This window comes from Poeciliopsis prolifica, unplaced genomic scaffold (genome assembly GCF_027474105.1).
Source record: "Poeciliopsis prolifica strain line A6 unplaced genomic scaffold, Auburn_PproV2 SCAFFOLD053, whole genome shotgun sequence".
In the NCBI taxonomy this organism is placed as follows: Eukaryota; Metazoa; Chordata; class Actinopteri; order Cyprinodontiformes; family Poeciliidae; genus Poeciliopsis; species Poeciliopsis prolifica.
Window position 1 is genome coordinate 375,740 of NW_026562428.1, and position 144,179 is coordinate 519,918.

The following is a 144,179-nucleotide window of genomic DNA, read 5'->3' on the forward strand; positions in this document are numbered from 1 at the left end:
GCAAGAAAACTACACTTCCCTTTGAGCCACAGTTACTCCTATTCCTGTTCTTAGTCAGGAAACACAGGTGGTGACTTCTGTCTGGTGCATCTCACACCATCTGCAGGAAGGGTGACATACTCGGGTGGATTCTGGTAGACAGCTTCATGGCTCCTACTTACTCTTTATTATTAATTATCTGGACCTTTTGCTTGAAGGCAGGAGTCAGTGAACGTGCATCAATTCGTTGGATGACAGATTTCCATCTTCTGGTTCCAGGTCTCTTCCCGGTGGTAAACCTGAAGTTCCCCTGAGCATACAGCTGCAGAACACCAGCCCAGTAAAAGTCCGGTTTTCCTGTCTTCATCATCTTTAAAAACTGCACAAATCACAGCATATGTCAGAATAATATTTCAAGCAAGAGTATCTTCTTATGGTGGACAGTAACTATCTACCATATAAATAAAAAATCCACCAAAAATACAAAATTTCCGTAGCACGCAAAATGTTAGGAGCTTGTTAGGATTTGTTAGGACTTTGTTAGGAACTTGTTACGAATGTTAGGACTTTGTTAGGAACTACATTGACGGCCAGTCGGCAGTGGCCACGGCCACAACAACTAGCATACTCTTAGAGTGAGGACACCAAGAGAGTCTAATGGCTTTATAGGGGGAAAAAAAGCCCTAAAACAATTGCTCTCTTCAATATCAGATTTGAGGTATGTATTTTTTCTGTAGCTAAGCACAGAAAAAAATCACATTTAGTTTGACACCAAATTTCAGTAATATAAAGAAATTTTATATAAAGAATTTCACTGAAAATTTTGCTTTTATATTTAACTATAAGGTGATTTAGCTTAATGAAAAACCGAGGTCACAAGAAAATTACATTTATCAAAAAAAGATTTCACAGTCGCTTGTAATATTACATGTACCATTCTGTAACAAAGAGGGGCAAAGACCAATACAGCTATTAACTAAGCCCTCATAACATGGCTGTAGTCCTGTCGAAACTTACAAACAATTCTGGGCTTTAAAACAAAAATGATGGCATGATATTAAAAGATGAAAATTTTTAATATCTGTTTGAAAGAAAAGATGAAAATTAAAAAGAACATTCTTCAAACAGTCACTGCTTCTGAAGAGATTCTTTCCATTCCTAAGTAGTCTGCCCAGATGCTAGACAGTATCATTTTCCCTTAATCTGTGTATGGCCAGTGCTTTTGTTATTTGCCCTACCACAAACTGAACACTGATGTGGTAATCCTGCTTTCATTGGTGCTTTTTGGGAGGCTCCCCTCTTGCTTCTAATTCTGCCCTATTCTGTCTCCACTTCCTGTAGCGATTCATGTTGTCTGGAGCCTAATCTGATGGTGATGATGATGCTGAACCAGAAACACCTGCTGGGGTTGATGAGTGGTGGTGTATAGTACTAATACAATGGAGCCAGAGGAGATGTCAGGGGTGGGAACTGGCTTTGTCCAAAACTGGAGCTGGTGGATCGTAGCAGAAATCTGCAGAAGTGGATGGCGCTTGTAGCATCTGGTTCTGCTCACAGCAGGACCAAGCCAATAATGGTGGGTGGTCAGTCTGTGGATACAAGAAGCTGGCAAAAACTGGGGCCTGTGAAAAGAGTCCTGGCTGGTATGAGGGAGGTCAATGCTGTGCGAGCCAGCTTTACCACCAACCCATTGATGGATCAGTGTCTCGCTTTCTCTGTTTTCAGGTTCCTTAACTCCATGCTTTTATGTCCATGTTCCACAGGAATAGAGGGGAGCTGTCTCAGTTCTGGGAAAGAGGCGTCAGCCATGGATGTCTTCGGAGGAAGCTAAATACCTTGGAGAGGAGTGTCCCTGTCTGTTGTCTGCTGCTGCTCATGTAACCTGAAAGATAATACAACATAAGCTGCTCTTTGGTCCTGCTCTGCATCTGTAATGATTCCCTTCTAACTCCTTTGGGACTTAGTGGTTGAAGTTGAGGTATTTTTGAGGTGTCTAAACGTACTATTTCTTAACCACAAAATAAGTTAATTAATAAAATACAAAAGTTAAATCAAATAGGATGAAAAAAATTTAAACAAAAAGACTAAATCAGAACTATCCCACACATCTACCAACTCTTAAAAAATATATTATTAATATTATTATTATTAGTCGTAGTAGTAGTAGTAGTAGTAGTAGTAGTAGTAGTAGTAGTAGTAGTAGTAGTAGTAGTAAAAGGAGGAGGAGAAGTAGTAGCTACTTAATACTGCTGTAGTAAGTCAGACAGTAAAGAATGTATGTGACAGGAAAGGACTTAGCGGTGGGACCTAACAGCAGAGGATGTTTTACTTGGCTTCTTTGGTAATTCCGAGTTTTTCTGTTGAGAAAATATCATATTCATTGTTGCAAATTCACTAAAAGGAAGCAATACTTTACTTCTTTTTTAAACGAAATAAAGTATTATATCAGATCTATCAAAGACTAACAATAAACATTTGAAATATGCAGTGCTTGAAATGTATTATTTGAAACCTATACCTCCTAGCTTTTGCTTTTTCTTATTTGCTTTTTATCTGGACTGTTCTTTTCTGAGACATACAAATATATTCACTCAACGTTCATATGTTGTCATACTGTAAATGGCACATCTTCAAATAAAGTTGAAAACAAAAAACTAACAGCGGAGGGTGCAGCTATCGAGTGGTTGGAGTTCCTACCCGGACGTTTATTCAGTTACACACTGAAACATGGCGGCCAACATAGAACAAATTTTCCAGGATTTTATTCTAAACAAGATTCGCGAGATAGAGGAGCAGAAGGACGATAAAAGGTATGTTGGCAGGCGTATTTAGCTTGTGTTTCTGCTGACGGACTGTTTCTAACGATAGCCCTGCAATCTGAATGTCTCCGAATCATGTGGTTCTGAATGTTGTGAACTAACCATGCAGAGCATGCAGGCTTCGGGAAGGGGAGAGGATGAAAGTCTTCATACAGACGGAAGCTGTTTTTTATATTTATAAATTTCATCTGTTTGATTTTTAAAGATTATTTTCACCACGGTGGAGATTAAAGTCCAAACAGCAGTACTGTCAGAAAGATCAACGCTAAATATTTTCTCTCCTTCCACATGTATCTTTTCAATGCTGCCCTCATATTTCTTAAATAATCAAATTGCAACAGGTGATATTCTGATCCGTTTTCCAGCAGTGAGGCAACAGGCGCGGACTGTGAAGGTAAAGTTAGTGATGCAGCAAAGAGAAGTCCTCCGAGAGCCCAGGATGAGGACCCCAGCAAGTCTCAAAAGAAGCAGAAGAAGCACAAAAAGCACAAGAGCAAGAAGAAGAGGAAGAACCATGAGAAGGAGAGCAGTTCTGAGTCTGGAGCCGACATGGAGGGACAAGAACCGAGGTAAAACTCCCATCGTCCAAACAAGTTAATCTGAAATAGCATCTAAAATCATGTTATCATATTAACAATATCCTTCAATAATTGCTTTTATTTTGTTCAGCAGTTGAATTAAATATTAATCGGTTAATCATTTCCTTCTATTTCATTATTGTTGTAAAATGTCAAGTGTATCACTGCAACAATTTAAAAAATCAGTTTTAATTACTTTCAGTTATTTTAATTCATTATTCCTGTGAACCTATCTAAGTTATCTTGTAATTTCTAATCTTTTTACCCCAGAACAAACCTTAATCTTTACTGAAATTTAAAGCAGTTGAGATTCAATCCATCTTAAAATGAAATAATAATAAATATTATCTTTGACTGTATAGTCCTGAATGCACTTTACCTAAAGGTCATGTTACCAGAATGACTCACTGTTGCTTTAAGGGGATGTTTAAATGTTTGCTTAATTTCATGACAGACAGTGAGAAGAAATAGGGAGAACTTGTGAAAGTTACAAATGGATGTAACGTGGATGCTTAAGATAGTGTATTCTGAGTTCACATTTGGTATTTTTGGTTGTTGTGCATATTTTTATTGTGACTTGCCTGTCTTTTGTCTTTTCCTTATAGAAAAGAGACACCAGCTCCAGAGATGAAGGAGCAAGGTGAGTCGGCCAGAGCTCATCTGCACTTTCTACAGCCGAGTAAAAATATCCACCTTTTACATATGCTGTGTGTTTTTTGAGGGCCAACCTTGAACCTTTTGCTCCGTATTTATCAGGAGTGATAGAGGGGATGGGATTAATATGTCTTACAGGCATGGAGAAAGAAAGCTCATATTTATTGGGAAACATGCTTAAAATGTAAATTTTGACCTTTTTTATACTTTTATAGTGAGTGGGGAAACGTCACAGGTGGCACTTTACAAACTCCTTAAAATTTTTATTTATGTCTTACTTTCTGAAGTGAATTCAAACTTCTTGTTAGTAATCAACCGCTTCTTGTTTCCCTGGAGTATGAATATGATGTGATAGAACTGGCACAAATGGACATGAAAAGACATACATTTTTTAGATTTCTTCAACAGCATCTGCTACTTTTTAAAACAATAAAATGTGAGTCTAGTCAAAGTCAGCCTGTGCGACTTAGTAGCAATTTGGAGCTAAATAGATTAAATGTGAGACCAGAATAATCCATGTGCGATTTTATGTGTTGGTTGTTGGGAGTGAGGCTAACATCGCAGTCTTACAGGGGGTTTAATTTTCCGCAGGGTTTACCCCAGAAAACTTGCTAAGCCTGGAGCTCGGGGCACTAAGGTAGTCACCATATTTTGAGTTAAAAATAGTTGAGCATTATTGGAAGACTGGGAGATTTAAATCCTATAGTAAACCAGTGGAGAAGCTGAAGAGACACAGGTGTGTGTTCCACTGCTGTTATTGGCAGAACGACATTTTGATGTCAGAGGTAGAGCATTGGTGTTTTTGTTCAAAATAATTGTTTCTTACTGAAACCAGACTCAAATTAATGCCTGGAGTTTTCTACAGTTATCAGTGTGAGATAGTGCTGTCATGAGAAACATAGTGCTGTCATGAGAAACACTGAGGATGACTGCTAATTAGCCAGCTGCTGCTAATCAAATGTATTCACTGATGAACATTAGTGTGGCCTCCTTTCTTAAAGTAGAAGTCTGCAGCATACAGACTGATCTTAACACAATGTCAGGATGGAGATATGCTGTTTTCAAACTATTTCCAGGTTATTCCCAGGTGGAAAACATTTTAGACAGCTGTGATTTTTCCCAGGAGCCTCCTGGAGGATTCCAACTTAGACTGCAGTTTGTTGACCTGTGAGGTTTGAGACAGGAAGACAGAGTTTGCAAAGCAGCATCTGAATGAAAGTTAGCACTTTCAGAAGAATGTTTTATTGGAGAAATAAGAGAAAAGTACAGAGACTGACTTATTCAAGACAATTGGGCCTAGTCCTGAATTTTTCCTTGAGCCTCTTCAAAACCTTCAAAAGATGACCCAGCTTAGGAAGTTGACATACCTTCCAAAAGGTATGTCAAGTAGACACATTGCTATTTGACACACTATTGGGTAATGTTTTCAAACCAGCCAATACAGGAATTACATTAATTTTCCCTGGTGTTGATTGGCTGTACCACAAGAGCAGAGATGAGAAAAAACATGGATAATAATTCATATTAAGGTATATTTGGTGTTTGAACTATTGGGAGTCCACGAAGAACTTCTCTCTATGCTCAAGTTTTCTATTCCAAACTAGATGAGAATTGAAAAGGTGTGCACTTTCTTTTCCAATGTCTGTAGTGCAATTACTTTACATTTTGCGGTTTAAGTCTCGCAAAAGAAGAAGTCTGGATCTTATATGGTTCAGTCTCCGTGCTCTGGGAGTCATCAGTGTCTTCAACATGTCTCCTGAATGGTCCAGGTGACAAGAAGTCCAGCTCCAACAAAGAGCACTCGTCAGGAAAGAGGAAGAAGAGAAAGAAGAAGAAGAAGAGAAGAAGAAGCGGCGAGAACACATCCGATTCGGACTCGGAAGTCACATCGAAGCAGAAGCTCAATGAATGTTTGCGACCTCGACAGGAACAGCTGCCAGATATCATCCCCAAACAGGTAATAATAATTCATGTAAGAGTAAATACAGGCTGCTTTGTTTTATATGGATTATTAGTCTCATCAAATATATCATTTATCTTCTACCTACTATCTTAAATAAAATATTGACATTTTGAAATCTGGTTATATGGAGTTGATGGTGAGCTTGTTATTTTCCCCACTGGTCTGTTTCCATGGTGAATGAAGTAAAGAAACAAAAACAATTCAAACAGGAAATGTGACAGAAACAATCCCAGAAATGTGCCTTCCTCACCACTTTGTCGCCATCTGGTGGTTAGTGTCCCACCCAAAAATACCTGATTTCACTACCTTAATTTGAATAAGAACTTTTATTCATATCTGTAATGTGATATATTCAAATCAAGAATCTCTCATTAATCCAGCTGCTGTTTGACAGCATCTATTTATTTTAAATAAATAAGATCAGCATTTCCAGAAGTAAAAACTTTCATCTTTATTCATTTAATGCTTGAAATTTTTCAAATTCCTAACAAGTAGTGGATAAGCTGGACCAATTCTGATCCTTCTCTCTCTGTATGAATATGAGCCTCAGATCATTTCAGACACTTTCCCAAACTATCTCTGTGTTTACATCATGTATACATATATCATGTTTTTGTTTAGTTTTGTTTTTGTTTGCTGCTGCTTTTCACTTTAAAATAGGACAGCTCCAATAAAGGGAATGGAAATGAAAAGAGAGCTGGAAGCAGGAGCCCGTGTCCGCCATCACATTCCAATTCTGAGTTCCATTCCTCCTCAGTGAAGAGCAACCCCGCCTCATCGCTGGGACTCCACTGCCAAAGATCACAGACTCAGTCACCGTCTCCTTCACAATGCCACCAAAGCGAAAGCAGGTATTACAGGTATTATCACAACAATTGATATGATAAGTGCCCACCCCTAGAGGGAGTTCTAGATGCATTCAATAAAAATTTGTCCTTCGGATCGAGGACAAATCGGCCTAATTAAATCACTAATGCAGGGGTCTGCAACCTGTCTAATCCAAAGGGACATTTTAACCCTCAGGCCAACTACATGAACATCAGTTTTACTTAAAATTAATAAGAACCAATGAGGAAAGTCTAAAGAGTCACAGGTTGGAGAGTCCTGCAATAGCAGGCCAACATGGGCTCCTGAAAAGTCCTGCTTTACTGGGATTTGGGCCTCTGGCTTTGAAACGTCTTTTATATCAGCTGTGGAAAAAGTAGCACTTTGTTTTGTTGACTTTATTTGTTATAGAATAGAATATGGGGCAATCTAAAAATGGGTTATGTTTTTGCATAAGATAAGTCCAGGGTTATATCATAGAGGGTAGCCCTGAGCAAAAAGAAGGCAGATTGAAATAAAAATTAGGTGACTGCAGAGAATGATGCAGTCTGCCAGACTGTTGTGGGAGTCCTAAAAATGTCCTCCAGGAAGACAACGGGGGAGTCCTATTATTATTTTTCTCTCATTAGTTTGATAACTCGCTTTTCAGTTCAGGTCCTCTGCTGTAGGGACATCAGGTCGCCAGACCCTCTTCACACTGAATAGAATTTCAAGTGAATTACTTTCTCCACTTGGTTGCTGAGATCACCTCTGAATTCAAGAGAAACCATCCTGTTATCCCATAATTATCTTCTGGATGTTTCATCTGGCTGGAATACAGGAATTAGTTCACAGAAAATACAAATTTGCCTATTTAGAATTATTTTGGCTTTAAATTGGATAAAAGCAGTAAACCACAAGAAATAACCAAAGCAGTTTCAGCAAAGAACAACAACATTACAAAGTTGCATGAGTGTTACATGTTCACTATGCAGTTGATTACACCATACAATCACCAGGTCCTGCAGCTTTGAAAAAGCTTTTCACCCTCATAAATACTGTTAAATATAACCAGTACAGCCGCAGACGGTCCCAGCCCACTCTAGCTGTAAATATCTTTAAAGAAAACGCATAAAGACATTTCCCATTGATGTCACAATTGGCATGAAAACATACATAAAGCCCATATACACTGCTTCAAAGCTCATCTTCTGGGCTGCTGCTTATTTAAATTATTTTCCATGGATTCTGTCACTTGACTTTAATCAAGTGCTGTTATTTCAGTAATGAAGACAGTCCCTCACAGGCCAGAAAAATTGTTTGATATGTTTCTTAAATAAAATAAATGATGTTGTGATGTGGTTGATTGCAGCCCGTCTGAGACGACAGGACATTTGTGTGAATCCGTGCTCAATGCCCAGTGTCCTTCAGGGAGGCCTCAGTCCCCAGTGAAGAAGCCCAGTTCTGCACAGAGACCCCTGCTGGCAGAAGAGAGAACTGAACCAAAACCAGCAGAGCCAGCAGAGAATCGAGACAAAACTGAAAAACAAGGTAAGATCACAAAAAGCCAACAAATCCCCATAAGCTCCTCTGCATAGTTTTGACTATGCAGGTTAGGCTTAGTTCTCACATGTTGTTGCCTTTTATTAGCTCTATGTCAAATGTTGCTGGTATGTGAGTGATAAGTAAATTAGATGCGTCTTGCCTAATTTGACAATCTGAAGTGGAATATCAAAAATTTTTAAAGGCTTAATTTTAAATGTCATGTTGTCATGACCTGTACGTGGAAAATCCTCATATATATCAGAAACGAATCTTAATTTGTGTAAGTAATCTATATAGTTTAACATAGAGATAAACTTCCTGAAATAAATTAACTTTTCAATAATATTGTAATTTATTGAATAGATTTGTGTATATGTGCAGGATTTTCAGCCTCTATCTATGTTAATTGTCTTTAATTTCTAAATGTAGCTGATGAAAACACATTGAAGATTATATTACACAAGACCCAATAAAAGTAAGATAAATTATTAATTGATAAATTAATTGTGTAGTATAAGGTTTTAGCTCTGCTACACTGGTAGCCAAGTAACGACATTTCGTTGTCAAGATTCACCTTGTGTTTTTTTTTGTACAATGACAATAAAGTCTAGTCTAAAAAGTGTATTGTGTATTGAATATTATAACATGCTAATAAGTACATGGCAGCATATACTGATTAGAAAATTATAAATGGAGGATGAATGGCAAAGAACACACTACTACTGTTAGAATGAAAGTGTTCAAAATAATATTTTATTAAGAATAAATAGTTCTGCTTTGGACCTTGTATGAGACTATTTAAGTTTTGAACTGATGTTAAAATGGTTTTGTTAACTGAACGCAGCTTCCTTGAAATTTAATTATTTTAATTAATAAACAGAAGCAAGGTCCTTAGTTAAGCTTCAAGAAAGCTGTAGGTCACACACACATTGCTATCACCCTGGTTTATGACTGTCTCAAAGCGCCAGTTGGACTTTCAGCTTGATTAGAATTTGTTTGTTTGTTGGTCTTCCTAAAACTTTAGGTTCTGGTTCATCTGCCCACAAACCACCCACACCCTCTGAGCCCAAACAAGCCCCGAAGACCACCGCCCCTCAGCAGAAAGCTTCAGAAAAGCCCAGGCCTCATGATAAGTCACCAGCTAGGAGGAAAAGAAAGCAGTCCCAGTCCCCAGACAGAGACAGAGATAAGAAGTCATCAAAGAAGAGAAAAAGATCCAAGTCCCACAGCAGGAGCTACAGGAGAAGGTCCAGATCCAGGAGCCGCTCAGTGAGAAAGAGGTCACGCTCCAGGTAGTGTTAAGTTTTCACTCTGTAACATCCAACATATGGTTACCAGCATCAGAACACGTGTCATCGTTTGCGTTTTGTTGGTTTTTTCACTGCGTAGGTCAGTCCACCGGCGCTCCCGGAGGTCCCGCTCCCGGTCTGCATCACGCAACCGCAGGAGGCTAACCTACAGCCAGAGGGACCGCTGGAAACGCGAACCGAGCCACTCCCCCGTCCTCATCCTGCGCAAAAAAAGATCACCCACAAGAAAGGATCGGAGCAGGAGTACCAGCCCAAAACGCATCAGTGAACTGGGTCAAATACTCTCAACCAGCATTCCACAGTCAAAGCTTCCATTTACCACTATGAGTTTTTGAATAAATTGGTTAAATATTTCTGTTTCTGTGTTTTCTCAGATAAGGAGCAGTTGTTGGAAATAGCCAAGGCCAATGCTGCTGCCATGTGTGTGAAGGCTGGAATGCCCGTCCCCGCCAGCCTTAGGACAACGGTGCTTCCTCTGGCCCTACCAAACATGGCCATGAACGCAGCGATGGCGAGCATGACTGCTGGTAAAATCTGGAAATCATTTCTTAAATATGTCACATTTTGGGATGTTGACTAGATTATTTTAAGCCCAGTTAAATTTTTTGCCCTGATTTTGCCTGTATGACAGTCTTAGAACGTTTGATGTCGCAACCGATCATCCTGTAGTGTGTGTGGTGTGTTATGACTGATCGGGTTCAGTTGGTGGAACATCGGGACTACTCCGATATAAAATCAGGAATATTCTATATGTTTGTCTTGACTCAATGATCTCAATGTGTTTGGTGTCCCCCAACTGGGAGCGAGAACGTAGCCTGTTGAATATGATAGGCAGCCAATCAGAAATAAATAAATGAAACACAGAAAAATTATAAACTTTTCACACAAATTAAATCTAGTTTAAAGTGCATTCTTTGGTTGAAATGGCTCATTTAATTTCAGTATGCAGTAATAACACAACAGAAAAAATACAGAAAATGTTATGTTGTGCTAATCTATTTAAAGTCTAAATAAAGGAACAAATAGAGAAAAGAACAGGTGCAGAAGTTCATTAAACTGCGACGAGCACAGTGCGCTGCACAAATATTGCGCATGCAGTTCCAGGAGCAGCAGAGGTGATCCCAGAAAATTTGCAATTAACTCACCATGCAGTTTCCGCAATCAGTTGGGGAAAAACTATAACTGCCACTACCTTGTTTTCTAAAAACAAATACACAGGGTATGCAGTGTATTTGCATACCCTGCGTATGCAAATACACTGATCTTGAGCTGCTCAGTTATTCAAATTCTTGAGCTGCTCAGTTATTCAAATTTCTGAAACAAAGCCCAGTGCATGCATATATTCTACAACATCAACACATCAAAAACTTTAAAACTTATAATTAAAAGGTTATGGTTAATTAATCAACAGAACAAAAAAAAAACAGTGTAATGTTTTTTAAAGGGTGGGGGAATACAACTGTCCTCCATATCGTAGTGCAACAAACATAACCCTTGATAGTGCTATGTCCACTTCTTAATCCAAAGCTTTGACTTCATGTTGTGTCTTTTTTCGGTTAAAATAAGTCCACAAACTAGTTACTGCTTCAACATCATTCTCCATGTTTGTTTACTCTAAATTCAGGTGTGGTGTCATGGAAATTTAAGGGATTTCTCAGACTCCGATCGAACACGATATACCTCCGATTTTTAGTCAGCTAGTGTGTGGTCTCAGGTTTTGAAAATTGGCCGACAATTCTAAAATCATGAAGTGTGTATTACATTACATTTTGGTAGATAAATCGTCTGAGTAATATAAAAACCGCATTTTAAAATAAAAGCACAAAAATCTTTTTTTGGTTTGACCTTATATTAGGGTGAACTTCAATTGCTTTAAATCAGTTAGAATGATCAACTAAATGCAGAATAATGTGTCTGAGTTATGGAGAAGTCAGAAGATGAAGACAGCTTTGTAAGCTTCAAAAGGGTGAATTCTAATTCTAGGGCTGGGACTTTAACACAATAATTTCAGTTAATTAATTACATAGATTTGAATTATTATTTTTTTTTGTATACAAAGGTTACCGTAGACAAGGAACATACAAGCGTTCCTTGTATGTTGCATAAGCCACGTGAAAAAAAGCGATAGACAACAAAGGCAGTTCTGGGTTAATTTTTTGCTTCAAAACATGATAAGAAGGAGATACACAGACGTCCCCAACATTAATGCGATTGTCCACTTTCTAAAGAAAAATATTTTCAAAGAAGTTCCATGAAAATGTTCCTGAAATACTTGAAAGATGAATGGGTAAAATAGTGCTTTGCGCCAGTTTGATGGTCGAATAACCCACATAACAGAATTAAAAACAATAAATGTGGGATTGTTCCACTAACTTGAATGAACAATGCTAACCCATTTTATCGGTTCTCTTTCAAATCTTTTTTTTGTTCCGTCTCCCTTGTAGCTTCTGTGACTGCAGCTCTGTCTAACATGGGGACTCTATCTTCACTGCTCCCAATGCCCTCCATCGGTAACAAGCCATCAATCCTCGGCATCCAGTCCAACTCGGCCGCTCTGGAAGAAGTGAAAAAGAAAGTGGCGAAGCAGGCCAACAGCATTAGCATTAAGGAGTTTACTGATGTAAGACCCCAATATGTGTGTTTTCAGGATTAAACAAAGCACTAAAAACAGTAAGAAGTTGTTAACATTCTCTAAAACATGGCCCAAATGTTGAGGCTGTCATGTTTTTAGAAATTTGTCTGGTCCACATGCAGAAACACCCTCTGGAGATGAAAGCAGTGTGCTCGCTTTATTTTAAATGTGTAACAGCGTACAGACGCTCAGAGCAAGAATGAATCTGCTTCTGGACCTCCAACCGGGATATGGAGCCTCTAGAGAAGGAGGCGACTTGAGAGCAAGCAGACGGGTGGTGGAGCTAGACTGGTCAGGGCAGCCGCAGGGTGAATACCGCCGAGGGAGATCTCTCCGGACTACCTAGGATCTACCTAGGATCAGGGTGGAATCCTAGGTAGTCCTGGCAAGACAGAGCACAAACTTGGATAAGTTCAAAACTCAAAGACTTAGACTTGGACCTGAGACTCTGAGGGGCTTCCGCATAGGCAAACACTCTGGCGTTGGAGGGTTGGGCGCCGGTTCTTCTTATGCACTACTTAATGAAAGGGGATTACTCGCACGTATGCGGGACAGCTTCGGAGAGGCTCAGCTCCCTGCAGACATCTAATCGATATATAAAAGCTAAGGCAAAGAAGCCATACGAGTCAGCAGAAATACTTTTACTGCCATAAGTTTTACTAGAAAAATGAACGCATTTATGCCTATTTTAAAATTTCTGTTTCATCTTATTTGCAAAAATACAACTGAAGAACCATAAATCCTGTTTGTATGTTTATAAATTCCAATCAAAAACCAATACAATTAAACACATTACTTATCTAATTGACATATTTTTTAGTGAAAATTAAGGGTGTCCAATATGCATGAGCCAAATATGTGATGAATTTAAAAATAATAATTTTTAAATGCGATAAGTATTGCATTATTGTTATTGTAATAAAGCAATAGTGGATTATTAATGTAATAATGCATTACCATTATTGTTAATAGTAATGCATTATCAATAACTTCATTTATTTAAATAAATAATTTATTTAGTAGCTATTTAACTAAACAAATAGTTACAATATCAATATTTGGACGTAACTATGCTTGTTTGATAAAAACTAAAGTTTTTCATAGCAGTAAGAGTTATGTTTTTTTCTAAGTACTGTACTTCATTATAACCGATTTGAAAGTGAAAGGAGGCATGAATTGATTGGTAGAATTGCAGAATCTTATGCTCTTACTATAAAGGACATAGAGAAACAACAGACTTTGAAGACCAGATGTATATTTAGACTGGAATCTGTCAAGAATATAATTATAATTCCTTTCTTTTAAAAAAAGAAAGGAAAATGTCCCCTTGACATACTTCTGACTTCTTACTTCTGCACTCTCCAACTTGAAACCACATAGTGTTTAGAAAAGTTTTATTTAAAAAGCCTCCCTTACAACCCTTTTATATTTCCAATGCTAAAAACCACAAAAAGTGGCTGAATATGTTTAAGATTAAGTTATGATCTCAAATTGGAGGGACATTTCTCTTAAGTCATTAATTGTTCTCTGTGTTTTTATAGAAATGCAAGATGATTGCAGACAGCACTGGAGAGCTACCGGTGGCCCTACCTCATGTTTCCGATGAAGAAGACGATGGCAAACTCTTTGGAGGATCAACCATTCGAGAGCAAAAAGTCATCAACTTCAACATTAATGTAATTTTTGTGTCTTTTCTAAACTGAGAAATGGACACTGAAGAGGCAAAATGGGCATATATAGAGCTGTAGTTGGTGTGATTTGACAGCTGTTTTTTTTATTAAAAGATGTATTAAAGCTCTTTAAAATGCAGAAAAGGCAGATTTTAATTTGGTAATTTGTCAAACAATATGGCTTTAGTAATGTATTTAATCCCCTTAAAAATAGGAAAAAAATAAGCTTTATTGGATCTGATTTCTCTAAATACAACATGTGGTGCATAAGTGAAGTTTAAAAATGACCAGTCCACATTTACATGGATTGTTTTAGGAAAAATAAACATGAGCATTTAAGTTTTTATTGCAATTTTTTTTTCAACTGTCAGAACACAACAGTTCGTCCAACATCGCGTAGTGATGCAGAAATGGCCAAGGAGTTTCCTGTGTCTTCAGGGTCACAACATCGTAAGAAGGTCAGGATAAATCTGTCCAGCCAATTAGGATAAGCAAAGGATTTTCATCTGTTTCTAACACATATTAATGCTTCTTCCTGTTCATAATGTTACAATGCAGGAGGGAGAAGGAGTGGTTGCCTATGGAGAGTGGGTTCCAGTTGAGAAAACAGCTGACAAATCTACATCTATGGGGAAGAAGTCTGTGGCAAACGCTCCCTCGGCGACGCCCACCTTACTGTCGGGCGAGGCGGCATCAGATTCAGGGTTACCCGACGTCATCGAGCAGCAGGTAGCACCTACATCCAACGACAGTGTTTTCCCTGAAATACGGCAGCAGGTAAGAGATAAACTCGCTATAGGTATCGTTGATGTCAAATAAAGTCACTTTAATTCTGTTCTGGGTGGACTTTCATGTTTTAGTATTTTAGGATGCCTACCTCCTTGCAATATTATTAAAATGTTTTGTTTTTTGTTATGACCCATATCAGTTCCTGCTTGAACACGTAGACCTCCCAAAGCAGCAGCTGGAAAGACCTGAGCAGATTGTAGTAGCTAAATTCCCTCCTATAAATTTAATTACAATTCATTCCGGGAAGATAAAGCAACATTTCCCATAAACAAAACACTATGTTTTAAATCCCAGTGAATTGTGCCACGTGGTGACATAAACTAAGAACCATAAAATATTAAATATTTTAGCATTCTGGCTATTTAAGCCTTCATATTGAAAAAAAAACTGCAGCAATATGCATATTGGCTGTTGTTGTTTTACTGCTTTACGTACATGTTCATTAAAAAGAGTTTATTGAAATGTTTAACCTTGCAAACAAATGTATGGAGAAGTCTGGCATGGTTATCTAGATAGTTGTTCATTTTTGAGCCAGAAGGTGGTGCTAGACTCGTTTCAGCCAGTTCAGAAGGCTTGGCTGCTGACACTAACACTGAAGTTAGGTGGAGACATGCAAACAATTTACAAGGTCTATCATGTTATTTAAGAGCCTCCATATAAATAACTTAATATTTGAACATAAAAAAGAGGAAGCTATTCTCTGAATTAGATTTATTTTAATTAAAATGGTTTAAATCTGACCTGTCCAAGATGAATTGCGCCTGTTGCCCAGTGAATGCTGGGGACCAGCCTCCTTTATGAAGCTTCAGGGATAAGAGGGAATGGATGGATGACTGATTTAGTTTCATCAGAACCTCAGTACATTTTCAAAGTCTAATCTAGATCCGTTTGGCTGCACATGGAGTAATGCCTTCTTCCTCTGAATGGCCTTTCAGTCAATGTTACTACAGAGTTTATTGACTCTCTCTTAACTTGTGTGAGTAGGGCATTGTTACAGTTTGTATCTGGGGTTGCTTTGAACATTTTGTACCTTCCTAAAGAAGATGATGGTTGGTAGAGTTCCACATTATATAAAATCCCATTGCAATACTGCTGTTAACAAAAGATTGACTGGATACAATAAAATAAAAAAGAAATCTGCAGGACCCTAATGCATCCTCTTTCTGGGATGGTTATACAACAGAGCCTCTTCAGTTGCTTCAGGTGATCATTCCTACCCACAGCCATCAGCGTCAACACAAATTCTTTGAAGAACTTGGATAAGATGAGTTACATTTAATTTGGATTAATAAAGTGTTCTTGAACTGAATTGACAAAACAAAGATGTGTCTCTTCTTAATGTGTAATGTGAAGTTTTAGAGAATTTGTAAAGGAGTTACAGATTAGGGTGTTGGCAAGGAGGCCTTTTACCTGTGGAAAATGCAAAAGCTTCTGGTTTGATTACTTTAATGCTATGAATAACTTTTTCATCAACACTAAAGCCATCCGTATATGCCACAGAGGTCACTGTTACCCAACCCAGCTGTCCTGATCAGAGCTTTGAGCAGGAAGCAGCTGTTTCTGCAGAATAACAAGACACCGTCTTCTGCTTGGTGGGCACAAGCAGAGAGAGACATCTGTAATGAGATCGGCTGTCAACGCTGGCAGAAATCACACATGACTGCCAGCGCCTTTGAGCTGTCAATACAAGCAAAATGAGAAATAACAAGACACTTGGACTCTGAGTATTTACAATTTGCTGTCACTGTTCAATTTGTTTTACGTTTTCATGTGGATGAAGGTATTTTGTTGGCTGGCAGGGATATAATTCTGAGACAGAACAAGCTTCTAAACCTGTGTCAGAATGTGTGTATTAGAAGGGAAACACCAAACTCAGGCTGGTTTTAGCTGAAAATCTTGGTAAAAGCTTCTGAGTGGAAAAGAGCACATGCATGTTCAAGTAGAAGTGAGTATAAACTGGAGCAGGGCACATTTTGGGTTCATAGAGCCGAAGAAGCTCTGAAAAAACTCCCCAAATATAAAAAAATTATTTTGTGAACTTTCAGACATTTACATTAGGACTGCAGCTAATAATTATTAGCGAAGTCAGTCGTTCTTTCATTTATACTGATAATTATCAGTTATTCGTATAAAACATGATCAGACTTTGCAGATTTTTTATTGATTTTTTTCAGCCTTTTTTATACAATATTAGAAATGCATTAAAAGATGTAGATGACAAATAAAATCCTTTTAAATAAGAAAATAAAAATGTTATTACCTAAAATGCTAAAACAGAATTTCTCTAGTGAATGCTTGATCAAAAGATGTACATGCAACTAAAATACAGCTATATATTTTAAACAAAGAGCCGAGTGAGGTCTCGGCACCAGGGCATCTTCCAGAGGAGACCTGGAGATCCCTTACAGAAAAACCGTTTGGGCAAACGGTTCTGTCAGTCAGAGGGAGTCACTTCTGGAACAGTGTGCCGGCTCGGATCAGAGAGTGTTCCACCTATAGCGTTTTTAAAAAACACCTGAAGCTGTTTATTAAAACTTCCCAGACATGTCTTCATTTTAATTAACTTTTTAATGTGTTTTTTGTTAATGTTTGTTAAATGTTTGTTAATTCTTGATTGTACGTTTATAATGTCTTTTTGTTGTTTGGGTCTCCTTGTCTAGGACTACAGATGGAAATGAGCAATTATGCTATAATCTGGCTCATTTACAGTCTATACAGTAGTGTTGATTGTTCATTAATGTGCACTGTCCTTAATAAAGATTAAAGTTATTTTACATATATGCTGCAGCAGATAATTAATGAAATCTTTAACTAAAAACAAGAATAAAATGGGTTTGACCTGATGCCTTCAAAATCTAACTGCTGCTTTGTTGTACTGTGTGCTGTTGCACTCCAGATAAATTAATTTGAAAACAAGCATTTTCTTATTCTGATATATTCCTCAACACTTTCCAGCTAACTCCAGTCAGTCGTATTTGTATATTAAACACCAAGCTCTCCTTTGCCTCCCATCTGGAACTTCTCTGGCAGATATCTGAACTGCAGCTCCTGTGTGGAAACAGCACAGATTTAAGTAAAGCCTTACGTTTTGAAGCAGCAGCTGGAACAGATGGGTCCTTGTAGATGAGCAGTAAAGCATACAGAAACATCCAAACCCACCTAGTGCTAGTTTTCTTCTTCTCTCCCCTCAGAATGTGGATATCACTCAGGCAGTGACTGAGAGAATCAAAGCTCAGAGGCGATTAGCTGAGAATCCCTATGACATCAGTGCCATTTGTATGCTGAGCCGCGCTCAAGAGCAGGTAGAATACTTCTCACTCAGGATCATTAAGGAAATGTTGATTTCTCAAATAATTATAATGAAAATTGAATGGCTGGCTTTTAAGACAATACTTGTTTGTTTGTTTTTACAGGTGGATGCATGGGCTCAATCCAGTAATGTTCCTGGTCTCTTTACTGGTTCTACTGGAGCCCAGGTTCTCAGCTCAGAGGAGCTGTCTACCAGCGGACCGCAAGCATGGCTAAAAAAGGTAAGGGTTACTAGCCACTGTGGCCCAATTCAGTCCATTTAACATAAAATCCTATGGAGAGACACATGAAGGACGTCAAGGACAGATGTTTTTCATCATCGGTCTTCAGTGTGAAACGTGGAAATCCTCATTGAAGTTTTGGTCCATTAAACAGAGGGTTTACATTTCTTCAAGAAAAACAGAACAATTCCCCACACTATCAAATCTCAATCAAACTGCTCTTTTAACATGGAAACTGGTTTAAGGAATCACAAATATATTTTAGTGATTAGTTATGTAAAAGAACAACACCCAAAAAAATAATCATGGACCTGACAACTACTTAAAAGGAGTTTAGAACAAATATTAGCTGATTAAATGTTAATCCCAACATGTACGTCTATGTTTCAGAGATCATGTTTGTTCTGAACGAAGGAACTTTGAATGAAAGATTTGAAGTGTAAACTGAAAGAAGAGGACTTTTGGGTCTCAAAAAGTTTGGAAATTTTTTTTGTTCACAGTAATCAGAAGGAGCATGAAAGGGTGGCATTTCCCAAAGGTCACAAATTGAGAAATGAACCCCCAACTACTTGCTTCAGAGTAAAATTAAGCAAAACTCTTCAGGAACTTTTAAAAATTAGATGATAAACCTAATGTATTTGGAAGAAAAACAATGATGACCAAATCTGCGGGGCGTTCAGGCCCAGTTTGAGATGAGGCAATTTTTCTCAGTCTCTGAGTCGGGATTAGATAACTCACAAAAGTCTGCCCACTGTGATGTCATCAGGTGTCAATCAACCCCACTAGGGGAATTTAGGAAAGCGTACAATGTCACGTTTAATACCATGTTAAGAAAAAAATATGTAGTGTTTCTAAAAGAAAACTGAAACGAAATTGTTCAAAAGCTTCAGTTTGTTACCAACCATGAGAAAACACAGTTATTTATGTCATGTTTGTATATTTCATCTGAGCTGGTATTTGTTAATAGTTCAAGTCTTTTAACAAATGCTGCTGCACTGTTTCTGGTTTCTGTCCATCTTTATTCTCTTGTGACGGCTCAGCGGCTGACCAGCAGGTCACACAAACTGCTTTAGTTGCAGAGTAACCCAGCTGTCACTGACAAATTAGACACTGTGGTGTGAAAGTTTATGACACAGGTGACATCTCACCTTTTTCCTCTTGCAAAAACACACTTACTGACCTTAACCAGGGGCTAAGACTGACGGCGGCAGCTCTCCCGTTTAATGAGATCGAATCAGTTTTCACCAGTCAATGGTAGGGCTATGTGTCTTTTTATTTAGTGTATGTAAATATCTTTTTTAAAATGTAAATTATGGAGTTTATCTCAATTTGTTCTCTCTGTAGCCTACTACTTTCTTTGAGCAGATATTTTAAACCACATATAATATCCGATCTTTGATAGAGCAGTACAGGTCCAGGAAGGTGGTAAAATCAGACATCAATGAGACCTGTGTCTTAAATCCTTAAACAAAATCAAAACCAATAGCAAAATAGAACAAAAGAGAGAGGAAAAATAGCTTTCAAAGATTTCTAACCCACACAATAACATGCTTCCATATCTTACCTTCAAAACCAGTCCTAAACGTTCTCTTCCCCAAGGTAAAACTTTGCAAAGTCCTCCTCAGCTGTTAGCACTGCAAGTTTGTGGTTACATGTCTTACTAAGGGCTGTTAGACACCAAGCTGACATGTGCCTGTCAGGAGCCTCAGTGCATGTCTGTCCCTATTGACTCTGTGAATGGTAACATTCTGTCTGTCAAACCCACCAGTAGTTTAGATTTGATTTAATTGTGTCATGTTTTGGTCTGTCAGTCAGAAACATGGTTTTTAAGTATATTGAGTAAACTCTATGAAACGTCTACATAACATAAAAAAATTAAAACTATAACTGAATAACTTTCTCTTCCTGGCATAAGCTAAAAAGGTTAGTGGAATTACCCATTTGAGGCCATGTTGTGTCTATGTTGAGTTATGTTGATGCACCATGCTGATGCACAGTTTTTTCTCTCCTGGATGTAGGACCAGTTCCTCAGGGCGGCTCCAGTATCGGGCGGAGTTGGGGAGTTCCTCATGAGGAAGATGGGCTGGAGAACGGGCGAGGGCTTAGGGAGAAACCGGGAGGGGACGGTGGAGCCAATTGTCATCGACTTCAAGGTGGACAGAAAAGGTGTGAATTTAGTACAAATTTAGTACAAATCATTGATTTTATAGAAAATTATTACCTGTTTTTGGTCATTGAAATCATTATACAAACATTTAAAGGGTTAATTATTTGTTCTGTACTGTATAATAATTCCCCACATGCAAACACTAAATTTCCTGTTAAATCTCCTGTTTCTCTCTGCAGCTCCATCAGCCCCTTCCACATCCCACTGACTCTTTAGGGAGATTTTCAGACAGATGATCATAATAAATATGGCAGCAGTGCTAATGGAGTTCCTGTGCTCACTGATTTTTATCTTCCAGGTCTTGTTGCTGAGGGAGAAAAGCCACAGAAGCAAACAGGAGGACTTGTTGTAACCAAGGACCTAATGGGTAACACATTCACTGCACTATGTCTGTCTGTTTGCTCTTGTTGAAAAGAGCAAACAGTTCATATATGAAAAAATAAGTTTGTGTGTCAGATATATTTATGGATTCTTGATTTGTGTCTCTAAAGTACTCAGGCTTAGACTTGTCTTAGTCAAAGCACCAAGGCAGTGGAGGCTCCCCTCTATCAACACACACTTTAGTTTGTTTTATCCATTTACAATTAGACATGAACATGTCCCATGTTGATGTAAATAGAAAATTTAGAAAAAATAGGAATAGTTGGAAATAAACTCCTTCAAAAAGTAGGTTATCCCATTTGAAAGGGAACACCCTGATTTACAGTGCTAGTCAGAACTTGACATCCACTTTGTAGAACTTTGTACATCCAATATCTTCAATTTTAGTATTCCAGCGATGCGTTTGAACCATTGTTTTTTCCAGAGTATACAGTATACTCTGGAATTGCCCCTAATTCCAAAAGTCAATTTGTAATAATCATCCATCCTTATAGATACCATACCTTGTTAGAATATTATATTTCATTACTTTCATAAAATTAATTTACCTACTCTAGTTATTTGAGACAGGTTTGTTTCATAAACAGAAATGCAATGTTTCATTTGTTTAGTTCTGACTTGTTTTTATTTCTTTTTTTATTTTGAAATCAATAATCCTCTCAAATTATTCACTTTTGATTAAACCTTATTTTACCTGGATAAAAGCACATTTAGTCCTGACCAAGAAGCAGCAACAAATACAACACAGACAAATCAGTTAAATGAAAATATCAAGCTACTAGAAGCATGTACATGTTTGTACAGAATGGGCCTCAGGAACTTTTACTTCTTAATTAATCACATTATAAATCAAAACTAATTTAAGGGGGGTCGGGATAAGGATCAGTTCCTCCAAGTCCGAGACCATGGTCTTGAGTCAGAAAAGGGTAGAGTGCCTTCTCCGGGTCGAGGGAGATGTCCTGCCCCAAGTGGAAGAGTTTAAGTGTCTCGGGATCTTGTTCACAAATGAGAGAAGAAGCCGTGAAGCGGCGCTGTACCGGTCCGTCGTGGTGAAGAGAGAGCTGAGTCAAAAAGCGAAGCTCTCGATTTACCGGTCAATCTACGTTCCTACCCTCATCTATGGTCATGAGCTTTGGGTAATGACCGAAAGAACGAGATCGCGGATACAAGCGACTGAAATGGGTTTTCTCCATAGGGTGGCTGGGCTCTCCCTTAGAGATAGGTGAGAAGCTTGGTCATCCGGGAGGGACTCAGAGTAGAGCCGCTGCTCCTCCACATCGAGAGGAGCCAGGTGAGGTGGCTTGGGCATCTGGTCAGGATGCCTCTTGGACGCCTCACTGGCGAGGTGTTTTGGGCACATCCCACCGGGAGGAGGTCCCGGGGAAGACCCAGGACACGCTGGAGGGACTACGTCTCTCGGCTGGCTTGGGAACGCCTCGGAATTCCCCCGGCTGGATTGATTGATTGATTGATTGATTGATTGATTGATTGATTGATTGATTGATTGATTGATTGATTGAATGAGGGACGTGCTGTGGTGGCGCAGGAGGTTATCACGCCCTACGTTTGGAGGTCTTAGTCCTCATTGTGGGTTTGACTCCCGATCCCGGCGACCTTTGCCGCATGTCTTCCTCCCTCTCCTCGCCTTCCTTCCTCTCTGCCTACTGTCAAAAATACGAGCCTCTAGCGCCGCAAAATAAATAAATAAAAAATAATAATTAATTTTAATATTATTTTTGAAGGGCAATTTTGTTTATAGAGATGTCATAATCCATGTTTAATGCTTCATGTTGTGTGTAGTTTTTATTTTCATTTTATTTATTGTTTTTGGTTGTATTTTATTTTGAATGTTTAAAATAACTTCCAATTCCTGTCTGGAATCTACTAATTCCACTTTGAGATGGAGAACTTTCATTATTGCGCCACTATCAATATATTTACTTGAAAGTGATATCAAAACAACAATATTATTGTTTATCACAACATTTACTGTGACAATTTATTTGAAGGTTCCATGTTCAACTGTTTACCTTAATGTTCACCAAAGAGACAGGTTCTGTGTCCTATTTAGGACGCAGAACCTGTTTCTTCGCAGATTCAGTGGGATTGATTCACTGAATCTGTGATTCAACCCCAGAACAAAAGCTAAAAATCTTATAAAGATAAACATGAAAGGCTACACAGGGAGGAAGAAGAAATTACTCTAAAAGAAGCATTAATAGCCAGATTACAGTTTGCAAATGCTTATTCATAAACATAGACTTGTCCAGTGGTCTAATGAAACTGGATCTAAGGCCCATTGCTGTAGATGTTAGAACATTTCCTAACTGTAAAGGAAATGTTTTGTTCAGGAGGGAACTTAATAAAATAGGTGGTGACCCACCTGCCAGATTCTCCTTGTGTGCATACATAAAATAAGTCAGTAAATCTTGAAATTAGCTTTAGATTCATCTGTTTGCTTGTTCATGTTCTCATTATCAAAGGTGCTGTCAGTGTGGCCTAGAATGGGAGCAGTTCAAAGAACTCCATCAAAACCTGATATCCTGAAGACATGACTCGGCTTCTGACAGAAAATGTCTTAATTAAACTTGTGAAAATGGTCGCCATCTTTTCCTTCTCATTTTATTCATGCTGGTCTTATTTGTGCACAGGGAAGCACCCGGTTTCTGCTCTCATTGAGTTGTGCAACAAGAAGCGGATCGCGCAGCCAGAATTTGTCATGGTTCACCACAGCGGACCAGACCACCGCAAGAGTTTCCTTTTCAAGGTTGGTTTGTCTGAAAAACAGACCCACTCAATAAATGTGAATATTATTGAAAAGCTGATTTATTTTAGGAACATTTTCACTAAGTGACATACATTATAAAGATTAATTACACAGATGGCTTTTATTTCTGTTAAATATGATGATTTTCCACTTTACATTTAAAAGTAGATTATTACTTTCGACCAATAAAAATTGTGTTTAAAAACAAAAATGTGTGCTACATGAAAAATGTTTTATACTTGCTTAAAGGTTGTTTTTAATGAAACAACATGTTGCTTTGATTCCTCCCAGCATGATGAACATATTTGGTTCATCATGCTGTAAAATTTCACTGTGCCTGGAAAATACATAGTACTGCCCCTTCAAGCAAAAATACTTTTGTAATTTCAATTTGTACAATTTTATGATTCATGGAAATGCAGCTAGTGTCATAAATGTTCTCATATATTTTTGAATAAATCTATCATTCTGTGTTTACATCTTCCTGGCTTTCTTGTTTTCACTGTCTGTAATTAAAAGCATAAATCAACTGAATCCATAACTCCTGTGTTATTAAAGCCGTCCATATGCTGTGTTGCTGCAGGTCACTGTGAACGGGGTGGACTATCAGCCGCAAACTGCCAGTCCCAATAAGAAACACGCCAAGGCCATGGCAGCCACCGTCGCCCTGCAGGCTCTCGGAGAGGTACGGCCTCGTCTTCTCTTCCACCTGGGTCTAAATAACACAATACGCTTGTTGTTGTAACTTTACTTCCCAGTAAGAGAGCCTTTAAACAGATGCTGTTATTTTCTCATGGCCTTTAACTTGTTAAAAATGCTTCAGCTTTTCTCTCTCATCAGTTGTTTATTTCAACTCTTTGCTGTGTAGGCGGGAGTATCAGATCACGGTATAGCTGAGATAATTTTTGATTCTGCTGAATACAATTATCATGTTTAGATTGACCACAGATATACAAGCTTACATTAATCCATTATGTTAAGACCTATAGACATCACAGCTGTCCAACACAATCATCAACACCCTCCACAAGGAGGGAAGGGCACAAAGCATCTGCTTTAGGAGATAGCAATGTATAAGTTCAGTTGAAGGAAAATTTATTGTAGAACCGCAGAACTGAAGACTATGAAGCAAAGAATGTAATGTTTATTTAAAGCATTAACACAAGTAGTATTTTTCCCCTTGATAAAAAAGTTGTTCTGAATATGTCAGGAAATACAGAAGATCCTTCCTGTCCACAACATCATCATCCATAGCAATTCTTTGAAGATACTCTGATGATATGAGTTACAATAATATTTAATTTCCCTTTGGGATAAACAATGTATTTTTAATCTAATTGAATGTATTGAAAATGGGCCTAGATGATGGTAGTAAATATTTCTGAAAATAAAATAAAAATCATATATCTACATAAAAAAAAAAAATTCCCTTCTCACCCACCGCGGGTGGTTCTTATCCTCTGAGCTCGGGTCCTCTACCAGAGGCCTGGGAGCTTGAGGGTTCTGCGCAGTATCTTGGCTGTGCCAAGGACTGCACATTTCTGGACTGAGATGTCTGATGTTGTTCCTGGGATCTGTTGTAGCCACTGCTCCAGTTTGGGGGTTACTGCCCCGAGGGCCCCGATGAACCACAGGCACCACTGTGGTCTTCACCTTCCAGGCCCTCTCCAGTTCCTCCCTGAGGCCCTGGTATTTCTCTAGTTTCTCGTGCTCCTTTTTCCTGATGTTGCAATCACTTGGTATTGCTACATCTACCACAACGGCTTTCCTCTGATGTTTATCCACTACGACAATGTCTGGTTGGTTCGCCATTACCATTTTGTCTGTCTGGATCTGGAAGTCCCACAGGATCTTAGCTCTGGCGTTCTCCACCACCTTTGGGGGTGTTTCCCACTTTGATCTCGGGGGTTCCAGTCCATATTCTGCACAGATGTTTCTGTACACTGCTGCTTGCCACTTGGTCGTCCTCCATGTACGCTTTCCCTGCCAGTATCTTGCACCCTGCTGTGATGTGCTGGACTGTCTCAGGGGCCTCCTTGCACAACCTACACCTTGGGTCTTGTCTGGTGTGGTAGATCTGGGCCTCTATTGCTCTGGTGTTTAGGGCCTGTTCCTGGGCGGCCAGGATGAGGGCCTCTGTGCTGTCCTTGAGTCCAGCTTTTTCCAGCCATTGGTAGGATTTACTGATATCAGCCACTTGGGTTATTTGCTGGTGGTACATCCCATGTAGGGGTTTGTCCTCCCATGATGGTATCTCTGGCACCTCAACCTCCGTTCCCTGTTGTCTGAGACATTCACTGAGCACATTGTCTGTTGAGGCTTTGTCCCTGATGTATTTATGGATCTTAGTTGTTTCGTCCTGGACAGTGGTTCTCACACTCACTAGTCCTCTGCCTCCTTCCTTGCGGCTCGTGTACAGTCTCAAGGTGCTGGATTTGGGATGGAACCCTCCATGCATTGTTAGTAGCTTTCTGGTCTTAATATCTGTGGCTTTATCTCCTCCTTTGGCCAGCTAATTATTCCAGCAGGGTATCTGATTACTGGCAAGGCATAGCTGTTTATCGCACGGATTTTGTTCTTGCCATTGAGCTGGCTTCTCAGGACTTGCCTTATTCGTTGGAGGTATTTAGCTGTGGCTCCTTTCCTTGTGACCTCATCGAGGTTGCCATTTGCTTGTGGTATACTTAGGTACTTGTAACTGTCCTCTATGTCTGCTATTGTTCCTTCTGGGAGTGAGACCCCTTCTGTGTGGATGACCTTCCCCCTCTTTGTGACCAGCCGACCACATTTCTCTAGTCCGAATGACATCCCAATGTCAGTGCTGTAGATCCTGGTGGTGTGGATCAGTGAGTCGATGTCTCGCTCACTCTTGGCATACAGCTTGATGTCATCCATGTAGAGTAGGTGACTGATATTGGCCCCATTTTTGAGTCTGTATCCGTAGCCAGTCTTGTTGATAACTTGGCTGAGGGGGTTCAGGCCTATGCAGAACAGTAGCGGGGACAGAGCATCTCCTTGGTATATGCCACATTTGATGGACACTTGTGCAAGTGGTTTGCAGTTGGCTTCAAGGGTGGTTTTCCACAGCCTCATCGAGTTTGCAATGAAGGCTCTCAGAATCCTGTTGATGTTATACATCTCTAAGCATTCAATGATCCAAGTATGCGGCATTGAGTCATAGGCTTTCTTGTAATCAATCCAAGCCATGCACAGGTTGGTGTGTCGGGTTTTGCAGTCTCGGGCAACTGTGCGGTCTACGAGGAGTTGGTGTTTGGCTCCTCTGGTATTTACACCGATACCCTTCTGTGCCGTGCTCATGTGTTTATCCATGTGTTTGCTTATCTTGGCCGCTATGATGCCTGACATGAGCTTCCAGGTTGTGGAGAGGCAGGTTATTGGTCGGTAGTTGGGTGGGACTGGACCCTTTGATGGATCCTTCTGGATTAGGATTGTCCGCCCTTCAGTTAACCATTCAGGGTGAGTCCCACTTTGTAGCAGCTGGTTCATTTGGGCTGCCATTCGCTCATGGAGAGCAGTGAGTTTCTTTAGCCAGTAGGCATGGATCATGTCAGGCCCTGGTGCTGTCCAGTTTTTCATACCTGAGACTTTTCTTGGACATCTGTCACAGTGATGGTTACCGGGGCTTGCTCAGGGAGGTTGCTGTGGTCCTCTCGTAGAGAGACCAGCCACTGTGCATTGCTGTTGTGGGACGCCTCCCTTTCCCATATGCCTTTCCAGTATTGTTCCGTCTCCAGCCTTGGTGGGTTGCTCTGTTGTTATTGTTACCCTGCCATTGAGAGTACACTTTAGCTGGTTGAGTGGAGAAGAGCCGGTTAATCCTTCTGGATTCATTCTCCCTTGTGTATCTCTTTAGGCGGCTGGACAAGGCTTGGAGCCTCTGTTTGGCAGTTTCAAGTGCTTCAGGTATGGGCATCTGCCTACTTTCTGGGTACTGGTCTTTTCATTGCACCCTTGTGGAGCTCTGACAGTTGGCTCACTTCCCTCCTTGTTACCTTGATTTTAGCCTCTAACCGTCTTTTCCATGGTGGGTATTGGGTCTCATGGTTGCTCTTATAGCCAAGTATCTCAAGGATCACTGATGCTGAGTTGTAGATCAGCTCATTGGTTTCTGTTATGGTGTTGGTAGGGATCGTTCTCAATGCTGCATTCACATTCTCAATGAGACTTTCAGATGGTACTTCACTCAGCCGTTGTAATTGGCGCCGGGGAGGCCTGGTTGTCATTCGGGTCATGATTCTCTCTCTCAGGTCAGCAGCTGTCTCGTTCAGCTCTGTTTCGCTCATTGGGGCCGTGTATCCCCTCACTGGGTGGGGACTTGTAGTTAAGTCCCCACAGTCCTGACATCCGGGTTCCTCCTTTTGCCGTAGCATTTGTGTTGTATCTCGTCAATCTCAAGTTGTGATAGCAGTTGCCGTTTGCGGATGTTGGAACACTGAGCTACTAGTTGTTTAGCGCTTAGTGTTGACTGGGGATGTCGAAGTAACCATTCCTTCCCCAGTCTTTGCATGTAACCCCTCTGACTAGGGTTACTTGAGTAGTAGCATTCCAACAGATCCACATTTTCATCTCTCGCCCATTTCCGTCTTGTTCCAGTAGCCCATTTGTCATCAAGGTGCTCTGGTTCCCCAACACCTGACGCAGACCTTGTTTGGCCGGGCGACGTCTGAGCCGGCATGTTATGCAACTTAGTATCTCTCATGGTATGAGGTAGGCAGTAGCTTGAAGGGTCTTGCCTAAGGACCCAGACTGGATTCGAACCCTGCCCTCTCGGGTGATATACTGATGCCTTATGTATTGAGCTATCCAGTCAGCATTTTTAGCTGTGTGTGTATATATATATATATATATATATATATATATATATATATATATATATATATATATATATATATATATATATATATATATACACACACACAGCTAAAAATGCCATGTCTGTTCCTCAGATTGCAGCGTTGCTTTTTCTTTTGCACTTCTAAAGGTGTTCTTCATTTTTTATTGAGTTTATACTCACATTCTTTCCTGTGATGTAGAATGCTCGCAGGTCATTAAATGAAAATATTGGGAAAATTATCCAAGGAAAGAAGTGGAGGTAGATTTTGAGTTGGTTTTATACTTTGATGAAATGACAGAGTCTGACTTAATATGCCAGCTTATAGATCAGCCATATAGAATCACTAATGCCTCCATTATCACTGACCCATTAGTTATCAGTCATGCAATACCCATTAGTCCATTAGTGAGTTGCCACAAGAGATGAAATAGTTTGACCCTTTCTTTGTAAAGATTGAAGGAAAGTAAACGTCTACCAGATGAAATAACCTAGAATCACATTTTCTAATTCCTGGTATTTATTTATCAAGACGTTTTGAACGTTCTGAAATGAGTGAAATTCAACCTCAGAGCAAGAAAAGCAGTCATTGTATTTTAAACAGCTTGATGTCTGAACTTTTGATTCTTTTCTGTTGTAGATTAGCTGCTGCATTTGGAATGATGGCCTCACATTAGAATTTTGGGCAACATTGATATCTCATGGCCAACTACAGAGCGACTGGGATTCTGTCTCACCGCTATACCTGATAGTGTCATTTCTGCTGTGGTCTCTTCTGTTCAAGAAGTCTTGTCTTCCAGTCAAGAAGTTTTGTCTTCTTGATTGGAAGAAGTCCAAACTACAAACAGAACCGCTTGTGGTTTTCCATAGCTACCAAATTTGTATAAAGTCTGACTAAAAATTGCTTTTCAAGAGATTCTTCAACCTGAACTTTGACTGGTGCGCTGTTTGTCATAAAATAGATAACTTAAACACATTTTAAAATTTTTGAACATTTTGAATTGATTCAGAATTCCCAATACTAGGAATTGTGTTATTCTACGGAATCGTTTTTTTTTTCTCCACCTCTTCACTCTATTTTCTCTATATTGAGACCCTGGAGTGTAAAAGAAGAAATACAAGAAATGGGACTGTTGCTGCTGTCTGCAAATTGACCCTACTGACCCTCATTGAGGTTAACATGTCAGGTGGAAGATTGTTTCCTTTTAAAATGCTCCTTTTTATGTGAGCTCACAGCCTGAAGAGGAAACCCTGGCTTGGAAAGAAAGATCCTGACGTATATGGTTGGAGCCATTATTTCTGTCTGGCCCTCGGGGATTTGGATGCAGCTTTGGAGTATTTTAACATGGAGAATGGAGGGTGTTGCATGTTCCAGGGGTCAGTCAGTCCGTCGATGCATTACAGGCAGTGGAGATGCTGTGTACTTGAAATGTAGTTTTGATTTTTTTTTTTAAATAAGTTAAAAAGCTCCGGGTTTGCGTGACTTTCATCGGCAGAGATGTGCTGACACATGTTTCCATCAGTAAAGAGCATCAGCCTCAGACGCAGCAGCAGTTTATTGAAGGTCGTATTTGGAAGCATTTTATAAGGTCGCTTCCTGATATCCAATATTCCGGACATTTGGCTGCTCTTAAATAAAATTTGGTGCAGCCATCCAAGATTTCACAAAGGTTAGCACTAGTGTCTCAAGGTGTACAAAGCTGATCTCTTTTTGACGCCTGCCCATAGCAGAGCAGTGACTGACTAACTGATTTAACCCAATCACTGTTAATGATAGGGTTAGTTTGGACATTTAAAATGAAGCTTACTGAAAATTTCAAAATAAAAGTTGATTGATTGATTAGCATTTCACTGCCCCCCACTAGTACACTGCCATAGGCAGTGCAATAAGATTATCTGCATGATCTTTTTCTCTCAGATTAGGGCTCTGCCTTGCGCAGCAAACGGTTTTCCGATACGTATTACGGCTCCCGAACGGAGGAGTTCGGACTACTTTTTTTAGTCAAAACTGGCTGCTGTCTGACTCACAGCTGGCAGAGGATCCATTACCATAGCAACGGAACACAGCAGGGCAGAGAAGCTGATTAGGACTAAAAAAACGCATCACTGAAGTGCACAGCAAGGCAGAAGATTAGCATTGGCCTTTTAACCTTAAATAAGCTTTTAGCTATATTTCCTGCTTGTTAGCAATTTTTAGTATACTGAATGAGTAAGTCATTACAGACAACATCCTAGAGATGCTCCACGTGTTACTGACAGTTTTCACGCTAACATTAGCATTTTGGCTAATTTTGGCTTATACACTTCTAACGTACTGAATGGTGCAAGTTCATGTTAATCAACATGAGTGTGACTCGCCACAAGCATGTTACGTTGCAGCTTTCTTTAGCATTGATGTTAATTTTAGCATCAGAACGCTGGATCCAAACTGACGGGCACACTTTGGCAGGCTTCGTTTAAATTTCTTCAGAAATTTTCAAATTTTTAATTAAAGTATAAACCAGAGATGAGGTTTTTCAGTCACACCTTTTGTAGATGAAATATGAAAATGATCAAATCTTAAATATGGTTTTGTTTGTCTAATATTTTCTAAAATTTTTGTAGTAAACTATTTCCTTTTTTTTTTTTGTTCCTTATTGAAAGACCAGCTGACTTTTAAGAAATATAAGGTCAATCAGTCACGTCCATCTTCCCAGCTAATATAGCTTCTAGACCCGTAAAGGAACCTTATTTTGTGTGAAATTCAACTATAAACAAGTCTTCAAATGATGTTTTAATGTTGGGTTTAAAATAAAATCTATGTTAAGCTGTCTAATGACATTGCAGTGTCATTAGACAGCGTAGACCACAAGTTGTCTACATGTACATCCATCTGAGACTAAATTTAAATAAAAAAATCAGATATATTTTGTAGCCTCTCATTAGATTGTTATGGATAGATAGCTCCCCACACAGTGAACTTTCCAATCAGCTTCCTTAAATCACTGCTGCTGCTGCCCCGACAAATTGCTGCAACAGAAATTCTTTCAACCGCAAACTTCTTGAAGATTCGTAGCATCTTGCTGCACACATGGCAAGGTAGAAGTGAGAGCATTCTTCAACGCTGTGGCTGCTGTAAGCCTCTTTGAAAACTTCTAATTATTCACACATTTGTATGCAAAGCTATTCACAATAAGTTCTAGGCAGACTGGAGTCTCCTTGGAAAACTCCCGTGCCACAGATGTGATGGAAATAGTAGGAGTCATGCCAATAACAGCAAATATTTTTGCTTAGTGTGGATGATAGGGACATGGCCTATTGTTCTTCCAAGCAGGTTCATCTCAGTAGATTAGAATAGCATGAAAAGGTTCATTCATTTTAGTAATTCAATTTAAAAAGTTCAGCTTATTAAAGCAATTAATTCCCCAGAGTGATATATTAAATATGCCAAGTTTTCAGAATATTAAAATATTACATGAGGCCAATAAAACACCATGGATAGTTTTGCTGTTAGAGTGAAGGACTGTAGAGTTGACTTTAACTTGGGGGGGTAAACCTCAAACATTGAGGACCAGCTTTGGACACCACTGCAAGATGTTACTTTGGTGATCCTTCCACTGAACTTTCCACTTGTATGCTAGGATACAGTAACGGTAACACCAACCTTCTATGCCAAATTGTGGAAGTTATTACTAGCTAAGTTTGCATTACAAATGTGTGCAGCACTTTAATATTCCGCTAATGCTGAAAAAATGAAATTTTGCAATAAGCTTGTTCACGTCATTAAAAAACATGCTGGACCATCACCCTCCTACCACTTCCTGTCGTATTCTTTTTCTTCTTAGTAACATTCAGTTGTTGATCATGACTCATGGGATGAGAAAAAGTTTTTCCATTGTTCTGCGAAATACACCAATTTTGATAAAATGGAAAAACCAACTCAAACTTTTTGTTTTTTAAATATGGCATGTTTCCATTAAGCAAACTTTGTTTTATAATTCCAATTTACATAATTTTATAGTCAATGGAAACGCAGCTACTGACAGCTGAGAAGTTGTAATGTCAGCAGTCTTCCTTCTGTTATTTACCAAGCCTGGGGAGGGGGATAAGAGTAAATTTCCACCAGAAAACTCAGAAATGTTTAGATAAGTCTCAGAAACAAGGACATTTCTGAGGACCGTATTTTCCAGTCTATAAGTCTGTTTTTTTTTTCATAGTTTGGCCGGGGGTGCGACTTATACTCCAGAGCGACTTATGTGTGAAATTATCAACACATTATTACATCATATCACATGTTATTTTCACGCTAAACTGCAAGGCCTGTGTTGATAATGTGTGTGGCAAGAAGCAACCTCTGGAGTTAGCGGAGTTGTTTACAAGCGACACCGAAGATGAGACACGGATGGTTTGGTAAACTTGTTAGCATGTTATTTATGCTATAGTTATCTGAATAACTTTTAATATGTTATGTTACCAGGCATGTTCTCAGTTCATTGTTTATGCGTTATGTAACGTTAGCATTCTGTGCAATTATTCAGCCTGTTGTTGGCTCTATTCTATTTTTATTTTAAATTGCCTTTCAAGGTGACATGTCGGTTCTTGGTGTTGGATTTTATCAAATAAATTTCACCCAAACTGCGACTTATGCTCCATGTCTTTTTCTTGCTTTATTATGCATTTTATGGGTGGTGTGACTTATACTCCGAAGCAACTTATAGTCCAGAAAATACGTTACATAACAGGATCATTAGACGGCTAACGCTACTCAGGGTCGTGTTAAAGACACATTAGATGTATCAGTGAACATCTTGTTTAAGATATGTTTCTATGTTTTTTCTGGCAGGTTCCTGCAGACGGACCTGGACTCTACACTGGCCCTGTCTTCACCGCTGCCTCCACCGGCCCTCTTTTCTCCACATAGACATTCAAACATAGCTTTTATTTTCCCACTGCAAACATTTCAGCTTGTGACAGGAAGGTACAGGATGTATTCCAGCTAAAACGGCTTCCTGCTTTTGTTCAGGATGCCTCACTGTCACGGGAGACCCGGTGCACAACATAGAACCGAACCAGTCAGTAAATCCAGTTGTGGTGTTTCTTTCTGGTACCTAAATATTCTGTTCTTCACTGTTGTAGCTGGTAGATAGTGAGCTCTCATTTGCCATCTAGGTGGATTTAAACCCCTTTTAACATGCTTGGATGTATTACACAGAGATTGTGTAAAATATGCATGACTGTACCTTTGTAAGTTATGTAAATATGTATAGTGAGTGTAATGTATAGCATCTGTTTTAATCTTTTATTAGCTGAAACTAAGTAAAGACTTCTAGCAGTAAATGGAAGGCCTTGGTTCTGTTTGTCCTCTTGTTGTAGTTTTCCCTCTGACTAAATGTTTCACACAAGGCTGTTCAAGTTGGAATAAAGCCTTCTAACATATGCAAACTGAAATAAAGATTCTATTTATGTAACATGACTAAATAGCCTACAATGCCTGGGGTTTTGTGAGTGTTTTCACTGGAAATGTCACACAGCTTTATTTGTTGTTGAAGTCTCAAAAACTATCAGAGGTTCAGGTGGCATGGCACACTTTCCACCCTACTGAGGTAAATGAGGTCTTAAAATGAAACTGAGGAAACTATTGTAAGGAGGTTTGTTTATACTAACAAGGACTGGTTATGGTTTGGCCTCATCCATTTTTGGATCTTTTCAATGAATTCTTCAACTATTTTAATACGTGTCTACACTAATTAATTGTTATGAAATATAAGTGCTTTTGAAGTACTCCTTTAATGCTTAGACACAAGTAGGTAAATTAAAAAAAACAAAACGAACGTTAACTTTGTTTCAGTTCGTTACCAGAAAAAATGCTCGTCTCCTAGCAACAGCTCCTAAACAAATGCCTATTTTTGAAAAAAATCTAGGAATTCTTCAACTATTATAAAACGTGTCTACACTAATTATTTATTAAGCATAAGCTCTTTTGAAATACTACTTGAATGCTAAGAGACAAGAGCTTCACAGTCTAAGTTTTACCAGAAAAGGAAACGTTAACTTGGTTTCAATTCGTTACCAGAAATAACACTCATCCCTTAGCAACAGCTCATCAACAAATAATGCTTAATGTTGAAAGAACATTGGAATTCTAACGCTATTTTAAAATGTCTTATCACTAGTTAATTATGAAATATAAGTGCTTTTGAAGTACTCCTTAAATGCTTAGATACAAGAGCTTCACTGTACGTAAATTTCACAAGAAAAGGAAACGTAAACTTCGTTTCAATTCGTTACCAGAAAACATGCTCGTCTCCTATTAACAGCTCGTAAACAAATGCCTATTGTTAAAAAAAAAACTAGGAATTCTCCCGCTACTTTGAAATGTCTGAATGCTGTAATTATTTATGAAATACCACTTCTTTGAAAATACTACTTAAATGCTTAGACAAGAGCTTTACAGTAGGGAAATTTTACAAAAAACAAACAAACGTTAGCTTCGTTTCAGTTCGTTACCAGAACGTATTAAAAACTAGCTGAACAAAGAACCTCCCCGTCAGGGAATTGAACCCCGGTCTCCAAAGTGACAAGCTGGGATACTTACCACTATAATAACGAGGACTGTTTATGATTAGGCCTCAGCCATTTTTGGAGCTTTTCAATGTCCTCGGAAGTTTCTTTAGAATATAGCTGAAAAGAAGAACCTCCCCATCTGGGAATTGAAAAGAAGATCCTCCCCGTCGGGGAATTGAACCCCGGTCTCCAACGTGACAAGCTGGGATACTTACCACTATACTAACAAGGACTGGTTATGGTTTGGCCTCATCCATCTTTGGATCTTTTCAATGAATTCTTCAACTATTTTAACTATTTTAATACGTGTCTACACTAATTAATTGTTATGAAATATAAGTGCTTTTGAAGTACTCCTTTAATGCTTAGACACAAGTAGGTAAATTAAAAAAAAACAAAACGAACGTTAACTTTGTTTCAGTTCGTTACCAGAAAAAATGGTCGTCTCCTAGCAACAGCTCCTAAACAAATGCCTATTTTTGAAAAAATCTAGGAATTCTTCAACTATTATAAAACGTATCTACACTAATTATTTATTAAGCATAAGTTCTTTTGAAATACTACTTGAATGCTAAAAGACAAGAGCTTCACAGTCTAAGTTTTACCAGAAAAGGAAACGTTAACTTGGTTTCAATTCGTTACCAGAAATAACACTCATCCCTTGGCAACAGCTCATCAACAAATAATGCTTAATGTTGAAAGAACATTGGAATTCTTACGCTATTTTAAAATGTCTTATCACTAGATAATTATGAAATATAAGTGCTTTTGAAGTACTCCTTAAATGCTTAGATACAAGAGCTTCACTGTACGTAAATTTCACAAGAAAAGGAAACGTAAACTTCGTTTCAATTCGTTACCAGAAAACATGCTCGTCTCCTATTAACAGCTCGTAAACAAATGCCTATTGTTAAAAAAAAACTAGGAATTCTCCCGCTACTTTGAAATGTCTGAATGCTGTAATTATTTATGAAATACCACTTCTTTGAAAATACTACTTAAATGCTTAGACAAGAGCTTTACAGTAGGGAAATTTTACAAAAAACAAACAAACGTTAGCTTCGTTTCAGTTCGTTACCAGAACGTATTAAAAACTAGCTGAACAAAGAACCTCCCCGTCAGGGAATTGAACCCCGGTCTCCAAAGTGACAAGCTGGGATACTTACCACTATAATAACGAGGACTGTTTATGATTAGGCCTCAGCCATTTTTGGAGCTTTTCAATGTCCTCAGAAGTTTCTTTAGAATATAGCTGAAAAGAAGAACCTCCCCATCTGGGAATTGAAAAGAAGGACCTCCCCGTCGGGGAATTGAACCACGGTCTCCAAAGTGACAAGCTGGGATACTTACCACTATACTAACGAGGACTGGTTATGGTTTGGCCTCATCCCTTTTTGGATCTTTTCAATGAATTCTTCAACTATTTTAATACGTGTCTACACTAATTAATTGTTATGAAATATAAGTGCTTTTGAAGTACTCCTTTAATGCTTAGACACAAGTAGGTAAATTAAAAAAAACAAAACGAACGTTAACTTTGTTTCAGTTCGTTACCAGAAAAAATGCTCGTCTCCTAGCAAAGCTCCTAAACAAATGCCTATTTTTGAAAAAATCTAGGAATTCTTCAACTATTATAAAACGTATACACTAATTATTTATTAAGCATAAGTTCTTTTGAAATACTACTTGAATGCTAAAAGACAAGAGCTTCACAGTCTAAGTTTACCAGAAAAGGAAACGTTAACTTGGTTTCAATTCGTTACCAGAAATAACACTCATCCCTTGGCAACAGCTCATCAACAAATAATGCTTAATGTTGAAAGAACATTGGAATTCTTACGCTATTTTAAAATGTCTTATCACTAGATAATTATGAAATATAAGTGCTTTTGAAGTACTCCTTAAATGCTTAGATACAAGAGCTTCACTGTACGTAAATTTCACAAGAAAAGGAAACGTAAACTTCGTTTCAATTCGTTACCAGAAAACATGCTCGTCTCCTATTAACAGCTCGTAAACAAATGCCTATTGTTAAAAAAAAACTAGGAATTCTCCCGCTACTTTGAAATGTCTGAATGCTGTAATTATTTATGAAATACCACTTCTTTGAAAATACTACTTAAATGCTTAGACAAGAGCTTTACAGTAGGGAAATTTTACAAAAAACAAACAAACGTTAGCTTCGTTTCAGTTCGTTACCAGAACGTATTAAAAACTAGCTGAACAAAGAACCTCCCCGTCAGGGAATTGAACCCCGGTCTCCAAAGTGACAAGCTGGGATACTTACCACTATAATAACGAGGACTGTTTATGATTAGGCCTCAGCCATTTTTGGAGCTTTCAATGTCCTCGGAAGTTTCTTTAGAATATAGCTGAAAAGAAGAACCTCCCCATCTGGGAATTGAAAAGAAGGACCTCCCCGTCGGGGAATTGAACCACGGTCTCCAAAGTGACAAGCTGGGATACTTACCACTATACTAACGAGGACTGGTTATCTTTTGCCCTCATCCCTTTTTGGAGCTTTTCGATGTCCTCGGAAGCTTCATTAAAAGATAGCTGAAAAAAAGAACCTCCCCGTCGGGGAATTGAAAAGAAGAACCTCCCCGTCGGGGAATTGAACCCCGGTCTCCAACGTGACAAGCTGGGATACTTACCACTATACTAACAAGGACTGGTTATGGTTTGGTCTCATTCATTTTTGGAGCTTTTCGATGTCCTCGGACGCTTCTTTAAAAGAGAGCTGAAAAAAAGAACCTCCCTGTCGGGGAATTGAAGCACGGTCTCCATCATGACAAGCTGGGATACTTACCACTATACTAACGAGAACTCGTTATCTTTTGGCCTCATCCATTTTTGGATCCTTTCAATGAATTCTTCAACTATTTTAATACGTGTCTACACTAATTAATTGTTATGAAATATAAGTGCTTTTGAAGTACTCCTTTAATGCTTAGACACAAGTAGGTAAATTAAAAAAAACAAAACGAACGTTAACTTTGTTTCAGTTCGTTACCAGAAAAAATGCTCGTCTCCTAGCAACAGCTCCTAAACAAATGCCTATTTTTGAAAAAAATCTAGGAATTCTTCAACTATTATAAAACGTATCTACACTAATTATTTATTAAGCATAAGCTCTTTTGAAATACTACTTGAATGCTAAGAGACAAGAGCTTCACAGTCTAAGTTTTACCAGAAAAGGAAACGTTAACTTGGTTTCAATTCGTTACCAGAAATAACACTCATCCCTTAGCAACAGCTCATCAACAAATAATGCTTAATGTTGAAAGAACATTGGAATTCTTACGCTATTTTAAAATGTCTCATCACTAGTTAATTATGAAATATAAGTGCTTTTGAAGTACTCCTTAAATGCTTAAATACAAGAGCTTCATAGTACGTAAAATTTACAGAAAAAAAACAAACGTTAACTTTGTTTCAATTCGTTACAAAAAACACGCTCGTCCCTTAGCAACAGCTCGTCAAAAAATGATGCTTATTGTTGAAAGCATATTGGAATTCCCTACTATTTTAAAATGTCTGAACATTGTAATTATTTATAAAATATAAGTGCTTTTGACATACCACTTAACTGCTAAGAGACAAGAGGTTTACAGTACGTAAATTTTACAAAAAAACAAACGTTAACTTCGTTTCAATTTGTTACCAGAAAACACGCTCGTCTCCTAGTAACAGCTCGTAAACAAATACCTATTGTTGAAAAAACTAGGAATTCTTCCGATTTTTTGAAACGTTTGAATTCTCTTATTTGTAAAAATAATTGCTTTTGAAGTACTCCTTAAATTCTTAGACACAAGAGCTTCACTGTACGTAAATTTCACAAGAAAAGGAAACGTAAACTTCGTTTCAATTCGTTACCAGAAACATGCTCGTCTCCTATTAACAGCTCGTAAACAAATGCCTATTGTTAAAAAAAAACTAGGAATTCTCCCGCTACTTTGAAATGTCTGAATGCTGTAATTATTTATGAAATACCACTTCTTTGGAAATACTACTTAAATGCTTAGACAAGAGCTTTACAGTAGGGAAATTTTACAAAAAACAAACAAACGTTAGCTTCGTTTCAGTTCGTTACCAGAACGTATTAAAAACTAGCTGAACAAAGGACCTCACCGTCAGGGAATTGAACCCCGGTCTCCAAACTGACAAGCTGGGATACTTACCACTATAATAACGAGGACTGGTTATGGTTTGGCCTCATCCATTTTTGGAGCTTTTCAATGAATTCTTCAACTATTTTAATATGTGTCTACACTAATTAATTGTTATGAAATGTAAGTGCTTTTGAAGTACTCCTTTAATGCTTAGACACATGTAGGTAAATTAAAAAAAACAAAATGAACGTTAACTTTGTTTCAGTTCGTTACCAGAAAAAAATGCTCGTCTCCTAGCAACAGCTCGTAAACAAATGCCTATTGTTGAAAAAATCTAGGAATTCTTCAACTATTATAAAACGTGTCTACACTAATTATTTAAGCATAAGTTCTTTTGAAATACTACTTGAATGCTAAGAGACAAGAGCTTCACAGTCTAAGTTTTACCAGAAAAGGAAACGTTAACTTGGTTTCAATTTGTTACCAGAAATAACACTCATCCCCTAGCAACAGCTCATCAACAAATAATGCTTAATGTTGAAAGAACATTGGAATTCTTACGCTATTTTAAAATGTCTTATCACTAGATAATTATGAAATATAAGTGCTTTTGAAGTACTCCTTAAATGCTTAGATACAAGAGCTTCATAGTACGTAAAATTTACAGAAAAAAACAAACGTTAACGTTGTTTCAATTCGTTACCAGAAAACATGCTCGTCTCCTAGCAACAGCTCGTAAACAAATGCCTATTGTTGAAAAAATCTAGGAATTCTTCAAATATTTTAAAACGTATCTACACTAATTATTTATTAAGCATAAGTTCTTTTGAAATACTACTTAAATGCTGAGAGACAAGAGCTTCACAGTCTAAGTTTTACCAGAAAAGGAAACGTTAACTTGGTTTCAATTCGTTACCAGAAATAACACTCATCCCTTGGCAACAGCTCATCAACAAATAATGCTTAATGTTGAAAGAACATTGGAATTCTTACGCTATTTTAAAATGTCTCATCACTAGTTAATTATGAAATATAAGTGCTTTTGAAGTACTCCTTAAATGCTTAGATACAAGAGCTTCATAGTACGTAAATTTTACAGAAAAAAAACAAACGTTAACGTTGTTTCAATTCGTTACCAGAAAACATGCTCGTCTCCTAGCAACAGCTCGTAAACAAATGCCTATTGTTGAAAAAATCTAGGAATTCTCCCGCTACTTTGAAATGTCTGAATGTTGTAATTATTTATGAAATACCACTTCTTTGAAAATACTACTTAAATGCTTAGACAAGAGCTTTACAGTAGGGAAATTTTACAAAAAACAAACAAACGTTAGCTTCGTTTCAGTTCGTTACCAGAACGTATTAAAAACTAGCTGAACAAAGGACCTCCCCGTCAGGGAATTGAACCCCGGTCTCCAAAGTGACAAGCTGGGATACTTACCACTATAATAACGAGGACTGGTTATGATTAGGCCTCAACCATTTTTGGAGCTTTTCAATGTCCTCAGAAGTTTCTTTAGAATATAGCTGAAAAGAAGAACCTCCCCCTCTGGGAATTGAAAAGAAGAACCTCCCCGTCGGGGAATTGAACCCCGGTCTCCAACGTGACAAGCTGGGATACTTACCACTATACTAACGAGGACTGGTTATCTTTTGCCCTCATCCCTTTTAGGAGCTTTTCGATGTCCTCGGAAGCTTCATTAAAAGATAGCTGAAAAAAAGAACCTCCCCGTCGGGGAATTGAAAAGAAGAACCTCCCCGTCGGGGAATTGAACCCCGGTCTCCAACGTGACAAGCTGGGATACTTACCACTATACTAACAAGGACTGGTTATCTTTTGCCCTCATCCCTTTTAGGAGCTTTTCAATGTCCTCGGAAGCTTCATTAAAGATAGGTGAAAAAAAGAACCTCCCCGTCGGGAATTGAAAAGAAGAACCTCCCCGTCGGGGAATTGAACCCCGGTCTCCAACGTGACAAGCTGGGATACTTACCACTATACTAACAAGGACTGGTTATGGTTTGGTCTCATTCATTTTTGGAGCTTTTCGATGTCCTCGGACGCTTCTTTAAAAGAGAGCTGAAAAAAAGAACCTCCCTGTCGGGGAATTGAAGCACGGTCTCCATCGTGACAAGCTGGGATACTTACCACTATACTAACGAGAACTCGTTATCTTTTGGCCTCATCCATTTTTGGATCCTTTCAATGAATTCTTCAACTATTTTAATACGTGTCTACACTAATTAATTGTTATGAAATATAAGTGCTTTTGAAGTACTCCTTTAATGCTTAGACACAAGTAGGTAAATTAAAAAAAACAAAACGAACGTTAACTTTGTTTCAGTTCGTTACCAGAAAAAATGGTCGTCTCCTAGCAACAGCTCCTAAACAAATGCCTATTTTTGAAAAAATCTAGGAATTCTTCAACTATTATAAAACGTATCTACACTAATTATTTATTAAGCATAAGTTCTTTTGAAATACTACTTGAATGCTAAAAGACAAGAGCTTCACAGTCTAAGTTTTACCAGAAAAGGAAACGTTAACTTGGTTTCAATTCGTTACCAGAAAACATGCTCGTCTCCTATTAACAGCTCGTAAACAAATGCCTATTGTTAAAAAAAACTAGGAATTCTCCCGCTACTTTGAAATGTCTGAATGTTGTAATTATTTATGAAATACCACTTCTTTGGAAATACTACTTAAATGCTTAGACAAGAGCTTTACAGTAGGGAAATTTTACAAAAAAAAAACAAACGTTAGCTTCGTTTCAGTTCGTTACCAGAACGTATTAAAAACTAGCTGAACAAAGGACCTCACCGTCAGGGAATTGAACCCCGGTCTCCAAACTGACAAGCTGGGAAACTTACCACTATACTAACGAGGACTGGTTATCTTTTGGCCTCATCCATTTTTGGAGCTTTTCAATGAATTCTTCAACTATTTTAATACGTGTCTACACTAATTAATTGTTATGAAATATAAGTGCTTTTGAAGTACTCCTTTAATGCTTAGACACAAGTAGGTAAATTAAAAAAAACAAAACGAACGTTAACTTTGTTTCAGTTCGTTACCAGAAAAAATGCTCGTCTCCTAGCAACAGCTCCTAAACAAATGCCTATTTTTGAAAAAATCTAGGAATTCTTCAACTATTATAAAACGTGTCTACACTAATTATTTAAGCATAAGTTCTTTTGAAATACTACTTGAATGCTAAGAGACAAGAGCTTCACAGTCTAAGTTTTACCAGAAAAGGAAACGTTAACTTGGTTTCAATTCGTTACCAGAAATAACACTCATCCCTTAGCAACAGCTCATCAACAAATAATGCTTAATGTTGAAAGAACATTGGAATTCTTACGCTATTTTAAAATGTCTCATCACTAGTTAATTATGAAATATAAGTGCTTTTGAAGTACTCCTTAAATGCTTAGATACAAGAGCTTCATAGTACGTACATTTTACAGAAATAAACAAACGTTAACGTTGTTTCAATTCGTTACCAGAAAACATGCTCGTCTCCTAGCAACAGCTCGTAAACAAATGCCTATTGTTGAAAAAATCTAGGGAATTCTCCCGCTACTTTGAAATGTCTGAATGCTGTAATTATTTATGAAATACCACTTCTTTGAAAATACTACTTAAATGCTTAGGCAAGAGCTTTACAGTAGGGAAATTTTACAAAAAACAAACAAACGTTAGCTTCGTTTCAGTTCGTTACCAGAACGTATTAAAAACTAGCTGAACAAAGGACCTCCCCGTCAGGGAATTGAACCCCGGTCTCCAAAGTGACAAGCTGGGATACTTACCACTATAATAACGAGGACTGGTTATGATTAGGCCTCAACCATTTTTGGAGCTTTTCAATGTCCTCAGAAGTTTCTTTAGAATATAGCTGAAAAGAAAATATAGCTGAAAAGAAAATATAGCTGAAAAGAAGAACCTCCCCCTCTGGGAATTGAAAAGAAGAACCTCCCCGTCGGGGAATTGAACCCCGGTCTCCAACGTGACAAGCTGGGATACTTACCACTATACTAACGAGGACTGGTTATCTTTTGCCCTCATCCCTTTTAGGAGCTTTTCGATGTCCTCGGAAGCTTCATTAAAAGATAGCTGAAAAAAAGAACCTCCCCGTCGGGGAATTGAAAAGAAGAACCTCCCCGTCGGGGAATTGAACCCAGGTCTCCAATGTGACAAGCTGGGAAACTTACCACTATAATAACGAGGACTGGTTGTGATTAGGCCTCAACCATTTTTGGAGCTTTTCAATGTCATCAGAAGTTTCTTTAGAATATAGCTGAAAAGAAGAAACTCCCCCTCTGGGAATTGAAAAGAAGATCCTCCCCGTCGGGGAATTGAACCCGGTCTCCAACGTGACAAGCTGGGATACTTACCACTATACTAACGAGGACTGGTTATCTTTTGCCCTCATCCCTTTTAGGAGCTTTTCAATGTCCTCGGAAGCTTCATTAAAAGATAGCTGAAAAAAAGAACCTCCCCGTCGGGGAATTGAACCCCGGTCTCCAACGTGACAAGCTGGGATACTTACCACTATACTAACGAGGACTGGTTATGGTTTGGTCTCATCCATTTTTGGAGCCTTTCGATGTCCTCGGACGCTTCTTTAAAAGAGAGCTGAAAAAAAGAACCTCCCTGTCGGGGAATTGAAGCACGGTCTCCATCGTGACAAGCTGGGATACTTACCACTATACTAACGAGAACTCGTTAGCTTTTGGCCTCATCCATTTTTGGATCCTTTCAATGAATTCTTCAACTATTTTAATACGTGTCTACACTAATTAATTGTTATGAAATATAAGTGCTTTTGAAGTACTCCTTTAATGCTTAGACACAAGTAGGTAAATTAAAAAAAACAAAACGAACGTTAACTTTGTTTCAGTTCGTTACCAGAAAAAATGCTCGTCTCCTAGCAACAGCTCCTAAACAAATGCCTATTTTTGAAAAAATCTAGGAATTCTTCAACTATTATAAAACGTATCTACACTAATTATTTAAGCATAAGCTCTTTTGAAATAGTACTTGAATGCTAAGAGACAAGAGCTTCACAGTCTAAGTTTTACCAGAAAAGGAAACGTTAACTTGGTTTCAATTCGTTACCAGAAATAACACTCATCCCTTAGCAACAGCTCATCAACAAATAATGCTTAATGTTGAAAGAACATTGGAATTCTTACGCTATTTTAAAATGTCTTATCACTAGATAATTATGAAATATAAGTGCTTTTGAAGTACTCCTTAAATGCTTAGATAGGAGAGCTTGACAGTGCACAAATTTTACTAAAAAAACAAACGTTAACTTTGTTTCAATTCGTTATAAGAAAACACGCTCGTCCCTTAGCAACAGCTCGTCAACACATAATGCTTATTTTTTTAAAAATATTGGAATTCAACTATTTTAAAACGTGTCAACACTCTAATTATTTTTTAGCATAAGTTATTTTGAAATACTTCTTATGTGCTGGGAGGCAAGAGGATTACAGTAGGTAAATTAAAAAAAACAAAACGAACGTTGACTTTGTTTCACTTCGTTACCAGAAAACATGCTCGTCTCCTAGCAACAGCTCGTAAACAAATGCCTATTGTTGAAAAAATCTAGGAATTCTTCAAATATTTTAAAACGTATCTACACTAATTATTTATTAAGCATAAGTTCTTTTGAAATACTACTTAAATGCTGAGAGACAAGAGCTTCACAGTGCACAAATTTTACTAAAAAAACAAACGCTAACTTCGTTTCAATTCGTTACCAGAAATAACACTCATCCCTTAGCAACAGCTCATCAACAAATAATGCTTAATGTTGAAAGAACATTGGAATTCTTACGCTATTTTAAAATGTCTTATCACTAGATAATTATGAAATATAAGTGCTTTTGAAGTACTCCTTAAATGCTTAAATACAAGAGCTTCATAGTACGTAAATTTTACAGAAAAAAAAACGTTAACTTTGTTTCAATTCATTACAAAAAACACGCTCGTCCCTTAGCAACAGCTCGTCAACAAATGATGCTTATGTTGAAAGCATATTGGAATTCCCTACTATTTTAAAATGTCTGAACATTGTAATTATTTATAAAATATAAGCGTTTTTGACATACCACTTAACTGCTAAGAGACAAGAGGTTTACAGTACGTAAATTTTACAAAAAAAAACCAAACGTTAACGTTGTTTCAATTTGTTACCAGAAAACATGCTCGTCTCCTAGCAACAGCTCGTAAACAAATGCCTATTGTTGAAAAAATCTAGGAATTCTCCCGCTACTTTGAAATGTCTGAATGCTGTAATTATTTATGAAATACCACTTCTTTGAAAATACTACTTAAATGCTTAGACAAGAGCTTCACAGTGCACAAATTTTACTAAAAAAACAAACGTTAACTTCGTTTCAATTCGTTACAAGAAATAACACTCATCCCTTAGCAACAGCTCATCAACAAATAATGCTTAATGTTGAAAGAACATTGGAATTCTAACGCTATTTTAAAATGTCTCATCACTAGTTAATTATGAAATATAAGTGCTTTTGAAGTACTCCTTAAATGCTTAGATACAAGAGCTTCATAGTACGTAAAATTTACAGAAAAAAACAAACGTTAACTTAGACACATGAGCTTCACTGTACGTAAATTTCACAAGAAAAGGAAACGTAAACTTCGTTTCAATTCGTTACCAGAAAACATGCTCGTCTCCTATTAACAGCTCGTAAACAAATGCCTATTGTTAAAAAAAACTAGGAATTCTCCCGCTACTTTGAAATGTCTGAATGTTGTAATTATTTATGAAATACCACTTCTTTGGAAATACTACTTAAATGCTTAGACAAGAGCTTTACAGTAGGGAAATTTTACAAAAAACAAACAAACGTTAGCTTCGTTTCAGTTCGTTACCAGAACGTATTAAAAACTAGCTGAACAAAGGACCTCCCCGTCAGGGAATTGAACCCCGGTCTCCAAAGTGACAAGCTGGGATACTTACCACTATACTAACGAGGACTGGTTATCTTTTGGCCTCATCCATTTTTGGAGCTTTTCAATGAATTCTTCAACTATTTTAATACGTGTCTACACTAATTAATTGTTATGAAATATAAGTGCTTTTGAAGTACTCCTTTAATGCTTAGACACAAGTAGGTAAATTAAAAAAAACAAAACGAACGTTAACTTTGTTTCAGTTCGTTACCAGAAAAAATGCTCGTCTCCTAGCAACAGCTCCTAAACAAATGCCTATTTTTGAAAAAATCTAGGAATTCTTCAACTATTATAAAACGTGTCTACACTAATTATTTAAGCATAAGTTCTTTTGAAATACTACTTGAATGCTAAGAGACAAGAGCTTCACAGTCTAAGTTTTACCAGAAAAGGAAACGTTAACTTGGTTTCAATTCGTTACCAGAAATAACACTCATCCCTTAGCAACAGCTCATCAACAAATAATGCTTAATGTTGAAAGAACATTGGAATTCTTACGCTATTTTAAAATGTCTCATCACTAGTTAATTATGAAATATAAGTGCTTTTGAAGTACTCCTTAAATGCTTAGATACAAGAGCTTCATAGTACGTACATTTTACAGAAATAAACAAACGTTAACGTTGTTTCAATTCGTTACCAGAAAACATGCTCGTCTCCTAGCAACAGCTCGTAAACAAATGCCTATTGTTGAAAAAATCTAGGAATTCTCCCGCTACTTTGAAATGTCTGAATGCTGTAATTATTTATGAAATACCACTTCTTTGAAAATACTACTTAAATGCTTAGACAAGAGCTTTACAGTAGGGAAATTTTACAAAAAACAAACAAACGTTAGCTTCGTTTCAGTTCGTTACCAGAACGTATTAAAAACTAGCTGAACAAAGGACCTCCCCGTCAGGGAATTGAACCCCGGTCTCCAAAGTGACAAGCTGGGATACTTACCACTATAATAACGAGGACTGGTTATGATTAGGCCTCAACCATTTTTGGAGCTTTTCAATGTCCTCAGAAGTTTCTTTAGAATATAGCTGAAAAGAAGAACCTCCCCCTCTGGGAATTGAAAAGAAGAACCTCCCCGTCGGGGAATTGAACCCCGGTCTCCAACGTGACAAGCTGGGATACTTACCACTATACTAACGAGGACTGGTTATCTTTTGCCCTCATCCCTTTTAGGAGCTTTTCGATGTCCTCGGAAGCTTCATTAAAAGATAGCTGAAAAAAAAACCTCCCCGTCGGGGAATTGAAAAGAAGAACCTCCCCGTCGGAGAATTGAACCCAGGTCTCCAATGTGACAAGCTGGGAAACTTACCACTATAATAACGAGGACTGGTTGTGATTAGGCCTCAACCATTTTTGGAGCTTTTCAATGTCATCAGAAGTTTCTTTAGAATATAGCTGAAAAGAAGAAACTCCCCCTCTGGGAATTGAAAAGAATATCCTCCCCGTCGGGGAATTGAACCCCGGTCTCCAACGTGACAAGCTGGGATACTTACCACTATACTAACGAGGACTGGTTATCTTTTGCCCTCATCCCTTTTAGGAGCTTTTCAATGTCCTCGGAAGCTTCATTAAAAGATAGCTGAAAAAAAGAACCTCCCCGTCGGGGAATTGAAAAGAAGAACCTCCCCGTCGGGGAATTGAACCCCGGTCTCCAACGTGACAAGCTGGGATACTTACCACTATACTAACAAGGACTGGTTATGGTTTGGTCTCATCCATTTTTGGAGCTTTTCGATGTCCTCGGACGCTTCTTTAAAAGAGAGCTGAAAAAAAGAACCTCCCTGTCGGGGAATTGAAGCACGGTCTCCATCGTGACAAGCTGGGATACTTACCACTATACTAACGAGAACTCGTTATCTTTTGGCCTCATCCATTTTTGGATCCTTTCAATGAATTCTTCAACTATTTTAATACGTGTCTACACTAATTAATTGTTATGAAATATAAGTGCTTTTGAAGTACTCCTTTAATGCTTAGACACAAGTAGGTAAATTAAAAAAAACAAAACGAACGTTAACTTTGTTTCAGTTCGTTACCAGAAAAAATGCTCGTCTCCTAGCAACAGCTCCTAAACAAATGCCTATTTTTGAAAAAATCTAGGAATTCTTCAACTATTATAAAACGTATCTACACTAATTATTTATTAAGCATAAGCTCTTTTGAAATACTACTTAAATGCTAAGAGACAAGAGCTTCACAGTCTAAGTTTTACCAGAAAAGGAAACGTTAACTTGGTTTCAATTCGTTACCAGAAATAACACTCATCCCTTAGCAACAGCTCATCAACAAATAATGCTTAATGTTGAAAGAACATTGGAATTCTTACGCTATTTTAAAATGTCTTATCACTAGATAATTATGAAATATAAGTGCTTTTGAAGTACTCCTTAAATGCTTAGATAGGAGAGCTTGACAGTGCACAAATTTTACTAAAAAAACAAACGTTAACTTTGTTTCAATTCGTTATAAGAAAACACGCTCGTCCCTTAGCAACAGCTCGTCAACACATAATGCTTATTTTTTTAAAAATATTGGAATTCAACTATTTTAAAACGTGTCAACACTCTAATTATTTTTTAGCATAAGTTATTTTGAAATACTTCTTATGTGCTGGGAGGCAAGAGGATTACAGTAGGTAAATTAAAAAAACAAAACGAACGTTGACTTTGTTTCACTTCGTTACCAGAAAACATGCTCGTCTCCTAGCAACAGCTCGTAAACAAATGCCTATTGTTGAAAAAATCTAGGAATTCTTCAAATATTTTAAACGTATCTACACTAATTATTTATTAAGCATAAGTTCTTTTGAAATACTACTTAAATGCTGAGAGACAAGAGCTTCACAGTGCACAAATTTTACTAAAAAACAAACGCTAACTTCGTTTCAATTCGTTACCAGAAATAACACTCATCCCTTAGCAACAGCTCATCAACAAATAATGCTTAATGTTGAAAGAACATTGGAATTCTTACGCTATTTTAAAATGTCTTATCACTACATAATTATGAAATATAAGTGCTTTTGAAGTACTCCTTAAATGCTTAAATACAAGAGCTTCATAGTACGTAAATTTTACAGAAAAAAAAACGTTAACTTTGTTTCAATTCATTACAAAAAACACGCTCGTCCCTTAGCAACAGCTCGTCAACAAATGATGCTTATTGTTGAAAGCATATTGGAATTCCCTACTATTTTAAAATGTCTGAACATTGTAATTATTTATAAAATATAAGTGCTTTTGACATACCACTTAACTGCTAAGAGACAAGAGGTTTACAGTACGTAAATTTTACAAAAAAAAAAAACAAACGTTAACGTTGTTTCAATTTGTTACCAGAAAAACATGCTCGTCTCCTAGCAACAGCTCGTAAACAAATGCCTATTGTTGAAAAAATCTAGGAATTCTCCCGCTACTTTGAAATGTCTGAATGCTGTAATTATTTATGAAATACCACTTCTTTGAAAATACTACTTAAATGCTTAGACAAGAGCTTTACAGTAGGGAAATTTTACAAAAAACAAACAAACGTTAGCTTCGTTTCAGTTCGTTACCAGAACGTATTAAAAACTAGCTGAACAAAGGACCTCCCCGTCAGGGAATTGAACCCCGGTCTCCAAAGTGACAAGCTGGGATACTTACCACTATAATAACGAGGACTGGTTATGATTAGGCCTCAACCATTTTTGGAGCTTTTCAATGTCCTCAGAAGTTTCTTTAGAATATAGCTGAAAAGAAGAACCTCCCCCTCTGGGAATTGAAAAGAAGAACCTCCCCGTCGGGAAATTGAACCCCGGTCTCCAACGTGACAAGCTGGGATACTTACCACTATACTAACGAGGATGGTTATCTTTTGCCCTCATCCCTTTTAGGAGCTTTTCGATGTCCTCGGAAGCTTCATTAAAAGATAGCTGAAAAAAAGAACCTCCCCGTCGGGGAATTGAAAAGAAGAACCTCCCCGTCGGAGAATTGAACCCAGGTCTCCAATGTGACAAGCTGGGAAACTTACCACTATAATAACGAGGACTGGTTGTGATTAGGCCTCAACCATTTTTGGAGCTTTTCAATGTCATCAGAAGTTTCTTTAGAATATAGCTGAAAAGAAGAAACTCCCCCTCTGGGAATTGAAAAGAATATCCTCCCCGTCGGGGAATTGAACCCGGTCTCCAACGTGACAAGCTGGGATACTTACCACTATACTAACGAGGACTGGTTATCTTTTGCCCTCATCCCTTTTAGGAGCTTTTCAATGTCCTCGGAAGCTTCATTAAAAGATAGCTGAAAAAAAGAACCTCCCCGTCGGGGAATTGAAAAGAAGAACCTCCCGTCGGGGAATTGAACCCCGGTCTCCAACGTGACAAGCTGGGATACTTACCACTATACTAACAAGGACTGGTTATGGTTTGGTCTCATCCATTTTTGGAGCTTTTCGATGTCCTCGGACGCTTCTTTAAAAGAGAGCTGAAAAAAGAACCTCCCTGTCGGGGAATTGAACCACGGTCTCCATCGTGACAAGCTGGATACTTACCACTATACTAACGAGAACTCGTTATCTTTGGCCTCATCCATTTTTGGATCCTTTCAATGAATTCTTCAACTATTTTAATACGTGTCTACACTAATTAATTGTTATGAAATATAAGTGCTTTTGAAGTACTCCTTAATGCTTAGACACAAGTAGGTAAATTAAAAAAAACAAAACGAACGTTAACTTGTTTCAGTTCGTTACCAGAAAAAATGCTCGTCTCCTAGCAACAGCTCCTAAACAAATGCCTATTTTTGAAAAAATCTAGGAATTCTTCAACTATTATAAAACGTATCTACACTAATTATTTATTAAGCATAAGCTCTTTTGAAATACTACTTAAATGCTAAGAGACAAGAGCTTCACAGTCTAAGTTTTACCAGACAAGGAAACGTTAACTTGGTTTCAATTCGTTACCAGAAATAACACTCATCCCTTAGCAACAGCTCATCAACAAATAATGCTTAATGTTGAAAGAACATTGGAATTCTTACGCTATTTTAAAATGTCTTATCACTAGATAATTATGAAATAAGTGCTTTTGAAGTACTCCTTAAATGCTTAGATAGGAGAGCTTGACAGTGCACAAATTTTACTAAAAAAAACAAACGTTAACTTTGTTTCAATTCGTTATAAGAAAACACGCTCGTCCCTTAGCAACAGCTCGTCAACACATAATGCTTATTTTTTAAAAATATTGGAATTCAACTATTTTAAAACGTGTCAACACTCTAATTATTTTTTAGCATAAGTTATTTTGAAATACTTCTTATGTGCTGGGAGGCAAGAGGATTACAGTAGGTAAATTAAAAAAAACAAAACGAACGTTGACTTTGTTTCACTTCGTTACCAGAAAACATGCTCGTCTCCTAGCAACAGCTCGTAAACAAATGCCTATTGTTGAAAAAATCTAGGAATTCTTCAAATATTTTAAAACGTATCTACACTAATTATTTATTAAGCATAAGTTCTTTTGAAATACTACTTAAATGCTGAGAGACAAGAGCTTCACAGTGCACAAATTTTACTAAAAAACAAACGCTAACTTCGTTTCAATTCGTTACCAGAAATAACACTCATCCCTTAGCAACAGCTCATCAACAAATAATGCTTAATGTTGAAAGAACATTGGAATTCTTACGCTATTTTAAAATGTCTTATCACTAGATAATTATGAAATATAAGTGCTTTTGAAGTACTCCTTAAATGCTTAAATACAAGAGCTTCATAGTACGTAAATTTTACAGAAAAAAAAACGTTAACTTTGTTTTCAATCATTACAAAAAACACGCTCGTCCCTTAGCAACAGCTCGTCAACAAATGATGCTATTGTTGAAAGCATATTGGAATTCCCTACTATTTTAAAATGTCTGAACATTGTAATTATTTATAAAATATAAGCGCTTTGACATACCACTTAACTGCTAAGAGACAAGAGGTTTACAGTACGTAAATTTTACAAAAAAAAAACAAACGTTAACGTTGTTTCAATTTGTTACCAGAAAACACGCTCGTCTCCTAGTAACAGCTCGTAAACAAATGCCTATTGTTGAAAAAATCTAGGAATTCTCCCGCTACTTTGAAATGTCTGAATGCTGTAATTATTTATGAAATACCACTTCTTTGAAAATACTACTTAAATGCTTAGACAAGAAGCTTTACAGTAGGGAAATTTTACAAAAAACAAAACAAACGTTAGCTTCGTTTCAGTTCGTTACCAGAACGTATTAAAAACTAGCTGAACAAAGGACCTCCCGTCAGGGAATTGAACCCCGGTCTCAAAGTGACAAGCTGGGATACTTACCACTATACGAGGACATGGTTATGATTAGGCTCAACCATTTTTGGAGCTTTTCAATGTCCTCAGAAGTTTCTTTAGAATATAGCTGAAAAGAAGAACCTCCCCCTCTGGGAATTGAAAAGAAGAACCTCCCCGTCGGGGAATGAACCCCGGTCTCCAACGTGACAAGCTGGGATACTTACCACTATACTAACGAGGACTGGTTATCTTTTGCCTCATCCTTTTAGGAGCTTTTCGATGTCCTCGGAAGCTTCATTAAAAGATAGCTGAAAAAAAGAACCTCCCCGTCGGGGAATTGAAAAGAAGAACCTCCCCGTCGGAGAATTGAACCCAGGTCTCCAATGTGACAAGCTGGGAAACTTACCACTATAATAACGAGGACTGGTTGTGATTAGGCCTCAACCATTTTGGAGCTTTTCAATGTCATCAGAAGTTTCTTTAGAAATATAGCTGAAAAGAAGAAACTCCCCCTCTGGGAATTGAAAAGAATATCCTCCCCGTCGGGGAATTGAACCCCGGTCTCCAAACGTGACAAGCTGGGATACTTACCACTATACTAACGAGGACTGGTTATCTTTTGCCCTCATACCTTTTAGGAGCTTTTCAATGTCCTCGGAGCTTCATTAAAAGATAGCTGAAAAAAAGAACCTCCCCGTCGGGGATTGAAAAGAAGAACCTCCCCGTCGGGAATTGAACCCCGGTCTCCACGTGACAAGCTGGGATACTTACCACTATACTAACAAGGACTGGTTATGGTTGGTCTCATCCATTTTGGAGCTTTTCGATGTCTCGGACGCTTCTTTAAAAGAGAGCTGAAAAAAGAACCTCCCTGTCGGGGAATTGAACCACGGTCTCCATCGTGACAAGCTGGGATACTTACCACTATACTAACGAGAACTCGTTATCTTTTGGCTCATCCATTTTGGATCCTTTCAATGAATTCTTCAACTATTTTAATACGTGTCTACACTAATTAATTGTTATGAATATAAGTGCTTTTGAAGTACTCCTTAATGCTTAGACACAAGTAGGTAAATTAAAAAAAAACAAAACGAACGTTAACTTTGTTTCAGTTCGTTACAGAAAAAATGCTCGTCTCCTAGCAACAGCTCCTAAACAAATGCCTATTTTGAAAAAATCTAGGAATTCTTCAACTATTTATAAACGTATCTACACTAATTATTTATTAAGCATAAGCTCTTTTGAAATACTACTTAAATGCTAAGAGACAAGAGCTTCACAGTCTAAGTTTTACCAGACAAGAAACGTTAACTTGGTTTCAATTCGTTACCAGAAATAACACTCATCCTTAGCACAGCTCATCAACAAATAATGCTTATGTTGAAAGAACATTGGAATTCTTACGCTATTTTAAAATGTCTTATCACTAGATAATTATGAAATATAAGTGCTTTTGAAGTACTCCTTAAATGCTTAGATAGGAGAGCTTGACAGTCACAAATTTACTAAAAAAAAACAAACGTTAACTTGTTTCAATTCGTTATAAGAAAACACGCTCGTCCCCTTAGCAACAGCTCGTCAACACATAATGCTTATTTTTTTAAAAATATTGGAATTCAACTATTTTAAAAAACGTGTCAAACACTCTAATTATTTTTTAGCATAAGTTATTTTGAAATACTTCTTATGTGCTGGGAGGCAAGAGGATTACAGTATGGTAAATTAAAAAAAACAAAACGAACGTTGACTTTGTTTCACTTCGTTACCAGAAAACATGCTCGTCTCCTAGCAACAGCTCGTAAACAAATGCCTATTGTTGAAAAAATCTAGGAATTCTTCAAATATTTTAAAACGTATCTACACTAATTATTTATTAAGCATAAGTTCTTTTGAAATACTACTTAAATGCTGAGAGACAAGAGCTTCACAGTGCACAAATTTTACTAAAAAAACAAACGCTAACTTCGTTTCAATTCGTTACCAGAAATAACACTCATCCCTTAGCAACAGTCATCATCAATAATGCTTAATGTTGAAAGAACATTGGAATTCTTACGCTATTTTAAAATGTCTTATCACTAGATAATTATGAAATATAAGTGCTTTTGAAGTACTCCTTAAATGCTTAAATACAAGAGCTTCATAGTACATAAATTTTAACAGAAAAAAAAAACGTTAACTTTGTTTCAATTCATTACAAAAAACACGCTCGTCCCTTAGCAAACAGCTCGTCAACAAATGATGCTTATTGTTGAAAGCATATTGGAATTCCCTACTATTTTAAAATGGTCTGAACATTGTAATTATTATAAAATATAAGCGCTTTTTGACATACCACTTAACTGCTAAGAGACAAGAGGTTTACAGTACGTAAATTTTACAAAAAAAAAACAAACGTTAACGTTGTTTCAATTCGTTACCAAGAAAACATGCTCGTCTCCTAGCAACAGCTCGTAAACAAATGCCTATTGTTGAAAAAATCTAGGAATTCTCCCGCTACTTTGAAATGTCTGAATGCTGTAATTATTTATGAAATACCACTATCTTTGAAAATACTACTTAAATGCTTAGACAAGAGCTTTACAGTAGGGAAATTTTACAAAAACAAACAAACGTTAGCTTCGTTTCAGTTCGTTACCAGAACGTATTAAAAACTATCTGAACAAAGGACCTCCCCGTCAGGGAATTGAACCCCGGTCTCCAAGTGACAAGCTGGGATACTTACCACTATAATAACGAGGACTGGTTATGATTAGGCCTCAACCATTTTTGGAGCTTTTCAATGTCCTCAGAAGTTTCTTTAGAATATAGCTGAAAAGAAGAACCTCCCCCTCTGGGAATTGAAAAGAAGAACCTCCCCGTCGGGAATTGAACCCCGGTCTCCAACGTGACAAGCTGGGATACTTACCACTATACTAACGAGGACTGGTTATCTTTTGCCCTCATCCCTTTTAGGAGCTTTTCGATGTCCTCGGAAGCTTCATTAAAAGATAGCTGAAAAAAAGAACCTCCCCGTCGGGGAATTGAAAAGAAGAACCTCCCGTCGGAGAATTGAACCAGGTCTCCAATGTGACAAGCTGGGAAACTTACCACTATAATAACGAGGACTGGTTGTGATTAGGCCTCAACCATTTTGGAGCTTTTCAATGTCATCAGAAGTTTCTTTAGAATATAGCTGAAAAGAAGAAACTCCCCTCTGGGAATTGAAAAGAATATCCTCCCCGTCGGGGAATTGAACCCCGGTCTCCAACGTGACAAGCTGGGATACTTACCACTATACTAACGAGGACTGGTTATCTTTTGCCCTCATCCCTTTTAGGAGCTTTTCAATGTCTCGGAAGCTTCATTAAAAGATAGCTGAAAAAAAGAACCTCCCCGTCGGGAATTGAAAAGAAGAACCTCCCGTCGGGGAATTGAACCCCGGTCTCCAACGTGACAAGCTGGGATACTTACCACTATACTAACAAGGACTGGTTATGGTTTGGTCTCATCCATTTTTGGAGCTTTTCGATGTCCTCGGACGCTTCTTTAAAAGAGCTGAAAAAAAGAACCTCCCTGTCGGGGAATTGAACCACGGTCTCCATCGTGACAAGCTGGGATACTTACCACTATACTAACGAGAACTCGTTATCTTTTGGCCTCATCCATTTTTGGATCCTTTCAATGAATTCTTCAACTATTTTAATACGTGTCTACACTAATTAATTGTTATGAAATATAAGTGCTTTTGAAGTACTCCTTTAATGCTTAGACACAAGTAGGTAAATTAAAAAAAACAAACGAACGTTAACTTTGTTTCAGTTCGTTACCAGAAAAAATGCTCGTCTCCTAGCAACAGCTCCTAAACAAATGCCTATTTTTGAAAAAATCTAGGAATTCTTCAACTATTATAAAAACGTATCTACACTAATTATTTATTAAGCATAAGCTCTTTGAAATACTACTTAAATGCTAAGAGACAAGAGCTTCACAGTCTAAGTTTTACCAGACAAGGAAACGTTAACTTGGTTTCAATTCGTTACCAGAAATAACACTCATCCCTTAGCAACAGCTCATCAACAAATAATGCTTAATGTTGAAAGAACATTGGAATCTTACGCTATTTTAAAATGTCTTATCACTAGATAATTATGAAATATAAGTGCTTTTGAAGTACTCCTTAAATGCTTAGATAGGAGAGCTTGACAGTGCACAAATTTTACTAAAAAACAAACGTTAACTTGTTTCAATTCGTTATAAGAAAACACGCTCGTCCCTTAGCAACAGCTCGTCAACACATAATGCTTATTTTTTTTAAAATATTGGAATTCAACTATTTTAAAACGTGTCAACACTCTAATTATTTTTTAGCATAAGTTATTTTGAAATACTTCTTATGTGCTGGGAGGCAAGAGGATTACAGTAGGTAAATTAAAAAAAACAAAACGAACGTTGACTTTGTTTCACTTCGTTACCAGAAAACATGCTCGTCTCCTAGCAACAGCTCGTAAACAAATGCCTATTGTTGAAAAAATCTAGGAATTCTTCAAATATTTTAAAAACGTATCTACACTAATTATTTATTAAGCATAAGTTCTTTGAAATACTACTTAAATGCTGAGAGACAAGAGCTTCACAGTGCACAAATTTTACTAAAAAAACAAACGCTAACTTCGTTTCAATTCGTTACCAGAAATAACACTCATCCCTTAGCAACAGCTCATCAACAAATAATGCTTAATGTTGAAAGAACATTGGAATTCTTACGCTATTTTAAAATGTCTTATCACTAGATAATTATGAAATATAAGTGCTTTTGAAGTACTCCTTAAATGCTTAAATACAAGAGCTTCATAGTACGTAAATTTTACAGAAAAAAAAACGTTAACTTTGTTTCAATTCATTACAAAAACACGCTCGTCCCTTAGCAACAGCTCGTCAACAAATGATGCTTATTGTTGAAAGCATATTGGAATTCCCTACTATTTTAAAATGTCTGAACATTGTAATTATTTATAAAATATAAGTGCTTTTGACATACCACTTAACTGCTAAGAGACAAGAGGTTTACAGTACGTAAATTTACAAAAAAAAACAAACGTTAACGTTGTTTCAATTCGTTACCAGAAAACATGCTCGTCTCCTAGCAACAGCTCGTAAACAAATGCCTATTGTTGAAAAAATCTAGGAATTCTCCCGCTACTTTGAAATGTCTGAATGCTGTAATTATTTATGAAATACCACTTCTTTGAAAATACTACTTAAATGCTTAGACAAGAGCTTTACAGTAGGGAAATTTTACAAAAAACAAACAAACGTTAGCTTCGTTTCAGTTCGTTACCAGAACGTATTAAAAACTAGCTGAACAAAGGACCTCCCCGTCAGGGAATTGAACCCCGGTCTCCAAAGTGACAAGCTGGGATACTTACCACTATAATAACGAGGACTGGTTATGATTAGGCCTCAACCATTTTGGAGCTTTTCAATGTCCTCGGAAGTTTCTTTAGAATATAGCTGAAAAGAAGAACCTCCCCCTCTGGGAATTGAAAAGAAACCTCCCCGTCGGGGAATTGAACCCCGGTCTCCAACGTGACAAGCTGGGATACTTACCACTATACTAACGAGGACTGGTTATCTTTTGCCCTCATCCCTTTTAGGAGCTTTTCGATGTCCTCGGAAGCTTCATTAAAAGATAGCTGAAAAAAAGAACCTCCCCGTCGGGGAATTGAAAAGAAGAACCTCCCCGTCGGGGAATTGAACCCAGGTCTCCAATGTGACAAGCTGGGAAACTTACCACTATAATAACGAGGACTGGTTGTGATTAGGCCTCAACCATTTTTGGAGCTTTTCAATGTCATCAGAAGTTTCTTTAGAATATAGCTGAAAAGAAGAAACTCCCCCTCTGGGAATTGAAAAGAATATCCTCCCCGTCGGGGAATTGAACCCCGGTCTCCAACGTGACAAGCTGGGATACTTACCACTATACTAACGAGGACTGGTTATCTTTTGCCCTCATCCCTTTTAGGAGCTTTTCAATGTCCTCGGAAGCTTCATTAAAAGATAGCTGAAAAAAAGAACCTCCCCGTCGGGGAATTGAAAAGAAGAACCTCCCCGTCGGGGAATTGAACCCGGTCTCCAAGTGACAAGCTGGGATACTTACCACTATACTAACAAGGACTGGTTATGGTTTGGTCTCATCCATTTTTGGAGCTTTTCGATGTCCTCGGACGCTTCTTTAAAAGAGAGCTGAAAAAAAGAACCTCCCTGTCGGGGAATTGAACCACGGTCTCCATCGTGACAAGCTGGGATACTTACCACTATACTAACGAGAACTCGTTATCTTTTGGCCTCATCCATTTTTGGATCCTTTCAATGAATTCTTCAACTATTTTAATACGTGTCTACACTAATAATTGTTATGAAATATAAGTGCTTTTGAAGTACTCCTTTAATGCTTAGACACAAGTAGGTAAATTAAAAAAAACAAAACGAACGTTAACTTTGTTTCAGTTCGTTACCAGAAAAATGCTCGTCTCTAGCAACAGCTCCTAAACAAATGCCTATTTTTGAAAAAAATCTAGGAATTCTTCAACAATTATAAAACGTATCTACACTAATTATTTATTAAGCATAAGCTCTTTTGAAATACTACTTAAATGCTAAGAGACAAGAGCTTCACAGTCTAAGTTTTACCAGACAAGGAAACGTTAACTTGGTTTCAATTCGTTACCAGAAATAACACATCCCTTAGCAACAGCTCATCAACAAATAATGCTTAATGTTGAAAGAACATTGGAATTCTTACGCTATTTAAAATGTCTTATCACTAATTATGAAATATAAGTGCTTTTGAAGTACTCCTTAAATGCTTAGATAGGAGAGCTTGACAGTGCACAAATTTTACTAAAAAAACAAACGTTAACTTTGTTTCAATTCGTTATAAGAAAACACGCTCGTCCCTTAGCAACAGCTCGTCAACACATAATGCTTATTTTTTTAAAAATATTGGAATTCAACTATTTTAAAACGTGTCAACACTCTAATTATTTTTAGCATAAGTTATTTTGAAATACTTCTTATGTGCTGGGAGGCAAGAGGATTACAGTAGGTAAATTAAAAAAAAAAACAAAACGAACGTTGACTTTGTTTCACTTCGTTACCAGAAAACATGCTCGTCTCCTAGCAACAGCTCGTAAACAAATGCCTATTGTTGAAAAAATCTAGGAATTCTTCAAATATTTTAAAACGTATCTACACTAATTATTTATTAAGCATAAGTTCTTTTGAAATACTACTTAAATGCTGAGAGACAAGAGCTTCACAGTGCACAAATTTTACTAAAAAAACAAACGCTAACTTCGTTTCAATTCGTTACCAGAAATAACACTCATCCCTTAGCAACAGCTCATCAACAAATAATGCTTAATGTTGAAAGAACATTGGAATTCTTACGCTATTTTAAAATGTCTCATCACTAGTTAATTATGAAATATAAGTGCTTTTGAAGTACTCCTTAAATGCTTAAATACAAGAGCTTCATAGTACGTAAATTTTACAGAAAAAAAACGTTAACTTTGTTTCAATTCATTACAAAAAACACGCTCGTCCCTTAGCAACAGCTCGTCAACAAATGATGCTTATTGTGAAAGCATATTGGAATTCCCTACTATTTTAAAATGTCTGAACATTGTAATTTTTATAAAATATAAGTGCTTTTGACATACCACTTAACTGCTAAGAGACAAGAGGTTTACAGTACGTAAATTTTACAAAAAAAAAACAAACGTTAACGTTGTTTCAATTTGTTACCAGAAAACACGCTCGTCTCCTAGTAACAGCTCGTAAACAAATGCCTATTGTTGAAAAATCTAGGAATTCTCCCGCTACTTTGAAATGTCTGAATGCTGTAATTATTTATGAAATACCACTTCTTTGAAAATACTACTTAAATGCTTAGACAAGAGCTTTACAGTAGGGAAATTTTACAAAAAACAAACAAACGTTAGCTTCGTTTCAGTTCGTTACCAGAACGTATTAAAAACTAGCTGAACAAAGGACCTCCCCGTCAGGGAATTGAACCCCGGTCTCCAAAGTGACAAGCTGGGATACTTACCACTATAATAACGAGGACTGGTTATGATTAGGCCTCAACCATTTTTGGAGCTTTTCAATGTCCTCAGAAGTTTCTTTAGAATATAGCTGAAAAGAAGAACCTCCCCCTCTGGGAATTGAAAAGAAGAACCTCCCCGTCGGGGAATTGAACCCCGGTCTCCAACGTGACAAGCTGGGATACTTACCACTATACTAACGAGGACTGGTTATCTTTTGCCCTCATCCCTTTTAGGAGCTTTTCGATGTCCTCGGAAGCTTCATTAAAAGATAGCTGAAAAAAAGAACCTCCCCGTCGGGGAATTGAAAAGAAGAACCTCCCCGTCGGGAATTGAACCCAGGTCTCCAATGTGACAAGCTGGGAAACTTACCACTATAATAACGAGGACTGTTGTGATTAGGCCTCAACCATTTTGGAGCTTTTCAATGTCATCAGAAGTTTCTTTAGAATATAGCTGAAAAGAAGAAACTCCCCTCTGGGAATTGAAAAGAATATCCTCCCCGTCGGGGAATTGAACCCCGGTCTCCAACGTGACAAGCTGGGATACTTACCACTATACTAACGAGGACTGGTTATCTTTTGCCCTCATCCCTTTTAGGAGCTTTTCAATGTCCTCGGAAGCTTCATTAAGAGATAGCTGAAAAAAAGAACCTCCCCGTCGGGGAATTGAAAAGAAGAACCTCCCCGTCGGGGAATTGAACCCCGGTCTCCAACGTGACAAGCTGGGATACTTACCACTATACTAACAAGGACTGGTTATGGTTTGGTCTCATCCATTTTTGGAGCTTTTCGATGTCCTCGGACGCTTCTTTAAAAGAGAGCTGAAAAAAAGAACCTCCCTGTCGGGGAATTGAACCACGGTCTCCATCGTGACAAGCTGGGATACTTACCACTATACTAACGAGAACTCGTTATCTTTTGGCCTCATCCATTTTTGAATCCTTTCAATGAATTCTTCAACTATTTTAATACGTGTCTACACTAATTAATTGTTATGAAATATAAGTGCTTTGAAGTACTCCTTTAATGCTTAGACACAAGTAGGTAAATTAAAAAAAACAAAACGAACGTTAACTTTGTTTCAGTTCGTTACCAGAAAAAATGCTCGTCTCCTAGCAACAGCTCCTAAACAAATGCCTATTTTTGAAAAAATCTAGGAATTCTTCAACTATTATAAAACGTATCTACACTAATTATTTATTAAGCATAAGCTCTTTTGAAATACTACTTAAATGCTAAGAGACAAGAGCTTCACAGTCTAAGTTTTACCAGACAAGGAAACGTTAACTTGGTTTCAATTCGTTACCAGAAATAACACTCATCCCTTAGCAACAGCTCATCAACAAATAATGCTTAATGTTGAAAGAACATTGGAATTCTTACGCTATTTTAAAATGTCTTATCACTAGATAATTATGAAATATAAGTGCTTTTGAAGTACTCCTTAAATGCTTAGATAGGAGAGCTTGACAGTGCACAAATTTTACTAAAAAAACAAACGTTAACTTTGTTTCAATTCGTTATAAGAAAACACGCTCCCCTTAGCAACAGCTCGTCAACACATAATGCTTATTTTTTTAAAAATATTGGAATTCAACTATTTTAAAACGTGTCAACACTCTAATTATTTTTTAGCATAAGTTATTTTGAAATACTTCTTATGTGCTGGGAGGCAAGAGGATTACAGTAGGTAAATTAAAAAAAACAAAACGAACGTTGACTTTGTTTCACTTCGTTACCAGAAAACATGCTCGTCTCCTAGCAACAGCTCGTAAACAAATGCCTATTGTTGAAAAAATCTAGGAATTCTTCAAATATTTTAAAACGTATCTACACTAATTATTTATTAAGCATAAGTTCTTTTGAAATACTACTTAAATGCTGAGAGACAAGAGCTTCACAGTGCACAAATTTTACTAAAAAAACAAACGCTAACTTCGTTTCAATTCGTTACCAGAAATAACACTCATCCCTTAGCAACAGCTCATCAACAAATAATGCTTAATGTTGAAAGAACATTGGAATTCTTACGCTATTTTAAAATGTCTTATCACTAGATAATTATGAAATATAAGTGCTTTTGAAGTACTCCTTAAATGCTTAAATACAAGAGCTTCATAGTACGTAAATTTTACAGAAAAAAAAAACGTTAACTTTGTTTCAATTCATTACAAAAAACACGCTCGTCCCTTAGCAACAGCTCGTCAACAAATGATGCTTATTGTTGAAAGCATATTGGAATTCCCTACTATTTTAAAATGTCTGAACATTGTAATTATTTATAAAATATAAGTGCTTTTGACATACCACTTAACTGCTAAGAGACAAGAGGTTTACAGTACGTAAATTTTACAAAAAAAAAACAAACGTTAACGTTGTTTCAATTTGTTACCAGAAAACACGCTCGTCTCCTAGCAACAGCTCGTAAACAAATACCTATTGTTGAAAAAATCTAGGAATTCTCCCGCTACTTTGAAATGTCTGAATGCTGTAATTATTTATGAAATACCACTTCTTTGAAAATACTACTTAAATGCTTAGACAAGAGCTTTACAGTAGGGAAATTTTACAAAAAAAAAAACAAACGTTAGCTTCGTTTCAGTTCGTTACCAGAACGTATTAAAAACTAGCTGAACAAAGGACCTCCCCGTCAGGGAATTGAACCCCGGTCTCCAAAGTGACAAGCTGGGATACTTACCACTATAATAACGAGGACTGGTTGTGATTAGGCCTCAACCATTTTTGGAGCTTTTCAATGTCATCAGAAGTTTCTTTAGAATATAGCTGAAAAGAAGAAACTCCCCCTCTGGGAATTGAAAAGAATATCCTCCCCGTCGGGGAATTGAACCCCGGTCTCCAACGTGACAAGCTGGGATACTTACCACTATACTAACGAGGACTGGTTATCTTTTGCCCTCATCCCTTTTAGGAGCTTTTCAATGTCCTCGGAAGCTTCATTAAAAGATAGCTGAAAAAAAGAACCTCCCCGTCGGGGAATTGAAAAGAAGACCTCCCCGTCGGGGAATTGAACCCCGGTCTCCAACGTGACAAGCTGGGATACTTACCACTATACTAACGAGGACTGGTTATGGTTTGGTCTCATCCATTTTTGGAGCTTTTCGATGTCCTCGGACGCTTCTTTAAAAGAGAGCTGAAAAAAAGAACCTCCCTGTCGGGGAATTGAACCCCGGTCTCCAACGTGACAAGCTGGGATACTTACCACTATACTAACGAGGTCTGTTATCTTTTGGCCTCATCCATTTTTGGATCCTTTCAATGAATTCTTCAACTATTTTAATACGTGTCTACACTAATTAATTGTTATGAAATATAAGTGCTTTTGAAGTACTCCTTTAATGCTTAGACACAAGTAGGTAAATTAAAAAAACAAAATGAACGTTAACTTTGTTTCAGTTCGTTACCAGAAAAAATGGTCGTCTCTAGCAACAGCTCCTAAACAAATGCCTATTTTTGAAAAAATCTAGGAATTCTTCAACTATTATAAAACGTATCTACACTAATTATTTATTAAGCATAAGCTCTTTTGAAATACTACTTAAATGCTAAGAGACAAGAGCTTCACAGTCTAAGTTTTACCAGAAAAGGAAACGTTAACTTGGTTTCAATTCGTTACCAGAAATAACACTCATCCTTAGCAACAGCTCATCAACAAATAATGCTTAATGTTGAAAGAACATTGGAATTCTTACGCTATTTTAAAATATCTTATCACTAGATAATTATGAAATATAAGTGCTTTTGAAGTACTCCTTAAATGCTTAGATAGGAGAGCTTGACAGTGCACAAATTTTACTAAAAAAACAAACGTTAATTTTGTTTCAATTCGTTATAAGAAAACACGCTCGTCCCTTAGCAACAGCTCGTCAACACATAATGCTTATTTTTTAAAAAATATTGGAATTCAACTATTTTAAAACGTGTCAACACTCTAATTATTTTTTAGCATAAGTTATTTTGAAATACTTCTTATGTGCTGGGAGGCAAGAGGATTACAGTAGGTAAATTAAAAAAAACAAAACGAACGTTGACTTTGTTTCACTTCGTTACCAGAAAACATGCTCGTCTCCTAGCAACAGCTCGTAAACAAATGCCTATTGTTGAAAAAATCTAGGAATTCTTCAAATATTTTAAAACGTATCTACACTAATTATTTATTAAGCATAAGTTCTTTTGAAATACTACTTAAATGCTGAGAGACAAGAGCTTCACAGTGCACAAATTTTACTAAAAAAACAAACGCTAACTTCGTTTCAATTCGTTACCAGAAATAACACTCATCCCTTAGCAACAGCTCATCAACAAATAATGCTTAATGTTGAAAGAACATTGGACTTCTTACGCTATTTTAAAATGTCTTATCACTAGATAATTATGAAATATAAGTGCTTTTGAAGTACTCCTTAAATGCTTAAATACAAGAGCTTCATAGTACGTAAATTTTACAGAAAAAAAAACGTTAACTTTGTTTCAATTCATTACAAAAAACACGCTCGTCCCTTAGCAACAGCTCGTCAACAAATGATGCTTATTGTTGAAAGCATATTGGAATTCCCTACTATTTTAAAATGTCTGAACATTGTAATTATTTATAAAATATAAGTGCTTTTGACATACCACTTAACTGCTAAGAGACAAGAGGTTTACAGTACGTAAATTTTACAAAAAAAAAACAAACGTTAACGTTGTTTCAATTTGTTACCAGAAAACACGCTCGTCTCCTAGCAACAGCTCGTAAACAAATACCTATTGTTGAAAAAATCTAGGAATTCTCCCGCTACTTTGAAATGTCTGAATGCTGTAATTATTTATGAAATACCACTTCTTTGAAAATACTACTTAAATGCTTAGACAAGAGCTTTACAGTAGGGAAATTTTACAAAAACAAACAAACGTTAGCTTCGTTTCAGTTCGTTACCAGAACGTATTAAAAACTAGCTGAACAAAGGACTTTGAACAAAGGATATTTGAAATTGAACCCCGGTCTCCAAAGTGACAAGCTGGGATACTTACCACTATAATAACGAGGACTGGTTATGATTAGGCCTCAACCATTTTTGGAGCTTTTCAATGTCCTCAGAAGTTTCTTTAGAATATAGCTGAAAAGAAGAACCTCCCCCTCTGGGAATTGAAAAGAAGAACCTCCCCGTCGGGGAATTGAACCCCGGTCTCCAACGTGACAAGCTGGGATACTTACCACTATACTAACGAGGACTGGTTATCTTTTGCCCTCATCCCTTTTAGGAGCTTTTCGATGTCCTCGGAAGCTTCATTAAAAGATAGCTGAAAAAAAGAACCTCCCCGTCGGGGAATTGAAAAGAAGAACCTCCCCGTCGGAGAATTGAACCCAGGTCTCCAATGTGACAAGCTGGGAAACTTACCACTATAATAACGAGGACTGGTTGTGATTAGGCCTCAACCATTTTTGGAGCTTTTCAATGTCATCAGAAGTTTCTTTAGAATATAGCTGAAAAGAAGAAACTCCCCCTCTGGGAATTGAAAAGAATATCCTCCCCGTCGGGGAATTGAACCCCGGTCTCCAACGTGACAAGCTGGATACTTACCACTATACTAACGAGGACTGGTTATCTTTTGCCCTCATCCCTTTTAGGAGCTTTTCAATGTCCTCGGAAGCTTCATTAAAAGATAGCTGAAAAAAAGAACCTCCCCGTCGGGGAATTGAAAAGAAGAACCTCCCCGTCGGGGAATTGAACCCCGGTCTCCAACGTGACAAGCTGGGATACTTACCACTATACTAACAAGGACTGGTTATGGTTTGGTCTCATCCATTTTTGGAGCTTTTCGATGTCCTCGGACGCTTCTTTAAAAGAGAGCTGAAAAAAAGAACCTCCCTGTCGGGGAATTGAACCACGGTCTCCAACGTGACAAGCTGGGATACTTACCACTATACTAACGAGGTCTGGTTATCTTTTGCCCTCATCCATTTTTGGATCCTTTCAATGAATTCTTCAACTATTTTAATACGTGTCTACACTAATTAATTGTTATGAAATATAAGTGCTTTTGAAGTACTCCTTTAATGCTTAGACACAAGTAGGTAAATTAAAAAAACAAAATGAACGTTAACTTTGTTTCAGTTCGTTACCAGAAAAAATGGTCGTCTCCTAGCAACAGCTCCTAAACAAATGCCTATTTTTGAAAAAAATCTAGGAATTCTTCAACTATTATAAAACGTATCTACACTAATTATTTATTAAGCATAAGCTCTTTTGAAATACTACTTAAATGCTAAGAGACAAGAGCTTCACAGTCTAAGTTTTACCAGACAAGGAAACGTTAACTTGGTTTCAATTCGTTACCAGAAATAACACTCATCCCTTAGCAACAGCTCATCAACAAATAATGCTTAATGTTGAAAGAACATTGGAATTCTTACGCTATTTTAAAATATCTTATCACTAGATAATTATGAAATATAAGTGCTTTTGAAGTACTCCTTAAATGCTTAGATAGGAGAGCTTGACAGTGCACAAATTTTACTAAAAAAACAAACGTTAATTTTGTTTCAATTCGTTATAAAAAAACACGCTCGTCCCTTAGCAACAGCTCGTCAACACATAATGCTTATTTTTTTAAAAATATTGGAATTCAACTATTTTAAAACGTGTCAACACTCTAATTATTTTTTAGCATAAGTTATTTTGAAATACTTCTTATGTGCTGGGAGGCAAGAGGATTACAGTAGGTAAATTAAAAAAACAAAACGAACGTTGACTTTGTTTCACTTCGTTACCAGAAAACATGCTCGTCTCCTAGCAACAGCTCGTAAACAAATGCCTATTGTTGAAAAAATCTAGGAATTCTTCAAATATTTTAAAACGTATCTACACTAATTATTTATTAAGCATAAGTTCTTTTGAAATACTACTTAAATGCTGAGAGACAAGAGCTTCACAGTGCACAAATTTTACTAAAAAAACAAACGCTAACTTCGTTTCAATTCGTTACCAGAAATAACACTCATCCCTTAGCAACAGCTCATCAACAAATAATGCTTAATGTTGAAAGAACATTGGACTTCTTACGCTATTTTAAAATGTCTTATCACTAGATAATTATGAAATATAAGTGCTTTTGAAGTACTCCTTAAATGCTTAAATACAAGAGCTTCATAGTACGTAAATTTTACAGAAAAAAAAACGTTAACTTTGTTTCAATTCATTACAAAAAACACGCTCGTCCCTTAGCAACAGCTCGTCAACAAATGATGCTTATTGTTGAAAGCATATTGGAATTCCCTACTATTTTAAAATGTCTGAACATTGTAATTATTTATAAAATATAAGTGCTTTTGACATACCACTTAACTGCTAAGAGACAAGAGGTTTACAGTACGTAAATTTTACAAAAAAAAAACAAACGTTAACGTTGTTTCAATTTGTTACCAGAAAACATGCTCGTCTCCTAGCAACAGCTCGTAAACAAATGCCTATTGTTGAAAAAATCTAGGAATTCTCCCGCTACTTTGAAATGTCTGAATGCTGTAATTATTTATGAAATACCACTTCTTTGAAAATACTACTTAAATGCTTAGACAAGAGCTTTACAGTAGGGAAATTTTACAAAAAACAAACAAACGTTAGCTTCGTTTCAGTTCGTTACCAGAACGTATTAAAAACTAGCTGAACAAAGGACTTTGAACAAAGGATATTTGAAATTGAACCCCGGTCTCCAAAGTGACAAGCTGGGATACTTACCACTATAATAACGAGGACTGGTTATGATTAGGCCTCAACCATTTTTGGAGCTTTTCAATGTCCTCAGAAGTTTCTTTAGAATATAGCTGAAAAGAAGAACCTCCCCCTCTGGGAATTGAAAAGAAGAACCTCCCCGTCGGGGAATTGAACCCCGGTCTCCAACGTGACAAGCTGGGATACTTACCACTATACTAACGAGGACTGGTTATCTTTTGCCCTCATCCCTTTTAGGAGCTTTTCGATGTCCTCGGAAGCTTCATTAAAAGATAGCTGAAAAAAAGAACCTCCCCGTCGGGGAATTGAAAAGAAGAACCTCCCCGTCAGGGAATTGAACCCAGGTCTCCAACGTGACAAGCTGGGAAACTTACCACTATAATAACGAGGACTGGTTGTGATTAGGCCTCAACCATTTTTGGAGCTTTTCAATGTCATCAGAAGTTTCTTTAGAATATAGCTGAAAAGAAGAAACTCCCCCTCTGGGAATTGAAAAGAAGATCCTCCCCGTCGGGGAATTGAACCCCGGTCTCCAACGTGACAAGCTGGGATACTTACCACTATACTAACAAGGACTGGTTATCTTTTGCCCTCATCCCTTTTAGGAGCTTTTCAATGTCCTCGGAAGCTTCATTAAAAGATAGCTGAAAAAAAGAACCTCCCCGTCGGGGAATTGAAAAGAAGAACCTCCCCGTCGGGGAATTGAACCCCGGTCTCCAACGTGACAAGCTGGGATACTTACCACTATACTAACAAGGACTGGTTATGGTTTGGTCTCATCCATTTTTGGAGCTTTTCGATGTCCTCGGACGCTTCTTTAAAAGAGAGCTGAAAAAAAGAACCTCCCTGTCGGGGAATTGAACCACGGTCTCCATCGTGACAAGCTGGGATACTTACCACTATACTAACGAGAACTCGTTATCTTTTGGCCTCATCCATTTTTGGATCCTTTCAATGAATTCTTCAACTATTTTAATACGTGTCTACACTAATTAATTGTTATGAAATATAAGTGCTTTTGAATTACTCCTTTAATTCCTAGACACAAGTAGGTAAATTAAAAAAAACAAAACGAACGTTAACTTTGTTTCAGTTCGTTACCAGAAAAAATGCTCGTCTCCTAGCAACAGCTCCTAAACAAATGCCTATTTTTGAAAAAATCTAGGAATTCTTCAACTATTATAAAACGTATCTACATAATTATTTATTAAGCATAAGCTCTTTTGAAATACTACTTGAATGCTAAGAGACAAGAGCTTCACAGTCTAAGTTTTACCAGAAAAGGAAACGTTAACTTGGTTTCAATTCGTTACCAGAAATAACACTCATCCCTTAGCAACAGCTCATCAACAAATAATGCTTAATGTTGAAAGAACATTGGAATTCTTACGCTATTTTAAAATGTCTTATCACTAGATAATTATGAAATATAAGTGCTTTTGAAGTACTCCTTAAATGCTTAGATACAAGAGCTTCATAGTACGTAAAATTTACAGAAAAAAAACAAACGTTAACGTTGTTTCAATTCGTTATAAGAAAACACGCTCGTCCCTTAGCAACAGCTCGTCAACACATAATGCTTATTTTTTAAAAAATATTGGAATTCAACTATTTTAAAACGTGTCAACACTCTAATTATTTTTTTAGCATAAGTTATTTTGAAATACTTCTTATGTGCTGGGAGGCAAGAGGATTACAGTAGGTAAATTAAAAAAAACAAAACGAACGTTGACTTTGTTTCACTTCGTTACCAGAAAACATGCTCGTCTCCTAGCAACAGCTCGTAAACAAATGCCTATTGTTGAAAAAATCTAGGAATTCTTCAAATATTTTAAAACGTATCTACACTAATTATTTATTAAGCATAAGTTCTTTGAAATACTACTTAAATGCTGAGAGACAAGAGCTTCACAGTGCACAAATTTTACTAAAAAAACAAACGCTAACTTCGTTTCAATTCGTTACCAGAAATAACACTCATCCCTTAGCAACAGCTCATCATCAAATAATGCTTAATGTTGAAAGAACATTGGAATTCTAACGCTATTTTAAAATGTCTCATCACTAGTTAATTATGAAATATAAGTGCTTTTGAAGTACTCCTTAAATGCTTAAATACAAGAGCTTCATAGTACGTAAATTTTACAGAAAAAAAAACGTTAACTTTGTTTCAATTCGTTACAAAAAACACGCTCGTCCCTTAGCAACAGCTCGTCAACAAATGATGCTTATTGTTGAAAGCATATTGGAATTCCCTACTATTTTAAAATGTCTGAACATTGTAATTATTTATAAAATATAAGTGCTTTTGACATACCACTTAACTGCTAAGAGACAAGAGGTTTACAGTACGTAAATTTTACAAAAAAACCAAACGTTAACTTCGTTTCAATTTGTTACCAGAAAACACGCTCGTCTCCTAGCAACAGCTCGCAAACAAATACCTATTGTTGAAAAAATCTAGGAATTCTTCCGATTTTTTGAAACGTTTGAATTCTCTTATTTGTAAAATATAATTGCTTTTGAAGTACTCCTTAAATTCTTAGACACAAGAGCTTCACTGTACGTAAATTTCACAAGAAAAGGAAACGTAAACTTCGTTTCAATTCGTTACCAGAAAACATGCTCGTCTCCTATTAACAGCTCGTAAACAAATGCCTATTGTTAAAAAAAAAACTAGGAATTCTCCCGCTACTTTGAAATGTCTGAATGCTGTAATTATTTATGAAATACCACTTCTTTGGAAATACTACTTAAATGCTTAGACAAGAGCTTCACAGTAGGGAAATTTTACAAAAAACAAACAAACGTTAGCTTCGTTTCAGTACGTATTAAAAACTAGCTGAACAAAGAACCTCCCCGTCGGGGAATTGAACCCCGGTCTCCAAAATGACCAGCTGGGATACTTACCACTATACTAACGAGGACTGGTTGTGATTAGGCCTCAACCATTTTTGGAGCTTTTCAATGTCCTCACAAGTTTCTTTAGAATATAGCTGAAAAGAAGAACCTCCCCCTCTGGGAATTGAAAAGAAGAACCTCCCCGTTTGGGAATTGAACCCCGGTCTCCAACGTGACAAGCTGGGATACTTACCACTAGTTCCACCTTAATGTAATATTACAAACTATCTGGACTTAAATTACCCTTTTCTACTAGTGACTAGCAGTTTGACTTTACATGGTCAAACTGCTTTGACTACTACTTTGACTATGAGACTTGTTTCAAACAGTCAAATCCAACCCAGGTCAAATCTTCGTTGTTAATCTCTAATTTATTAATTTAAGTAAATAATCTTTCAACTGCATTCTTTGTTAGAGAATGCAACAGAAGCTGATTTACCTCCAAGAGAGACTGGTTTCTGTTTGATGCATCAAAGATTCTGAACAGTTTGAAAATATATTGCTGTGACTTCACCTTTATGGAAATAACATTCTTGTTTTGAAATGGGAAGAAAAGGATGGGACTGGACCTGCTCGTCTTCTATAGGGCCTAACAATTACATTTGTTCTGACTTGGTGTTTTATAAATAAAGTTTACTGAATTCATTGGTAAAGAGATGGAGGCCCAATTTCAAGGGATTAAGCTATGAAGTAAAATTTCATTTAAGATATATATACTGCTCAAAAAATTAAAGGGAACATGTAAATAACAATATAACAAAATCAAGCTTTCCACTTTGAAAGCAACACTGATTGACATTCAGTTTCACAAGTTATTGTGCTAGTGGAATAGACAACAGGGGGAAATTGTTAGCAATTAGCAAGACACTTGATAAAGGAGTGTTTCTGCAAGTGGAGGCCACTTCTCAATGGCCTATGGTTGATATTTTGGTCACTTTTGAATATTAGTGGTGTTTTCAGCACAAGACTACTGCTAGTGATGGGCAAAAGAAGCCTCATGAAACAATGAAGCTTCCCAACCCTTGGATTTGCAAAAAGGTTCATTACTCGACACTGTAATGGCACAACCTTTTCTGGTGTGGTAGATCTGGGCCTCTATTGCTCTGGTGTTTACAACTTTTTTTGAGTCCAGCTTTTTCCAGGATTTAAAAAGGATTTACTAATATCAGCCCCTTCGGTTATTTGCTGGTGGTACATCCCATGTAGGGGCTTGTCCTCCCATGATGGTATCTCTGGCACCTCAACCTCTGTTCCCTGTTGTCTGAGACATTCACTGAGCACATTGTCTGTTGAGGCTTTGTCCCTGATGTATCTATATGTACGCTGCGTTTTATTTTTATTTTTTTTATTTTTTTTTTTTTTTGCATTATAAGAATTATTTATTATTACTGTATGTAAACCTTTTTATTAAAATACATCAAAATATGTAGTCTATTGCAAAAAAGGCACTCAAATAAACTGCACCTTCACTCGTAATAAAATCCTAAAACAAGAAAATGTTACACGAAAACAGCAGCGGTTTTGCTCAAATTTATTTCAATTCACAAGCAGCTGACGAGCCAGTTCCTGAATCAGTCCCGCGGGTCTGAGTGCGAAGCTTCAAACGTCACCACCTGCACAGTCAACACAAGCCTTGGCACGCGCTCAAAAAAAATCCTCCTGGATTACTCGACACGCTCTTCGATGCTTCGACACATCACTCATTTTAAGCACCTGGATGACAGCAGACAGTAGGTATGTTGGTTTTTCATATTTATGATGTCTGTGAATGGGCACATAGTGCATGTGATTAATGAAGAACGCTTTGAAAGTTCAAGATTGTTTTATTGTGAAAGATGCATCTCAGGTTGCCATGTCGAAAACTGCTTGCTGTTATTCATGTGAGAAGAGACAGTTTTTCAAGGAGTTGGTATTTAGGTCAATGTGTTTGAATTTGTTTAGTGTAACCTAAAGTGACTCTACAGGGAGCATTTGTTAATGTGAAAGAACAAAAGTAGTTTGATGCTTCTGTTTTATTTTTCTTTGTAGCATTAAACTAGTAATAGTTTGCACTATTAATAGTTTGAAAAAGTAAAAGTGTAATAGTTTAATAATGCAAATTATTCAAATTAAGAGGAAAAAAATGCCCAAATGAACCGTCACTCTTAGTTACCAAGCAGAGATGAGAGGTGATTAAATTCTTGCAAAAATGAGAACGGCAAGCATACTTGCTCAATGTCTGACCTGCTCTACTTATATGTTGGTTTTCATAAAGTTTCTCACAGGGAGTCTGGACACCAACATTTCTGGCTCAGCATTTTGCCGTTGACAACTTTGAAACTTCGAAAATGGAGAATCGCTCCATTATCATCTAAACCCTCCCTAGGTTCCAGTTGGGTGAAAAATACAGTAAGTCTCTCATGAATGTAACTGTTGCTGCAAAAGGTCATGCCATCAGGTTATGCAAAGTATTAAAATACATTATTTTCTAAAATACCAGTATCAATCCGCTCTTTAGATCATACAGGAAACTTGTTCCATATGTGATTGATAAAGAAAATCAACAATAATAAAAATTAAATTAGATAAATTAGTAGCAGGATATATGAATAAAATTCTAAGGAGGTAAGATTAATAATCAACCCAAAAGGAGCTGTTGTAACATTAGCATTAGCAAATGATAATAAAAAATAAATACATTTTATATCAAATAAACTGATAGTTGGACTGTGAATGCATAGCTTTTTTTTTACCTTGATGTGTTCCAGTGGGGTGAAAAATACAACAAACCTCACATGAATGTAGCTGGCTGCAAAAGGAAGTAAATATTTCCCCAGGCTATGCAAAGTATGAAAAATATTATTTTCTAAAATTCCATTTGTGTTCAACATGAAATTGTTCGGCAGGCATATTCATTACACAAATGTTATGAACCATCATTGCAATTGGCCATTATTCAGCCAGTGATGCTATACTGGTTCTGGGACCTGAAATGGAACCTCTGGAGACGATGGTGTAAAGAGGTCTGTGGTGTAACTATTTGTAGTAAAGCTTAAATCCAAATTGGTTTTGATACAGATTGGTTTAAATGTAGATTATTTTTACATGTTCATGTCCAAATGTGACATATGTCACTGTGTTCTTAGTTCTTGTTCTCTTAGCATTACAAGACAATATGTCTGTGACATGACTTATTCCTCAAGCTGCCATCAGATATCTACAGCCCATCTGTGCAATCTTACAGTGAACAGTTTCTTTTAGTTAAATATGAGGCTCGTTAGTACAGGCTGTGCAGGGACAAATCCTTAAAGAACGCCGATTCTAACCTCAACATTTCATTTTGTCTAACGCCTGAGACGCTCGCAGCAGGGATCTGAGATCTGTCGGACTGCAGCCATTGCTGTGATCTTGTCGGTGGGAGATAATAATTAATTTGTTTCCTCACAGAGTTCACAGTAATCATTTCAGTCTCTCTGAAGAAGGAACTTTGTTAACTAATCAGGGTACACCAACTTTGCTCTGGAGGTACCAAGACCTGTAGTCAAACATACTGCCCAAAGCCATTCAAAATAAAACCTACAAACTGTGGAGTTCTGAACATTTTTAACAGTTTCTAATAGGTTTTCTTCCAGGGTCAGAGTTTAGCTCCATCCACTTTCCTATCGATGTTAATGAGTTGTCCTGTCCTTGATGAAAGACATGCTCACAGCATCACACTGGGGACAGCAATGCTGTGCAGTGTTATTTTTACCTTCAGTGGTTTGCATGTAGGAAAATTTGATTCCATTTGGGCCTGATCTGATCAGATTATTTTGTTCTATCTATCCTGTGTCCCAGCTGTATCATACACTACTTTAATCTTTCACATCATATCCCAATAAAATGCATGAAAGTGTGGAAAAGTTTGAGCGGTATGGATTGTTTTTTGCAATTCTCAAAAAGAAGACAGAGAGGATTTAATGAAGAGAACCGCTTGGAGGGTCACAGAAAGGCGACATTTTACAGATTATAAACCAAATCTCACAATATGTTTATTTGGAAAAGCTCTTCAGAATTTTACACTGTATCACTTTTTGATTGGACAGTTACAAATGCTGACTCCAGTCATATCTGTTTGTTTTACAAACCAGCAATCATCTCACAAAAGCAAAGAGATGCATTGTATTATTTTACTTAGATGAGAATCAATAAAAATGTGAATCAGGGTGAATTTATTACATCTACCCTGTGTTAGTTTAGTTCATTCTACAATTTCTTTTATTTTTTATGGACATAATTGTACATCCAGGGAGTAGTTAAAATTAAATTACACACAGTATACTTAAGAAGGAATTAATTGAGCATAAATCAGCAGACTCTTTGTATATAAAGGCTAGAAGCCTCAACATGGCCATCCCAGTTCTATGACGAGGAATGGGAGAGAATTTCAGCAATTGTCAGACGCTTGCCCTACACAAATCAACTTAAAGGTCAATTCTACCAAGTATCTGAATTTGAAAAAGTAAAAGAATCTTTCTGGCAAAGAGTATCAGTTTTGATCATTCTGACTTTCCTTAAAACAGGAAAACTTAGTCTGACTAAATGTCAGGCATTGAAGGAAGATGCTTGTGTTTGTTTGAGCAGTCTGTATGCGATGCATTTTCATCCATATAATATGTTGTTCTTTCTCTTTCTTTTCATCATTCATTCTGAAATGATGTGAGTAAAATAACCAAATATAAACAATGTCGCATCTGTAAGGAAACGTCCAAATGTGCTTTAAGAAACTCTGACACATTGATGGTCTGTCATTCAAAAGGCTGAAAATGCATCTGACAGAACACATTATGTTGCAGTCATGCTTGCTGTTTAATTTGAGTGGGAGTTGAGACATCAAAACAAATTTAATTCCTATGCAAGATGCCATGTCATATTTTGGATGAAATCCTGTTACTTACAGAAAAGCTTTAGTCTGTTTAATAAATGTTTCTGCCTGTAACTTAATCAAATAAATTCATAGCTGAATGTTTCTGGAAGTTTTATAATTGGATTAGTTCTGTAATTGGACCAAAAGAACGGAATAGGACACCTTACAAGCATTTTTCAAAAGGTTACAGTTTAGTGAAACAAAACTTTTTTTCGTTTTTTTATATATTTTTTTAATACAAATGTCACTTCAATAAAACTATGAAAGCTATTGGAGCAAAAAGGAATGGATTTAATTAGGATGTTCGTTGAAGCATTCAAAGGCAACACTGCAAGACGACTGATTTCCAGGATTTAGTCACTCTTACTGCTGCTTCAAATTAAAGGGGAGAAAAAAGCAAACAAAGCTGCAAAAGACTGAAAAATGTCTTCCAATAAATGTAAAACACTATTAAATCCCATGAAACATTGTAAAAGGCACTTTATATTTTGCAACTAAAAAAGACATAACTAATGCAATCAGTGTTTTTAGAATATGTGATAAAATATTTGCTGCTCATTCCCATATTTTAATTAAAATTCCTTCTATTTAAAATTTTACTGAGAAGGCCAGTTAATAGCATTCAGACATGAGAACAAAGTGCTAACACAAAAAAAGAGGTAAATTTAATCCTTTACACAGTAAAGGATGAAAATGGAATTAAAAAGCTCTGTTACTTCAACATAGGACAAGTAAATAATGGTTTATTTAGGCTTTCGACCTTACAGTAGAAGAGATAACATGTTTAAAAAGTCTTATTTTTCAGACATGAGGCCAGTGCAAAAATAATATGTTTTTATTGCCAAGTATTTGTTGCATTAAGTACTAATATGTTAATATTGTTCATTTACAAAAAATGCATGCAGTTGGTACAAATTTTGGTTTGATGTAAATTAGTGACATTAGGCTTAATTGGATGTGATGGTTCTGAACAAACTTTATAGTACTAATTTGATTTACTGCTTAACCAGATCTTTAAAATGAACTGCCACATATTGTATGTTCTTGCCTGGGTACCAACATAATGGCTTAATGATGCAAAACCACAATCTAATAACTCCAAATGGAATAAGAATCAAAAGGGTAAGAGGGTGAATTACCTAATTTTGTTGTGTCAGTGTTATTTTATTCCACTGTAACTTAGAAGATACAGAGAACCAAATTCTACACAATGCAATGATCTTTGACTTGGAGCTGCAAACTCTTACAATATATAGGACTCCACACAATGTGGTCACTCCTTGGCCCAGAGCCAGTTGAACAGGTTTTATGCACAGTCATGTAGCCACCGGGTGGACAGGATGCAACCTCTTCCTTACTGAAAAGTCACTTAATTGTTTCGATGATAAACTTCTTCTTGTTCAAAATATGGGAGTTTCTAAAAATCAGGACGCTAATGGACCAATTTTGCATACCAAAACCATTGTCAGACCTTGTACCTACTCTGAGCTTGTGACATTCAATGGAGAAATTTGTTAGACCTTAGGGCTTATTCCATCTGACTGCATTTACCGAAACTATCTGTTGTTATCTGTTAACAAACACTGGCGCCTTGCTTTGGTACTTGTGGTGAGACATTTAGTCACTAACAGCCTGCTGGAACTTCTATAAGGAGAGGTCAAAAGAAAGTCTTCCTGATTCTGCAAACTCACTGACCTACATGTTTTAACAGAGTGAACAATAATGATGTTAAATGAGTAAAGAATGAAATAAAATTGTTAAAAGAAATAACATAATTTTCACTTCACAAGGTGAACATAGCTGGAATTTTTTGTGGTGGTTCAATTTTAAGTCTACATCCACAACTTCTCCTTAGTGTCTGATACTCTGTAGTTCTTAGCTTTGTCACTTTGTCCTTATGTCTAGCTTTAATATTTTTTAGACTAAAAACCACCGCTGTCTACTTCTCAGTATTAATCTGGAGGAATACCATTCTGGAGTTGAATGAGTAAGGGACAAAAATTTTGTGAGACAGAAATGTAAAGATGTGTATTATCAGCATAGAGCAAGACTCTAATCTGATTAAATAATATCTCAATTCACTTTGCATAGTTGTCACTTTTCCAATTTCACTGTATCAAATTCAGTACTTGAGGTACACTCATACCAAGTTAGTACTAGATGGATTACTGTTAGTTCATGTATCAATTAAAATGTTTGTATCTCTATACTGTGGAATTGTTGAAAATTCATGTAGAATCTTCTGGAAAGATCTGGTATGGGAAAAAAATCTTTCAACTTTCATTTTTAACAAATTTCAATTTAACATTTGAACAGAAATCGGAGATCAGATGATGTCTGATTCGATATATGCGTCTGTTTGCTGCCAAAAGAACAATGTTTGCTATAAATGGTGAAGGATAACTACTTCACAATATGAAGACATGGGATTCCTTTGTGAGTTCATTAAATGGACGTCAATGGTAGAAAATGGAATGCATGTGTATGTGTGTTTTGTACCAACAAGCTTACATAAGAAATTCTACTCAAACTATTATGGGTTGAAGTGGACTGATTTTGGCTCAGCCATTATACTCTTATACAACCTACTGCGGGAAGAAGAGCCTGGGTGTGTGCCTGAGTATTTCTGCACATTCACATTACTCATGCCTTTCTCTGGCATTCGACTCATTTTTACAATAGGAGCCTTTGCCATGGTTAAGTCACCTCGTTTTCACAAGACTTGCTGGGATTTATTGTTTATGAGTGTGAACAGAGAATGACTGTGATAGCAGATGCTCTGAAATTTCACACAAACAGAGTGGTACACCTGTCACCTCTGATTCAACAGCTCAGCTCCTCTGAAGATGAGTTTTCTATATTAAAATGACAACATGAGCAGAGCTGTGAGAAAACCTGAGCAGATTTGTGGGTCTTTGCTTTTTGTTTAATCACACTAAAATTTATTTCAACTGATTAAGCATATTTTAAAATCATGTTATTTAGTTTTAAAAAGTTGCAAATTAAGAGGATGATCATAGAAAAATTAGCTCAATTTCACCAGTAGACACACCCAGGTCTGAAAACCAGGTCACTCTATCCGACATAAATCCAAAGCCTCAATCTAAAGAAATTTAAGATCAGATTAGAAACAAAACCATTGACCTCCATCAATCTGGAAAGCATAACAAAACAATTTGTAAGGCAATAGGAACATTTTTAAAGTGGCTCATTTTTCAGACACCAAAAAACAGACTTATTGCCACAAACGGTTAGATGTTTTGTTTTAGGACTTGGACTGTTTCTAGAACCAGCAGAGACACAAACAAAATTACAAAAAAACAACAACATTGCACCCCGATTGATTTCTTCTGTTTTGATTTTTTTTTTTAATCACACTTGCCTGGTTTTGTAATGTCCAGGTTCATCACACTGCCAACCACCATGTTTAACTTATGGTATGTTCTTTTTCTGAAATGCTTTTTTTCATTGGCTGTAACAACAAAACTGAAGAAGCTTGTAATGGACATTTGTTACAATATGCTGCATAAAAAGAGACGAGATGATTTATGCTAAGTTTATATTCAGAACAATAAAAGTAGATGAAAGAAGAATGTAGTAAGACTTTCACAAGCAGAACAAAGCTTAGCTCTTAAGGTCAGGATTTAATTGGCCTGTGTTTAGTGGGTTGGTTTCCCTGAATTGGAGATTTATAATGGAGATGGTTTGATCTTCTATTGCCATAAATTGTACCTTGGGAATATTCAGAGGAGTGCTGTCTATGGCCCTCAAAGTTCAAGAGGAAGCTCACCTTGTCAATGAGACTGATTTATTCAGGGCAAGGCCATTTAAAGCTTTCAACCAAGCAAAATCAATATGAAACCTAAAAGGAAACCAGCGCGGACAGGCAAGCACAGGGGTAATGTTTTTGTGCCTTTACAGAGTAATTAGTTGAGCTCCAGTGTTCTAAACCTACTAGGAACAAATGCTTACTGTAAGTGATCAGTGTAAGAGCAAACTGGAAGCAAATTGGGGTTTTTTTTTTGTTGGTTTTTCTTTTTACTGACAAGACATGTTGTAAGAGTATTGTCTGCAGAGAAACTGTGATGTCACCATCATTTTGGATTCACTGACCATACAGAAGAGGGCAAACAAAGAGAAGTCATTGGAGTCAGCCTTGGGGAGCACCACAACTGAGCAAGTCACTGAAGATGTACAGTTATTGAGAAAATATGCAAGATATACTAATCAGCATTAATTTTGAAGGAATAAAATCTTGCTTCCCATTAATCTGTGAAGGCTTCTGTCTGAAATACATCCAGTCACCTGATCTCAGCATCAGTTTACAGTAGACCTTATTTGAGATGAGTCAAATAAACTGCTGTTCAACGTTATGATTTCATTCTGATAAATGAAAACTGTTTGGTCTAAAATTGGAATAAGCTTAGTCTAAAAATTAAAACGTGTAAGGAGCATATTAAAATTAACACAAAGCTGAAACCAAAGTTCCACAACAGAATCCTGCTTACTATCATGTGAGGTCAAGTTAAAAAATCAGTTTTGTAGATTTTTTTTTTTTAGTTTTTACTTTGACAGACAGAAGTTTCATAGATCTTTTTGCTCATAAAATCTAATTTTTGCAACTAGTTTTCTCATGACTGACTCACAGTTCACCAGCTCTGACTGCTCAGGTTTCTGTTTTTCTCTTTTGTTTGTCTCAACAGAAAATTCTCTGTACTTGATGTATTTTTATGATCTGCTAGATTTTTCTGAGTTGGTCCTTCAGAAACACTTCAGTTTTAAGTTTCTTTGAAGTGATTAATAAACACTTGTAGCTTCTGTCTGGGTTGTTGCTCTTTTCCATAGAACACAACAGAATGATGTGATGACCTGATGGCATGCTGCTCCTGAGCATCGGTCTCATGTTTCTCTAATGTCTATGCTGTTTACTCTGGAAAAGAATATCTGACCTCTTTCACTTTCAATTGACTTCGTTTGGCATTTAGAAAACAGAAATTGACAGAAAAGACAGAAAAGAAGCACTTCTAAAATTTTACCATTGGTTTTAAAGTTACAATTTTGCATTTGGAAACAGCTGGTTTGCAACTTGAAAGCTCAAAAAAAAAAACACCTGAGCTACAATATCAATATATTTAGATGTTATAAGAGAAGAACAATAAGAAAAAATACAGGATAGATTAAGGGACAAGACAAAAGAATAATTTGTAATAAATGGATAGATGCAAAAATTAGATAAACTTAAATATGCTTTTTGTGTCCAGTGGGGAGAATAAAGCAAAATAAAAGTTAAAAATTGCAGATTTTTTTTCTTCATGTGGTTACTTTACAAAAGAAGGCACGTTGGCTCAAACTGAATGAAATCCATACATTTCTGGCTGTATTAGGCCCTCAGTAAGAAATTGGATAAATCTAAGAAATTTTGTAGAAAATCCTGAGAAATTTCTGAGCTGAAGAAGTCGAACATTTGTTACAAATACTCAGAAATTTTGAGATTAAGCTCAGAAATTTTCTAGAAAAAAACATTTACATTTTTAGTTTAAAAAGTGGAAAAATGTTTGACATGTTTTAACTTTGAAATTTCCCCTTCTTTTCTACAACATTTCTGAGATTAATCTCAAAATTTTCTGAGTTTCTTGGTGGAAATTTCTCCTCCTTCTGTTCTTATTCACACTGTCCTTAATACACCGTCATAATCTCCCAGTTTTTAAAAATCGCCTCTTATCTAAAAATGTTTGCTTCTCTTTTAAAGTGACAAAAGCACACTCCAACTTTCCTCCCCAATCTCAGGGTTGCGTTTGCGTTTGCCTCCCAGGAGATTGACTTTGATTGCCAGATGGGTGAGAGAATATGAAAATCTGCTGGGATTTGTTTGAAAACTGCATTCTAGTCGTAGCTTGCTGTAAATGTTGGATAAAACAATCCGGAACAACCGAGAGGATGGATGGATGATTCCCCGAAGTTCGTGGATGAATGTCGGGAAGATTTAGGAACGCATCTGTATAAATGAGAGTTGTAATATCCAAACAGTGAGTCATGAAGGATTGGCTGAAGAAAATGACATCATAAGTCTCTCTATCTCTCTGCTGCTTGTTCCAGAGAGCGCAGCGCGGCGCGGCGCGGCGAGAAGCGGAGCGGAGCGGTTCGCCTGGCTGGCATGGAGCTCAAATCACTGCGATCCTAATTAAACGTTAACAAAGACTCGGACTGATACAAAATCAAGCTCCAGGAAGGAGAAAAAAGTCCAAACATCGGTTCTGATTCCAGGCGGCAGGAGCCTGAGTGGAAAACTTGGCTTTCGCTCTTTGCCATGAAACATGATGAATGAAAGCAGTGAAGTTGGAGGCTTGCAGCCTCACTGGAACTTCAGCGGTGAGTACAAAACCTTTTTAACCTTTTAACAAGCAGGAGGAGAGTTGGTGGAAATAAGCGACGGGTTTTAGTTTGAACCTGAAAGTGTGAGAATCGGTCAGGTGCGCTCCAGTGTCCCCTCTGTGCTGGAATGACCCGCAACAAACAGACGATTCTCATCATAATCCCAACAAAAACAGATTGATTTATTTTTTGTTCGATGCACAAAAAAAAAGTCTAACAATGGAATATGTAATTGAAAATCAATCACATTTCTAGCATGGATAAGGATGGAAAAAGGAAACAATGTGAAAATGTGTATTTAGATATCTAAAGGTTTATTTGTTTCTTCCTTGTGTCCTTCTTCACTCTCTCATGTCCTTTATACTTTCTGTTCTTCCATCCAAATCTCAGTCGGTAAATTTGCAGTTTGTTTGTTTGTTTACTATCACTTATTTAAAGCTGAATCAGTCAGTAATTTTTTATTTTATTTTGACACATCGGGCAGACATTGAAATCTGAGTCTGGAGTCTTTACATGGTAAATTTGTAGGAACTCTGCCATGAAGATGTCTTCAGTTCATCCTGATTATGTGGAAATTTACTAAAATTGTTGGAATTTCAGTAAATTGAAGAAGTGTTAGTAGATTTTTTTTGAAAAGATTATAATCTAAACAGTGCTGTTATTTTTTATCGTTTCTCGGCATAATATGTAATATCTGTTCTTCATGGGGGCTGGGACCATGATGAATACAAATGCAGCAGAAATGGTTAACCAAAGCAAAAAAAACCCATAATTTATAGGTTTACATTTATTCATCTTTTTCTGTTACCGGTTTCTTTCTTGTTTTTTAAAAAAAAAAAGTATGTTGCTTCTTTTCTCATTTTCCCTCCTTGCTTTAGCCTGAAAACCCAGGGCTTAAAACAGGGTTAAATTTGATCCTCTTTTGTTTAACTAGTAAAAATCCACAATCTAAAACCAGACTCAGTGTAAAAATCTATGTTTGAACACAGCGAGCTGCTCTCAGATCTGTCTGTTGACATGGTTTAGCAGAAATCGCAGGGCATGTGGCATATGATGCTTGTATGTGAAGAGAATTTAGTGAGATGAGAGGAGATGAATGGTGGGATGTTGTTCCGTCCTTCCTGGAGCGTGTTAACAGTCCGAGCTGCAGAATGTTTCAATGGCCCAGTGGATTGTTTGGCTTCTTTGTTCGTCACCCATTTCTAATCCACCTGTTCTGCAGCCTGCTCCTTAGATCGTGTTGGTGGAATGTTGATTTGTATTTATGTTGGATGAGGCAGAGACTTGTTTGATTAATTATAGGATTTAAGATCCTTATTTATTTTAGTGTATAGATGTGTCTGAAAAAACAAAAGTTTCTGTTTGTTAAACTTTTATGCGGTTTGAAGCTACCTGGAAGTTTTCTTTAAACTCAAATTCAAAAGGGGATTTTTTTTTTTTAATCTTTCACCTCCTACAAAGAATGGAGAGGTCTGTAATTTTCATCAAAGCTGAAAGCATATGATTTTTAAATCATTGATCAGCATTTTTTTGCATGAAATAACCAATTTGACCTAATATTTAGGACTGAAGCTTTTGTTTTACAATCCCAGAGGTTTGTCTCTGTAGTTCTTGACCAGGTTTGCACACTGCAGGGTTTTGGTCCACTCCTGCATACAGAGATCTATTTCAGATCTTTCAGGTTTTGGGTCTGTTGCTAGGCAACATGGAGCTTCAGGTCCCTCCAGAGATTTTCTATTGGGTTCAGGTGTGGAGACGGCCCAGGCTCCTCCAGGACCCTGGTGCAGTCCCTCTGCCCCGGTTACATGGAAGCATCCCTCAGCATGATGCTTCCACTCCCATGCTTCGTGGTTGGCATGCTGCTCTAGGGATTACTCTCATCCTTACTTTCCCTTCAAACACGGCAAGTAGCATTCATACCATAAAACTCTATGATGTTTTCATCTGACCTCATGACCTTTACCCCAGGATCATCCAGATTATCACCAGACACACTGCTGCATTCTGGGTGTATGACAGAGCATCATCATAGATCTTTCCTCCCAGCAGCTGTTATTCTAGAACCATCAGAAACTTATTGTTTACATTCCTATTGGTTTCTACACTGATTTTTCTCATTTTAAATAACTTTTATCCTGTAATTTTCATCAAAGCTGAAAGCATATGATTTTTAAATCATTTATCAGCATTTTTTGCATGAAATTTGACCTAATATTTAGTACTGAAGCTTTTGTTTTACAATGACCTGTACCCCAGGATTGTGCATTTTTATTGTTATTTATTGTAAATAAATTTTTTGGATGCACAAACACACGTTTTGTGTATTGTTTAAAATGATCTTGCAGTTTACTGTGTAGTCCACTAGTGGTGGGCATATGGAGATAATTTTATAATGGTATTTTGTGGTGCTATAGTGATATCATCCATCCATCCATCCATACATACATACATACATACATCCATCCATTTTCTTACACCCTTGTCCCAAGTGGGGTTGGGAGGTGCTGGCTTCTATCTCCAGCTAATGTTCTGGGTACACCCTGGACAGGTTGCCAGTCTGTCGCAGTATAGTGATAACAATAAAACTATTCAGTTTTTAGGCATCTGTGCAACTATTACTATGTTTCATAAAAATCAAAGCCTCACCAAATACAAATACCTACACCCTTCCATTTGCAATGTGTAAAAAAAAGGTTTTTGGGGAACCAACTGCATTTAATCACATTTTCAAATGTATTGATATTCATTGATACTTTCACTAAAAAAACTAAAAAAATGTTCTGCAGTTGAAGTTAGTTATTTACATACACTGAAGTTAATCTGACCAAACTTCTCCTGTTTTAGTTTAGAGAGAATCACCAAAATATTTTGTATTTGCTTATTGAGAATATTTTTTGGAGATTTTTTTTCACCTAACGTTTCTTCAGCAGAGGCCTCATGTTGACATGATTCATCACACAATGCATGTTGGGATTAATAGTTCTTAAACCAACATTCTGTAGTTCGTCTTTGATAGCAAGATGCCTGATATTTCAAGATTTGAAGCCAGGACTGTGTAGTGTGTTACTATGGCAACCTTTGAGACTGTTGTCCTACCTCAGTTCAGGTCATTGACCAGATCCTTGACCACATCCTGCGTAATTCTTGTTTGAACTTGCATGGAAATCGTAAATTATGTAATTTTCTGAATCATTTTTTTAGATTCTGTCTTCCACAGCTGAGGTTTACGATTAAAATTACTGACCTTTATTCTTTGAAAGTGGAGAAACTTTGAAAGTGGAGAAACTGGAAAAGTTACCAGACACTGTAATGTTCCGCAATGTATTTATATTATAAATCAAAAGCATATTGTAGAATTTAAGGTGTAAACGTCAAAATAAGGCGTACAGTTGGCATCCACAGAGCTGTGTGTGGTGGTTTGGGTGTTTTTGTCCTCATCCGTCTCTCCAGAGTGTGACCGGCAGGTGCAGGCCCCAGCTGCGGCTCGTTAAGGCTCATCATGAGGTGCTTAGAGAGGACTAGGACCCTGAGGCAGATTCCAGATCGATCTCAAATCATTTAACTAGTCTGCAGAGACTAGGAGCTCTCTGGACAATTTAATTAATCTATCCATCCGTACTGACAACCGAATTAGAGAAAGAGCCAAGGGAAAACACTCGCTCCGTTTTTCCAAAACTGCTTGGTGTTAAGTTCAATTCCCCTCCGCTCCAGCAGGGGGCTCCAGAGCCAATCCAACCTGTTACCTATGCTGGATATTGTGTTGTCATACCCAGACAGTTTATCTTCTGTCCTATTCACCCATACGTTTATGTCTGCTAGTAAGTAATCTCATACTTTAATGTACCAAATACCTTAGGACCAGCTCAGAATTTGAACTTTTTAGTAAAGTATGAGGATGAAAACTAAATTGTAGGTTGTATACTTGCTTGGTGTCGGTTTTCTTGTATTGCCAAGGCCACTTTTTAAAATTGTGTGATGTTAAGAACTTCTTAAAAAAAATTTATTTATATGCTTAATATAAACATTTGATTTCAACAGTTGTATTGTTAATTTACAAACTAAGCTAGTAATTTTCCACCGTGAGCTCCCGTTAGACGGGTTCTCATATTTTTTGTATTAAGGTTGTAAAGCTTCTCTTCCTCCAGAGCGTACATGATGCCATGTATCCTGGTGTCTTTTCAGCACTCCATTGTTGTCTCGCTGTAACAGCTCTGATTCCTCAGTGGGAGTTAATCATAACACTGCCCCCACAGGCTTATAGAGTAGGCTCTTGGCATGATGGGGGCATCGCTTCATCTGCCGCTATTCTTTCCCTGATGCTCCCATCACTCTGCAGTACGATGAATCTGCACTCATCAGACCACATGACCCGTTTCCATTGTTCCAGTGTTTCACCATGAGGTTCTTGGAGTTAGTTTTCTGTACAATGTGACTTTACTTCTATTTGTTTATTTATTTATATATATTTTTTTCTAGAAATATCTTTATTGTAATTAGTAAGTGAAGTATTGAAACAGTATTTTCTCTTGTACAAGTTTCCTCTTTTTTTGGTTTTTCTTTTTAAAACTTCAAGTTTTCAGACTAGTAAATAAAAGGAACTAGAGTACTCACACAATGCTGATTTCAAATGATGATTTAACTTCTTATGATATTAAAAGTTACCTGGTCCTTTTTGAAAATGTAGGTGCCCCTAATATAATAATATTAGCTACCATAACTATGCGAATGACACACAGCTCTACATTACGATATCGGCAGGTGACTCTGAACCCATCCAATCACTGAATAAATGTTTAGAACAGCAGTGACCAACCTGAAGAATCCAATGTGTGGATGTGCCAAAACTTTCTCCAGCTGAACAAAATCAAAACTGAAGTCATTATTTTTGGACCTAAAGAGGAACGATCTAGAGTTAATGCACAGCTTCAGTTATTACAACTAAAAACTAGCGATCAGGCCTGAAACCTGGGAGTAGTGATGGACTCGGACTTGAACCTTGCGAGCCACATAAAGACGATTACAAAGTCGGCCTTCTATCACCTGAAGAACATCTCCAGGATTAGAGGACTAATGTCTCAGCCAGATCTAGAGAAACTCATCCATGCATTTATCTTTAGTCGCATTGATTATTGCAACACAGGCCTGTCCAATAAATCAATCAAACAGCTGCAACTGATCCAGAAGCTGCTGCTCCTGTTCTCACTAAAACCAGGAAGATAGAGACATAACACCAGTTTTAAGGTCCCTCCACTGGCTCCCTATAGCTCAAAGAATAGATAAAATATTGTTGTTAGTTTATAAATCACTGAACGGTTTAGCACCACAATACATTAAAGATCTGCTGTTGTTGTATCAACCTTCCAGACTCTCAGGTCTTCTGGTTCTGGTTCTGGTTCTGCTCTGCATCTCCAGAACCAGAACCAAAAGAGGAGAAGCAGCTTTCAGCATCTATGCACCAAAACTTTGGAACAAACTTCCAGAAAACTGTAAACCAGCAGAAACCCTGACTTCCTTTGAATCTCAACTAAAAACACACCTGTTTAGTATTGTATTTGAAATGTAATATGGAACAATGTATTTTTATTCTATGTTGCATGACTTTGTGTTTTTGTGTTTTTGATGTAAAGCATTTTGAAATGCCTTGCTGCTGAAATGCGCAATACAAATACAATTTTATTTGATTTTGATTTAAAAAGTGGAAAAACTGCAACTGACATCATTTTTCTAGATGAGTTCACATTTGATGATTATAAACAACTTTATATCAACTCAATTCAATGTGTTGATATAGTGCCAATTCACAACCAATGTCTGCTCAAAGCACTTTACAAAAAAATAATAATTTTATTTCACAATCATTGATACATTTGAATTGATCCCAGGTAATTGTTCAAAGTAGTTTAAAAAGTTTCCAAGAAAACCCAGCAGATTAGATTGACTCAGTGACTTGCAGTATTTATCCCTGTTGGATGAGCATGTTGCCACAACCACTTGCACTGTTGTTGATTTTACAGCAATGGCTCATACTGAGCATTCATGAGGCGACAGTGGAGAGGAAAATGAAAAACTCCCCTTAACACGAAGAAACCTCCAGCAGAACCAGAACCAGGCTCAATACAAGCAGCCGCCTGCCATGAGAATCTTAAACTCTGTTTTGGATTTAACAGGGAGTCAATGAAGTGACGCTAAGGCAGAAAAAATATGATCTATCTTTTTCATTTTCATTAGAATTGTATCCATAACAGGAATGGTGTAGTGCAATCCCCACTGAAAACGACTCTTACTTGCTTGCTTTGATTATGTTCCTCGTAGAACCTCATGTTCATGCAACACCTCCCATAAAAACCTTAAGGGTCACAGTCTAAGTTGTTTCTCCACATCCACGCATGTAGACCAGTTGAAAGATGATCCGCTCAACATTTCCAAAGCCACGCTGCTCCCTTCTGGGTCTGAGGCTTGACAGCTGGAGTCAGTCAGTTTCTTTAGTGCACTCAGTCTTCACATCATTTGAGATGAATATCAGCAAACAAGGCTTCTCCCTTCTTTAAAACTGCTGTCACTCATCTATCTGTGTCTGTCTATCATGTAGAACATTGTCTGTCAAAGTGTCCCAAAACATAATGTGGAAGTGTGCAGAGATATGAGTGTGTTTTAGGCTCTATCAGATTCCTGGTGGCAGTGCAACAGCAGGTGTTTGTTTCAGGTTCTGCATGGATTCTAATTGGATGGGTTTGGGGATCTGATATATTTTGGGTTTTCTGTTTCAATTTTCAGGTGGTTTTCAGTAGTGAAATCCAAAACAGAAATAATTTCTAACACCTGTCCACAATCTCAGTCTATTTTTTTTTTTTACTTTTCTTTCTCACTGTAAATCTGTTTAATCTGTTTACTTAAGCAGATTAAACAACTATCAAACAATGACTCCAGATTTCAAACTTAGCTACTTCTAATTTCTGTTTTTGGTTTTTCCTTCAGGGTCGTTAGGTAATCAGTCAGCTGACCTGTTTTCCAACATCTCCTGTAATGAGTCGACCAACAGTTCCACGTCCTGCTCTCTTCCTGACAACAATTCAAGCCATGGAAGTTCATATAAAACCTTAGAGATGTTTTTTATTGCTTTGGTGACTGGATCTCTGAGCTTTGTGACGGTGACCGGAAACATATTAGTCATGCTGTCCATCAAAGTGAACCGCCACTTACAGACTGTCAATAACTATTTTTTATTTTCCCTGGCCTGTGCTGACCTGATCATTGGAGTTTTCAGCATGAACTTATACACAGTCTACATCATTGTTGGCTCCTGGCCACTGGGACCGGTCGTCTGCGATCTGTGGCTAGCTTTAGATTATGTCGTTTCGAACGCTTCTGTGATGAACTTATTGATCATCAGCTTTGATCGCTATTTCTGCGTGACCAAACCCCTGACGTATCCCACCAGAAGGACAACCAAGATGGCAGGACTAATGATCGCTGCTGCTTGGATCCTGTCGTTCATCTTGTGGGCTCCAGCCATCTTGTTCTGGCAGTTCATTGTCGGGGAGCGAACAGTGCCAGCAGGAGAATGCTACATTCAGGTACATTTTATAGGTCACGTACGATTGTCAATGTCCCACGTTACTAAGAGGAAAGGTCAGCATTTTTAAAGTTAAGTTTTATGAGCGTTTAGTTTCCAGGAAGTTATTGGAATAAATAACTCACTTTGTGTCTTCATTTACATGAATATAAATTAGTTTCACACACATGATGATAATGCCAATAATTTTTATGAAAGGAGATAAATAAAAGTCTCATCTTCCACTTTTTTAAATTTAATCTCTGGAAAGGAAACCATTAAATACATTTTTCCAGTTCACCAAAAACTAGGACGAGGAAAAACCATAAACCAGAAAAAGTAACTGCTGACATTTAGTCAACTTCATCGAGCCAATGCCAGAGATAAAATGGATGGATTCCTGTACTTGAGGACAGTGAATGACAGAGTATGGGAGATGCAAAAATAAATAAGTAAAGGAAGTATGACCATGACTATTTAAAATTTTGATTTTCATGGTTTGGGTCTGAAGATCCACAGGGACATTGATGCCTGGCAAGAGTCTTATTGAGAACAAACCACCAAGATTTCTACTGGTGTCAGTATGTGCCAACGCTAACTGTAGCACTAGCTACATTCACAAGAAATCAGTTATTATGAATGCTGGAAAAAAAAAAGTTACTACTTTGTAGATGGTGGATTTCAGTAAAATAAAAACATGACATGGACTGCTCTGCATTTCAAGTGGGAATATATGATGGAAAAGCCAATTTGAAACAAATAACATCTGGTCAATTCTTTGGAAGAGGTGTTTTTTTGTTTGTTTTATTAGTCCCACTCCTTCAAGAATCCAGTTTCAAACTTGGTGGAAAACTTAAATGCAACTAGAGCTGAGTCTGTGAGAATATCCTTTTAGTTTGACCAAAAATAGTCTCTGTGTAGTCTCTACATGGTTTGTATTAGTCAGAGCAAAGTCTTGGTCAGTCTCAACGTGTGGACTAAAGACAAAATACTTTTTATTAGACTTTAAATGGTAGCCTGTGTATCTCTTACATATCTTACATTTTTCTTTTCTCTATTTCCTCTTCCAGTTCCTTTCTAACCCTGCAGTGACCTTTGGGACGGCTATAGCTGCCTTCTATCTGCCTGTCGTTATTATGACAGTATTATACATCAACATCTCCTTGGCTTCCAGGAGCAGAGTCTCCAAACACAAACTTGAGAAGAAAGAGAAGAAGGGAATCAAGTAAGATTGATCAGTGAATTAAACATCAAACTTCTTTGAAATACCTTCTGGACATAACAGGGATTTTTTTTCTCAAATTCTACCTAGCTTAAAAAAAATACCAGAGGTTTGCACACCCTGTATATAACAATGCAATCTTTTTCTTCACTCTGACATTAAATCTGGTTAAACTTTTCAGTCTGGCTCTGATTAGATCATGTCATGAATTAACTCATCAAACCTTTATCCACCTGCAACATGATCCCAAACTGATAGATGACATAATGAGTCAAAATTTAAAGAAAGTCACAAGGATTTAAAAAAATATATACATATATTCTTACATTTAGAAAATGTAATTAAACAGGATAACGTCATAATGTGTTAATATCAGATAGCAGGACAAAAAAAGAGTTACTGTTTGAGATTATTATAAAACAGTTTTGGCAACGTCCAAAAACATTCTCTAGAGTCTTAAACATATTTTCTAATTGAATATAATAACTGTCCATTTCCTCAGACCTCCCAACCTGCTAAAGAGTCACATGATAAAACAAAACAACAACAACGATACCAGCCCTCAAGTCAGTCCTCGCTCCACTCCCAAGGCCAGCCTGGACTCCACCACCACTGCTCTGGATGGAGTAAAGAACGGCCAGGTGGAGGAACTGAAACCTTCCCAAGCCGAAGCCCTGGGGCACCCCAGTCCCAGACTGGCACAGGTACTGACTTATTATTCTAAACCTTATTAGACATTAGAAAGTTTAGTTGTTGGAAAAATCAAACTCTAAGCTTCAACATGATGGTCTTTGCATCCATTTTGATTAAACTTCCAAAATGTTCATCTCTTGTATTGTTCCAAATAGTGAAAAAAATCTGGAATTTAAGCTGATCAACATTGTCACATTCTTTAAATCATAAATAAATAAATGTAGTCTTAGAGCTATTTCCACATTTATTCAGCGCCCTCCAGTAACTGTGGAGCTGAACACCGTCCGTTTCATCGGTTCCCTGGGGTGGAAAGCTCAGGGCCTCGACCTGAAAACCTGAATTATTTCTTCTTTAAACCCTCTGTGGTTCTGAGTCCTCTCATGTTCCTTTTTCCTTCTGCTGCTTTCACTTGGAATTGTTCTATCTGGATGTTTGAAAATGAGAAAAGGAAACGTATTTGAACACTGACAATGTTAGACTTATTTTAATATCATTGCACAACGACACAATAGTGAATTTAACAATGAAATGTTGCTTGGCTACTAAAATACACACAAAAAAAATACTGAAAAACTTTAAGTGTGACCCTATAGATTTAAACACATACAGTAGATCATGCATTTATTAGAGCCATGGTTTTACTTTGAGTGTTGGTGTTGCTGAGGAAAAAGAAAAAGATAAAGAGGGAACTGTTAAGTCAAAGAGAAAGAGAAGGTGAAAAAGGTAAAAAACTTAGAAACCACACCCCAGTAAAACTGAGACAGATCTCCATAGCAACTCTGAAAACCTCATTGTTACTTTTTTGTGCAGGCAGAGCGTTGCGTACCTATATGATTGTCAGTGTTGTTTTGTTCTGAAGGATGAATGCCCCCGGCCTACATGTTCACCTGCAGCTTGAGCTCATTCATCTCCAGCTGCAGCTTTATGGCAGTATGGAGTATTTATGCTAAATTACAGTTTGGTTCAAAATAATAGCACATCTATAAAAAGTGAGCAATGTTCAAAATCCTTGTGATAGCTTTTATTTTGGTAAATGTCATGGGAACAGAGAACATTCTTCTCTAAATCACAAACTTACACAGATTTTATCTCATGTACTATCTGTTGTTTCAGTAATACTTTATTTGATGGGTTGTGAATAAGACTGTCATAAACATGAAATAATACCTGTCATGAATATTTATGACTGTTGTCATAAAGTGTCATTTTTTATACATCATGGCACTTTTTATACAAAGTTGACATTATTCAAAATGTCTGTTATGGCAACTAGTCATTAACCAATAAATCATAATCTGACATAAATTTGTTAGAAAAGTATTTACTGATTAAACTTTAAAAAATGAGGTGACTTTATGTTATTAAAGGTAAAGTTTGATAACAAATTTATGTCAGATCATGACATAACATAACATGTCATGACAGTCTTATTCACAACCAGTCAAAGGAAGTGTTACAATTGTTTCTTGTATAGGTTCACATATTTTTTGATTGTTTTATATTTACATATGTTCATACACCTCTACTTACAAATGTAAACCCTAGAGATGTGTGACCCTATAGATTTAAACACATAGCTTTAAAGAAGATTCTAAAATCTCAGGAAAGTAAAACCTGATTTCGCTTGAAATATTAATAATATGTATAAAAAAATGTTGAAAAAATAAAAACATCCATTTTCAAAATGTACAAAATTCTTTTAAAAAATAAATATTCGCGGTTTTGCGTCTGAAATTAAATTGTAACGCGGTACACTCCTTCACAGCAGTGTGTATGTCCACACTGTTGTGATATCTGAGTTTGCCCTCTGTGAAACAACAAAGAATAAATATTCAATCAGTCTTCAGAAACTGATTGAATGAATATTAGATCATCTAAATTAAGAATTAATTAAATTGGCAATTTAATTAATTTACAGAGTAAAACATTTATTGTGTAAACCGAAAATCACTGAACTGATGTTTAGCTGTTTCTTGGATCTGCTTCTATCTGTGTTGCCTCAGAATCAGCATATTTGACCCCATCTGTTTGAGTTTTGGCCGCTCTTTTGTGTAAGGAAACATAACTTCTTCAAGTATTTTCTTGTATTCAGACTGATCCATGATCACTGGTGTTAGATGAGTAGATTATAAACTCCATAGTATGAGAAACATTTTGTTCCTTTAGTGTCTTTACCACAGTGCCTCATAGTTTAATATCAGTGTTTGGGAATTTGTCGGACAAACTGTCTTTGGCCCAAAAAGAAAAATCTGTTTTATTACTCCCTTAAATGTTCCATCATTTCTCTTTGGTTCAGAAAATGTTGATTTTAAGTTCTTAACTCTTTTGCCAAGTTGTTTTTAAAAAAGCATTAAAGCTACTACCCCAGTTTGTGAGGCTGAAGGATTGTGTGTCTAACCGGTTGGTCAGCAGCAGAGCACCATTCATTTTCACTCTGTTCTGACTTCTGTCATCTCCAGGAACGTTGAGATAACATTCATCACAGTAGACCCTCCTTCACTAAACTCTGCTATGTTTGACAATTTACCCATAGAATCAGGAGCATAGATGTAAAAGGTCATGAAAATGGGTGATTTTGGGGGCTAACTGTATTGGATGTCTGGTATATTGTACTGATTCTTTAACATCTTAAAACATCTGATTCATCTTCAGCATGAAGATTTAACTTCATGCTGCAGTTAAATCTTCATGGTTGTAGTAATCTACAACCATGAAGGTTACATGGCTGTAGTAACCTGACTGACCTCTGGGATACCGTTTAGCTTTTTTCAACGTTCATTTCAAAAATGAAAGTTTTTGCTGAAATGAGCCTGAAGTATAATAAAAAGTACCTGACAGCACTGACTGTGATAAACCCTTGATGTTTGTTGCCTGTAGTACAAACAGGGTAGGGTAGCAAAACCAATCCATGGCATTGGTTTTTTCCCATGAAGGGAATCCATCTAATCATAAACTCCTGATGTAGCCTTTCTGTGTGTCTGGTGCTTATAAGTTTATTTTTGTTTTAATGGAGGTTTCCACTCTGAATATTCGCTCTACCTCTTTGATGTTTCTGTTTCAGTTCTTTCCAGTCAAAGAATGACTCCTTTCACTTTCACCGATGTTAGTTCACAGACTAAAGTCAGGATACAGATTCCGCATATAGAATCTGCTGCAATCCTCCTACCTGTTCTATTAATCAGGAGATCTAACGAGAATTTCTCACAGCTCTCCGTGAAGCAGATTCTAAATTCATAGCCATCTACAGAATACTGCAGTCCTCTAACCCCTACTTGCAGCTTTGGAGTGCCCTCAATGAAAGCAGAGAGACTATATTATGAGCCTGTATTTATTACATAACTGAGTGGCATTACAGTTTGTGGCTTTTTCTTTCTTACAGGAGGAGAAGGAGAGTTCCAACGACTCGTCCACAGCTTTTATCCCTCCAACAGAACCAAACGCTAAGAGCGAGGCAACGATTGAGGTTTGTGTCTAAAATGTGGACAATGTTGTCAGTGGCCATAAAGAGTTACTCATGGTCAGTAACTCATGTAGGCTGTAACATTTAAGTACTTCTCAGTTGTGAGGTAAGAGAATATGAACTGCTGATATAACCTTTCTTGTTGTTTACAACACACTCTGGGACCAAGTGTGTTTCCTGCTTTAAGGTTCAAAGTCTCTGTTCAGAAGTGGTGATCTGCATACTGTGGCTTGCTAAATTATCAATACGTATTATCAATTGAACATTTTTGTGTTTTGTTACATTACTTTCACAAACATAAATATATTTCCCTGGAATTTAATGTGAAAGACCAACACAAAATTGTATGAAATTGTGAAGTACAAAGAAAATTCAACATGATTCAAAACATTTTTTTTCACAAATGAAAAATGTGGTGTGCAAAAGTACTCAGCCCCCTTTTCTCTGAATGCAAATGCAACAGCTCTGTGTCAGGCTTACAGGTTGATTACTCTAAAGCAGGGGTGGTCAAACCTTTTGAGACCAAGATCTACTTTTTCTCTCACCAGTCAGCTGAGATCTACCTCATGACACGAAGACATAGGAATTGTAAATTAAACTTGACTGACTTATTTTATATGCGAAAATACATCAGTTGTATCAAAAATGATGAAGTGATAGAAAATTTAATGCAGTTTCTTCTTCAGACAGATTCTGACACTCAGAGACTCTTCATCTCAGAGTGCAGCTAGTGGCTCTGTTGACGGTCCACTGCAGGGCATCATGCATATGGCCCTAAGACAGCTGCAGCTTAATGTCCCACGAGTTTGAGTGCCTTTTTCAAGCGCTTGCGGGCCCTACCTCCGTTTCTGTCTCTCCATCAAAGAAGTATCTCAGTGAGTTGCATGCTTGTTGGCGGGACCCTAGAGCCTTTTCACGTCTCTCTGCCGATGGTCGGATGTTGGCAGCTATGCATGGGTCAGTTACGGCAGGCTTGGATCGCATGCCTGCGGTTGAACCTGCTGTTGCCTTGCTCATTATGTCCCCAGATGAAGCCCTGTGTGATGACATTGAGCCTACAGGCTCAATGTCGTATTACAAATGGCTTCCTCTGTAAAGCGTATAATGCCGGGGCACATGCCGGTCGCCTTGGCAATTTCTTGACGCACCTCATGTTTGCTCTTTCTGTGTTCCTTCAGGATGCCAGTGGGGCTGATGCAGCTATTGACTTTAGTGATGCAGTGCTTCAAGCCTTTGCATTGATTAGCGTGTGGTATCTTTTCTAGTCCAGGCTCGCTGACAGATCTGGCTGGCTCAGTCCACATTGACTGAAACATGTTGCAGGACTCTCCGCAGTTTTCCTGTGGTGCCAGGGGAGTTATTCGGTTCTGCTGCCTTGGGAGCACTGCAACGAACTGTTCAGGCACAGCAGACTGGACAACAGCTTTCAGGTCTCAGCAGAGGTATGCCCCCTCCTTCTCATACTCCAAGGCGCCCATCAGCTGGCCCCAGCATTCGGCTCCCTTGGGGTTGTGATCGGCCTGGTGGGTTTCGCCCGGCAGCAGAGAGCCAGCAGGGACTTTTACGTGCCAGTCCGTCAACCAACCAGGCACACCAGGGCCACAGACTTTGCCGCACCCCCCCCCACACCCACCTCCCTACCCCCCCCCCACCCCCAGAACTCATGTTGGGGAAAGAAAATGATGCTACCAGGCCAGCCGTTGGATATTTTTTTCATCAGCAGCTCAGTTGCCACTGACCATGGGTGGTTGCCACTCTGACCCATGGTTACCAGCTGCAGTTCCGACGGCTGCCTCACATTTCGCACCAGAGGCTACTGTTCAACCTATTTCCTCTTGTCAAGAAAGACGGGCAGATTTCGTCCCATTTTGGACCTCATGGGACTCAATCAATATTTAAAGGTCCTGCCATTTCACATGCTCACAATGACGACGACAGAGGTTCTTTGGGCAGTGACAGAGGGGGAATGGTTTACATCAATCGACCTTACAGATGCGTACTTTCATGTAGCTGTTGTTGTGGCGGAACATCGCCGCTTTCTCAGGTTTGCCTATTGGGATCGCCTCTCTCCTGTGCAAGCCCTTGGCGTGAAGGTTCTGCCATACCTCAACGATTGGCTTCTCTGCGCCCCGTCTCAAGAGCATGCATCTCGTGATACGAGTCTCCTATTCAAAGTGAACTTGGAGAAGAGTTGTCTGATTCCATCACTGAAAACTACTTTTCTTGGAGTGCTTTTGGATTCTCCCTTCATGACAGCCTACCTATCTATCCAGAGGGTGGACAACATTCTCCAGCTGGTGAGTTCATTCAGCCTGGGCAAGCGGCTTCCTTACATTGCCTTCTTGCGGCTGCTGGGTAAACTAACATCGGTTACTCAAGTCCACCTCTGCGCCCTTTGCAGAGGTGGATCAATAGCTGGCACCTGGATGCCAACCTTCACAGGCACCACAAATCTGTGGTAACGTGGCCGTGTCTTCGTGCCCTGAGTCCATGGAGAGACAGGGCCTATTTGTGCAGGGGTGAATCTCCTGTAGTGGGAATCTGTTCACCTATCCACCCTGCAGGCGGTGTACTTGCCGGGGCTGCACAACCTGGTAGCAGACTCCCTTTCCCGATAGGCACCGGCTCCAGGAGAGTGGTCCCTCCACAGCGACCTAGTCCGTCTGGTCTGGGACCTTTTCAGTCAGGCAGAGGTCGATTTGTTCGCCACAGAGGAATCGACTTATTGTCCTCTATGGTTTTCCCCTACAGGGGCCGCCGGTTCGCTGGGCCAGGACGCTTTGGCCCATCGTTGGCCCAGGGTCCTCCTATATGCCTTCCCGCCCCTTTCCCTGATTTGGCCGAAAGAATGTTGCTGGTAGCTCCGTATTGTCCAGCACAGCCATGATTCCCACTTCTGAGGAGTCTGTGTAACAGTGTCCCATGGTGTCTCCCGACCAGGAGGACTTTACCGTGTCATTTGGGGGGTCAGATATGGCATCTCAATCTTCAATGTCTACGGCTGTGGGTGTGGCCACTGGGAGGCTTGAACAGTAGCTGACTGGGTATTTAGCTCTTGTCCAGCACAGGGCGTTCTCCACTCGTCAGCAATATGAAAACAGATGGCGTCTGTTTTCACGGTGGTGTTTTGCCTGTCGTGATGATCCAGTCACCCTCTATTTTGGAGTTTCTTCAGTCCCTTCTTGATAAGGGTCGTTCTTCTTCGACGCTTAAGGTTTATGTAGCGGCTATATTGTCTAGTCATGCTGAGATTGATGGCTGTATTGTGGGGAGCCATAATCTGATTTCTCTATTTTGGCGTGGTGCTTGTAGACTGCACCTCCAACGCACAAAAAGTTAATTTGTGCAGCAATTCTCAGCAACAAAGAAGTTCAGAGAGCTTTTCCATGATAGTTTAGTTAAACTTCATCATATTAATATAATTTATTTCAATTTGGTTTCTTAATATAGCAATTTTTCACAAAAATCCTCTCAAGTCACTCTACAACCAGACATGTTCAGTCCAATTGTATTCAAGTTAACCCAAGTTTAAAAATATATTTCAGTATAATTCAGATTCAGATAAAAAAAGATACATTTCTTAGTGAGTAAGAAAGTACTTTGACAATAGTCACTGAATCTGCATGTAATATGAAGAACAGCAGCAGAGCTTCTGATAAAGATGAAAACAACTTTCTAGATTTGGACATCACTATGTCAAAAGTCAAAGCATCTAATTCTGAAGATGACTTGTTCTATTTGGACTAATTCCTACATAATTCTTAAAATCCAGTCAATTCAGCCTATAGAGATTTAAAATTCAGTTGCATTAAAATCTTGTGGTTTAGTGATGGCTTGGTGTCAAACTTCAAATGGACACAATGACAAGCAGGAGAATTATATAATGACACAAAAAGGGAAGCAAATGGCAGCTCTGTTTGAGTGATGTATGCAAATATTTTTCAGATGAATGCACCATTATGCAGAAGAGCAAAAAAAAAATCAAGATGGAACTTTCACAGTCTGAATTTGCATGTAAGGACAGTAGGTTTGATGTAAAACAATCTGATGCCGGTCTGGACGCTTTCCTTCGACGCTGACTGACCTGCTCTGTGTGTTTGACACCCAGCACCACGTCTGAAACATAATCATTACAGACATGGTTCGGAAACTCATCATAATGTATCAAGTTGAGAGCAAACGCAGCTGATTTGAAAATATTAATGTCTTTACCTCATTCTACCATCGCCATCATTTTTACTGTAACATATTTTGTTAGTGCATATTTGCTCTACAAATAAAATAATGGTGACAGTAAATGGGAAAATAATTTAATTGCAGAGACCAGTAGGAATATTGAATATTGAAATATTGCCTGTTTTTTATTTATACTTTAATTTTCTTGTGAAAATATGAATCTAACTCTTTCAATATCCAGAAGGCGCCATGTCAGCACAGCGTCATTTCTGAGTCATAAGTTTGTACCTGCAAAGTGATATACGTGTCTTTACCAATGGCAATGTTGGATGTGTTGTTATATGATTCCAGTCTAACAAGACTAGAAATTTTTCCATGTAAATTTTTACATTTACATGCAAACATTGATTGATTAATATCAATTGGATTTATTTGAAAAAAAAAGTTTCCCCATTGCAGAATTCTGGCCTTGTCCCCATCACAGAAAGACACATTTAATAATTTTTTAATCATCAAAAATGTTCTCAGTAAATACAACAAAGTGTTTTTTTAATAATTTCATAGATAAACCATCCATTCATGTCTGGTCTAAGTAGAAAATATAACAAACACTCATTTGTACCAATTCCCAACAATCTTCGATGTTAATTGGCAAAGATTATATTCATAATCACTATTGAGGAATTTTGTCCCCCTCTTCTTTGTAAATTATTTTAATTCAGCTACTTAGGTGGATCTAAATCAAAACTTTGATTAGGACTTTTAGAGGTGTAATTTCGGGGGAAATTCTTGGCAAATGATTTAAACAAATCAGATATGTTAGAACTATCCCAATGGAAGCCATTTTTACCATGACCTTTGACCTTAACATTAGCAGTGAGGTCTCCAGAACTTTCTTCTTTACTTCCTGAAAGTTAGAGAGTGTTGTTTGTTTTACTGCTGAACTTTCATATCATAAACAATTTCTTGTATTGAGTCAGGTTATTTTTCTCCCACATTTTCTTCTTGAGACTTTTAGCCGACTTTAAGTTGTCAAACTGGTTATGGAGATCTATAAGCAGTTAATGAAATGTAAGTCAGCTTTCCAAACACTGTGATTAAGCAAAATTAATTTAAAAATTAACAACAAAGTAAATCACTTTATATCATTTTATTTTATTGGATTTTTTTCCATATAAAATAACACTATAATTTGTGTGAGCTGAAAATGGATTTGTTGGGTATTTTATCCCCTAAATATAAAACAGCAACATGATTTCAGACTCATATTTCTGTGACACTTCTGTCCTATTTTTATCAGAGGTTACAATTCCTCTGATATAGCCTCAGGTTGAGGCTTCTTTTTAATCAGTTTTTAACTGTGAAACTCTTTGACAAAGTGTGTGTTACAAACAGCGCAGGGCTTTGGAAATTTGACACAATTCGTTGTGATTGTAATGTACACAAGTACGGTGAACCCTGTGATAGTTCAAACACCAAATCTACTTTAATATACATGTTTACAGTGAAAACTACTGCTAGCTAACCTCCACAGCCTTCTTTATCTTTGTTGTTCGGGATGCAGCCAATCAGCACCAAGGAAAATAAGCGGTTCTCCTAGATTGGCTGTTTTTCAAGCACAAGCCAGCAGCATGTCAAATTCCCTTCAAGCTCCATTTCTGTGAAAAAAAAAAAATCGGCAAATAGGGGTACCCTCAAAACTGAGTTGGTTTTGCAAAATTATTTAGTTTTTAGAAAATCAGTCCTTTGTATTCATATTTTAGATGAAAATGAAAAAGGTGATTAAATTCCATTGCTTTTTTAGATCATAATGTTTCAGAATAGTCTTTTTTGTTCTCTAACTCATAGAAACAAACTGTTCCAGGTGTTTAAACTGCTCTTCACACATCCTCCAACCGTTTTCCCCACTGAGTTTTATTCTTAGCACTCAGGCTGGGGCTTTTTTAAACCAGTTTTTAACTGTGAAACTGTTTGCCAAAACAACTGTTGAAACAGATTCCTCTTGCCTTAAGCCCTGCCCATGTATTTAGATAAAGAAATTCCCAGCGCTCTGTATTTTACACATCAGTGGGGGAAAAAATCCACTTTTAAAACATTCCAGCCCCATATTACTGATTAATGTTCCCATTAGGTCTATTCACACACAAAGAGATGCTCACAAGACTCTACAGACAATTTGACTTGGCTCTTTTCCCCAGATGCTGTTGACATGAGCTGTTCAGGGCGGGAGATGTTCTGCTGGAGATGAGCTCTCACAGCAGGAAACTCCAGGGAAAAGACATGGGGGAGCATCTTTCCATGAGGCATGATGCTGAGATCGCGGTGTTTTCTCTACACTGGCTACCTGATGGCTGTTTTCCGTGGATACTTGTATCACATGCAGCCATGTTTCACGTCTGCAGATAGGAGTAGAATGCAGCGGCTCTTATCAGCATGCAAATGTGCTGGTTCATATTTGCTTATCGTTCAGACATTTTACTGGTGAACCCAGATGCAAGTAAAGACTCTGGAACTCTTACAGAGGTTCTAAAGAACAGCAGTGTGTGTAAAAAAAATAAAAATTAAATTAAAGGCCAGACATATATAGCCTTTTTGGTTTTTCTGATCCGACTTTGCAACCAAGACACATTGTAGGAAATATGTGAATTATGTTGAATTCACACCAGCCTTGTTCTGACCAATAAAAAACCTGGGCCTCAATTTGGTTGAAATGAACTCTGGTGCAGTTTGAATGCATATGTGATCCATTAAATAAGAAACAGCCTTTGTCAGTCTTTCAGAAATAGTTTTATTGCCATAAATTTTCAAAAAAAGATTTAAAAAATTCAGAAAACAGAAATATTACAGACTTGAAAAATGTTCGTTTATAGGCACAAGGTGTAAAGAAATTAACATATTACTACTAATAATAATAATGATAAGGCTAGAATCTCATCTCACAACTTTTTTTTAATTCATTGTCTTTAATTATTGAAAAATAAAAACAAAATTAGTATAAAGCAGTACATCCTATCCATCTAATAACTATTTATGACCTATCTCCAGAGGTCAACAGGTGAGAGGCAGGTCATACCCTGGAGACGCAGCCAGCCCATCACAACACAGAGGAAAAACAGACATGCACACACACATTCATACCCAAGGGTAATTTAAAGAGACCAATTAACCCAACAGTCAAAGTCCCTGAAGAGAACATGGAAGGCCCCAGCAGAAAGAACCTGGACTGGGATTTGAACCGAGAACTTCCCGGCTTCTTTAGAAAAAAAAAGACAATGATCCAAAAAAGATGAACTACATTACAATGAATGGAAATATGGCTTAGTTTATGGTCTTGATTTAAAATCTCAACAACTTGTAGTCACTTAATTAACTGCCTATTCTTTTGTACTTACTGTCTCATTTTTGGCAGCTCAGTGTTACTGACTTGATGTAGAACATTAACTTTCACCTCAACCCTTTAAGGTCTCACAGGAACTGAATTGCTGTGAGACCTTACTGCAAATTACCTACTCTGATGCTGGAGAGGAGCTTCAGTGGCTCATAGGAATACTTAAAGTTAAGAAGAACTTAACTTTAACGGGAAAGAAACCTCTAGTTGGTCCTGGTTCAGTGTGAGCAGCCATCTTATCACAGTCTACTGTTAGCTACTCTAACTGTACACTTTATGAAAAAGAAAAGTTTTAGCCCTATTAAAAGAGAAATCACAGTGAAATTTAATGAAACTCTTTACTTTTGATTACAGGCAGCTACAAATCCCAATCCAGTTGTTACGACAACGTCCAACTCTGCTCTTACCAAGATGAACCCATCGTCAAGGTGGTCCAAGATAAAGATAGTAACGAAGCAGGCGGGCGACGAATGCATCACAGCAATAGAGATCGTCCCGCCAGTGGAGGGAGCGGAGAGGCGCTCCATCCCAATCAGCCGCCCCAGAACTGTGGCTAGAAAATTTGCCAGCATCGCAAGAAGCCAAGTGAAGAGGAAAAGACAAATGGCTGCCAGAGAAAAGAAAGTGAGTATTTACACTGAGTAAGCATGTGGCAAAAACTGGATAGTGTTGCAACAACATATTTCCATATATTGTATCCAAAAGACAAACTATCTGACTTTAGCCTGAACTTAACTTTTACAATTTTAGGTCATCTGATTTACCAAAGTTATTCACATACACTATTTAGGTTCCACCCACTAAAGTCTTCTTTCCTGCTCAATCTGAAACAAACCATTGCACATGTGAGCAAAATTTGTCAATATTACACTAATGTCAAATGATTACATTTTCGCAATTGTGGTGTCTCCATTCAATAAGAAACGCAATTAAAATCAAGTATGAATAAGTTTGTCCACGTATTAAAAGAAATGCCGTATCATGATCCTCTAACTACTTCCTGTTGCCTTCTTTGTGGCTAGCCTGAGTAGTGTGATGCGGAAAAAAAAAAAATTTCCATTGCAGTTTACCTAATCCTAGCACTACAAAAGTTTTACTGACAAACATTTTGTTTCTCAACTGGCATGTTTACTGGTAGGTATTACAGATCCATTTACTCTCAAACTTTAACTTTCTGGCTGATGTCTGTAGACTCTAATTTCCAGATTGTTTTTTGTCTTGAATACATCTGTTTTTAATTTTTGATTTAATTTAATTTTTTTTTTTTATTTTATTTTAAATATGACAACAGTCAGAAGGGTTCAAAACTTACATTTTTGTTTCTTCAGACTACAGGAGATGTCTCCAAAGCTCTTGTTTCTAAATAGATTCCTGAATTGTAATCTGGCTGAATGTTTGGTTTGGAGTAACGGCTTCTTCCTCTCAGAGCGGCCTTTCAGCCTATGGTGGGACACGACTGGTTTCACTGTGGATAATGAGCTATCTTTAGCTATTGTTCTGGGCATGAAGTAAATATTTTTAACCCCACTGAACACCATGAAGAAACTTTTTTCTTTTCCCAAATATTGGCTTTTAAATACACACTTTCATACTTACATGGCAACACAATTACAGTAATTGTTCTTAGTTTCTGTCTTTTGCCTCTTGACCTTTTTCATCTTTCATTTGACCCAGCAGAATGTCTTGGTGGATTTTCTGAGAATGTTTCATGACTGTGGCTTAACAGAAATTTTGAAATTGAACTGACTGTGGAGAGTCACTTTACTATAAATTATGTAAAAGCCACTTTTGTCTGCAGTGAGAAAATAGCTACTGGGAAAACTCAGAATAATATCCAGTTATTTGTGTTATTCAATTAGAGCACCTTGCCATTGTGCTCCACAGGGACATTATGTTTGAGTGAAGCAGTGGGCTGTGAAAACACATGTCGACAAATCTTGTTATGATCCAATGTGGTCTATCTAAATGATAAGCATTCTGAAGCTTTATTTATGCAGGAGTGAATTTTCCTCAGCAAAACATACAGCTGTATTCATTTAGGCTAAAGGCTAACAGCAGCTTGTTACCTTTCATGGCCTGTTAGATTTTTCTTCATCATTTAAATCTGCTTTTTGTATTTACTCAGGTTATCTTTGGTAATAAAATTTGCAGAATGGTCCAAATCATTCTAGTTTGACAATGAAAGATTCTATGTGTAACAAGTCAGACACAATGTCAGATATGTGTCATTGTTAACCCATAAAAACAACAAAAGTTAAGGTTTGGTTATTAGGATACCATCACTTGTGTCTCAGCCCAGACAAATAAATGTCAATGAAATGAGGTGACATTTGATCCCAAATGTTGCAGCAAAAATCAACTTTCCCAGCATCCTCATCTCCTTGCCTTTAAAAGCACTTGGCCAAACTGGGTGTGAATGCGGCAACAGCTATATTGATGCTATTACCAGCAAAAGTTGTCTCATATTTCAGGTGAAGGTGGGTAGTCAGCAGTGTGGATCAGATGTCACCTCACAACCAAAAGGTTTTTACTTTCTCTCTGTGAATAAGATTCCCTCCCAGTAGATTCTGGTTAACTACTGTGATGAATAATTATGCAGCTGATGTGTCTTTCTCTGTTGACCCTGTGAAGAAATAGTGACCTGGGTTTGCCTTATGGCTCCAGCCCCTTGCAGCCCTGAACCCAATTAGTTCTACTTTTATGCTACAGTATGCAACTAAAGAAAATAATTGATCTATTTGAATATAAATGTATAAAGCATTCAATATCTTCAGGATGTTTTAATTTATGGCATTTTAATTGTAAAAATGCTATAAAATAAATGGCTTACAATTTTTTTTCTTGACTAATAACAGAATAAATATATATATATATTTATTTTTGTTTGTTTGTTCGTTTGTTTTTCTGTAGAGAACATGAATATTTATTCAATCTTTAGGTATTACATGAAACACTGTTAAATATTAATGATTATAGTTTATTTATCAATTGGTGCAAATATATTTTTGCAAACATCAAGTGCTTCACTGTTTCTGTGAAGCACAATGGTGAATGTTACCTATAAAAGAAAGGTTCCTAAGTGACTTCTTAAGTTTACAGTAATGTTACTGGTTCCTCTTGGTTTTCACTCTCTTTCCAAATTAGTGCACCATGCAAGGAATGCATTGTGGTGATGTGACTGAACAGAACAGGATTTGCTGTTAATACCTTGCACATGGTACCATGCTGAGTTAGGGATGTGCATGAATGATCAGTACCATCCTCTGTTAGCTGTATTTGAATCATGGCTGCAGAAGAAGGAAGCAAATGGCTGAGCTCACGACTACATGGAGCAATCTCTTCTTGATTTTATCAACAAAAGAACATCTGTGGCTGCATCATTGTTGTTATCACGCAGCTGATCCACCATGCTCTGATTGCACTGCTGACGCTTTTTAGAAAGTCTAGCATGAATACATGCATTACTGGACTATATTGCTTTTCCAATTCCCACTTCATATAGCTTTTTCCTCTGGTACTATTGGGTTGTTTTGTTCTTTCAAATTGTACGTAAAAGACAGCACAGCCTAAATCTCCATCACAAAAAGAGAGCGTGAAGCTCACACCTAATCCTGCAGCCTGTGTTTCACTACAGCACTCCCTTTGAAGTACAATGAATTAACTTTTCCATAAACGCTCATATTTCTTATATTCTGTACTTGAGATGTTCTTTCTAAGCTTTCTTGAGTTTCATAAACTATATTCACTCAATAGTTGGTTGGGGATCCATTGACATAAAATACTTCATGCCATGAAGGCAAGACGAGAGACTTTGGACCACCTAGACATGTCTAAGGCTCTTGATGGCTCAGCCACAGTCCAAGCCTTTGGAACTTCCTTTCCATTGAAGGTGCTTTGCTTCAAAACCTTCTGAAGGTTGTGGTTCTTTCTGTTCTTCCAGACTTTTCCCTTTCCATTTTACTTTCCACCAATATGTTTGCTTTCATTTTTTTTATTGCTCTTGTAATAGAAAATTTCATTTTTAGCCTTATTTCATCTTTGATGGAACTGATTATGACCATTTATTTACTGATTGTGTTTTTGTATTTCTGCAAGATGTGTTCTTGTTTTAAAGAAGTTTCTAGATCATGCTAGATGTTTCTGCAGCTGATATAATATAAGAGATGTGAAGACATCTTGGGTAAAGTGCTTAACCCAAGACGTCTTAAAGGACCGACGTGTGGAATGTAGTTTGTACCCTTGTTTGACCCTGAACCCATAAGTAACTGACAAAAAAGAATTTGAAGTTTTTCCTGAAATTCTTATCGGCACTCTTTCCTGCTATAATCACATCACCTCCAAGAGGTTATGTGCACCAAGCTGCACAGAGTTTCATGTCACCTGAATCTACCATGTTCAGGTCTTGGACAGGTTGGCATGACAACAAGCCTTTGTCTATTATTGCTTCACTTCTGAAGTTAGACTGTCATTTTAGGCATTTAGATGCAACTAAAGTTGTGGAACAAATGATGCCTCTGTGCAACAGGCTCTATCTAACAGCATTTAAAGCTACAATTCAAAACAGGTTACTTGTGGTTATGTAAAAACAAAATAGTGGTTCATCCCTTGAAATAGAAGCCTTTTCTGCACTTGAATAATTCATACATTTCTGTTGGAAGTAAAATGCTTGGTTTGAATGCAAGGGCGTAATGGCATTCTCTGCTTTTATTCACATAACACTGAATCACGTCCTAAAGCTATTATAGCTGCAGTTCACACATACAGTTGAAACCCAAGATTTACATTCACTGTGCAAAAAGATTTTTTTCTCTCCCTCTTTCTTTAAACCTTCCACCAGGTGAATATTTTTAGATTTTCTTTTTTCTATAAAGTCTGAGTTTTACCTGCTTTTAAGCTGTATGATTTTGGTCAAATGTTTGGGTTTCCTTCAGCAAATGTTTGTTGGAATGTTGGTTAATCCTTGACAGACACACCTTTTCAGCTCCACCCACTGATGTTCTCTGAGGCTGAGGTCACAGCCTTGTGTTGGACACTCCAAAACATTGACTTTGTTGCCTTAAGCCATTAGACCACAGGATAGATCTACAAAACTCAAAGTTTTTCCCCATTTCCAAACTAATCCGGGTCTTTTGGGGATGGCTTCTTCCTCCCTGAGCGACCTTTCAACCCAAGTATGTGCAGCAGCTTGTTCATGAGGTTAATAGCTGTTATTTTGGCATTGAGTCACGTTTCAGACCAAAACCTTTTCACATCTGGGACAGAGAACATGTCTCCTTTATGATCTGTGTGATAACTGGGCATTTTTGTACAAAAGTGTTTGAACAAGTGAACCTTGTAGAAATTTGGAGCCAAGAAACTTTTGCTTCAGTTTTCTTCAGCCTTCAACTCCACTTCTTTGCATTTTTATGTTGACACACAGTGTCAGTGGTGTGTTTGTGGTGTTGCATTCAAACACATCCACAGGTGATCCAACATGTAACTCAAATGTTTTGTCTCACCTCTTCATCATTAGCTAATAAATCTGTTGCATTATGTGGATTTTCAAAAGACAGTAATCAGATTTTAACTGCATCAGGTCTGTTTAGATAAAAGCAAACAGACAAAATATCCCCTCTGTGTCTTTTTAAGGAAAATAGCAGGTATCATTCATTTAGAACTGCTTGTACCTTTACTCTGTTTTGCTTAGTCCAATCTTCTGCTCTCTCTTTTTTTCTTATTTTCTGCAGGTAACCAAGACCATCTTTGCCATCCTCCTGGCTTTCATCATTACATGGACACCGTATAATGTCATGGTGCTGATATCCACCTTCTGTCAGTCCTGTGTCCCTGACACTGTGTGGGCGATTGGCTACTGGCTGTGTTATGTCAACTCCACCATCAACCCAGCTTGTTACGCACTGTGCAATGCCACATTCAAAAAGACTTTCAAAAACCTGCTGCTGTGCCAGTATAAAAATATAGGTACGAGATGAGATGAAAGAAGAAGATAAAGGGTGGGATGGGAGGGGAGGGAAAGGGGAGGGGGAGATATAAGCCACGTCAAAGGAGGAACAGAGGAAACACTATAAAGGTGAGTGACAAGAAGACTGGATAAATAGAAGCATAAATGTGTGAAATTTAATGAGTTCTTGCATATGGCGGGGGATATGCATCTATTTATTCTGCAAGTTAAAGCAAACAGGCGAGACATGGATCCACAAAGTGGAAAAGCTGCTACAGCAGTAAGACAAAGTGAATGTGGGCAGGGAAGGAAGGAACAAGTGTAAAGTGAGGAGACCATGAATTGAAATTAAAGCTTGTAGAGATAAAACTAAAGCAAAGCATTTACTCAGCAGCGACAGTGGCGCTGCTCAGATTTGAGTGTTTTCATGTATATTTGGATCAACTGAGGACAGTTTGGATATTCTGTCATTTTTCCCCATGATGAATTATTCTCTAGCAAAAATCCCCACAAAGTCATGCATTCAAGTTCTGATGTAATATGAACTCTATTATATCAAAGTACCAAGGGCAGTTGTGTGGGTAATTGGCCACTGGCTGAGTTGTGACAGTTCAACTATTGACCCAGACGGGTAAAAGTTGGTGAAGAATCATTAAAAAGTTCTTCTTGATCCTGCAGTTGATCTGAAATCAGATATTTGTACAGAAAGGAAAGAAGAGAGGGATTAAAATAAGAGAAAATAGGTTATTTCCATTGACCACATAATTGCGCAATATGACATTGTAAAAATAAATTTGCTTAATAAAAATATGCAAATTAAAAAAAAATGTTTTTGATTAGAAAAAACTTTTTAGTACTCGGATGAGGTGGTTTTTCAGCATTATTGAAATTGGTTTATCTTGCAAAACTACTATGGAAACACTTTTTTTTTGCATCACATGTGTTGCCACTGGAGCAAACCATGAAGAAGACTTGAAGTAGTAGGAGGATCATGATGCAGCATGTTTTAATGACATCACACAAACAAACTCAACGTATAATTTTAATTGCGTTTCTTATTTTATGGAAACACTGCAATTGTGAAATAGTCTTTACCTTGACATAAAATTTTTGCACACATTTATAATGGAAACTCAGTTAGAGGCTTCCACTCCAAAAATTTGTTTCAGATTTAACAACTATTGAGACAAAACAGAAGTATCTGTTTCAATAGAGTCTGGCCAAGTCCTGCTCAGCGATTAACACTAGAAATGGTTTTAGTGAGCGTTTAGAAGCTGAAGCTAAAGTTCTCTATAAGGTTTTTTACTCCTCTCAGCAATAACTCTATCAAAGATTTTCCATTAAGTGACCCAGACATGTTTTAGCCGTAACATAAAGGAATTTCTCTGGTCTGTTTACTACAAAATCAGCGTAAGCTCATGTTCCGAATGTGACCCATTGGACAGATGAGAATGTTAATAAAATAAAATAAAAAGTGTTTCAGGAAGTCCCAGAGTTCGCTGGAAATGAACATATTAAGTCTTTATATTTGAAGATCTAAAAGAATAAACAGAATAACTTGTGGGCTTTTGTCGACTGCAGCGTCTTGAAACCAGATTGAGATTTGTTTTAGCAGAAGCATCTACTGAACCAAGCATTATTTATTTATTGCTTACTTTTTCCTTAAATTAAACTTCACTGCTAATCCAGTCACTGTATTCTCAAAAATATCTGATATGCAAATAAAAGTCCTTGCTGTCTGCAGACACTATATGTGTCTGCAGCAAGGGAGCAGCAAATGAAACTTTTTAGATTGGCTTTAGCATTTTGCATCTTAAAGTGAAAAAGTCAATCAAGTTTTTATCATTTATCACAAAGTCAAAGGAAGTCTGTTGTTTCTGTAGAGCAGCTCAAACTTGGCCAATAAGCCCAAACACACACCAATCAAATGTCACCTTGATTGGTGTGTGTTTGCTTCTTTACTTTTTGAGTCTTTGTTCTGTCTCCCACAAAGCCTCTTACACATTGCATTAGTTTTTTGCTTTTCCTATCAGATCTTTAAAGCCCCTAAACTGCCACCTTCAAAACATTTACACGTTAGACAATGGGTCCATAAGGACTTCAATATCTTTATGATAGTTAAAAGATTAATACAAGTAAAAGGAAATTTGGCTTACTCTGTTTTGTTGGTATTTGTGTTCAGCTGAAGTGGAATGTGAGCAAACAAATTTTTCTGAGGTTATGCCACATCATCTCAGTTGGACTTAAATCTGGTCTTTGACTAGGCCAATTGAAATCTCAGTAGTTTTTTTTTTCAGTTTTTGTCTGTTTTAAAAGTAAAAGTTTTTTGTAAAGACTTTTACTTTCAATGTTATAAAAACCAGCTCTCAAAAACAGCTTTTGTATTTCAAAAACATCAAAACTTACTTGATGGGCTGAGACCTTCAAATGTCAACAACAACAAAAAAAACTCAACAAAACAGATTTAATCTTTAATCTTTTTTAGAGCGCTATAGATGAACTTCTGCTTGAATTCTTCTCTCCTCAGACTGGATCATTATTATGAGATTGAGTTTGGTAGAAGTTCTCTCCACTATAAAACTTAAAAGCTCAGTTGATGAGTTTGACAGTGATGCTGTTCAGGCTTAGCATAATAGCAGATGGCTGCAGATTGCCGTCTGTCTTAGAAACAAAGAAGAATTCTTTCCCAGGAGAGAAGAGAAAGGAACGGTTCCAGCTGCTAGAGATTCATTGATGTATCTCTCTGTTGCCACCCTCACAGGGCGAGCGAGCAAGCGAGCTTATATAAAGGCAGCAACTTCAAGTAGCAAGGGTGGGGAGGCTGAAGTCACTCTGTTTATTGAAAATAGATCAGGATAAACGACAAATTTGAGAGGAAGCCAGTGGGGGAGTGATGACTACAGAAGGAGGAAGATTTGCAGGCAGGTGGATTAGGCAGGTTGCTGCTTCTTAAAATCCTACCAGCTGACAAACCATGATGATTATAGAACTTCAAAATGATATTTTTCAGAATAAGAGGAGAACTGAGGTGAAAAGTGGAAGAAACCTTGAAGGAGTGTACACTACACAATGCTATCAAGGATGTTTGTTTAACAAATAGTTAAATTGCTGATATGTAAGTTTTCTTCAAACTTCAATCTTTGTACAAGTTTTTTATTGGCCAAACCTTCCACTGCTCAAACGTTCATCACAAATCAGGGTTTAAAAATGGGAAACGTAATAATCAATCAAAAATATCCTCTAATGTTAGACACTTCAGTGGAACATTTAACCACATCCTTAATGAACGGATTTGGATAGTCCTAGGAAATGGAATCAGGACAATTGTCCAACATCATTTTAATAGATTCTGTATTGTATTATATCTGTTGCTTTTGCAACAAAACAGAAACCAAATATCTGTTAAACTTGGCTTTTCTTCTCAGTCATTTATTCAGAATTTTTGAGATGAGTTAAGTCATCAAAAGAAGATCTCAATTGTTAAACAGCCCTGGCTGCTGATGTGAGAATCTTGTGACATTTGACTGAGGGAAGCTCAATGAGATCCAACACAAGAACTGGCTCAGAGAGAGCGTGAATGAGTCAAGGAGCTGCTTTTTCAGAATACTTCAGTTACCTTAATTAATTCAGACTGATACATCCTAGCAAGAAAGCAAATTAGCTCATCGCATTGTCCCAGGAGCCAATCATCACCAGAAATGGGTTTGTGATGAGCTCCGGTTCTGGTCACCATGTCTGAATCTGTCACGCCAGATTCAGACAGGAGCCTTCATTAGAGATAGAACTGAGGAGCTGCCCTCAACAGATTCCTTTGGTAATTTAAATAGTGATGAAGTGAAAGCAGGAGACTGATTTCCCTAATATAGCTGAATCACAAGGAGCTGAGTCGGCTGCTTTCTCTTTAATCCTTTATAAACTCGTCAGTGCAGCAGAGCAAACAGACTAATGTGAGGAGAATCCAACAGCACACAGAAGCTCGTTTTCTGACACAATCCCTGGATTTGTCTTCTAGTTCACTCAGGCCTCAGCCCCACAGGAGATTCCATATAACAGTCAGCTCAGACGCAGCGAAGATTTAACTGGAGTAAATTTACCTCAGAATAAGCAAGCAGCAGCTATTTTCTTTAAGACAATAGCTTTTTCACATCGCTGTGAAGTATTTACCCTTTTAATGTTTCAGATCAACAAACAGATTTTAACATTGGATCAAAATGTCATGTCATGTGTTAAAGGGAAAACTTCATTTCTGCTTTCAGGGATATTTAAATCAGGCTTGTTTCTGGTGAGAGTTGGATTCTGCCAAGGTTGCCTTTAGGAACTGGTCCTCTTCATAGAGTGTCTGAGCTATTCCAGTCACTCTGAAGGGGATTGTTTTAGGCTGGGAATGCCAAGGGATTCCCCCGAATGAGCTGTTCCAGGTTGGAGGGAAGTCTTATGTCTGCTTCACATGGCAAGATTTAAATCCTCAGAGATCACACACCATGATTTAAAAAATCATAGTTGTAACAGATTTTGTTGCAGTCTCAAGGAGCAACACATCAAAACACAAAGTGATTTGATGCACCAGCATCAAATCCATGGCCAAAATCCACAAGAGACCAAATATAAATTCAGAGTAAACAAATTTTAAGGCAAAAAAGTTGTCATGAAATCTTGCCATGTAAACGAGGCATTAGGGTGCTGCTCTAGACCCTATTCTGGATTAAGTGGAAAGTGATGGCTTGATGGTTGACTTAGATTAAGGTTTTCCTTTAATAAATGGAATCATAATTTGACAAATATATATATATAATTTTTTTGAATCTTTGTCTAATATTAAATTTGTGTCATGTTCTAAAACATTTTCAGCTGACAGAAAAGTAAATCCAGATTAAATCTGTAATAGGAAATGCATATTATTATAGCATCCTTGCTTTTTGTGATGTTTTTCCTATTAATATCTCTAAGGTGTGCTACCAAGAAGGAACACACAGCTGAGATCAGATCTGTTCTAATTATTCAATGACCCAATGCAAGCCGCTTTCCAGTCTGACTGCTAATCTACAGCAAACACACCAACACATTCAGGTCCATTTCACTGAGATTGTGTTGCACTAAGCAGAGCAGCAAACCACCAGTTTAGCTTCATTCCTGCTAATCTGCTGCTGATGCTTATAGCTGCTTCTCTTTTCGACTCCACTCCTGAGCTCAGACTGAGAAACTCTCCATCTTGACACACTTTAATTTGTTAATTAACAGATGATCAGTTTTGGCATATTGCATCCAGCTCAGGTTGTATTTTTAAAGTTTTCTTTTAGCCTCAAACATTTTTGGTTTTCAGAATTACTTGACATTTAGCTCGATCTTTCTTCAAAAACTGCAAAGAGGATGTCTTATGATTTTCTTTTCACAATTGAGCAATCTAGTCACTCTGACACAGACACTAGAATTTGGCATTTTCCCACATATTAGTCTTTGCAAATTCTCTGGAGTTATAGAGAGAAATCCATGCTAAAAGAGGCAAAGTTTAAAGTGCTAATAATAATTTTTGAAGTTGATTTCTATAAAAACAATACATTGAATCCATGTCTATTGACTTTAGGATATTTTTTTTCTCAATAAATCTCTTTAGTCTGTTTGAAGGACAGGAAAAGACTGAGGATATTGAAGAATAACAAAATAAATAAAATGCAATTTTACAAAAATAAAAAATTTAAATATTGAATTTTTTCACCTGTCACCATGTCTGTGATTACATTCCTGACTTCCCTGCATGTCAAGATGCTTGGGTTTGACTGTAAGGGGCTCAAAAACTTCTAATTTCAGTTCATTCACCATCAAACAAGAAAACTGATGCAAAGAAATGACAGGCAGAAGGAGAGGGGAGTTAGAGAAATGTAGTGATGAGGTTGAGAAGGAAAAGTAGGGCATGAATCAATAAGGCAGAAAGGAATCTTTTACGTCTAATTAGCTTGAGAGGGAGACACAATAAAACTGAAAATCACACCAACAGGCTAATAATACATTTACTCTGTGTTGTAAATGTTGCATGTGGAGTTCATTGGTTCTTATGAGAATCTCTATTCTCATAAGGAACCAGAAAGGATTTTTTTTTACTTCACATAGAACTGCTCATTCCCAAATCCAGGTATTTTATTTGCAAAGTGAAATGCTTTGCAAGCTTTATTCAAACCCTACTGCAGCTCAGCAGTCCGGTTGTTCATATTTCTAAGTAACTAACCTCGGCTTTAACTCTCTGGATTCCATCCCTGCTGTGTTCCTGCAGTTATCACTGGAGAAAAACAGCCGAGATCTGCAGAAAGCCATGACTTCCTTTTTGTTCATCATGTCGCTGCTTTATTCACTGATGGCATTGAAAAGACAAACCCTTTTATTGGGCCATTCAGCCAGAAACATGTTTCAGATCATCCCATTCTAATAACTAACAAAAATAAGCTGAGAACATACAATCAACCAATCAATGGCCCTATATAAACAATATTTCTATAAAAACTAGTTTATAGAAATATTAAATATGAATATACCAAGATCTAAAAGACTGATCTAAAAGACCTGATAACTGTTAGCCACAAACTGAGAAAACTTCCCTGGAATAACTGGCCTATCAATATTGACGATACATTCAAGAGATTCCAAAATAATAAAAATCACATTCAGTGTTCATAATTCAGCAATAAGGAGACAAAACAATAGTTAATTGACAAAACAATAGTTAATTGACAAAACAATAGACCCATCCACTGATAAACCAGAAGTTCAAATTCACCAAATGATCTGGACCTGTAAATAGTGTAAACATTGCGTCATTCTCTCTAGCTAGCAGTAAATCCCGAAGAACTGGCCACTCCTGCATGACCCTCAATTCAACCAAAAAGTCCACCTCGAGTTCACAAAATGTTTCAAAGAAGATGATTACCTAAACAAAAGATGAGTCAGGACAGATTTCTGAACATTGTATGCTAATTGCATGATTGACTTTTAAAATCTACACTGTTCCCAAAGTACTGATTGTGCCATACTGATGTAATAATCTGTGCTTTTGTGATCTTCAGCTATTTTAATTATATTCTATGAAACTCTCCAGCGAACCCAAATTAGAAAAAAGCTAAACAAAACACAAACCCTTCAAAACACCAGCATTAAGGTTTAGGGAGTTGTTACTACTTTCCATGGTGGATGAGGTTTAATAGCTTTTAATAAAGAAAATCATAGTTTGACCACTGCAGTTGGTAATTGCTCAGATTATTTCTGTCTATTGAATACTTTCTCTGCTTTTTAAAGAATCAAAACTCCTTTAGCATTTTTTCTTTTTAGCTTTTTCTTCCTCTGAGCCATGTTGGGGAAAAATAGCTCTATTTGATGATCAGTGTAATGATGATGCAAAGTGTAGGAAACTAAAGGCTCTGCTGTTGTCCTTAAATATTTAGCGTTCTGTGGGACTACCCTCTATTTCTTCATTTCTTGTTTCAGGAAGTCAGCCACACTGAGTTAATATAGGGCTAACAAGCTCAGTGCTACTTACTTTAAAGCTCCCTGTGCTTCTTCAGGAGGATTTGCTATTCAGAGAGACATGGATAATAAAAGGTCCTGAAGTATTTATATTCATTTTTATTCCAATAAATGATATCTGGGATTGCAGGTGACAGGAACACCATTTTCACAAAAAAACAGACAGGAGTCCTTGAATTGAGTTGTTGTTTATAGCCTGAAATCCAGTTTCACAGTTGGATATATCTGAGCGACCTTTGTGGGTTGGACTGGATGTGTCTGAACGGATAATTAAGTTCTCCAGTTATGCGTGCTTCAAATATAGACATTTATTGGTGATATGTGTTCAAAAGCAAAAGCAACAGTAGTGAACTTGGAAAAGAGAGACATGTTGAGTTGCTGAAATCAGCACTAAATAAACACTTTTTCCTTGTTGATGTGGGTTATTGAAGGTAGAAATATGAAGAATCATAAAGATGTGAGGGATTTAGAAGAAAGCCTGTGGTGACGGCCTACTTAAAGCGCTTTGAGAAAGGGAAACAGGAGAAATGATGACAAGGATCATTGATGCTTGTGGTGAGTGATATGTAATATTAAATCCAATATAAAAAAGCTCGTCTTACAGCTTTTGCTGGAAAAAATTAGAACACCCTGTGGAAACATAATTGTAATTCATAATATGAATTTGAACTAAACTGAATACATTTTGTAATACTCAAAAGATATTCCAATAGATAGCAAAATATTTAGTAGAACACCATTAAAACAGTGTAAGAATATATGAGATCATCTGTTAAAATATTACAGATGTTACCTTCAGCTTTTTTGAGACATAACAAAATAGTATTGAGGACACTGGCAGACTTAGTATGTCAGTGTTGGGTTAAAGAAACATACCCAGATGGAAACTCATGAATTTTTCCTGATCCCCTGTCATAATGTAGCTGCGCTCAGGTACAAGTTGCTTTGTAGAATCCTCATTCCCACTTCATTCACTCTATTTCCATATTCATAACATGCAATTTTAGAAGTTGTGAATCGTTTCTGGGCTACAACAGAAACGATTCACAACATTCAGCAGACATGCAGCACTAGCTTTTGTTGCCATTGTGAAGAATCTGTGCCAGATTTTACAGAAATATGTAACGGAACCACCAACACAAAATGAGGAGAGAGGAGACAAGTAGAAGGTTTAGTGGGATTCTTCTGTTTGATCTCAGCACAACACGGTCTCTCAACAATGCAAACGGTTTTTTCAGTATTCTAGATAAGGGCTCATTTTTAAATGACATGTAGTGAATGCTGCAATGAAGAATTAAAAATGAAGGTTTCAGAATGACCTAGTCAAAGTTTGGACAAAATTCTGCAGAAAAATCCAGTCCCAGCTCTAGCAAACATTGATGGCAGGTGTGGTGACAGAGTGACACACCAAATTGTTTGGATAAATGATATCATCTTAATCACATACTAAAATGTGTTGGATGGTCTGAAATAATTACGTTAGATTAGAAATCTGTGAGGAGGCAAATGGTATACATCATCAGGATGCTTAATCCAACTTTGCTTTCCAACATTAGAAACATAATCACAAACTTTTCTGGGACAAGACAAAACATCTCACTAACACTACAGCCTTTTCCTGTGACTCCTACGGCCAGAGGTTTTAGGTATTTAGAGAGAGGAAAGAATGCAAAGAAGCCTTTACTTACAGCAGAGCATCTGCTGCGTCTTTTCTCTGTTTAATGGACACATTGATGGCAAATCCTATTAGTGATAGACAGCTGAGTGACAGGTAGGTGGAAACAGTGAAATAATAGACAGCATTATAGGAGAAGGCGAGTTATTAGCATCCACCTTTAATAATATTTAGACTTCATTCTGATTCAAGTATTATATTGTGCATTTGTATACTGCCATCTTAAAATATGAAATATTACCTCTTAGTTTCAGATAGATAGATAGATAGATAGATAGATAGATAGATAGATAGATAGATAGATAGATAGATAGATAGATAGATAGATAGATAGATAGATAGATAGATAGATAGATAGATAGATAGATAGATAGATAGATAGATAGATAGATAGATAGATAGATAGATAGATAGATAGATAGATAGATAGATAGATAGATAGATAGATAGATAGATAGATAGATAGATAGATAGATAGATAGATAGATAGATAGATAGATAGATAGATAGATAGATAGATAGATAGATAGATAGATAGATAGATAGATAGATAGATAGATAGATAGATAGATAGATAGATAGATAGATGTTTTTGTGTGTTTTTTATGGTGGAAGACCCTATAAAGATTGAAATGTTGTACTTTCTTTAGTTCTTTCATCTTATAAAAGCAATTACAAACAGCAGTGGTCAAACTATGATTTTATCTTATGAAAGAACTAAAATAAATAAAAAGCTAACACATTTTATTTATGTGTGTTTGCTTGTGTTATTCTGAGATAATCAGATTATTTCACTTTTTTAACACACATATGTGTCACATCTGGGTCCCTCTCTCTTCTCAAGTCCCATTTTAACACAGTATTTGTTTACAGACAGATAAACAAAATCCAACCTTTCAGAACCTAAATCATTCTTTGTCCCTTTTTAAGTAGCTGATAAGGACACTTCTTTGAGATTCAGAGTGTTAAATCACATAATCTCTTTTTTTGATTAATCTCCTTCTGCTTCCTGGTTTCTTTCAGTTCGGCATTGTCTGCCTGTGATGTATTTCCTACATTTAGATAAAGCTAAATGTTACTAATAAGCGATTAGTCAGGTTGAACAAAGGGAAATACTTGAGATGAACCTTGTTAGAGATAAAGGTTCACCTGTTCACAACACACAAAGAAAAAGCAATATTGTACTTTCATTTCTCCTCCAGTCTAATCAAGTCTTCACATTGACTATTTGAGGATTAATGTCTATATCTGATCCAAAATAACAGTTTTACCTTCAGGGAGAAAAAAAAAGAATGTCCTAGATCTTCAAAGAAATGCCTGATCAACTTTCAGAGGCCTGTAAAAAAGAAAGAAAATTCATTTATTTGAAGTTTTTAGGGAGTTTCATCACTTGCACACATTTTTTTTTTTTTTTTTTTTTTTTTTTTGCATATCTGCTTAGATATTAACTTTGAACCAACTCGTGTCACTGGGATATTGTTACACACTATAATTTATTTTATTGTTTATAAAAGAAATTATAAACAGTCATTTTGGATATTTGAGCTTCTATTGGAAAATTTGTTAAATGAGTCCTGTATCAAAATGTACTGACGGGTCGCTCAGAGAAGAAGAGGCCATTAATCTAAAAGGAACATAAAAATACAGATTACAGTTTGGAAATTTTTTCAGCTACAAAGAGCTTTATTTTTGGAGGCACACTGTTGTCACGGTAACCATATTTACAGAATAAAAGAGAAGCTTGAAAGACTAAAAACACCTTTCCATGGTGGTAGCATCATGCTGAGTTTATTTTGCCAGAGAAAGGAGGAGTGCATTTCACAAAGTATCTTGAAACATAATCCAGGAAGTTAAATCTTTGGCACAAATATAATACGACTTCATTTCCAAACTTCTCAATGAATTTGTCTAAAAAGTGAGAATTCAAGATTTTTGAAGTGAATAAATGTGAATAGTAGTCTGCAGAGTTTTGGTAAGAATGAAGCTAGAGTTCACTGAGGGCAATTAGAGCCACAAAGGTGCAACTTGAGGGAGCATGAGTCACTGCAGCCAAATAAACAAGCTTCCCTTTCTTATCCGTTCTGGAGTTAGAAAAGAAAAACATCCCTAATGGAAAGGTCAGTCCATTTTTTTCTGAATTTAATTAAATTCAGGTCTATTTATCTGGCATCACTTGATATGGAAAATCAGCAGTGAGTGATACTCTGAGAAGGTTAACAGATTCAAGACAAAAACAGTTATGTAAATGCAGCCTCATTCATTTCACACAATCAATTCTAAATCTACCCCAATTATATTCCAGCTGAACTTTTACATGCTTTTGTGTTTGTTTGTGAAGAAAGTCAGTAAATTAAATTTGATTTCCACAGGCAAGATAAACCAATATAAGGCAAGGTACTGTAAAAAGTGTTTATGGAACAATGCTTGATGAAAAAGGAAAAAATGTGATATGAAGTTCTATATGTTATATTTTATTTGATAAAGTTCAAATTCTTGTATTTTTTCCACTGAAGAGGAGAAAGTCAGAAAAAATGTCCATGAAGTGCCTCTGAGACCTACCAAACCGGCACAGTTTAGGGATTTAAAAGTGCTCTCTGGCCAGTTCGTTGAGTGTGTAATTCACCACAGTGAACAACTACATTTTTTAATTTATTACAATTAAAAACAATTAAAAATGAGACAGATAGATGGTGACATTTTTACTTTAGTTTGATTTAGGACAAATCTCATGCACATGAGGATTAACCCTCCTGTTTCTCTCTTTCTTTCTCTGAGTTCGTCCATTTCCTGAATCATTGAATCATTGTAGCGAAGCAGCTCTGTATGTTTTCTGATGTCAACAGTTGGTGGACATACAATTCTACCATTCTAGTTAGATTGGTCACTAACTATCCATTCAACATATTTCCTAAATTTTAAACATTTTAATATATCAAATCATTTAATTAAATATGACTAATCTCAGGCTTCATGTTCAAACCTGAATATTTTAATATTTGAACTTGAAGATGTTCTTCCTGTGAAAGCTGGAATTATGTGTCTTAGTCAGAGAGAGTCAGTGTTTCAGCCAGAGGCCAATAATCACCCAAACAACTGCCCAGCAGAGAGCCTCTGTCTCTGGTAATTAGATGGTGCCTCAGACTGGTTTTAAACATACTGCTGGGACAGAGCATTGGTTTGATGTCAGCCAGGTTTTTCGCCTTCCACTGAGACAGATCCACACAAAAAAAGAAACCCTTTTAAAAGCTTTTGAGAAGTATAATTAAGATACACTGCTGGATGTTCATGTGTATATTTCTTGTGCATGACTGTAAATACTCAACACAAGGTGAATATTTCAGGGTTTTGCATCGCTTACTATGTTATTCCAAAGAGACGAGACATGGTCCTTGTGTTCTTATAAAATATATACAAAAATAAAAAATGTAATGCTCTGTACATAGAGCGTATGCTCTCTACCTCTGTGTAGAGAGCATGGAGTTTCTAATAATCTAAAGAAATGTCAATTCTAGTCCTTTTCTGTCCCAATAGCATTAAAAGTGACTTCAGATTATCATCAAATATATTAAAGACCAAAACTAGGGTTTTAGCTGTCAAATATGTATTATATATAAGTATATATGTATACATATATATATATACATATTTATATATATATGTATCTATAAGTACATACACTGAAGAAACATTCAACTCAAATATTTTGTCCTATAAATGTTTTATGTATGATGGTAAATATCTGTTATATGCTTTGAATTATATTTGCAACTTGCTCACATTTGCGTACAAGATGCAGCCAGAATGACTGTAAAAAAGGGTAAATCAACCAAAAACATTCAACTTGTTTTTTTAAATTATTATTATTGTTTTTTACGTAATTGAACTGTAAAACATCAAACACCTGTTCAAGTCTTCTATATATTATTTAACAACATCATTATGGCAGAAGATTAAAAAAGATTGAAGAAGATTTTAATTTGGTCAAAACAAAACAGATTCCTACCATGTTAAACAGAAGTTCTTGGTAATTCACTACCAAACTATGTTGAAATGTTGCTGATCTGTTTATTACTGTGAAACTAAGCTTTTTAGATAACTCATTGAATTAAACAACTCTTTTTTTTCATAATTTTTAAATGACATTAATTCTGAGTCAAATGCACAATTTTAACCCCTGAAAGTGATGGTAGCTCATTTAATATTAAAAAATGTAGCATGTACAGTGGGACTACAGTCAACAGCAAATTGCAAAAACCCATAAATACTTGAGACCCTCTCTAAAGACTCTTACAAAGTTCAAACACCAAATATATCGGAATATTCATTAATATGCACTTTGGAAACTGCTATGTCTGTACCACAGAAGCTAACATCTACAGTTTTCCTCATCTCTACTCTTGGAGTTCAGCCAATCAGTGCCAAGGAAAATGAATGACATTTTTGGATTGGCTGCTTTGTTAAAGCTGACTAGCATTGAGTCTTGGTATTTCAATTACAGATTTGGCTGGTTGAATGTAATTGGTATATTAACCGGCTGTCTACTGAAGTTACCTAATTAAGATTAAGACCAGATTGACTGTTTTGACTTGTATGTTCTGCTGAGATTTGCTGTACAAGATAGGTTTAAGTCGCCAAACTGTTTACTAAAAAATGCATTTTGGCCTAAAATACATTCAAATGTCCTGATAACCATCAAGTGAGGCACAGTGTAGGCAGTATCGTGTTGTATGTCTCTATGGGGTTTTTTTTCTTTTGAAACATTTTTTACTCCATTAGCAGTGTGTGGTGTTTTGCCAAACACAACCAAATGGGTCAGTTTTAGTCTCTAGGCTTATTCATAATTATTCTACTCTTACACTTTTAAACTGGCGGTCACTTTGCTTCCTTCACACAAAACTCATCCATCTTAAATACTTCAAGGATTTTAGTCATGTAAGCAAAAAAATAATAATAGTAATAAAAGACACTCCATAAAAGTTGGAGTAAAATAAGTGCTTTTCATTTTCTTTACACTTTGTGGTTGATTTACCCTTACAAGTAGTCAGACTCATTGTACTCAGGTCTTTCACTTGGTTTGGTTTTTAGTGGTGGTTTTTGGGGAAACCCCTGATGTGAAGTTTTTTTGTCTGTGTAATATCTTATGGCTGTTTGTGTATTCTCTTAGTACTTTTCATTTAAAAAATGCTCAAATAAATCATTTTCAAAGACACAAGAAGCAGCTGGAGTTCCTTCTTCAGTAAATTTTCAAAACATGAATATGTGAAACTGATGCAAATCAGCTTGGTGTAAAAAAAGTTCTGCAGCTGTCAATCTGATGGGGGGAAAAAATGACACGACAAGACTGTATTGTGATGATGAACACGTGAGATCTAATGAATGATGGAGCTGCTATTGCAGACATGAACTGCTAAGGGTCAAGCAGTTCTTGTTTTAAACTTATTTAAATCAGATGTATTTAGCTGTTGGTATCATATAAAGTAACCTGATTGGGTACAGGAATGAGTGAGGACTAGTGGCTTCACTTTGACTTGAACAGAATTGATACCAAACAGAATGTGGGCATCAGACCTGCTGTTCACTCTCCACCGTTTCCCTGTTCTTCCTCTACTGTTGCTACAACATGAACACTGCAATTCCTCTGCTGCTTACCTGGGTCCTACAATGACGGCGCTAAAGCTGGAGAAGAGTTCTCTATCAAAGAGGACTGTATAACATTTGAAAAAAAAAAGTTCTACCACCAAACAGGTAGTAGAAGGCTTGCAGCAGAACTCTCTAGAATATACTTATAGAAAGATTTTAACTGCAGATGGCAGCAGGTTCAGAATCAATCCTGTACACAGTGATGCAAGTGTTGCTACTAGCCGTGTTGACATCATGCATGCCATGAATGTGTTGCCATTGTGTTGGCTGATGGACTCAGAACATAATACTTACAGACAGAGGCATTGCCTCTCCACTCTGGCGTGAACTCCATTTGGACTTTTTACAGTTTCATCACAAGCCACATTTAAAGTCAGAACCTCTCTGTTTAGATGTATCTAACTCACCAGCATCCTAACAAGCATCTCTAGACTTTGACTTTGAGAACTTTTCATTTGTATAGTTTTTCTCCAGTAGTTTTCTAGTATTTTTATATCTTGATTTTTTTTAATGATGTCACTTTTATGTGTTGTTCATATTATCTGTAAGTAAAATGAATTTATTATAAATAACTAATAACGGAAGTGTAGCAATGTTGTAATGTAATTTTGCAGGTTTAGTTACTTTGTTATGCTACAAACTGATTTTTCTTCATTTCATCTTCTTTGGATTTTTATTTCAATCTCTAAACTAGAGTAACAGCAAACATCTGTATCTTTATTGATATTGTCTTAACTAAGTTTTTTTTGGAGCCTGACAAATACATCCAAGCAGCACATCTATGTTATAATATTGTAATAGAAGATTTGTGATGTATTTGGTTCACATGGAATTTTTTTTGTGTGTGTGTGTTTATGAAGCTTTTTTTAAATTAGGGATCAGTTTGATCACTATTTATTTACTGAATCTTTGATTTGTTTGGGTTAATCTTTCCTGTAAAATGCATCATCAGCAATACTTAAAGTTTACTTGCTGCTTGTTCTGATGGAAAAACAAAACACATTTAAATACTCTGATTGAATTACAAAGCTGTTCAAATTACTGATGCTTCATCTCAACTAGAAACTTGTAGTTTGCAGAACTATAACTTCCCTCTGGGACAGAAATGTCCTGGAATTCCCAAGAGAAGATGGAGGATGTTACCATGGAGACAACAGGAGGATGTCTGGGCTTCCCTTCTGAAAATCCACCAACACATCCTCTGTGACTGTTAAATGCTCCTGCGACTGCCTGATCACAAATAAGTTTATCATAGACAGAGGTTTACAGATGTAAATGTTGGATGATTCAAAGATGATTTTTCAACAAACTGTCCGTCACTCCAAGCATAAACAAACCTCATATCTGTGTTTTTTTATCATTTCATATGGATGAAATATTAAATTTTATTCAGATGAATTCTATTGAAACTTTAGTTTCAATGTGACAAAATTCAATATAAGGATCTGTGAGTACAGGCACAGATATGAAAGATGAATAATTCTTATAATTTGTGCATTTTCCATTTGTTACACATGTAATGATCTGTCAATACATTTCTATTTTCTGTTAACTAAGTCTGGAAAACAGAGATAGCCCCTCTTGCCAACGTCACGTGGTAGTCATGGCAACACACACAGAAACTACACACATAATTTATTCCGGTGCAGGATTCCAATGAAATGGAGCACAGAGATCAGAACACAAGAGCTGACCTAGATAGGGAGGAGCTGGTTGTCAAAAATAAGAACAAAAATAACGAAGCAGACAGACAAAAGGCAAGGCAACTGGTTTGATTCAGCATCATATTGATTAGTTAAGATTAACCAAAATCTACATAGATCTCACACATGATCAAGTTTATGAGTAGGTACAAACTCATCCAACACCTTGTTGGATGGGTTGAAGGAAAAAGTTCATTCTCTCTCTAAGTTTGAATTTACAAACAGTTTCAGATTCTTTTTTTTTGAGCCACCTTTAAGACAGTCTGGTTGAAAACACCTGAACTCCTTAGATTTGGTTTGATGGTTTAGTTCAAACCTGCTGTTGTCTAATGAGAGGAACAACGAGATGACAAGAAACAGAGTTCAGGTGAAGTGAGTTAGCTTTTACAATTTTTGCACACACACTTCAGACATCTTAAAGAATTCAAAGCTGTTTCAAAATAGAACATTTTCACTGTCATCTGCATAAAAGTTAGTTATTACTTGCACCAAAAACGTTATTTTTACTCTGTTAAAATTTCAAATGTTTACCTTTTGTTGTTTTGAAGGACACCACTTTTCTTTGTACAAAATACAATATTAATTTTAACTTTTTATTGTAAAATCTACACTGTTTTTTTGGTTTGACATTATATGACGTCATGTTGGAAAAAAACACAATATTACTGCCTTTTGCTGATTTCACAGAATTTTACTCTTGATGTTTCTAACATCCTTACTGTGAAGGAAAACAAACTGAAAAACAGCACTAATTCATCTGTGAAGTGAGTTAAAATCTCAAACTTAAAGTTTTCGAGTGGCCAAAATCTAGACATAAATATGTGCTTTGGCATAATCTTAAACTGGCTATTCATACTTAAAACTCTCCAAATGTGGATGAATTAAAACAAAACTTGTTAAATGTGTCCAAAATTTTTGATGGCAGTACAACCAAAGTAGTTGCCTTCCAAAGTTCAGAGGGTAATTATTTCTTCACATTCTGGCTACGTTGGTTTGGACTTCTTTTTTCATGTGCAGGTTGTGTTTACTTCAGTCATCTTTAATGTGTTTATGACCTGATCCATGCCGGCGTGAGCCCTGAGAACTTTTATGGAACCCCATGGCTGCTGTTCTGGCTGGGAGTTGAAGATGGAATCATTACCTCATTTAATATAGCTCACTTCACCAAACCTGACTGATCGAAGTAGGCAGAATATGAAAGATGATTTATGTTGATTTTAGTGGTATGTTTACCATCATCCAACTTGCATGGCTGTTTGAGAGGCTGCTGGAGTTACAGGTGGATGCTTCCTCAGATCCCAGAGTGGCTGTCTGTCTGACAGATACCTCACTGTTGGTGCAGCTGAGGAGCTGTGTGTGTGTCTGAGGGTGGTCAGCAGCACAGGGAGTGAGGGGGGGAGTGGACTCTGACAGTTCTTCTCCACCCACTGCACCTCAGACTTCCAGATTAACTGGGAGCGCTGTCAGCTGCAGGAATCCTCAGCAGGCCAGCCCATTGTGGCTTGTGTCAGCGGTGGACAGCTGGCGGACAGCAGCGACCCCTCTGTGGTTCTGTGTAGGAACAGTCCTGACGTCTGAATGGGAGGAGGACAAAAGAACATGTTTGTGGATTTAGCAGCAATCAGAGAAAACAAACAGATAACAAAATGAAGGAGGAGGAAGGACGGACCAGAAATCACATGTTAAAGAGGCACTATGATGTAAAATCAACTTCTATTATAATGTTATTCCCAATTCAAAGGCACACCTGGTGTGTTGCTTTGATTCTTCGATATATGTTTGAGAAATCCTGCAATCTCCCATAGCGACCATGGCGATGCTGTTTTTGTGGACTCAGCTCTTCATTTTCCAAGCTTCCCATTCAGAGAGCAGGCCGTCTCCACTCAGCTCCTTCAGACTTGCCAGCAGCAATTTGCAAAACCTGTTAGAATTGTGTATTAGCTGAGCTCATCAAAGGAGCTACTCCTCAGTAAAACATAGTTTAAGGTTTAATAGAGAAGCCATGTTGTGATGACGGAAGTTCAGAAAAAGAGTCTGGTGCTGGTGACTGTAGGAGTTACTTGTGTAAAATTGATGATTGTAGAGTTTTATAATAACCAAACAATTTCACAACAGCATAAAGGATCCGACTGTGTTTATGTGAATGGGTAAATGAGAACATAAAGATTATTAATGAAGCTAAATGGAGCGGCTACTATATGGTTCTGCAGCTTTTACAACTGTGCTGTTATAAAAGCTGTTAAATATGGTTTTCAATAACATGGCAGTATAATGTATATTTTAAATAACAGTTTTATATGGTACAGAGACGCTCAGTAAAAACAAAGATCTGACTCATTAAATGAGTTGGCAGAGAAAATAAAAGAACTAAAGTTTTTTTTTTTTTTTTTTGAGACGAGTCAAAGACAGACATGAAAACATTGTGAGAAGTTTGGAACAAAAATTAAGTAGTATACCAGAAGAACAAATGTAACTTTATCCTCTTTTCAGCTTCAGAAGGTGAAGGTAAGTCTGGAAAAGAAAGAAAAAGAAAAAAAATCTGGACCCAGGACAAAAAAAATATGTATTACAGATTACGACTGCAGTAAATAACCTCGTTCATTTTCATAAGGAACAATTAAACAAAAATAGTTTCTGGCTTCCCAATTTTATGATACTTAATAACTGACAGATGAGTTTATACAAGACTGAAAGATGCTTTCAGAATCAAACACTTCACTGATTCTGCAGATTCAACAAGTTTTAATCTTGGAAAATTTATATTTTTAGTTCAAAAGAAACTAATGTCTTGGTTAATGGAGCCTGTAAATGTACATATAAATATTGAGTTTTTACATAAACCTTTTCACATTTGGTATCAACGTGCGCTTATATCCTAAATATTCACTTTAATCATTTAAAAGCATTCAGACTTATTTAATAAGTCTTGCCCAATACAATGTTCATTTTTAACATTACATATAAAATGTAATGATTATGGTCATAAAACATAATTTATGCAATTTGAAAAAATTAAAAAAATGTAATAAATCTACTGTTGCAACCCCTCCCTGAGATCACTAAGGGAAAATGTTGGAACCAGGTGTAACACAAAAACCAGTAACCTATAGCAAAAAGATAGTTTATTTTACAGTGCAGGTAAAATCTCAACCACAGGAGGTAAAATAAAAAAAAACACACACACAGGGAAGCTTTGAGCTTCAGGGTCTCCAAGGCCAAAACAATAAACAAAACACCCCCTTTTGACTATGAAATAAAAAAAAAACTTTCTAGAGGTGAACTGAAAGAAAAGTACAAAACCTGAACTCCCTGGCTAACCACCGAAAAACAGGAGAAAAAAGTTCAACAAAAATGGCTGACGAGCTCCAACACATCGCACCCTTTGCACCTGTGCAGCTGAAACACAAAGAGAGAGCTCACTCATTAAGAGAGCCCCTAGAGGTCAGTGACCTTTACATCTACTGCTTCAGAGGAATAGGCCGCGATGACAATAACTTTAAAAAGTTGCATCTCATGATGGTGACACAAACAACTCCAAGCTTCTGATAAAGTAAGTTGTTGCTTTGTAGCATAAAATATTTTAATGACACAACTACTTAAACCTTAACAGAATATATAACTATCATAAATTGTAATGTACATTTTATTTTTCTGCAAACAGAATGAACAGAGATCCTTCTTCTGATGGATAAATCAATAAAGGTGTCACATTAAACCTCTGGCACAAATAAATGTTTGGAAAGAAAATCAGTTGAAAAACTTTTTTTTTTTTCTTTTTGTGGAGTATCATGTCAACCAAAACTGATTTTAATTGTAGGTGATATTTTTTAGAACCTAGTCTGATGGAGTCTACTTTCTGCTCTTCCTCATTTCCACCTCTTCTTCCTCTTCCTGTCCCTGATCACCTTTGACCTCCGCACCATCATTAACTCTTTGTCTTTTCCAGTCATCATGTCTGCGGTTCCTCCCAGCTGCTCAGGGAGAAAAACTCACTTCAAGCTTCCCAGGATCTCTGTTAGAGTCAACAATGATTCTGTTTGAAGCCGCCGGCAACTCAGCTTCATGCATTACATATCAAAAGACCTTTCTCAAATAAGGCTAAAAGTTTCATGTTCTTTTCTCTTTATGAGGTCTAATTCGCATCAGAGTTCAGTTAAGCATTCAGATCTTCTCAAACAAACCAGACTGAACAGGACTGGTGTCCCAAGTGAAGAAGAACATCAATCCGAGGTGGAATTGATGAGACAATCCCAAAGAACTAGACAGTGTCTGCAGTGACCGAGGGAGGTATCAACACCTGCCAAAATTCAGACCTGGTTTCCAGTCAGAGAGGCGATCCACCAGCTTGATTTTGAACCAAAGTGAAAAATCCTCTTGTTGGTTTCATTGTGTCAAAAGGTAAACTTCCTTCCTGCTTTTGTCCCTTATAACTGCAGGTTTTAAGCTTATTTGTCTGGTTTGTTTCTCATTGTGATTACTAATATATTAATAGTTGATTCCATAAATCCACTGCTCACATGGAATAATTCAAATGTAATTGTTTTTTCAGTATTATTATTCTCAAAACATACATTTATTAGGTCATATTAGATGTGTTATTAGAGCTCTGTAATAGAAAAGATTTTCCTTTCACATGTACTATTTACTGAAATCATAAACTCTATATTTTTCATAAGAATTTTGATCCATAAATGTGATTTAGTACCTGCCGCTCGGCCTTCTAACTGTTGCTCTTTGAAACGTGAAAATAACCTCATCTGTAGCTCAAACCGGCGCCGTCACCACACTGTCAAACACAGAACAACAGCCTGTTCCTCTGTGTAATTATTTTTGTGCGAAGAAGCATAAAGATAATTGGGACAGTGATATCTGTGGGCACCAGATTAACTTAGTGACTGCTGCACACATCTCGTTTCTGCCTCATTTTCTCATTCTTAGTCTATCGCCTGTTCCAATCTGCTGTAGATAAGAAAGACTTTGAAGATTTTCCATGATTTCTCTTAATCTTGTCAGCATTTAGAGTCATACTAGAACTGACCCTACATCTGCACTTCACTCCTGTTCCTCTTGCTACTTTTGAAATACTCTCGCTGATACTCAGTGTAGCGACTCGTGCATGGAATGCTCAAAGGTAAGAGGGAAAACTTTTCTTTTCCTAATTCTGACGAAAAATGACTATTTCATTCTTGCCCTTAATCTGCAGCTTCAGGTTCAGAAACGCTGTCTTAACAAAGTTCAGAAACTGAACCTGTGGAATAAAAGACTATTGTAGTTCAATCTGTTATTACACTGAAGGCCTTTTCAGCTGAATCAGAAAAATCAGAGATAGTCACATGAAGAAAGGTCTGATGTTTTGGCTGTGTGGGTTTTGAAAGGACTGGATTGGTTTGTTGGCTGTGTTAAATGTCAACACTAGTTAGTAAAGCTGCTTTAAATCTGTTTTAGCCTGATAGGTGAAAGCAAGTGCAGTGATGTTTCAAAGAGTTGGACTCTGCTGGGCAGACGCTCCAGCGCTCAGAGGCAAATCTATTAAAACTCACTGGAGAATCTCAAGTAAACTCAGTTGACTCAGTTCTTCTGTGTCTACTTACTTTAAACTCTTCTGATTGGAGCATTGCTCAGCAACAGAGAAGAGATGTCTTCTCTGTTGCTTTTAAAAGTATTAGACAAACTGGTGTAGCTTATGCTGCCTGGTTAAGATATACACAAAAACCAAGAGCATTTCATACAGAGTGTAAAAAAGAAACAAAGTAAGCAGAAAGACTCAATGAACACAATGAGAGAGGGAATCTATTGACAAAACTATTTTTCTTATGTTTATGTGATTCCAATCTGTTCTATTGTGACTTTCTATCCCTGTGTGTGTGTGTGTGTGTGTGTGTGTGTGTGTGTGTGTGTGTGTGTGTGTGTGTGTGTGTGTGTGTGTGTGTGTGTGTGTGTGTGTGTGTGTGTGTGTGTGTGTGTGTGTGTGTGTGTGTGTGTCAGAGCAAGGAGAGTATGGACTAATGCCCTGAGGTGAACTTGTGCTCATTGTGTCCAAAATTCTGAGCAAGCTGCAAAAAGTGTCAAGGTTATAGAAGACAAATATACAAGAAGACCAAGAAAGATATCAATGCACCTTAAACTGAATGGACTGAGGTGAATTTTATATTCAGTAGCAAGACAGTTATTATTATAAAAAAACAAACAAACAGAAAAATGTAACATTTTTGTTGGATTTTGAATCTTTTAAAAAGTACTCAAAAGAAAAACAACTATTGTTTCTGCTTAGTGAAAGTACATGTCAGCTGAGGTTACAACAGCCTCACCTGTTGCCTGCCTGCCAGCCTGACTTTAGTAAACTCTGTTCTGGAAAAAGGAATTCAACACATTCTCATGTAGATTCTGAGGCGTTTAATACAGTTTGTGACAAATATAATGCAAAATGTCCGACTGCCTCAATCTGAAATAGGCTGAGGGATGCAGAGGCTGAAACAATCTGTGATAAGGATGGAACTTAAGCTAACTAGCTGAATATTAATTAAATGTAAAAACATCCTGCATGTTTGCCATGTCTATATGCTGTCTGTTGATGGTTAGACAGCAAACAATTTATGTACACCAAGGCAAGAGAAACTGCATTGGGATTCAGCACATTGAAGTTTCTGGTCGTGGCATTCAGACCCTCCACATGTTGTACATGAGCAGCACTGTGTTGATATGAGTTATGACAACAAATTTAAAGCGACCTGAAGAAAAACTGTTAAGTTGGTTAACTTTATCTCCATTGTGTGAGCTTCATTTTAAGTTCTGATGGCTTCTCTCCTGTCTCGGCTGAATGTTAGTGGCAGCTTCAACGTGCTGGTGGAGCTGGAAGCTTCGTGGTGTGATGAGTCTGTTTAGCGTTGAGGAAACATTCTGCAGAGTGAATTCTTGTGCAGCCGTATATACACTGCCTATGTTTTCCTCTGAGACCTGGGATAAGTTGTCAGGACCAATCTGTACCTTGCATCATCTCCAATACTGAAGGCAGAAATCTGACACTGCAGCAGAGACATTCTGCAACCAAGTGCCAAAAAGTGAAATGTGGTCTGCTTTCCGCAAGCATGCAGTGTTAATTGGAACAACATGGACTGTCATGGCAACATGGCAATTGTCACACACCCTCTGTGGGATAATTGATATACCCAAAGACTGTACGTGGTGAGTTGTCTTCGCCTCTAATTTGCCTATCTGTGCCCCTCTCCCCTCTCTCTCTTGCTGTCTGTCTCTCCTCCTGCATTCTCCTTCCTCTCTTACTGTATCTAGGTCATTGCTGAGCCTAACCAGTTAAGAGGTTTTTCTACACAGATGAAACCTCCGTGGAACACAAAACAAGATGCATGTTCATAACCACACGTGTGTAAACACACACTCTCACACGCGTGCATACAAACACAAAGGCAAAGACACAGAGAAGCCCCCACAATGGTACGGGGCTTTTTTTTTGCTTTTTTTTTTTTCCCATGTGGTGATTTTGCCAAGCTGAAATTACCACAGCTACCCCACAGAGCTGCTAAGCCACTGCAGCACAAAAAGAAAGGGTTATAATGATGTCTGTTCACAGCGTTCTGTTCTCTGTCATGTTTATTTGGACAACTGTTATTATATATTCTGCTCTAATGGAGACACATCTATAGATTCCACAACAAATAATTCAAAAAGAAATTTTAGTTCCTACATTTTTTAATGAAAGCTCTGTAACAACTTACTCAAACCTGCTGGTTTCCCATTATTGCCTGTGTTGTAGCTCTATGAGTCACACTAATTCTGATCAGCCCATTAGAGTCACATATTCCCTAACTCCCTAATTAGACACCTGGGCTAAATGTAAACACAGACAGGAGAGGACCCTAATGGTCATTTTGGCTAACTAGATAGGGGCAATTTACTCATTGTTTCAGTTTGTACAAACAGAGTGAAGTAGCATTGCGGATTTTCATAAGCATGTGGGAATGTTTGGAGATTATGTGAGTGGGAGACCTCACATAAAAAACACAAAGCTAGAAAAGGCGACAACTAAACCATGTTGTTCAACAATGGGTGACGTGGACAAAACGCTGCAGCATTATTGAGACGGGAGAAACAAAGTTATCATTCTCTGGCCAACAGTTTCTGTTTTTATATCACAGCTTCATGAAAATCACAGACAAAACAAAGCAAAGAACCCAGGAGGGGGGTGCAACTTGGACCAAACCTGGGTGCAACTTGGACCAAACCTGGCCCACACGCAGACCCACAATGGGTTTTGGTTCCCGCCATTATTGAGCAGCTTTTTCTAAACAATGAATGTCCGTCTGTATTTATTGTAGTTGTTTTATTTTTTTATATGGAAACTACTAACAGATGTGATGTTTCTACAAAAACAAGACATTGTGCAAAAGTTTTCAAATTAGTCAAAACTTTCACTAGCAGTTGTTATTGTGTACTTAAATTTGGACATTTTACTCAATGAAAATTATGTTTTATTTAAAAAAAAAAAGTAGAATAAACTCAGTTGACCTTTATGGAACTCAGAAAAAGTCTGACATCTACAGAAAAAATGGTAAGATGGATTTATCACCTGGCACTTTCACTTTAGTCCGACTGATTGGTTAAGTGGGACATGATGACATCTCCATTCCGTTACAGAGACAAAGATGGAACCTGTGTCCAAAAGGGTTGATCAAAAAATCAGAGAGGAACAATTTTATTAACCCGTAACCATTATCATGACCAATATCCTGTATAATTCAGCTGGAAAACAAAAGTCTGAAAGAAGGAGAAATGTAAAAAGTAAAAGCATCCATTAACTGAGCTGCATAAGTTTTAACACAAAAATACATTTTATTCACCATTTGATCTCAAATAACATAAGTTATATTGAATCTAATTGCAGAATCCTCATATTATAGATGAGGCATATTGCCATAGAATGAGGAGGAACATTAAGCAAAAATCTGAAGCGAGATGATGGAGAGAAACAGAGTGAAACAGAAGGAGCCAGTGGAGAACAATGTGACTGGAGGGCTTATTAAGATGAGGAGGAAGGAAGCAGAAGAGCTAATTACAGGTGAGCAGAGGCAGCTGGTGAAGGAGGCAGGAACAAATGAATCTCTGACCTTAACAAACCCAAATCACAAACAATGAGCCAATGAACTGACACCAGGGATTAAATAAATGGTTCAATTTAAGAAAATAAACCATAAAGGAATGACACTACAATTTACATCCAGAGATCAGTAAGATCTTCTGCTACTTCATCATATCGGCTGCTGACCAAATCACACACATAATCACTCACCACTTACAAACCTGCAAACTTTTTGCAGTCTTTTGTCTCTTTTTCATGAGAGAAATTTTAACAAACCTAGTTATTCGGTTGAGGATGTGTTTATCTGTGGAGGTGATTGTAGCTGCAGAGATGGAAAAGTGTCAATCAAACCAATCATTATAGCACACATGTGGTTTGCAAAGCTGCCAAAATGGCATTCAGAGATGATAACACTGCAACATATGGACCGACGAGGAAGATACAGCGGCTGCAATTTTCAGAGAGGACGATAAAAACATCCTTAGATCTATTAAATATGAAGTTTTGGACTTTCATGAAGATTCTTATTTTGAACAAAAGGGAGAAAACCAGTCTACAGCAAGTTTACATCAATACTCGACTTTAAATTTTCTGAATTGTGCATTAAGTTTCACAGACAACCTAAAAGAAGACATAATAATTATATTATGGTTAGATTTTAGTTTCAAATAATTTTGCATCCAAAGACCAGAATTTGAGTTAATGTTTTTAAAGATTTTCACTATATGTAACTTCTATAAGTCATAAACCACTTGAGGTATGAAAGTACATATTAATTACTCTCAGCTGGACAATGAGCCTAAAGATACACTCAAAGATTGATTTTGACCTCAGTATATTTATGTGTTAGTCAAAGTCCAAATGAGAATCTGTAGATACTTGAAAGTTGACATTTTCTGTTCAATAATGTTGTGCTATTTTGACAGAAAAATTGACAAAAATGGACAAATATTTCAATTTGTAGTTACACACAACTAATAACTCTAAAAGCAATAAAAGGTGATTTTTCTTAGTAATGACAGAATTTCAATATTTCCCTTCATAATTATTCACTATTCTATGTTCTTCTATCATAAATTAAAATAATATTTTAAAAAAACGGAAGTGTAATAATATAATAATAACATATTAACATGATAAACATAAAATAGAAAAACAAAAATTTGGCCGGGTGTGCATTTTCCAAGAGTAAATTAAGTGTAATAAATTATGATTTGGGAGCAAATCAAAAGAAAATTATTTTTTTATGTACTTTGAGAAACAGGTATGCAAAAATAAAATAAAAATCTAAGAGAAAATTTGAAACTACAGAATCGATCTCACCACACTAATATCGATTCGATTGTATCTTCTGATGTTAACCTTGTTTTTTACTGTACCAGAATGAATTGTGTTATGTTTGGTAGGTAGGACGAGGTAGAAGTAGACAAAGAACTCTTAACAGCTTTTATTCATAACTCGCTCAGTCATACAGTAACATCATCTTTCCACCATCTTATATCTTCTTCTTCTCCTTCTCTCTTACTACTCTCGTACACCACCTAGTGGTAGACACAACAAATTGCTCTGTAATTTAATGTCAAACTTTATTTTAAGATATTTTTAAAGCCATCCTTTTGTAATGTGCTCAAGGACAGAAGGCTGCAAACATTAAGCTGCACACCAGTGTAAATAAGATACCTGTGGGTCCATTTTCTATAATGAGGCTCCTGCTTTACCCACTAGTGACAGATGGTCCTGTGACACAAGGATGCAGTTAGATGAAGAACCATTCCCCACTGGTGGACCACAGTGCAGAGAGAGGAAAAGAGAGAGGGCAGGGGAGATGGATTTTATACTTTGTCTTTTGGGAGCCAATCACAATTCATGCTTCTGGGTGTTTTTATTTCTAGACCTTCTTACATTCTTTTAATTTGGATACTAAGGCTCAACTGACTGGTACAGCATCTTCAGCACATAGTAAACATCAGTAGATATTAAGAAATACAGAGAAGTGACAAATTACAGTTTCTTTGAGTTTTATTTCACATGCTACATCAAACACATTTCAATAAAAAGTATAAGCTGATTGGACATGATTGGGGATGATTAAAAGCCATTTCTAAGGCTGTGGAAGCCTAGAGAACCATAATAGCTGTGTTTCCATTACAAATATAATGCTTCATCAATATTTAAATAATGTTGAAATAACACAAATAACACCATTGATGTGTTTCCATTAAATGTTAGATGCAATTCAAATCACAGGTGTATGCGTTTGCTCACACAATATGTCATTAAAATCTTTGCCGCTCTATCATCCACCATCCTGTTGTCTTCTTCATGGTTGGTGCCAGTGGCAATATCATTGGATGGATGATATGATCAACGCAATCGTTGATCATGTGACTCATCACAGGTCACCAGCCTGTCGCAGGGCATCAGATGACCCATGTGATATAAAAAAGGTTGCAATAGCCAATGCAGCCAAAAAAATATAACGAGCGCTACAACCTTTTATTAAAAAACTATTTTTTACCATGTTTCCATTAAGTACATTTATTTTTGAAATGCCAGTTTGTGTCATTGTATGGTCAATGGGAATGCAGCTAGTGAGATTTGTTATCCACATGGAGAGACGATGGATCAGTGGAGTGTCTCCAAGAGATCATCGACGGCTCATCCAGGAAGTCCCAGATGAACCCAGAACAACATCTGAAGCTCTGGGTAAATCTGCAAATCTTAAGTGTACTTAAAAAACTCTAATGTAACATGACTAAAGTTATTCTGCCAAGAACAGTGGGACAAATTATTATTTTAACATATAGCTCACTCGTTACTCACAATATCGATCAAGGACATCAAGTAAGTTTGAGGGAGCATAGCAGCAGAAGAAATACTGCCACCTACAGGTGTGAGGTAGCATCACGTAAATGTTTTTTTCCGTTTTTTGCAGAATTCTTTTTTTAAAACTCACAATTATGCATTAGAAAGAAAAAATATGTTGATTTTTTATTATTTCCATGAAATCTTTGACAAACTAAGGGGACTTAAAAAAGAATGAATAAAAACTTAAAAAAGAATGAATAAAAAAAATTAACCGAAAATAAAATTACTAGCGGAGTAATTCAAGAGTCAGGTTGCTGCTTTGCCTCCTGCATAGAAAAAAATTTTTTTTTTCTTTTAAGATAATAAGTGACAAGGTGTGTTGAAATGTGATCAGTAATAACTGAAACAGATATTTAAACATATTTACTGTTTAAATATCTGGGCCTCATGAAAACTCAGGGAAGTGGCTCATAATATAATTTGTTATTGAGTGAAACGTGTGCTGACTATACGTTCAGATATGAGATGAATGAGTATTAGGTTGACCTCATTACTTTTTCGCTGCCTTTCCTTCCAAATAGCTGAGTGCTAATCCAGTTATGCTGGGCTTAATGGGAGTGTGTGCATGTGTATGTTAGAGAGAGATAGAGAGATGAACAGAGAGAGACAGACAGAAGAAGGAACAGAGAGCGAGAGAGAGAAAGTAGACTTCAAAAACCTCTAAGAGCTTTTGTGGCTTTAAGACAAATAAAAGCAACACACACACACACACCACAAAGCCTAACACACACTCTGAATGCTGGAATTAAATGAATTTTGCCCAGGGAAGGAATTACATAAACCCGAGAAAATGAGAGGCAGGCTTTCGACATCAGAGGACAAGAGAGAAGACAGACTGTAAGCCTAACACACAAACAGACGCGTCACTTGCTCCGTCGAACTCTTCAGTTTGATGCAGTCGCTCTGCGTGACCCTTATGGGAGCTGCTGCATGTGTGGATGAAAATAGAAAGAATGTATGATGGATCGCAACCTATTTTTATGAAGACATGAAGGCAAGCATCTCTAATTAAAAAGTTGTCATTTACATTATTTAAAAAAATATTGAGTCGACACTTGATAATTATAGTAAGAACACAGTGAAATTTCCAGAGTGAAAGTTGCTCAATTTGAAGAAAAATGTACTCTAAAAAAAGACAATATTTGGTCCCAGTCTAAAGAGAGTAAAATTTACTCTCATGGAAGAGTTGAAATTACAGATTAAAATCAACTCCATTTAGTGCAAAAATGCTGGTTCCTGTCTGTGGTAAAAACAGAAAAAAACATGATTAGTCTTGGGTTTCAAGGAAGATAGGGTTCTAATAGACAAGGGAAATTACTTTTCAGGACCTCTTAAATGTCACTTGAAAGGAAATTTAAGACCAACTTCACAAGAAATACAAATAAATAATGAAATAAAAATAGATATAAAAAAAGGAAGAATGGAGAATTTTGATTAACATAAATGTTCCCTTTACTGTAACCTTACCTTGACAACCTTCACTGGTCTCTTGTGCCCATGAGTTGACGGTGGCAGGAGGTACACTAGGATCAAAATGGATGACATGTCACTGTCCCATCCTAGAAGAAAAAGTCAAATAAACATAAGTTACCAAAACGTCTTATTTGCAACCGTGTTAATACTTCCAGAGTAAGCTTACCAAACACTGACAGCAGGAGGAGGTGCACTTATATTGAACCAATTCAAATAAACTTTTGTTACATTAAACACTTTCTTCATACCGTGGAAGGCTCTGGACTTCACCAAAAATTTAAATTCTTGAAGTTTTTATTTGTGCTTTTGAAACATAACTTATTATTCTACCAATAACTGTTATAGCTCTTCTTATACCATCTCTTTTTTGTTAAATAAAATAGGATTTGTAATTGTCTTGTGTGTGGTGTTTGTGTGATGTATTGATTTATATGATGTTACATTTTTACCATCACTTAGATAACTGAAAATGTTGTAAAGAACAAACCAGGAGGAGACAGGATCATCAATGAATATACGCAGATAAAAAGCCTATCAGACAGCAGACGGCGTGACATGGTCAGGATACTGGTTGCCCAAATGACAAGTGAACATGGATATGCTGAAAATATTTATTTTTTCTCTGCACCTCTCACAATTACCTTTATTGAAGGTTTTCTTTACAGCTTTAACAATGCTCATATTTTTGCTGCGTCTCTGTAGGACAAGTCCTTCCAGACGTGTAAAAGAAGACCATGCAAAGGGTTTTATTACCTTGTCCCCTTACCTGGCTGATCCTAAGAGCAGATATATAAGTTGAAAACAGAAGTTCAACCTCTTGGCTATGGTTTGAGTAGAACTGAAAATGTTTCTCTTTTGCATGCCCTGCAACTGTGCCACTTATTTTTAACTTTCCAATTTTTAAACCTTTGTAGAGTTCATTGTTCCAGTGTTGTGCTACTGCGCTTGAAAAATAAACATTGTGAAGAGATTTTATCTATGTAATTCAAACAATGTGAAAAAAAAAATCTGTAAATCACAGCTGCTAGCGTTCATGGTTAGTCTGATCCTGGTTCTTATTGCTCTGCTGTGCTGTTTTGTAATTAATTACCCAAATCTCTAAGTTAGCTGAAGCACACATGCTAACTAACTAGTTAGCCAACCAGGTTAATTCCTCGCTGAACACCTCCACACAACCATACAGAGTACATCATCATAATTAGTCTTAATAATAAAAAACAAATTATTAAACCTCACGTAAAATATATCTACAACCCATTTGGGGACAGCTAACCGTTGCCTCCGCTTCCACTGCGGGATAACAAGATGGTGGAAGAAAAGAAACCGAAGGAATTTCAGTGGGTTTGTTCTTGTTTTACTCCGACAGAATTTTTTGTACTGTTTTACACCGATTCTATTGACCAATTGAAAGGATTTCACTCTCTAATGTGTAAACATGACTCTTTTAGGTGAAAATAATGTTAACTCTGAAGGAAATACTCTCCTATTTTTCCTGTGAAGCCATTACATGAAAAGGAATACAAAAAGGACCAGTTCAAAAATAATTCAAGAACTAAACCTTATTTCTTTTTTATGTTATGTCCAGTTTCTAATAAAACTCAAATTGAACTAACGGTGAATATTGTAACATTTGTGGGGAAAAGGCTTGAGAAAAGCATCTCAACTGTAAAGTGAGATGCTGATTATGATGTGTGAGCATTTTGCTGCAACAGGGACTGGTGCGCTTCACGACAAAGATGATTTTCTTATGAAAGTATAATAGGTAGAAATCATGAAAAGCAACATCTTAAATTTAGTGTTCTGCAGTTTTGTAGTTTTCTGGGAGTTTGTTCCAGAAAACTGGAAAAGTAAAACCTTGGATATAAATGGGTTTTCCAAATGGACAATATTCCTCAGCATGCCATCTGTAGTCATAAGCATAATATTCACAGACAGAGCTGAGAGGTGTGTGTGACCAAGGAGGAACAGAACCTGACCCACTTCCACTGGTATTGTCCACTGGAACATTTGGAAGTAGTAGTTGAAATATTATTGTAATACTGAGAAAATGGATGGAAACTGAAAGAAAATTAGAAAAAAAAGTTTCTTTTTTCTGGCATCAAGCAAATACCAAAAAGTTTGGTAAGCCCAGCTGACCTACAACAGGAAACGTCTGATTTTATGGCTGAAATGGTTATATGTCTTTTTCTAAACTTTATGGAAATGTTTTGTATCAACCATAGCAGCTCTGAAATATTAACATGAAAACATGAACATCGTCTTAAGTCTAACAAAAGACCTGGCTGAAGAAAAAACATTTTGTAGAGCATTCCAATTAAACATTAATTGCATGTGGCCTACAGACAATGTTACAGAAACTGACTTCAAATAGCATCCCTTCTCTGCTCAAAACGAGCTTCCAGGTCATTCCCTTACAACTAAAAAATTCACCAGCAACCTTTTAGCGGCTGATAGAAGTGTTCTTGGGGAGGCTGAGAGGTAGTGTGTGTTTTATTTACTAGCCAACATCATCGTCCGTTTTATGTCTTGTTTTCCAGAAGGTGAAGCAGAAGACAGTCATCATGAAGACAGGACGACTCTGAAAATAAATGTCTCCTTCTTAGTGGAGGAAAGGTTGTTTTTTTTTAATCATCTCTGCTGATGTGAGGGTCATTTCCTCCAGGACAATGCCACATCACAGCTGAGCTACACATTGCCTTTGGACATGGATCAATGGAAAATTACCGTGGATAGAATTCCCAAAGCATCAGGAAAGGGACAGAAATGTCTCAGCTACTGGTGTTCCTTCCAACCTTTGAACATACATTTGTCTTTCCTTCATTATTTTCAGCTGGTTTCAGAGGCCATTATCAACATCTTGACAGCAAGCAATGATTTCCAAAGATTGGACAAGAAGAGACAAGTACTCCTACAATATCAAGACAGTATACCAAAGAACACAACCCGCTTGATTTGTGTGGTGCATGCTAGGATTTATTTATTTATTTTTTGTATTCAGTAGCTTCTTGAAAATAGACAGGGACACCCTTCTTCAGGCAGGACTTGGCAGGTTGTTTCTGAGTGTGCTGGAGAACAATCCCTTGACAAATTGACCAAGTAGTCATGACCTCTGCGAGAAAATTAGACTGCTCTGTTAAGATCTTTGTGGGCAAAACTAAACTTTTTAACCCAACATACAGAACATTATGTTGGACAGACATCTAGCAACATTTGGGTATATCAGGTCTCCCAATACAATTTCATAACTTCAAATACGATGCCATTGAGTATTGACCAATACTCCTATTGATTACAGCGCTAATCATACTTGTGTTATGTATTTTGTATCATGGAATGTTAGAAAACACTTGCTCAAGCAGCCAAATCCATCCCAAAAGACCAACTGTAACTACAACTAAGTCAGTCCACTCAGTGGACTGACTTAGTTGGACTGACTTAGTCCAATGTAAATAAAAATCACTATAAATTTGTATTTATATGTGAAAATTTTGGAAAAATGATAGTAATGCAAGGCACTGTAAGTGTAATGGCAATATTTTTATGCAAAGGAAATGAATTGATAATTACTGTAAATTAACCCCACTCCACATGTGATCTGGAGTGGTTTGTGAATGGTGTAACAGATAGTAACAAAAACAGCATGAAGCCTGGACATGGTAATATTTTTTGTTGTTGTTTTTTGTTTTCATACATTTCCCAAAAGAAATTTGCAGACATTCTTTAATCTCAAATCAAAGACTTCACCTGTTGCAGAAGGAGAAAACATGTCATCTCTAAACAGCAATGGGGGGTAAGAGAAACTACCAGGTCAAAACTTTCAAAAATAAAAACTAAAACAGTGTTTTGTGTGTAGGAGTCTCTCGGTGTTTGTCAGGGAGACAGAGGGATGGAGAGAAACAGAGGAGAGAAGGTAATTACAGTGGGAGGAATAACGCTCACCTCTGGACTTGCGTGGGCTGTTGGCTTTACTGTTTTTGTGTGAGAGCCTGTGTGTCTGTCTAAGTACAGTAGATTTGTGTGACTGGAGTGCTACGATAGGCATTACATTTCTCTCTCCAATCCACTGTTTTCCTGTGTTTTTCCTAAGCCCATCTCTGCCTCACTCGGCCCCTGCCTCATCACCTCCTCATCCTCCCACTCAGTGCACTTAGTATTACAAATCATCCCGCCAACACGCATGCACACGCATGTGGTTGTGTGTGTCCGTGCACCTTTAAAGCCAGGGGCCACGCACACACAAATACATGCACGCATATTGCCAAAGGGAAGTGTTAGGATCAGTTGTGTTGTTCTGCTAATACTCTGATTCCACCTGTTACTTTATTTATTCCCTTTTTTATACAAATCGTTTTATACAGATTTTGCCTTTTGAATCCACCTCTCCAATTCCATCTCTTGGTATTTTTTGGTCTCTATGGTTTCCTTCACTGGTTTCTGGTATATTTACATAGATGAATTCGATTTTACTCAATAAACCTCCCACACAGAAGGATTAAAATTGACTTACTTTCAACTTGTAACAACAGCTTAAAATTAAATTATTGTTTTGCTTCTCTAACATTTCTTTTAATATCAAACTAGAAATTGATTTCAATTGAATTTACACATCGGGCTTCATAATGAAAAGTATTGAAATAGGGAGAAAAGAATAAATCAGGAAAATATAAAAATATTCTGCCATTGTTTCTTGTACATGATAATCATGTTAAAATGACAGCTTGCACGTTCCTGAGTTTAAACAGACACCACCCTGTGCCTGCAATATTTGAAAATTGATTAAATCCGCACAATGTGCCGTCCAAATTCGAAGGCAGACGAAGAGGAATGTGGAAGAGAATAGCTTTAAATTTAAGTTCAAACCTTGTGGTGTAAATTTTAAAAGTGATAATGTTAGAGTTTTGTCATTTGTATGTTTTTAATATATTTTTTGCTTAATATTTAATTAATAAATTAATTAAAAACAGTTTTTTTTACCAGCTTATGGTTAGTCTTGGTATGGTTGCTAGGGGACAAGAAATGCGCTGAGATAAGAGTGGGAATAGATCTGAGAGCAAGGCTGATGCTCACTTCTGGCCTCTGCAAGCGGTCCTTGAATTTGGACAGTGATACTCTGCATGCCCTAGTTTCCTTCACTTTTTTATGCATATTCTGAAATATCGCATTGCTAATGACAGTAGCAAAACGCAAAATCACCTCCTCAATTTTGGTAAAAAAAAAAAGGTTTTACACCAGCTTAGTGTGGCTTTTGGCTTTTCTAAAACAGAATTGCATCCATGTGTAGCATCACCATCTGAGAAAATTAGGCTTTGCGTAACCTAATTTCATAGTTTCACATCAATCCAGATAGAAACACACCCTGGTTTTTTTCAGTTTTCAATTTTTTTTGCAACATTTTTAAAGTTCACTTAAAATTCTCATGAAGCATAGCATATCTACATG

General features: G+C 37.1%; 2 protein-coding genes and 20 non-coding genes across 24 annotated transcripts; 2 read left to right on the forward strand and 20 right to left on the reverse strand.

Moving 5' to 3' along the window:
- Window positions 1–2,705: 2,705 nt before the first annotated feature.
- On the forward strand, window positions 2,706–33,909 carry LOC129378755 (protein SON). Of its 3 annotated transcripts, none has more exons than XM_055059236.1 (20): window positions 2,706–2,789; window positions 3,164–3,367; window positions 3,982–4,016; window positions 5,800–5,987; window positions 6,654–6,853; window positions 8,170–8,348; window positions 9,367–9,634; window positions 9,732–9,925; window positions 10,027–10,179; window positions 12,097–12,272; window positions 13,826–13,960; window positions 14,326–14,412; window positions 14,513–14,731; window positions 17,935–18,045; window positions 18,157–18,273; window positions 20,292–20,439; window positions 20,739–20,807; window positions 23,473–23,588; window positions 24,172–24,273; window positions 33,263–33,909. In XM_055059236.1, the coding sequence occupies exons 1-20, from the start codon at window positions 2,707–2,709 to the stop codon at window positions 33,338–33,340; spliced, it is 2,862 nt and encodes a 953-aa protein (XP_054915211.1). In that variant the 5' UTR covers window position 2,706; the 3' UTR covers window positions 33,341–33,909. The 3 variants fall into 3 exon arrangements, with proteins under 3 accessions (XP_054915211.1, XP_054915213.1, XP_054915212.1); XM_055059238.1 differs by having other exon boundaries at window positions 6,654–6,844; XM_055059237.1 differs by having other exon boundaries at window positions 3,167–3,367.
- A 1,234-nt stretch (window positions 33,910–35,143) lies between these two features.
- trnad-guc (transfer RNA aspartic acid (anticodon GUC)) lies at window positions 35,144–35,215 on the reverse strand. The gene has a single exon. It is a non-coding gene; the product is annotated as a tRNA-Asp (tRNA).
- A 2,367-nt stretch (window positions 35,216–37,582) lies between these two features.
- On the reverse strand, window positions 37,583–37,654 carry trnad-guc (transfer RNA aspartic acid (anticodon GUC)). The gene has a single exon. It is a non-coding gene; the product is annotated as a tRNA-Asp (tRNA).
- Window positions 37,655–40,665: 3,011 nt separating this feature from the next.
- trnad-guc (transfer RNA aspartic acid (anticodon GUC)) lies at window positions 40,666–40,737 on the reverse strand. The gene has a single exon. It is a non-coding gene; the product is annotated as a tRNA-Asp (tRNA).
- A 112-nt stretch (window positions 40,738–40,849) lies between these two features.
- Window positions 40,850–40,921, reverse strand: trnad-guc (transfer RNA aspartic acid (anticodon GUC)). The gene has a single exon. It is a non-coding gene; the product is annotated as a tRNA-Asp (tRNA).
- A 110-nt stretch (window positions 40,922–41,031) lies between these two features.
- Window positions 41,032–41,103, reverse strand: trnad-guc (transfer RNA aspartic acid (anticodon GUC)). The gene has a single exon. It is a non-coding gene; the product is annotated as a tRNA-Asp (tRNA).
- Window positions 41,104–43,065: 1,962 nt separating this feature from the next.
- trnad-guc (transfer RNA aspartic acid (anticodon GUC)) lies at window positions 43,066–43,137 on the reverse strand. The gene has a single exon. It is a non-coding gene; the product is annotated as a tRNA-Asp (tRNA).
- A 450-nt stretch (window positions 43,138–43,587) lies between these two features.
- trnad-guc (transfer RNA aspartic acid (anticodon GUC)) lies at window positions 43,588–43,659 on the reverse strand. The gene has a single exon. It is a non-coding gene; the product is annotated as a tRNA-Asp (tRNA).
- Window positions 43,660–47,157: 3,498 nt separating this feature from the next.
- Window positions 47,158–47,229, reverse strand: trnad-guc (transfer RNA aspartic acid (anticodon GUC)). The gene has a single exon. It is a non-coding gene; the product is annotated as a tRNA-Asp (tRNA).
- Window positions 47,230–47,524: 295 nt separating this feature from the next.
- Window positions 47,525–47,596, reverse strand: trnad-guc (transfer RNA aspartic acid (anticodon GUC)). Its single transcript has one exon. It is a non-coding gene; the product is annotated as a tRNA-Asp (tRNA).
- Window positions 47,597–47,708: 112 nt separating this feature from the next.
- trnad-guc (transfer RNA aspartic acid (anticodon GUC)) lies at window positions 47,709–47,780 on the reverse strand. The gene has a single exon. It is a non-coding gene; the product is annotated as a tRNA-Asp (tRNA).
- A 7,809-nt stretch (window positions 47,781–55,589) lies between these two features.
- trnad-guc (transfer RNA aspartic acid (anticodon GUC)) lies at window positions 55,590–55,661 on the reverse strand. The gene has a single exon. It is a non-coding gene; the product is annotated as a tRNA-Asp (tRNA).
- Window positions 55,662–57,906: 2,245 nt separating this feature from the next.
- trnad-guc (transfer RNA aspartic acid (anticodon GUC)) lies at window positions 57,907–57,978 on the reverse strand. Its single transcript has one exon. It is a non-coding gene; the product is annotated as a tRNA-Asp (tRNA).
- Window positions 57,979–58,274: 296 nt separating this feature from the next.
- trnad-guc (transfer RNA aspartic acid (anticodon GUC)) lies at window positions 58,275–58,346 on the reverse strand. Its single transcript has one exon. It is a non-coding gene; the product is annotated as a tRNA-Asp (tRNA).
- A 2,247-nt stretch (window positions 58,347–60,593) lies between these two features.
- trnad-guc (transfer RNA aspartic acid (anticodon GUC)) lies at window positions 60,594–60,665 on the reverse strand. The gene has a single exon. It is a non-coding gene; the product is annotated as a tRNA-Asp (tRNA).
- Window positions 60,666–60,957: 292 nt separating this feature from the next.
- Window positions 60,958–61,029, reverse strand: trnad-guc (transfer RNA aspartic acid (anticodon GUC)). Its single transcript has one exon. It is a non-coding gene; the product is annotated as a tRNA-Asp (tRNA).
- Window positions 61,030–61,141: 112 nt separating this feature from the next.
- trnad-guc (transfer RNA aspartic acid (anticodon GUC)) lies at window positions 61,142–61,213 on the reverse strand. Its single transcript has one exon. It is a non-coding gene; the product is annotated as a tRNA-Asp (tRNA).
- A 2,075-nt stretch (window positions 61,214–63,288) lies between these two features.
- trnad-guc (transfer RNA aspartic acid (anticodon GUC)) lies at window positions 63,289–63,360 on the reverse strand. The gene has a single exon. It is a non-coding gene; the product is annotated as a tRNA-Asp (tRNA).
- A 111-nt stretch (window positions 63,361–63,471) lies between these two features.
- On the reverse strand, window positions 63,472–63,543 carry trnad-guc (transfer RNA aspartic acid (anticodon GUC)). Its single transcript has one exon. It is a non-coding gene; the product is annotated as a tRNA-Asp (tRNA).
- A 2,078-nt stretch (window positions 63,544–65,621) lies between these two features.
- Window positions 65,622–65,693, reverse strand: trnad-guc (transfer RNA aspartic acid (anticodon GUC)). The gene has a single exon. It is a non-coding gene; the product is annotated as a tRNA-Asp (tRNA).
- A 2,633-nt stretch (window positions 65,694–68,326) lies between these two features.
- trnad-guc (transfer RNA aspartic acid (anticodon GUC)) lies at window positions 68,327–68,398 on the reverse strand. Its single transcript has one exon. It is a non-coding gene; the product is annotated as a tRNA-Asp (tRNA).
- A 4,368-nt stretch (window positions 68,399–72,766) lies between these two features.
- On the forward strand, window positions 72,767–108,818 carry chrm4a (cholinergic receptor, muscarinic 4a). The gene is made up of 9 exons (XM_055059282.1): window positions 72,767–72,826; window positions 73,347–73,480; window positions 82,074–82,346; window positions 89,325–89,923; window positions 90,972–91,126; window positions 91,626–91,827; window positions 95,196–95,279; window positions 103,195–103,464; window positions 108,567–108,818. The coding sequence occupies exons 3-9, from the start codon at window positions 82,292–82,294 to the stop codon at window positions 108,810–108,812; spliced, it is 1,611 nt and encodes a 536-aa protein (XP_054915257.1). The 5' UTR covers window positions 72,767–72,826; window positions 73,347–73,480; window positions 82,074–82,291; the 3' UTR covers window positions 108,813–108,818.
- The last annotated feature ends 35,361 nt before the right edge of the window (window positions 108,819–144,179 follow it).

Excerpts from the sequence above, each read along its gene's own strand:
- LOC129378755 (XM_055059236.1), top strand. The coding sequence starts at position 2,707 with ATGGCGGCCAACATAGAACAAATTTTCCAGGATTTTATTCTAAACAAG. Across the intron at positions 13,961-14,325 it reads TCATCAACTTCAACATTAAT|AACACAACAGTTCGTCCAAC; the intron begins GTAATTTTTGTG and ends TTCAACTGTCAG. Across the intron at positions 23,589-24,171 it reads GCAAGAGTTTCCTTTTCAAG|GTCACTGTGAACGGGGTGGA; the intron begins GTTGGTTTGTCT and ends GTGTTGCTGCAG.
- chrm4a (XM_055059282.1), top strand. The coding sequence starts at position 82,292 with ATGATGAATGAAAGCAGTGAAGTTGGAGGCTTGCAGCCTCACTGGAAC. Across the intron at positions 82,347-89,324 it reads GCCTCACTGGAACTTCAGCG|GGTCGTTAGGTAATCAGTCA; the intron begins GTGAGTACAAAA and ends TTTTTCCTTCAG. Across the intron at positions 103,465-108,566 it reads TGGCTGCCAGAGAAAAGAAA|GTAACCAAGACCATCTTTGC; the intron begins GTGAGTATTTAC and ends TATTTTCTGCAG.